General features: G+C 35.3%; 1 protein-coding gene across 3 annotated transcripts; it reads right to left on the bottom strand.

Moving 5' to 3' along the window:
• Window positions 1-47,826: 47,826 nt before the first annotated feature.
• SLC35F5 (solute carrier family 35 member F5) lies at window positions 47,827-116,985 on the bottom strand. Of its 3 annotated transcripts, XM_056793762.1 has the most exons (16): window positions 116,650-116,985; window positions 113,479-113,569; window positions 113,180-113,321; window positions 110,318-110,461; window positions 103,934-103,996; window positions 100,025-100,106; window positions 94,414-94,604; window positions 88,824-88,905; window positions 84,119-84,206; window positions 81,485-81,549; window positions 79,986-80,090; window positions 70,720-70,879; window positions 58,622-58,712; window positions 54,814-54,968; window positions 54,376-54,467; window positions 47,827-53,504 (listed from the first exon to the last, which is right to left on the bottom strand). In XM_056793762.1, the coding sequence occupies exons 1-15, from the start codon at window positions 116,687-116,689 to the stop codon at window positions 54,383-54,385; spliced, it is 1,584 nt and encodes a 527-aa protein (XP_056649740.1). In that variant the 5' UTR covers window positions 116,690-116,985; the 3' UTR covers window positions 47,827-53,504; window positions 54,376-54,382. The 3 variants fall into 3 exon arrangements, 2 of the variants coding, with proteins under 2 accessions (XP_056649740.1, XP_056649741.1); XM_056793763.1 differs by lacking the exon at window positions 54,376-54,467 and having other exon boundaries at window positions 54,810-54,968; XR_008911168.1 differs by lacking the exons at window positions 47,827-53,504; window positions 54,376-54,467; window positions 54,814-54,968; ... (1 more) ...; window positions 70,720-70,879; window positions 79,986-80,090 and adding an exon at window positions 82,528-82,589.
• Between the last annotated feature and the right edge of the window lie 27,194 nt (window positions 116,986-144,179).

The raw sequence follows: 144,179 nt of genomic DNA, 5'->3' as shown, positions 1-144,179 counted from the left end.
GATTCTTTTAAGACATTTTTGGTCTGAAGACAAATGATTTATATATCAGATAAGCTTCTACCTAAAATTTTTATAATCATAGTTAATGTCTTTTCTACTATCCATTACCCATTTTGGTCATCAATAATTTGCTTAAATAGGTCAGGTCTGAGATGTTTCAGTTAAATTTTTTTTGTTGAATAAAGCCTTATCTTTTTTCCTCATTATTCTTCTAAATTTATATCAATATCAGATATTTGACTTAACAAATAAGTAGACTTAATTTATGGACATAGTTGTGCCAAAGCAGAGATCTGCCATATCAATAATGACTCCTTTTTTAATCTCTTAAAATATATTCCATATTCATAATGTTCTTCAGTGTTCACTAAATTCAGCACCTACCAATTTTTTCCTTAAAGAAAAATATTTATGGTATAAACGTGTGAGGTTTTTGTGTAGTCTACAACTCTTTGACTTCATTCTTTCTTTCTTCTTGACCCTTGTTTTTCATTATTTTTCTTACCATCTAATTTATTTCCATCTTTACATTGAAGTCACTGAGTACCAAAGTGTATGCTGACAATTCAGAGAGCCTATCAAGTTCATGGACTTTCTCTCCATCTTCAATTTCTACTACTGATGCTAGTGCACAAGCTGCAATTATTGTCACAGTTGTCTTTTTTTTTTACAAATATTTACCATGAGCACTGCAATACTATATAACCAAATATCCCACAAAATGATTTTTTTTGCTTTTATGCATTCAATAAAATTCATTCCATCAAATCTTTTCTTTGCCATTCTGAGAGCCATTTTCCATTTAAATTCCTTCTATCTTCTGGGTTTATTTCTAGTTAGACAGTCAAGAAAGTGTGATTGAACTCCTCTGTTAGAGTATCCACTTAAACAAGGATTTCACAAATAGAAGAGCAATGGGCCAAAGTAAAAATATATAGATGGTCTAAAAGCAATGATTCTTTGCATTCTCTGCCTCTTTTTCTGACCTTCTTCCACCATCATTGAAGAAGTAGAGGGGCTGAGTAGAACTAAGGCTGATTTTTCTTTGGCTTTGTTGTTTCATGGGTTTCTGTGGCCAGATGAAGTAGCCAACTTACTGGTGGTAAGCCTCTCCACACTCAGATAGGCTTATTTCCACACTTAGGTTCTGTTGCTGGAATTGCACTTGAAACCTTTCCAACAGGATAAAAGCTACTCTATAAGAGTTTCTACTCATTTGATATAGCCTTTGAGAGCTTAGTCTAACCTCCATGCAACGAGGAGGCATCAGAATAGATAATAGAAGTTTAACCAATATAAAACAGCAAGGGGACTAAGAGAACCCCAAAACTGCCTCATTTAGCAAAACACAATTTCCTTGCCAACTGGAGAGATATGGCAACCTATGGGGACACCAGTGTAGAGTACAAATGCATTGGCAAATGTTATGGGGACATATGACAGAAGGTCAAAAAGCAATGAGAAGCAGTGGAAGGAAAAACGAGTCTTCAGAAAACCTGATATGGGACTGAATAATGACAAAGCATTCCAAGGCCATTTATCAGAATCTAGGAGTACAACAGATAGGCTTGAACTAGGACATGCTTTACAGCATTTCTAGAGCAATAATCTATTTTCCTTATTGAATATAATATAATCAACACACTCAGACTCTACCATTAGATGAGGAAATGGACATGAAACAAGATTTAATTGCGAAAAGAAGTTGGATTTAACAATGTTTTTACAGAAGTCCATGATGTAGTCATTGAAATTTTAGACATTTAGGGATAGATATTTAAGATAACTCAAAGAGGAAAAAATTTTTCTCCAAATATTAAATGTCACAGATAACTTTTGTTAACCAAAAATGGAGGCATAAACAACTAGTGATTCTCGCTTCTACAAAGTGTTTATGAAACTAGTTAATTCCAGTGGTTTCATATAATAGATTATGAACTGGGAATTGTTACAAAAGATCTATAATCAGTCATCTATTTTCTCAATCAACAAATTAAAAATAATAATAAATAGTAACAGATTAATAGTAAAATTACATTCATGCAGGGTCAATGATGTTTTTTTTAATATTTAAGAGGGAATATCAGACTTAAAGAGGTTAGAATTCACTGGTCTACATGACAATTAAGTCATGGATGTCAACAAGTTATTTCCATCCATGGAAGAAAATATGAAAAGAGAATAAGCAGTGTTTTTTTAAAATGATTTTCATAGCAGGCCACATCTTGACAGTAACACTGGACTGTGGATAAAGGATTTCATTGTGGTTGGTGTTTGGAGGTGTCTTGATTGTTTATGGGCTTGGGTGTAAGTCTCTTTTGTTGGATTCAAATCTATTCTATATTTAATATTCTACTAGCCAGAGTACTTTCATAGAAGCTGAGGATTGCAAGAGGGTACAATTATAAGGGCATCTAGGTTGTACAGTAGATACAGTGCCAGGCCTGGAGTCAGGAAGACTTAGGTTCAAATCTGTCCTCGGACACTTCCTAGTTGTGTGACCCTGGACAGGTCACTTAAACCCAGTTGTGTAGCTCTTGACACTCTTCTTTTTTAGAATTAATATTAAGAGAAGGTGAAGGTGTTTTTTTAAGGTATGGTTATGAGATTGAGAGAAGCCCTAAAGATGATTCTAGCTGGTATAGAACCAGAGCTCTAAGCTTTGGTTCTGAACTATGTATTCCATATGCAAAGTTATTGGTAAATCTAAAAGCAACACATGAATGTATGGTGATTATGAATTCTTTTTTATTATTGCTATTATTGCTATTATGACTATTATCTAAGTTCCCATGACTAGAAGATTCAGGATGATGACCCACATTTCCTAATTCCTAGTCCAATATCACTGTTGGTGTTGGTGTTGGTGTTGGTGATGTTGTTGTCATTATTGTTATTTTATGATGAACCCTACTATATCTTATGCCAGAGCTATTTGCATTCAAAAAGAGGACAAACCCTTGAACCAAAAGAATTAATCTCTAATTATGCCATTTTAGTCTCTGGACAACAGTTAATTTTTTTTTCACCTTAGGTTGAAAAGTACTTCCAAGAATCCTTCAGATCATAACAAGTAGGTTCCTGACTACTTGGCTTACACATGGGATTAGTTTTCAGTGCCAAAGTCTGTATCCTGTTTTCTCAGAAGGGTGTTGAGAGAATTACTTCCCCTCCTCCATATCAGCTAAAATCATTGACTCATCCCTTTTCTTCTGTACCTTAATGTGATCCTTAATGTTCTTTCTGGATGGAGTAATAAGAGGTTGCTTCCATTTTCATTCTTTTCATCAGTGTACTAGGAGAATTGCCAAGGTTTCACTGTGAGAACCAAAAGTAACTCTTTTTCTCTTATCCTGTAGTCTGTGGAAGAACCGAACATTCAAAGACCCAGGAGGGCTATTAACTCATGCAGGTTGGCTCCCATCTTGTGACACAGTGATTTGGCAGTCAATAGATTAAAAGAAAACAGTGCTTTTAAAAATACTTTTTTAAAAAAAAAAAGAACAAGATAACCCACTAAAGTCAGCCTTTGCTGCCTCCAAACAGAATGAAAAAATAAAGAGAAATCTACCCCAATTTGGCTTTTAGCATCTTATTCTCCTTCTCTTCTGTTGTAAACCTAATCACTCTTTTCCTTCTACTTTCTGTTGCCATAATATCAGAGCCAAATAAATCTTTTTTAAGGGATTTACAAGGAAAAAATAGTAAATTCTGAGCAAATATTCCAAAGGAATAAAGCTCATGAAATGAAATGCAACCAGAGCAACTTGGGTTACTTCCAACCTTAATCAATCTGTCTATATATTATGACAGATATCCATCCAAGATTGGTTTCTGTACCCCAAATTGTAATGACTATCCTCTTGGCTCAGGAAGAGTTAATTTCCTTATTCTCTCACCTGTCATAATAACTTGTCCTACCCTTTCATAGGGTTGATTGTATTCAGTTTTCAGCTTCTAGATTTAATCTACTGGTATGTTTTAACCACATCATCAACTCCTTAGCCAATAAGGAACAACATCTGCTGCCTGGCTAAGCTTTATCCTTCACAAATAAACTTCCCCTTGAGGTAACTAAGTCTCCACCATCCTCTTCATGCAATGGGAGTGAGGAAGAAAGAGTAGGGGAACCTTATTGAGCAAAGCCATAACTAGCAAGTCTGATACTAACACAGAGTATTGCAAAATATTCCCAGGCAAGCTTAAAAGTCACCCTCAAATCAATTTGTAAGTCAAGTTCACTTGGCTAGTGAAAAAGATCACTAGAAAAAAATATCAGGCATTAAGACAAAAGGCTTGAAGAGGGAAGAAACCCCTTTATATATAACTGCTACTAGAGAGTCCTCTACTAAGGAATGAACAAGGCAGACTCAGTCCTTATTTCAGGATGTTTGGTGGTGAGTTGACATTTCCATTTACCCCCAGCACACACATGTGTGCCTGCACACATACACATACTTGCTATGGATGGTCATGGGAATCCAAACCTGACTAATTGCAATAAGAGAAAGGGAATGATAACCCATTCTCCACAGAATAGATTTCTGTTCATGGCATAAACGACTCTGGATCTTCTCAGTTCTTGGAGGCATGGCAGTAGTGATCTCCTTCAATCTTGGGATATTGGTGATGATCTTTATTGTATCTGGCATTCTGAGAGTTATATGACAGCATTAGAGGCACTGGAGATGATATCTGGGGACCTGGATAAGAGGGAAATCAAGTCACAAAAGTAAGGAAACATGGCACAAGGTCACAGTTATATTGGGCCAGAAGACTACTAGGCATAAGAATCATATTTCCCAGATGTTGCCTAGCCCCCCCAAAGTGAAAGATATTTCTAGTTTCTGAAGGAGTACAAGCATGAATATTGTGCCCTCCAAATTTGGGTAACTGGGAAGAAAACCTGGAATACTCTGTTCTAATTACAGCTCTATTACATAGTCAGTATTTACCATACTCGAATATTTAAAGTTTCACCTGATACTAATGATCAGAGGGTCATCAAACAAGGTTAGCTGCATTTCTTATATCTTATAAAATCTTACAGGGCAGTGAGGTGGTACCGTAGATAGAGTGTCAGGCCTGGAATCAGAAAGACATCTTCCTGAGTTCAAAACTGATCTCAGACATTTACTAGCTATATAACCCTGAGCAAGTCACTTAACCCTGTTTGCTTCAGGTCCCTCACCTTAAAATGAGCTGGACGAGGAAATATCAAATTACTACAGTATCTTTGTCAAGAAAATGCCAAATTGGGCTACAAAGAGTTAAATACAACTGAAAAAGACTGAACAAAAATAACTTACACTGAAATGGATGAAGATTTGTTGGAAGAAAGTCTTTAAGATACATCAAATATGCCCAGAGATTCTAGAACAAGGGGGCAATACATCCACTGACAGAGCTCACAGAACACCTTCTACACTAAACCCCCAAAAGACAACTCCCAGGAATGTAATTGCCAAATTCCAAAGCTATCAAACAAAAGAAAAAATCCTACAGGAAGCCAGAAAAAGACAATTTAGATATAAAGGAATGCCAATCAGGGTCACACAAGACCTTGCAAGTTCTACGCTGAATGATCGTAAGGCATGGAACATGATCTTCAGAAAGGCAAGAGAGCTGGGTCTCCAACCAAGAATCAGCTACCTAGCAAAACTGACTATATACTTCCAAGGGAAAGTATGGGCATTCAACAAAATAGAAGACTTCCAACTTTTTGCAAAGAAAAGACCAGAGCTCTGTGGAAAGTTTGATACCGAAAATCAAAGAGCAAGGAATACCTGAAAAGGTAAATATTAAGGAAAGGGGAAAAATGTTATCTTCTTTTACTCAAACTCTCTTCTATAAGGACTACATTTATATCAACCTATGTATACTAATATGTGGGGAAAATGTAATGTATAAATAGGGGGTAAAGAAAGACCAAATAGAATAATCATTCTCACACAAAGATTCACAGGGGAAGGGGAGGGGAAGAAAACTCCTATAAGAAGGAGAGGAAGAGAGGGGGGGGGTTACTTAAACCTCAATCTCAGGGAAAGCAACTCTGAGAGGGAAAAACATCCAGATCCATTGGGATCTTGAATTCTATCTTACCCAACAAGGGTAAGGAGAAGGGAAAACCAAGGGGGGGAGGGGGAGAGGGAGAACAAAAAGGGAGGGAAAGAGAGGGGGGAGGGGGAGGGAACAAAAAGGGAGGGACTAAAAAGGGAAACATCAAGGGAGGGGACAAGGGGGACTGATTCAAAGTAAATCACTGGACTAAAAGGTAGAGCCGAAGAAGAAAAGGTTAGAATTAGGGAAGGCAATCAAAATGCCAGGGAGTCCACAAATGACAATCATAACTTTGAGCGTGAATGGGATGAACTCACCCATAAAACGTAGACGAATAGCAGAATGGATTAGAATCCAAAACCCTACCATATGTTGTCTTCAAGAAACACACATGAGGCGGGTTGACACCCACAAGGTCAGAATTAAAGGATGGAGTAAGACCTTCTGGGCCTCAACTGATAGAAAGAAGGCAGGAGTGGTAATCATGATATCTGATAAAGCCAATGCAAAAATAGACCTGATCAAAAGGGATAGGGAAGGTAATTATATTTTGTTAAAAGGGACTCTAGACAATGAGGAAATATCATTAATCAACATGTATGCACCAAATAATATAGCACCCAAATTTCTAATGGAGAAACTAGGAGAATTGAAGGAAGAAATAGACAATAAAACCATACTAGTGGGAGACTTAAACCAACCATTATCAAATTTAGATAAATCAAATCAAAAAATAAATAAGAAAGAGGTAAAAGAAGTGAATGAAATCTTAGAAAAATTAGAATTAATAGACATATGGAGAAAAATAAATAGGGATAAAAAGGAATACACCTTCTTCTCAGCACCACATGGCACATTCACAAAAATTGACCATACATTAGGTCACAGAAGCATAGCACACAAATGCAAAAAAGCAGAAATAATGAATGCAGCCTTCTCAGATCACAAGGCAATAAAAATAATGATTAGTAATGGTACATGGAAAACCAAATCTAAAACCAATTGGAAATTAAACAATATGATACTCCAAAACCGTTTAGCTAAAGAAGAAATCATAGAAACAATTAATAATTTCATCAAGGAAAATGACAATGGCGAAACATCCTTTCAAACCTTTTGGGATGCAGCCAAAGCGGTAATCAGAGGCAAATTCATATCCCTGAAAGCTCATATTAACAAACAAGGGAGAGCAGAGATCAATCAATTGGAAATGCAATTGAAAAAACTCGAAAGCGATCAAATTAAAAACCCCCAGCAGAAAACCAAATTAGAAATCCTAAAAATTAAGGGAGAAATTAATAAAATCGAAAGTGATAGAACTATTGATTTAATAAATAAGACAAGAAGCTGGTACTTTGAAAAAACAAACAAAATAGACAAAGTACTGGTCAATCTAATTAAAAAAAGGAAGGAAGAAAAGCAAATTCACAGCATTAAAGATGAAAAGGGGGACAGCACCTCCAATGAGGAGGAAATTAAGGCAATCATTAGAAATTACTTTGCCCAATTATATGGCAATAAATACACCAATTTAGGAGAAATGGATGAATATATACAAAAATACAAACTGCCTAGACTAACAGAAGAGGAAATAGAATTCTTAAATAATCCCATATCAGAAATTGAAATCCATCAAGCCATCAAAGAACTTCCTAAGAAAAAATCCCCAGGGCCTGATGGATTCACCTGTGAATTCTATCAAACATTCAGAGAACAGTTAACCCCAATACTATACAAACTATTTGACATAATAAGCAAAGAGGGAGTTCTACCAAACTCCTTTTACGACACAAACATGGTACTGATTCCAAAACCAGGCAGGTCAAAAACAGAGAAAGAAAACTATAGACCAATCTCCCTAATGAATATAGATGCAAAAATTTTAAATAGGATACTAGCAAAAAGACTCCAGCAAGTGATCAGAAGGATCATTCACCATGATCAAGTAGGATTCATACCAGGGATGCAGGGCTGGTTCAACATTAGGAAAACCATCCACATAATTGACCACATCAACAAGCAAACTAGCAAGAACCACATGATTATCTCAATAGATGCAGAAAAAGCCTTTGATAAAATACAACACCCATTCCTATTAAAAACACTAGAAAGCATAGGAATAGAAGGGTCATTCCTAAAAATAATAAACAGTATATATCTAAAACCAACAGCTAATATCATCTGCAATGGGGATAAACTAGATGCATTCCCAATAAGATCAGGAGTGAAACAAGGATGCCCATTATCACCTCTACTATTTGACATTGTACTAGAAACACTAGCAGTAGCAATTAGAGAAGATAAAGAAATTGAAGGCATCAGAATAGGCAAGGAGGAGACCAAGTTATCACTCTTCGCGGATGACATGATGGTCTACTTAAAGAATCCTAGAGATTCAACCAAAAAGCTAATTGAAATAATCAACAACTTTAGCAAAGTTGCAGGATACAAAATAAACCCACATAAATCATCAGCTTTTCTATATATCTCCAACACAGCTCAGCAGCAAGAACTAGAAAGAGAAATCCCATTCAAAATCACCTTAGACAAAATAAAATACCTAGGAATCTATCTCCCAAGACAAACACAGGAACTATATGAACACAACTACAAAACACTCGCCACACAACTAAAACTAGACTTGAACAATTGGAAAAACATTAACTGCTCATGGATAGGACGAGCCAATATAATAAAAATGACCATCCTACCCAAACTTATTTATCTATTTAGTGCCATACCCATTGAACTACCAAAATACTTCTTCACTGATTTAGAAAAAACCATAACAAAGTTCATTTGGAAGAACAAAAGATCAAGGATATCCAGGGAAATAATGAAAAAAAACACATATGATGGGGGCCTTGCAGTCCCAGACCTCAAACTATATTACAAAGCAGCAGTCATCAAAACAATTTGGTACTGGCTAAGAAACAGAAAGGAAGATCAGTGGAATAGACTGGGGGAAAACGACCTCAGCAAGACAGTATACGATAAACCCAAAGATCCCAGCTTTTGGGACAAAAATCCACTATTCGATAAAAACTGCTGGGAAAATTGGAAGACAGTGTGGGAGAGACTAGGAATAGATCAACACCTCACACCCGACACCAAGATAAATTCAAAATGGGTGAGTGACTTAAACATAAAGAAGGAAACCATAAGTAAATTGGGTAAACACAGAATAGTATATATGTCAGACCTTTGGGAGGGGAAAGGCTTTAAAACCAAGCAAGATATAGAAAGAATCACAAAATGTAAAATGGGTAATTTTGACTACATCAAACTAAAAAGCTTTTGTACAGGCAGGACCAATATAACTAGGATCGGAGGGGAAACAACAAATTGGGAAAAAATCTTCATAGAAACCTCTGACAAAGGTTTAATTACTCATATTTATAATGAGCTAAATCAATTGTACAAAAAATCAGGCCATTCTCCAGTTGATAGATGGGCAAGGGAAATGGATGGGCAGTTCTCGGATGAAGAAATCAAAACTATTAACAAGCACATGAAGAAGTGTTCTACATCTCTTATAATCGGAGAGATGCAAATCAAAACAGCTCTGAGGTATCACCTCGCACCTAGCAGATTGGCTAACATAACAGCAAAGGAAAGTAGTGAATGCTGGAGGGGATGTGGCAAAGTAGGGACATTAATTCATTGCTGGTGGAGTTGTGAACTGATCCAACCATTCTGGAGGGCAGTTTGGAGCTATGCCCAAAGGGCGACAAAAGAATATCTACCCTTTGACCCAGCCGTGGCACTGCTGGGTCTGTACCCCAAAGAGATAATGGACACAAAGACTTGTACAAAAATATTCATAGCTGCGCTCTTTGTGGTGGCCCAAAACTGGAAAACGAGGGGATGCCCATCAATTGGGGAATGGCTGAACAAACTGTGGTATATGTTGGTGATGGAATACTATTGTGCTCAAAGGAATAATAAAGTGGAGAAGTTCCATGGAGACTGGAACAACCTCCAGGAAGTGATGCAGAGCGAGAGGAGCAGAACCAGGAGAACATTGTACACAGAGACTAATACACTGTGGTATCATCGAACGTAATGGACTTCTCCATTAGTGGCGGTGTAATGTCCCTGAACAACTTGCAGGGACCCAGGAGAAAAAAAACACCATTCATAAGCAAAGGATAAACTATGGGAGTGGAAACACCGAGAAAAAGCAACTGCCTGAATACAGAGGTTGAGGGGACATGACAGAGGATAGACTTTAAATGAACACTCTAATGCAAATACTATCAACAAAGCAATGGGTTCAAATCAAGAAAACATCTAATGCCCAGTGGACTTACGCGTCGGCTATGGGGGGTGGGGGTGAGGAAAAGAAAATGATCTATGTCTTTAACGAATAATGCTTGGAAATGATCAAATAAAATATATTTATAAAAAAAAAAATAAAAAAAAAGAGCAACTATCAATATTTTTGTACAAACAGGTCCTTTCCCATTTTTTTGTCTCTTTGGGATACAGACCTAGTAGTGGTATTACTGGATCAAAAGGTATGCATTGTTTTATAGCTCTTTGGCCATGGTTCCAGGTTGTCCTCCAGAGTGGTTGGATCGGTGCACAGCTTCACCAGCGTTGCATTGGTGTCTCAATTTTGCCATATCCCTTCCAACATTTATTATTTTCAATTACTGTCATATTGACCAATCTAATAGGTGTGAGGTGGTATCTCGGGGTTGTTTGATTTGCATTTCTCTGATCGAGAGTGGTTTAGAACATTGTTTCCTATTATTATTGATAGTTTTATTTATTCATCTGAAAACTGCCTATTCCTATCCTTTGGGCATTTGTCTATTGGGGAATGACTTGAATTCTTATAAATTTGACTTAGTTCCTTATATATTTGAGAAACGAAGCATTTATCCGAGAAATTTGTTATAATTTTTCCCGGTTTGTTGTTTTCCTTCTGGTCTTGGTTGCATTGGTTTTGTTTGTAAAGAAAACCTTTTTAATTTAATATAATCAAAATTATTTATTTTTCAAAAAAAAAAACAAAAAAAAGATACATCAAATAAATTGCCATTTTTTGGCTAACAAGAAGTAGTAGTATCTTAAATTCTCTATATCTTTCAGACAATTATATAATGGTAATAATGTGGTCTGCTATGAAATATTGCTTGTGAAAGCCTGTGTGTTCCCTATTAATACTCTCAATAATGATGCCCTTAATTATAGATTGTTTTTTCTCATAACTATGTAAATAAGTGAGAAAATAAATATATATGTCAGTAGTTATTAATATTCTCTGAGTCACCTTTTATATGTAACAATATGGTCTGAGAATTTTTCCTGCTCCTTTGATGTCTTCCTTTCCATCAGAAACCCTGTAAATTGATCCCTCGACATCATAACCATTGTGTCACCCTCAGCATGTATTCTAGATGTCCCATTTCTGTTCCAATTCAGCCACTTTTCAATTCTTTGTTTTCCTTAATATCATTTCTGCTTTCTCTTTGAGCATACCTGAAACCATGCTGTTAGAATCCAGGTGTTGTTGATCTCTCTCTCCCTCTCTGTGCATGATGAAAAGTACATGTCATAAAAAATAAAATTTCAGGCTAATCTTGGTTCCATCTTTTACTTCTATAATGTCCATCTTCTAGTTCCATCCCTAAACATCTTTGGGATGATTTTGCTCATGCAGATCTCTCACAAAGATTTATTTAAACTGGATTTACCTTCCACAACTATTGTGTTTTATGAAATGATATTATTCATTTTTCTGCCACTGTTTGCAGTAAGATGTCATACATCAATTTACATTCTAAACCAGTTTTTTTTCCCCTTTACCTTCATATCTTTACACTTAGCATATGAGTGAAGTGTTTATGGAGTAAGACTTCTATGTAGTCTAAAAATGTTGTCATTTCTTATTCCTGCTATATGTGCACAATAGATGTAGAGATATGCACATTTTATGTTTATATAGTTATATATAAAATGTACATGCGCATATTCCTTACTCTTTCCCACCTTCACAGTGAAGTATCAAAGGATTGGTTTATTAATTTTTGAAAGGTCTTATTGACTTTTTCACAAAATTTCCTTTTTTCTCCATCCCTTACAACAGATGTTGACACATAAGCTGCAATTATTTTCATGGTGGTCTTTTTGCAAATACTGATCATGAGCACTAAAAAAACAAGATGAACAAATGTTCCACAAAATTATGCTTCTTGTTGTCTTTGGATGCACAATAAAAACAACTCTACCAGTTCCTTTATTTTGCTCTCCAATGAGAATCCATTAGCTGTCCTTATATTTAGCAGCAATTTTCTTTTGTTTTCTGGTTTTTATGATAGTAATTTCAATATTAATACAATTGAATTCCTCCAAAAGTGTGTCCATTCAGGGTCATTGGATGAAGCACTCTCAAATTTAGATTGCCAACATTTGAGGCAAACTGTATATAGGTAGTTTACAAACCATGGTTTTTAGCACCCTCCAACCAGTTTTCCATGACTTTGCCATTGCCACTATAGAAACAGAAGAAAGTCACAAGAAACTGAAGGTCATTTCAAATTGTTCTTTCTTTCATGGCTTTCTTAACTAAAGAAATCAGATAGAGTAGCCAATCTATAGTTAATGACTTTTCCCTATTTAACAGGGTGGTCTTCTGACTGCAGATTCAACCTATTACTGGAACTATACTTGAAACTATGCCAGCATGATGACATCTGCCCAATCTTGTGCTATATACTAGCAGAGCCACCAAGAGTTCGTGATCATTCCATATCCACGTAACCCATGACATTCTCCTCTTCCCAACTCTCTGGAACTATGCAGATCAGGTACATGATAGGGGGCTACCTACAAGAATAATTTTTTTCTTTGGAGCTTATTGCCACCACCAAGAAGTTAGTTACTCCATGAAACTCTCTAACTATCGGTTAATTATAGTTCTTAACAGTTTCTCCAAATGTGGGTAACAGAGTCCCCAAATTCCTCATAAGTGCTCATGACATTAAGGCAAAGAAAAAATACAAAGAAACTCCTACTAGGAGCATGGAACATTAGAACATTACTTGATAGAGAGAATACTCCAAGACCTGAGAGAAGAACAGCTCTAATCGGTAAAGAACTGGTGCGATATAACATCAACATCGCAGCCTTAAGTGAAACACGCTTACCAGAAGAGGGATCACTCAGTGAGCCCACCACTGGATACACCTTCTTCTGGAAAGGTAGAGCCTCAAATGAAGATAGAATCCACGGTGTTGGCCTGGCCATCAAGACCAGTTTGCTCAAACAGCTGCCAGGCTTGCCTGTGGGCATCAGCGAGAGGCTCATGAAGATCCGTTTGCCTCTCAACAAAGACCAGTATGCCACAATCATCAGCGCATATGCTCCAACACTGACCAGCACAGAGGAGACCATCGAGCAGTTCTACTCTGATCTGAGTGCCATCCTGCACTCAGTGCCCACAAATGACAAGCTGATACTACTGGGAGACTTCAACGCCCGCGTTGGCCAGGACCATGAAAGATGGAAAGGAGTGCTCAGCAAACACAGCATGGGCAAAATGAACAACAACGGCCTACTGCTACTCAGCAAATGCTCAGAGTTCGAACTCACCATCACGAACACTGTGTTCAGAATGGCGAACAAATATAAAACATTGTGGATGCACCCAAGATCAAAACAGTGGCATCTCATTGACTACATCATTGTACACCAGCGAGACATCCAGGATCACCAGAGCCATGAGAGGAACTGAATGCTGGACAGACCACCGATTGCTTAGAGCGACTCTTCAAATGCACATTGCGCCCCTCCATCCAAAACGCGCCCAGACAGTTCGCACATTTTACAAGGTGAGTCGTCTTAGAGATCCATCTTATTTGCAAACATTCCAGTCCTGCCTGGACAACAAGCTATCTTCCAAGGGACCACTCACTGGAAGCTCAACCGAGAAATGGAACCAGTTCAGAGACGCAGTGAAGAAAACATCAAAGGCAGTCCTAGGTCCAAAACAACGCAACCACCAGGACTGGTTCGACGAGAACAACACTGCTATTGAAGACCTATTGAGCAAGAAGAACAAAGCCTTTATGGAGTGGCAAAATAACCCAAACTCTGCTCCTAAAAAGGACAGATTCAAGTCTCTCCAAGCCACAGCGCAGCATGAGATCAGGAAGATACAAGACCGATGGTGGGGAAAAAAGGCAGAAGAAATCCAGTGGTTTGCTGATATGAAAAACTACAAACAATTTTTCAGTGCCCTCAAGACTGTCTATGGGCCATTAAAACCCACCACCACTCCCTTGCTATCCTCTGACAGTGACACTCTCATAAAAGATAAAAGGCATCAGCAACAGGTGGAAAGAACACTTCAGTCAGCTTCTCAACCGACCCTCTTCAGTCAACCAAAGCAGCCCTTGACCAGATCCCCCAAAACCACTCCATTGAACAACTTGATGTCCCTCCTTCAATAGAGGAAGTCCAAAAAGCCATTAAACAAATGAGTGCAGGCAAAGCACCCGGTAAAGGCGGGATCCCAACCGAGGTGTACAAAGCCTTAAATGGAAAGGTGCTCCAGGCATTCCACATAGTGCTGACCAGCATATAGGAAGAGGAAGACATGCCCCCAGAACTCAGAGACGCCTCCATCGTAGCCCTATACAAGAACAAAGGCTCATGAGTAGCCTGTGACAACTACAGAGGCATCTCACTACTCTCCACTGCTGGAAAGATCCTCGCCCGTGTTATACTCAACAGACTCCTGTCATCTGTTTCAGAGCAGAACCTGCCTGAATCACAATGTGGCTTCAGACCAGATCGCAGCACCATCGACATGGTCTTCACAGTGAGGCAAATGCAGGAAAAATGCCTTGAGCAGAACCTGAGTCTCTACATTGTCTTCATAGACCTGACAAAGGCGTTCGACACAGTGAACAGGGACGCATTGTGGGTGATCCTCAGCAAGCTCGGTTGCCCAGCAAAATTCATCAAACTGATCCAGCTCTTTCATGTCGACATGACAGGGGAAGTCCTTTCTGGTGGAGAGACTTCCGATGGCTTCAACATCTCCAATGGCGTGAAACAAGGCTGTGTCCTCGCTCCGGTACTATTCAACCTATTTTTCACCCAAGTATTACGACATGCTGTGATGGATCTAGACCTAGGCGTCTACATCAAATACCGACTGGATGGCTCACTATTTGACCTTCGCCACCTGACTGCAAAAACAAAGACAACAGAGAGACTCATCCTGGAAGTTCTCTTTGCAGATGACTGTGCTCTCATGGCCCACCAAGAAAATCATCTCCAAACCATTGTGGACAGGTTCTCCACCGCAACAAAACTGTTTGGCCTGACTATCAGCCTCAGCAAAACAGAGGTGCTGTTCCAACCTGCACCAGGGAGGCCAACGAACCAGCCGTGCATTACAATCGATGGCACGCAGCTTTCTCACATCAACACTTTCAAGTACCTGGGCAGCACCATCGCCAACAATGGGTCCCTAGACCACGAGATCAATGCCAGGATCCAAAAAGCCAGCCAGGCACTCGGGCGGCTGAGCTGCAAAGTCCTCCAACACAGCGGTTTAAGCACTGTGACAAAGCTCAAAGTGTACAACGCAGTGGTCCTCAGCTCGCTCCTGTATGGCTATGAGACATGGACACTGTACCGGAAGCACATGAAACAGCTGGAGCAATTCCACCAACGCTCCCTCCGGTCAATCATGAGGATCCGATGGCAGGACTGAATCACCAATCAGGAAGTCCTCCACAGAGCCAACTCCACCAGCATCGAAGTCCTGGTCCTCAGAACCCAGCTACGATGGTCTGGACACGTCATCCGCATGGACCCACAGCGAATACCAAGACAGGTATTCTATGGTGAACTGTCAGCTGGACTCAGGAAATAAGGCCGACCAAAGAGAAGATTCAAGGATCAGCTAAAATCCAACTTGAAGTGGGCTGGCATGACACCAAAGCAACTAGAACTCGCTGCCTCTGACAGAAGCAGCTGGTGAGCCCACATTCATCATGCCGCCACCACCTTTGAAGATGAACGACGTCGACGTCTTGCCGCTGCGCGTGAACGCCGACACCAGGCCACACCCGCACCTCCCGTAACAACTGGCGTCCCATGCCCCATGTGCCACAGACTGTGCACCTCAGCCTTTGGACTCCAAAGCCACATGAGGGTACAGACAATAGTCATTCTCGATCACCGAGAGACTACCACTATGTATAGTGAATAACCTTTATTTAACCCCATAAAAATTTTCAGAAGGAAAGGACTTCTAGGAACCTATAAACAAATACAAAAACACTCAAAAGACTCATGGGAGTCTAGAAACAGATCTTGAACAAACAAAAATCACTCACAATAATTTCCATCAAAACAATCTAAACTCCAATTTGCTATAGGGATAACCTTAAATACCCCAATGAAGCCCTAGCTCTCCTATATAAAGAGACTTCAACACATAGTCACTCTTAGAGTTAGAGGATGACCTTCTGAATTAGACTCTCAACTGAAAGCAAGCATATTTTTTGTCAGCTAAACGAGCAGTTCCTTTCCCACTGGACCAAGACTGTCTAAAGTTATCCCTATGATAATAGTGGGGAGTTGAGGAGAGAGCAAGGTCTTTATCTCTTACCACCCATGTGGCATAACTTTAACCTTTATTACTCTTCAAGTTATAGGGATCACAAAGGTAATACTCTCTTTTGGAGAAGAGATATATCATACCACTGATTAAATATGGACAAGTATTTCCGTTCTTTAAATAAAGATAAGTCAATCTTAAAAAAACATCCTCATTGATCACAGGTCATCCTTTGAAACTTTCTATCTCCCAAATTTAGATAATTTATACATAGTATTTGCTTCCTATATTGGGGTATAGATTTGTGTTTGTTAACTTATTTAGACAAATGCCTCCATTTTTCACTACCTTTAGACTGTCTAGAAATATACAATCATAGCAAACCAACAAGGTACGTTTGTAATGGCACCCAGGAGTGTTTATAGGTGTATCATAGACAAAAGTGGGGAGGGGAGCTACACACACAGAAAGCTATCATTTTAAAGGGGCAGCAGATTAAACAAAATTATCCCTGGCCCTGTCAGGGGCACCATTTTCTAGAGCTCAATCAAGAAACTAATGGGATTCAGTGGGATGCCTACCGTCCAGCACTTTGCACCATGCAGTGCAATAATTATGCTCAATTACAGCCTAGTGTGTGGTTTCTGGCACCATAAAAATCTCCCTGAGTCAAAGTAGTCTTAAAGAAAACGAAGAGCCAGCTTTGAAATGACTCTGCACTGTTAAATATCAATCCATAATTTAGTTCTCTGGGGTACCTCTACAACTTCAGATCTGTCACTAGTCTGTTGTCAGATCACAATGTTAAAAGGTTAAACAATAACTTGGATTCATCTAGAGACATCTCAAGACCCAAAGGCTCTCAGTGACTGATATGTGAGTTTGTTGTCCCTACCTTGGTCACCGGATTATGAGCCCCACCGTGAACTGATGAGAAAACAAAATAGAAACACAGCATCAAAGTCTCAGCACAGAATATGGTCCATGTTTTCATTTAAAGCCCCTGCCTTCATGTGGTTCCTATTTGCATGTGCACACGTACCAGCTGTTCTGAAATGGAATAAGAGACACAGAGCCAAACAAAACAAAAGCATCAGAAACCTGCATGTATGTACACAAATGCGCAGAGGCCTTTCCCCCAAACACAGGTGACATCTCAACAAACATATATTGTTGGCTACGTACATGACACTGTGCAATATGCTAAAATTAGACCATCTCTCCTCCCAACTTGCATGCTCTGGAGGGATACAATATATAATCAAATAAGTAAATAAAAAATAATTTCAGGAGGAGAAAGCTACAATATCTGAGATGGTCAAGAAAAGCTCGACATTTGTGGCCCAACCTAAAAGACAGATGAGGATTCTGAGGCAAAGAGACAATACATTCTGTACATGAGGGATACCTTATAAAGAAACAAGAGATGGTGTGTGGAGTTTGGGGATTATTTAGCAGACCAGTTTGGTTGGAATGGAGAGTAAATGATGGAAATACTATTAAATAAGCCTAGAAAGAAAGGTGGGAACCAGATTACATCATGCTTTAAGTGCCCTGCTGAGACATTTGATATTATCCTGTTCAGCAATTGGGAACTACTCAGGGTTTCTATGCAAAGGAATACTGTGGTCAGAGTTGTACTCTAGAAAAAATATCTTGATGTCTGTGTGGAGGATGGATTGGAGAAAAGAGAAAGAATTTAAAAGAATAGAAACATGGATACTAATTAGGAGGCAACTGCAATAGCTCATGGAGGATTATAAGGGCTTATTCGTTGAGAAAATAGAAATAGGGTGAAAAATTGGGTCATAAGATCTAAGAAGTCCATTGAACAAGCAAGCATTTGAGAGGCATTATTGTGTGTCCTGAAATCTCTAAGTATGAGGGCAGAGATAAGAGCAGAGAGAAAGACTATGAACCTGTTACCAAACTCCAAAATAAGGAGAATGATCTAGAGGCGAGTGGATAACCGTGGCAAGAAAATGCAGCCGGGAATACAAGCCGCTGAAACAAGCCACAAAGGAGAAGAGGTTGGTGAGGGATGATGACAAAGGGATGGTGTTGAAATGGCAGTGAAGATCAAGAAGCATGCCTATTCCTCCACCTCGGTCACACTGTGTTGAGGACCTGAGGGAAGGAGTACCCATTACTGGAGAGAATAGCTAAGTGTCTTCTAAAGGGCAAAGGGTTTCCATGAATGCAAGAAAATAGAAAGAATATGAAACGGTTCCAATTGCAGATGAGTTTTTGTTTTGTTTTGCTAGGTAGAGGGTGGATTCCAGGGTGCAAAGTTAAGTACTTAGACAACGGATATGGATTGAGAAGGACTAGAGCTGAGGTAGACAGGGATGAGGTAATACAAAAACCACTATCTAATCAGATATCAGTTTTAAATAACAGGGATAAAGGCAGCTGGTCCTGGGAGTTAGCCTTCTATTGCAGGGGGAAAACAATGGATGAGGGCCCTCAATATCAACCATGCAAGACAAAAGTATGTCCCATATACATACTACCATGCTACATGAATGAGGATGCTTATAAGTTAATGGAGTTACAAGCCAATGAAAACTTATTATGTGATGGACTATTTATTAAATCTGTCTCCTCGATGTACAGACATGAATGGTGCAATGAAGATTAACCAATATTATGTCTCTAAAATACAGTTACCATACTCTAACAAGGTAATGTGAAAGTCAAATTTCTGTAGAAATATAGCTCTTAAGCAAGCATCTAACTTGATTCCCTGGCCCAACGGCCCTCAACTTTTCAGTGGCCAAATTGAGTCAATAATGCCGCTTTCCTGGCTCCCAAACCAGCATTTGTCTTGTTACACTAAAATAGTTATAAAAATATTCCTCAGCACCTACTAGATAAAGGACCTGAGCCCACTGGACCCTAGAGAGGATAATGGAATTTGGTGCTAGAATGGATCACAGAGATCATCTATTCCATCCCTTCACTTTTCACATGAGGAAATTGAGAATCAAAAAAGTTTGCGTCTTGCCTCAGGTCACACAGGTAAGCTAGAATTTAAACTCATATCTTTTGACTCAAGTGCAATGTAATTGTTTTACAATTTCCATTCTTTTTTTTAATTTTTTAAAATTTTATTTGGTCAATTTCAAACATTATTCCTTGGTTACAAGAATCATATTCTTTCCCTCCTTCCCCTCACCCTTCCCATAGTCGACGCACAATTCCACTGGGTATTACATGTGTCTTTGATCAGAACCTACTTCCATTCCTAAGGGAATTTTAAAAACAGACATGGGTCATCTTAAAGGAGTTTTCAGTATAAAGGAGGGCAACAAGTAGAGAAAGAATCTGAATCACAAAATATCACAAAACAATTATTTCTACTTGTAATTGATAAAAATAAAATCTAATATAAATGGAAAGATGACAAATATCATAATATAACTATAAAATATTATAATAAAGAAGGATAGCATTTCATAATAGAGAGCTAGGCTTATAGCCAGGAAGAACTGAGTTCAAGTCCTGTCTGACACATACCAGCTAGCTAACTTTTCTCAAGTCACTTAACCTCTTCATACTCTAAGCAGTTAAGACCACAAGCCACTCCTAATCCCAATATAATAATTAAAACATAATAATGCAAGGTCACATTGTCAAAGCAATATTTCATAAACATTATTAATTTTTCCTCATTTCTTTTACATGTGACAATTTTTCCCAATAACATTTTAACTAAAAAAGTCAAAAATATCTCATTCTTTCCCAATACTCCAGCCAGGATTTCTAAGTAGACAGACAGACAGACATATAGAAATCTAAATAACACTGTTCAATTCTAAAGGCTATTTAAGTTAAAGAAAAAAGTTGCACATCTGCATTGACTCCTCATTTCCTTTCTTTTGACCATGACCTTGTGCTGTCAGGAATCAATCATCAACTCCCTCCCACACGCTGGCAGCTCCTTCTTTTGATCACCCTGTAGGAAAGGGGAAATGCATGTATGGGATCAGACAGAGATGGTCGTGTCAAATCACTTGGAGGATTTTCTGTCCCTCCAAACCCACATTCCCCATTCCTCAGATCCCAGATGGACTACAATATTAACATTTTACTATAGGCAGAATCTAACACTAACATGCAAAATCCTTTGCTTCTCTTGATACTGCAGTTCACTGAGGGAGGCAGAAAACGTTTCAGTTAGAGATGGGCATCTGAGGAATCAATTAATAAAAGGAGCATCTCTTCCCTCCTACTCCTCCCCATTTTGAATTTAAAGAGGGCTCCTAAGAGATATCATTAGTAGCTCTTTAATTAAGAGCAAGTGTTCTTTCAAGGTAAGCTTGCTATTAAAACCAGCAAAAGAGTGTTTTGTCTTTTAAAGCAATCAAAAGCAGCAGGTAGGCTGAGACTAATCTTTAATATTGTTGGAAGAAGGGACAAAGGCAGGGGAGATGGGGCATGTTTGTTGCATTCTTAATACCAGGTGGTAAAACTGTGTTTGTTCCTAAATGCAAAATGTAGAGAATATTGTGATAAAGGACCCAACCAAAGCATTGAATAGAATTCTATCAAAAGTCACTTTGGGAAGTGTCTAAAAGAGTCATCTTACATTAACTTTGATATTCAAAAAAAAAAAAAGCAAATAGAGTTTGATGTATTGACTTTAATGCCCATGCTCCTTTTACCTTATCTCTCAGTTATAATGTATATGTTCATTTTGTAAACTTAATACTCATTTCTTCTTAGACCTGAATGCACTTTCAGAATGTACCTTTTTATCCCAGAGCAACTTTTCCCTCCACCCTAAGGATATTTTTTTAGTTTAAAATGGGAAAAAATCTGTTCATTGAGTATATCCTATGGTTTTGTTGATTGGAAGACACAAAATGTTTGCTGATTTGCACCCTTTATAGAACCAACCTTCCTTAGAAAAAAGAAATTGATTTAGATAATTCTATATCCTGTTTCTTATCTTTATTTTCTCATCTGCAAAAGGGAGATGGACTAGATGGGCAACTTGAAATTCATGATCTTATGAAATGAAGCCCAGAAAGGCTAAGTAAATTTTAAAAGGTAATTCAGTAAGTGGCAAAGCCAAGATTAAACTAAAGTCTTCTCATTCTAAATCCAAATTTCTTTCTACACAACACAGAATATGATGCTTTTAGAATTGGAAAGGACCTTAGAAATAACCTATCCTAAACCTCTTATGTTCTATTTGAGAGAATTTAAAAAAAAAAAAACTTATACAACATAACACAACTAGTTAGTGATGGCACTTGGACAGAACAAAGATCTTCTGACTTCCGGGCAATGTATCTAATGGAACTATAAATGCTTTAGATATTTATTTATTTAAATGTACATATACCTACACATATATAGTCAAGTCTTGCTTATTAAAAAGTGGAGGGAAATTCAGAACCAAAACAAAGAGTAATCTGATAAGCATTTACATTTGGCTTTGGAAGGCAATAGCATTTATCACTACGTCAAGAAGTATGTATTAAATGGCTACTAAATGTCTAGTGCTATACTAGGGGTTGGACACAGAAAGACCAAAATGATGCAGTCCTTGTCTAGAAATAGCTTGCTTGATATCAGGATAGAAAATGTGTATACATGCAAGTATAACCCAAAGCTTAACGCCTATTTGCATAAGGTTCTCTTCATTGATAGAAACTGATTATTCAATGATTCAAACCTGAATAAGTTGTGGAGTGATCAAGAGCTAGAAAGAGAAATCCTGGTCATCTGTTGTCCAGCTTTGAGAAAGATGGCACATGGTTCCATACCCTCTTCAGGTCCCTGAAGGAAAAGAGGAGCAATGGGGAAAAGCTAACACTTAAAGGAGTTGGCACTTTCATCATGTCCCTGTCCACAACTTAAGTTAAGAGTCAAACCTTAGATAGAGAGTTTGGAAGTACTCTTTCTTCAAGGAATAGGAATCAGGGAATCAGTATGAACCTAGAAATCATTTCCCCTAGACTAATATATTTAGTGGACAAATAGATCAAATTCTATCTTTAGTGCCCAAATTCAGAGGAGAGAAGAGTAGCTAGCCTCTGACCCTTAACCTCCTTCCTGCTTCTTATCATAACAGGAATTAAAGTTTCTTGTATAAAGGAGGATGGAGAAAACTCTAGAGACCTCTATTCATGTTTTCCTTCAAATTTCATCTGGACAGTCTCAAATACACATAACCTACACGAGAAAACAAAAACAAAAAACTAAATGTCTCAAAAGAATACCCAAAATTCATACAAAGCAGACACGAGGTGATCCTGAAATAGAAGGCAATAAAAACTAAAAGAACCAGAGAAATTTTCTCATCTCAGTTTCCTCATCTGTAAAATGGAGATAGTAAGAGCACCTGCCTCCTAGAGTTGTTATGAGGATCAACTGAGATAATAATTGTAAGTACTTAGCATAGGACCTAGCACATAGTAAGCACCATATAAGTATTAGCTATTGTTACTGTTACATATAATTAATTCAACATGTTACTTTCAAGATTGTCCTGTTTATTTTTCCTCTGAACTTCCTTCTGTTCTCTTCTACGTGTTTTTCAAGACATTTCTATGATCTCTTTTATTTGTTTCTTTGTTTTGTCTGGTAACATTACTTCTAGCCCTCCTTCCTCTTCACATTGTTCCAAAAAAGACAAAAGAAAAAGGGGGAAACAATCCTCCTAACACATTATTAACCAAAACAAATCCACACATTTATAAACATTGGTCCTTTGATTGATCACTGAATCCTTTAAATTTCTTGATTCTTTCCAAATTGTTTTTCATTAAAATGTTATTACTGTGCAAATTGTTCCCTGGTTTTGTTCATTTCACTCTGTATTAGGGGATACAAGTCTTCTTTGGTTTCTTTAAAACCACCCCTTCCATCATTTCCTACATCACAACAATCTTCCATTACAGGCAACCATTTCTCAATTGAGGGAAACCTCAATTTTTGGTTCTAGTTCTTTGATACAACAAAAAGAGATGCTATAAATGTTTTTTAATATATAGCATTTTTCTGCCCTTTCTTTTATCTCTTCAGGATATAAACCTAGCAGTGGTATTGCTGGGACAAATAATATGCACACTTTACAAAGGAGACATCTCCATCAAACTATATTTCCCTGACAAGTTGGAAAGAGTGTAGTATAATTCTGAATTTGGCACTGGAAAACCTGGATTCAAGTTCCATTTCTGTTTTTTATTGCCAATATGTGACCCTAAATACTTTGATGTTTCAGTTTCTTCATCCATAAAATGAGAGGGTTACAAAATTCTCAGCACCAAATCTTTAGTTTTGTCAGATGGCTCTATATCAACAAGAGATATGGGGGCATCTAGGTGGCTCAGTGGATAGAGAACAAGACCGGGAGACAGGAAGTCCTCAGTTCAAATATGGTGCCAGACCCTTCCTAGCTTTGAAACTTTGGGTGAGTCACTTAATACCAATTGCTTATCTTTACTGCTCTTCTGCCTTGGAACTGATACCTAGTATCAATTCTAAGACAGAAGATTAGAGTTTTTTAAGATATGACTTTTTATTAATGGAAATAACTATAAATGAACTATAATATAAGTATAACTGAGTTTTTCCATATAACTTAGAAAAGAAATTTATTATGTGTTGTTTTGCCCTTAAGAAATAAGAACTCCTTGACAGCAAGGACTGCCTTGGTCTTCTATCTGTACCCTAGCGGTTAGCACAATGCTTAGCACAAAGGAAGCATTTAGGAAATGGTTTTTCATGCATTTATTCATATGTTCATCTCTCAAGATACTTGTCTAAATAACCAGATGGGTTACCTAAAATGAAACTCTAACCAATGCTAGAGAATCACTAACAAAATCTTTGCTCTCCAAATCTCCTCTTTCAGTATTTCTTGTTAGTTACAAAATCTGCCATTTCAACATTACTATTTCCAAGATGATTATATTCAATTAGTTACAATAGTAAACTATTGAGAACTTGATGGCATATCAGGCAACATATTTGCAAATCATAGATTAAGGTAGGAAAGATTTCTGCAAAAGTCTAATTATCTACATATTATGCTGATTCTTATGTCTCTTCCTTCTATTTGCTGGCACAGTTTATTTTAGGGTCTTGTAGGCTTTGATGTACTCATGACATTTTCAGGAGCCTCAATACTACCCACCCAAAAGTTAGGATTACGATGGCACTGTTCAAAACAAAAACCAAAAAGACAGAATAATAACTTGCTTGTGATACCTGTCAAGATCAGTAAACTAGACCAAAGACAACTGAATTGGATAGAGACCAAAGTGAATGAGGCAAGGATCATAGGCTCAATACCTGTTTTTTAATTAACTTTTTGTTTTCATTATGCTTTATGGTCACAACTGAATCCCACTGATCAACACCTTGACCAAGTGAATACGAATGGATCATTGAAAATCTATCCTCCACTCCAAATATGTTACAATGAGTCTATAGCACCATTTGAAGGACAATACATTATTATTAGTATTGTTATGCTTATCTAAACACTTGAAAGACCAAATAGAATGTGAAGTGATGAAATATTTGGGAGCCATTTTCCATTTCAACTTATAATCCCCATATTTAGGCAAACTGCTTAAGACCCACATAGCCAAAGATGTCTAGTACCACAGTCACCATTCTGAGCAGGATAATATTGAAAATAAGCCACTATTTGCTCATCAGAAAAATATCATTTGGTCACTTAGAGAAGCATTGCCTATTGTATATAACATATATAAAAAGGAAACAAATTACTATGTATTTTCCTGTACTCAATAAAAATTAATTTAAAATGCCAATCCATAACTTTTATTTGATAATTATGAAAAGAATATACTTCATATAAATGATTTTCTTCAGTCTATAGATCAATTTCTACATGATTCAGATCTAAATGTGTTTACAATAAGAAAAGAAAGTAAAAAGCAAAACCATCCTCTCACATCCATTAATCTGGTAAAAATAAAAACAAAAAGAAGAAAAAAGTTCATCCCTATCCCCACCAAATTTATTTTCTAAGATATATTCTGCACTCAGGCATTTATTTGGTCTAGGTTACTATAATAGTTTTCTAACAAGTTGTATTGTCTCTTGCCTCTTCTCCACCAAATTCATCATTCACTGAGCTGCCAAAGTCTAATCATATCATTATTGTGATCCAAAACCTTCAGTAGACCCCCCTGACTTTATAATACAAAATATAGATTCTAACTAGGTATTCAAACCCTTCAGTAATAATGCTCCAATCTTCTTTTGTAGCCTTATTCTGGAGTATCTCCCTTCATACACTCTTTACTTCATTCAAACTCAACCAGTCATACTGTTTTATGAGTTCATTCTGCCCTTTTCCCATCTCTATTTTTTTTTCTCATTTTATCTTTATAACTAGAAATAATTTACTCTTTGGTTAGTGATTTCTAAGATCACGTCCATCTCTTAATTCTTTGATCCTTCCCTCATTCCTCTAGCTAAAAGTAATTCCTCCCTTCCCTTACTGTTTTAGTACTGTATTTGACCCTTCTTATGCACTTAACCACATTCTAACTTACACCATAATTATATGTATACATATGTCATCCCCCTACTAGTTATTAAATCCTTATGGGATCTTCTATCTTTCATTTTTGGATATTCAAGGAAAAAAATATATATACACATATATATCTGTAGATACATATCAAATTCTTGATCATCAAATTAAACTAACACCAGCACAAATTAATAGGAGCTTGGAAAAAACAATAGAAACGTTCTTGTCTGCTTTTGACAAATGCAAAGAATATGTATTATGTATGATTTCTCCTACCCACTCCACTAACATCATATGGAAGGAGATCTGAGACAAGAAGAGAATTTCAAGGCAGTTCCAAGAATTGACTCAAGGATAGTGACAATGAAAAGCAAGAAACAATGGAGAAAGAGAAGAGAAAAGATATCAAGTCCAAGGCAGAGGAAAAGGGAACAAATTATGTTACCGAACTGCTAGAAGTGAAGAAGATAAAAGAAAATTATAAGAACATTATCTCAAATTTTGCTGATCATTCTTTTGTTTAACAAGGCTGCTTTTCTCCCTTTCTCCCCTTATCATCCTCACATTCCCACCTCTATCTTGGTCCCATATAGTGTCATCTCATTTTCTTTGTCAGCCATAATTGTCCTCTGCCAGTCATACCTGTGCTTCCTAAGGAAAGGTAAAGGTAGCTATATCTCTACCTCCAATTCAGATTTTAAAGCAACAGGCTTTAAAGTAAAGCAGATAAATTCTCATATCCTAATTAACTCTCCACCTTGGCCTTATAGCCCAGATGTGACTTGGACTGAATTGAATGGCTTGAAAGGAACTCCTGCTACAAAACCAAATATACGGAGAAGAAACACATGCCTTCTCTCCTAGCCCCAACAAAAACAAAACAAAGAAATCTGTGTTAGAGATAATAATGTGTAACAAAAAAACACATACCACTTACAGAGTATAGTCAGGCATGTGAATTCCAAAATTTACAAAATTGATTATAATGTTATATAACATGCCTATAGGTTTTCAAAATAGCCTTAAAAGGCTCTTTTTTTTTTTTTGGTGAAACTAAAAAAATGGTGGGAGGAACAATGAATTTTCTGGCCATTGTCCTGGAAATAACTGTGGTTGTGTAAGCTCAGGTTGGAGACTCCCCATACCTCCTGCAAAATGTAAACAAAAACATTACATTCACACAATGTAATAATGGGCTTTACTCATCACAGCTAACAGCATGATTCTAGTAATTAGGGCAAATAAGCCTACTAAATGGTGCTGGGATGGTAGGTTTCTACAAAGATGAGCTAATTTAAGTAATTAGCCAGTCTTTATGGTATTATCATCTTCTGGTCACAGCAGGACAGGAGCCTAGCACATGGCTCTTATGCAATAAAAAACATCCTTCATTTTTACAATCTTTTCATCATTTTATCATGTCCCATGCCTCCACACTACACCCACAGAGAATATTTTTCCCCAGTAACTTTAAACCAACTAGAAAGGAGATGGGAAAATGCTGTCACAAACTAGTACATGAATACAAGTTTTGCTTAAAAAAAACAAAAACAGATGAAGTTACTCAACAGTCCAAATTACTAAACTCTAAAATGAAGCCTTATGTCTCAGTTTTATGTAGTTCTCAAGCTTGAAGGGAAAAATGTTGAAATCAACAATGTAACAAATAGATTTGCATTTCTTTAAAAAAAACTCTTCTTCTCACTGAAGCATTTTCTTTAAATGATTCATAGTCTTAACCACACATTTTAGCAAACCACTTTACAATGTTTTCTAATTGCTTTCTGTGTGTGTTATCTCCCCAGTTAAAAAGTTAGCTTTCTCTGGAAGGTGGGAACTGTCTAACACTTTCCTCAAATTCTCCCTATTACCATCTGAAATGATGCTGAGAACATAGTAGATGCTTAATAAATTCTAGATTATCGACAGACAAATGCATCTTCTAAAATATTTTATTAAACATGTGGTGCTATGCTAGGCTCTGTACAATAATTCTATCCCTCTAAGAACATCATCTAAGACAAGATGGAACTAAAGGAACTATATTGAATTTCTATAATGGCAAAAGTACTTGACTAGGAATAAGGAAGCCCAATCCTTCCCTTGGTTTTCCCAATAAATCTCAGTGTGACCTTAGTATTTGTAGTCAATACCTTTTCAATATGAAGTGATTATTCTCTGGCCTTATTCTTCTATACTGAGTCTGACTGCATCAATTTCTCCAAATTCTAGGAGTGCCCCTGAGGTTTTGAGGCATCTCTCTAATGCTTTTGGCAGCTAAATGGTGTGAAGATTGGATTTAGCTATTTCCTGATTTTAACAATGAAGATATTTAGTCTAGCAAAATCAGGGGGGATTGTGAACTGTTAAATTACTCCATCCTACTTAGACCATACTTTAGGGGAAGATAAAGTTGTAATCTCCTGATTGAAAAATGAAAGTACTTAACTCTTACCTTATAGTGAAGCTAGAACTTTAAGTTAAGTCTAATTTAAGATCTTAATACAAAGAGGTGTTAAGTAACTATAAAGGTTAAATTAATCACAAAAAGGTCAAGTATCTTAATACAAAAAGATGTTAAGAAACTACAAAGGTTAAATTAATCACAAAAAGGTCAAGTAACTAACAAAAGGTGAACTTAACAAAGAAGTGTTAAGTAACTCTAAAGATATAATCTAATCAAAGGAGATGAGAACTAAAGAATGGACATTTAGAGGACGGGACACAAGGGTGAAAGGTCTATATATTGGCTCATTTCCTCTCTCAGGTACCTTTTGCGGCAGAGAATTGGCTGATAGCAGCTTGCTGTGCCTTTCAGCCTCTTAGCATGGCTACAAGCTATTGTCTGGTTCGGTGGTCAGGTTCTGGCTGAGTTTCCCTCCTTTACTTTTCCAACTTTATCCTCTTAGAAGCCTCTAATCTTCTTCAGAGACCTAGAGGTGGGAATTTTAAGCTCCCCCTGGCACAGGCCAGGCCGGAAAAATCCTATATCCTCTTCCCTCCTTCTCCTTAAATTCCTTCCCTCTATATTAATTAAATTACCATAAATTTCCAGACTGACTTGGGTATTTTATTTGGGATTTCCCCTGGCGGTCAATTAAATCTAGATTTCAAGTCACAACCCTAAAATTATCTTCACAGTCGTACAGTAGAGAGAGCCCTGGGCCTGGAATCAGGAAAACCTGAGTTCATATCAAGCCTCAGGTATTTACTAGGTGCATGACCCCAGTAAAGAATTTTAACTTTAGTCTGCTTCAGTTTCTTCTGTTATTAAAATGGGGATCATTATACCACCTATCTTCTAGGGTTGTTGAGACAATTTTTGAGATGATGTTTGAAATGAGATAAAGCACTTAGCAGAGTGTCTGCAAATAGTAGGCACTTAATATATGTCTGTTCCATTCCCCTTTTGACTTGAGCCCCAATTCCACTGTTTCCTCCCCACCCCCATCAGTGATTAGATGTATTAGTTTAACATAATTGATTAACATCAACTAGTTTTTCAAACAGGCATCTCTTTTGAAAATATAACAAAAACAGAAATGCAAACATTTCTCCCCAACACCTCAGGTGCACACTTTCTCTTATACCATCTCAATCTCTGGAGAGAAGGGACTCAGAGTTATTGTCTTTTCTAGATAGCATTAGTAAAGTTAATATCCAAATACAGCATCACTGACAGATGAGCTGATATCACAGCTACCAATGGGCTTAGTCTGAAATGTTGTCCTTCAGGACACTGATTGGACTGTCTGGCTACAAAATATGGCATGGACTCTGATCCCAGGTCTCTCCTGACTAATTATGGCTCACAAGATATTAGCCATCTCCAATCTCCTTCACCTAAAAATAAGATGAAACTACAAATGCTCAAGCAAAGAAATGAGGCCTATATTTCTTTTTTTTTCTTTTTTTTAAAACCCTTACCTTCTGTCTTGTAGTCAATACCATGTATTGGCTCCAAGGCAGAAGAGTGGTAAGGGCTAGGCAATGGGGGTCAAGTGACTTGCCCAGGGTCACACAGCTTGGAAGTAGCTGAGGCCAGATTTGAACCTAGGACCTCCCATCTCTAGGCCTGGCTCTCAGTCCACTGAGCTACCCAGCCGCCCCCGCCTGTATTTCTAAGTCACATTTTGACCTCTTATTGGGAGAGTCCCAAACTTCTCCCACCAAAGTACTGTCTTTCTCCTTTCTATGGGTCATAGCCAGCTAGCAAAAAGTCAGACTGAAATGTCAGGGCTGGGCTAACTAGTGCCTTTTAAATGTATCCCAATTCTGAATAGTTAACCAAAGAGGCTCCTTTTTACCATGTAGTTAACAGTATGGAAACCAGTTATGGAATATCTGAGTACAAGCCAAATCAAAGGTACTTTCATTATAAATTAACATGCCTCTAAAATCCCTAGCCAAACCCATGCATACTATCACATAGACATTAAAAAAAAAAACCTAATTCCAAGACTGTGCAAAGCCTGAGAGATAGCCATTTGTATAATAATAAAGGTAGAAATTTGGAACAAAGGGTTGAGGTGGGAGACAAAAATATTGAGAGGCTAAGGAAAACCAGTGTTGAGACCAGAAAGTCTTTTTGGTTTGTTGGAAGGTAGCTCCTGAAATTATTTCAAAGGGTTATCGACAAGCAACCATGCTTAAATAGGAAATCAAAGACTTTCACCTTCTCTCCACCTTTTGATCTTTTTGGTTTCCTTAAAACCTCAATAAAAATACCATCTTCTATAGGAAACCTTTCCCAATCTCTCTTAATTCCAATGCCTTCTCTCTATTAATTCCCTATTTATCTATATATATAGCTTATTTACAAATATTTGTTTGCTTCTTTTCTTCCCCATTAGTTATAAGCATAAGCATAATTCTTGACATGTAGTGAGTATTTAATAAGTGCTTATTGACTGACTGACTCTCTAATCTTAGACCAGAGACTTGGGGCTGAGTCATTGAAAACAAAAGAAATAGGTCCAAAAACAGGTTAAATGTCTGAGTGTTGTAATTTGCTGGTTGATTGTTTGACATTCTAAAGGAGTTTGGTTCCTGGAAGCCAAGACTCTGGAAACTCACAGATTCCTTTCCCTATGGAGAGAAAGTAACTCATTTTTTTCTTAGTTTGATGACTGGATAGGTAAAAAGCAAGACTTTCTCACTGAAAGACCTGAAGGTTAAATACCTGGGCTAAGAGCGAGCACAGAGCCCACTCCACCTGTTATAGAAAGAAAGAGACCCTTAGTTGAGAACTCCAATTGAAGCCAGATGCTGATAGCAGAAAGAAACTGCAATAAACACTCAGAGGAGATGTCCAACGTGACAAAGCCAACAGAGATGCCCAGCAGCAAACATGAGACCATGTAAAAAATAGACTCGAATACAGGACTACAATCCCCATGAGCCTTTGCTCCACTTCCCCAGAATGCCTTGTAATCTCACCTGGGCCGAGATCGAGAAGGTATTTAAGCTGATTCAAAAGCTCTTGTGGGGGCTCTTGGACTTCTGTTTTGGGGCAGGCGTGGCTTTTTTTCATAATGTAGGTGAGGTTGTGTCTAGGCCTCTCTATGGCCTGGACACGTGTCTCTTATCCTGTATTTTCTTTAATCCTTAATCTTCAATAAACCTCCAAAAAATATAATACTCCTTGCAGAGAGAAACTAATTTCTACCTGCCTCAGTCTCCCCGTCTCACCTAAATTTTAATCTTTACAACCAGGGGAGCATTTTGATGGCATCAGCAGAAGACATTGGCATTGCTTCAATATTGGAGACTTGAGCTGCCCTTCCACGTGTGAGATCTGACCGGATGTGTTATTACACATTTTCCAAGACACAAATTTTCTCTAGGTGTTTAGATTATTTTATTATTATTAACTTGGCATAAAAGAAAACAAACATGAGCACTTCCATATACAAAGAATAGAAAAAGACAGATTGAAAATGAAATTCTGCATCTCCATTTCATATCACTTTTATTTCTTTTCAAAATTATATAATTCCATGTGTTATCTTCAGGATTTCTGCTTGTCTACATCTCTTTAACCTCCTCTTTCTGTTCATTTTTTCAGAATGCTACAATGACCATTTTTTTCATTACTACAGTTCCCTCGCACATCCCTTCCCCCACTTAAAAAATACCCTTCATAACAAATAAGCATAGTCAAGCAAAACTATTTCACACTTGAACCATGTGTGAAAATGTACATCAGTCTACACCTTGAGTCCTCTACTTTTTGATGGATAACATATTTCATTATCACTTCCCTGAAGCTGTAACTGGTCACCACATTCATTGGAGTTCTTAAATCTGTCAAATTTATTTTTCTTTACCATATCATATTCACTGCATAATTTTTTCAAAGTTGTTCTTATTTTGATCTGAATCAGTTCATATATTTTCTCATATTCCATCATTTTCATTATTTCTATGGCTCAAAGATTCCCCATTACATTCTGATGCCATAATTTTATCAGCTATTTTATAATTAATGGTCACCTACTATGCTTCCAGTTCTTTTCTATAAAGAAAAATACTACACTATATTGTACATATGGGTCCCCCTTCACTCTTTTTTTTTTAATTTCTCTGGAAGTATAACTAGTAGAGATATTGGTGGGTCTAAGACTGTGGTTCCAATTTTTTTTAAAGACCATAATTCCATTTTTTTTTTCTAGAATGGCTAAACCAATTCACAGCTTGAAATACTCTTCAACAATTCTCTTTCACCTTGTTTTTCCAAATCTGACAAATCTGATAAGTATAAGGTAGAGCCTCAAAGTTATTTTAATTTGTGTTTCTCTAATTAATAGTGAATTGAAGCATTTTTATATGGCTGTTAGTAGCTTAGATTTCTTCCCTTAAGAAGTAACTGTTCCTATCCCTTAACCTTTTATCAACTGTGAAAAGGTTCTTAGGCTCATGCATTTAAATCACTTCCCCATGTACTTTTTAATTTTATTTTTCCCCATATATTTTATACATCTCACTTTTATCAGGGAAATGTTGTAAACATTTTGCCCAGAGCTATTTGCCTTGTAATTTTAACTATATTAGTTTACATAAAATTTAAAAATTTTTGCACATCAAAATTAATCTCTTTTCCCTTCTGTGACCTTTTCTATGGTTTTTTTGATCATGTACTCACACTCTATTCACAATTATTAAATGTATCTACTTCCTTATTCCACAAGTTTATTCATGTCAGCTTTCATTTCTGAGCCAAGTATTCATTTGGAGCTTAGTATGACATTTAGTTTAAGATGTTGTCCTCAGCCTAATTTCTACTAGACTGCTTTCCAATTTTGCCAGCAGCTTTTGTCAAATAGCATTTGTTTTTGTAGACGAGTATGCCCAAGGATTGGGTGAATGAATATCATGTTAATACTTTTCTTATTATATTATTTAAATCTATTTGTATCCTCTGAATTATTAGCAAATTAGGCTTTTTAAAAAAAACAATGATAAAAGTTAATAAAAACTAGCCTACTGGTCATGAAGACCTAGGTTTTACTTAACAAGTAAAAGTTCTATCTGCATTAGTAGAAAAACATTCCTCACTAGAAGATCCCTACATGAATGAAATCAAAGGTCCAGTTTTTTTAAGTGACTAGTAGATGGAACTATGCCCACAGGGCCATAAACTATAGATATCATTTGACCCAGAAAAACCAATACTCAGTCTGAATCTCAAAGAGATCAGAGATAAGAGAAAAGGACTTACTCGCATATAAATATTTTAGCAGCTCTTTTTGTAGTGGCAAAGATTGAAAACTATGGGGTTATACATGCACTGGGGAATGACTGAACAAGCTATGATCTATGGTTGTATTGGAAAATTATTTTTCCATAAGAAATGATGAACAAGATGAGTTCAGAAAGATTTATGTAAACTGATGCAAGGTAAAGTGAGCAAAACCAGGAGAACAGTGTATGTAATACCAGAAATACTGTATCATGATCAACTGTGAAGGACTAAACTATTATCAGCAAAGCAAAGTTCCAAGATAACCCCAAGGAATTCATGATAAAAAATATTTTTTAAAACAACACTATACAAAGCCAAAAAAGAAACTATTGGAATCTGACTGAAAATAAAAGCAGGCCCTCTACTTTATTTCCTTCATTGGCTTCTTATTGTATATGTGATGTGTATCTTCAATCATGACACGGGGAATATAGAAATATGTGTTTCCTGAAAGCAATGATATAACCTATATTAGACTACTTACCACCACAGGAATGGGGAGGAGAAAGGGGATTTGAATCAAAAAATGTCAGGAAAAAAATCATCAAAAATTATTTTTACTGAATATATTTACTGAATATTTACTGAATAACTGATAACTGAATAATATGAATATGAATAATATGAAATAACTGAAAAAATAAATAAAATTCAACCTTTAAAAAGTGATCAGTAATTCTTTTTAAAAGAGTTAACTTATTGGTGGAGCAAGCTATGGTTTCAAAGAGATACGGACCCACACAGTATCTTGAATCTACAATAGGTTTTGGATGTCACAGGATATGAAAATGGAACATCGTGAGTTAATAATGTGTTAATATTACATAGATGAAAAAATGTCTAGGGTAAGATTACTAATGAAGATACTTCTCAAGGAAGAATTTAAATATCACAGAGCTACAGTCAGGATCACCCAAGACTTAGTAGTTTCCATATTAAAAACATCAGAGGGCTTAGAATATGATATTCTGGAAGGTAAAGGATTTAGGATTATAACCAAAAATAACCTACCCAGAAAAACTAAGTGTAATCTTTCATTGATAGATGGGGTGTGTGGTGGGTGGGGAAGAGGGGTGGGGAGAGGCATGAAGGGTGAACATTTAATGAAATAAAGGATTTTCAAGTGCTGATAAAAACAAAAAGTCCAAAGCTGAATAGAAATGTTGACATTCATAAGAAGACTCAAGAGAAGCATAAAAAGGTAAATATAAAAAAGAAATCTTAAGGCAATCAATAAAGCTAAACTGTTTATATTCCTACATGGAAATATCACACATGTAACTCCTAAGAATTTTATCATTATTAGGGCATATTAAAAGAGTCTACATAGACAGAGGGAATGGGTATAAGCCAATTATTTGGGAATGATCGCCAAAAAAAAAAATCCCAAAGAGATCAAAGTAAAAGGAAAAGAATCTAAAGGTAGAAATATATTTTTAAAAATATGTTTGATTGTAAAAATGTTTGTGGTGATAAGGAATCAGAAATTAAGGATCTGCCTATCATTTGGGGAATGGTTGAAGAAATATAATTATAATGGTACATTATTATACTAAAAGAGAATAATGATTTCAGAAAAACCTGAGAAGACTTAGATGAACTGATGTAAACTGAAGTGGGCAGAATCAAGAGATAAACAGTAGCATCAATATTGTAATGACCTACTATTAAAGCCTGAGCTACTCTGACCAATACATTATCTAAGACAATCAAAAAGGACTAGATGAAAATTACTATCCATCTCCAGGAAGAAAATGAATTAACTATGAAAATAAATCGAAGTATAATTTTGTTCTTTTTTAAATTTTCTTGCTTTTTTGTAATATGACTAATATGGAAATAAGTTTTACTTGATCTAAAATATATAAAGAGTATCACATTATTTATCTTTTAAGTGGATTGGGAAAGGGATAGGAAGAAAGGAATTTGAAACTCAAATTTAAAAAACTATAAAAACAAAGAAGGGTTTTTTAAGGGAAATTTCAAAAATATTAGTTTCAATTCTCAATAAGTTTTAAGTTTTATAGCATTCTTAAAAAGAATGGAAATGTTATTTTTTAAAAGGATAGAATATAGACACAAAATTACTTTAATATCACTGGTTTTAATAAGTGGCACTTTCATTCAATTACCCTGGGCAATTTAAATTAATAAGCAATGACTATATAACTTTCATTTCACTAAAAGTTTTGAGGCACAAGGAAAAAACAGAAACTTTGGCCCCTAATCAACAGAAATCCAAGCTATAAATGAAACAACTAGAGAAAAACTTTAGGGCAACATATAAGCAAAAGGGATAAGGGAATTAACAATAGAGAAATTTCACAATAGGGCAGAATTAATAAGAAAATATTAAACATAGATGGTGAGTCTTAAGCTGGCTCTTAAAAGATGAATAGGGTTTATCTTGGAAAAAAAGTAGTCAGTAGACATTCTCTATGGAAAGAACAATCTTCATGATGGTGTGAAAATACAAAGGAAGATATAAAAATAAGCAAGTGTAAAGTACCATTAAGAAGATTAGAACAAAGTGGCTTTCTGGGGGAGCAGAGACTGATAAAGTAGAGCATATTGTTGATTTTAAATGCCAATTTGAAGTTTTAATTTAGTACAACATTCAGAAACCATTGTATATCTTGAGCAAAGATATTTTTCTCCATATTACTGCATATCCATCACTCCAATAACTGTTTTTCTGGGTGGAAAGAATGAGTTCTTTCTTCTTCTAAAAGACCAGAAAAAGGGATTCAGAAGTAATAGAAATGCAGGGATAATCTGGTCAGGCTATGTTGATTACCAAGTTTATCAATGGAGTTCTAAGATTCATGGGGTGGAAACAAGTAGATAAATTGGTAGCCAATGAGTTCAGAACTACTAGAATCCATAGGAAAAAGAGAAAGCCAAACGTCAGGGAGTACTAAGGGGTTGATAATTTGTTGCAGTTGTTTGGGAGCTCACCCTTAGCTGACACAAATATTCCTATGTAATTATGGAGAAAACTACTCATGCCTCTTAATGTAACCACTCCTACCCAGTCATGAGAACATACATAGAGAGTAGAAAGATAAAAATAATGTTTCAAAGATGAAGAATTTTACAGTTGAATTGCAAACTGATAAGAGAAAGTAGAGACTAGAAAAAGAATAACTTGGAAGCTGCTGCAGCAGACAAAATTTGATATGATGAGGTCCTAAACTGAAAAGGTAGCTATGGAAATGAAAAGCAGGCTGAAATCTGAGATGCTGAGGTTATCTGAGACATAATAATAGAAACAATTAGTAGTGTTTCCTGACAATGGATGCTGTGGTAGAAGATGGCACTGAATTGTTGAACTTAGGAGACAAGAAAGATGGTGGTATCATTGAGAAAAATAGGAAAATGAGAATGTTTGGACATTATGTAAATGACAAAACAACAATAGTGATTTGGGGCAGAACCAATAACTAAATTCTTGGATGAGATGTAGTATGTCTTGACCTCATTATATGTCCTACAAAAATAGGAGCACACTGACTTGCTATTTTTTTTCCCAGCTTCCTTGAGAACTTATTTCTGTTCCTCAAAATGTATGTTTCAGCTGGTAACTGGTTCTTCTCAATGGTTAACCTCTTAGTCATAATTCTTGGTCACCAACTTTACTGCTAGACAGAAATGTAGGAATTCCTTCCAACAGGCAAGGTTTCAAAACCTCCTTCTAATCTCCTTACTCTCATTCCTTTTCTTAATCTGAAAAGGTCTTATCAAGGACTTCTGTTTTTTTATGTGGATTTTTCCAATAGCTTTTGACTAAAAGTATGTTTGATTCCCAGAGATTTAATACTCCAAACATACTATTCTTTCTTTCATAAGTTTTCTTGGTATTTTAAACCCTATCTGATCTTTATGCATGTGTATTTTTCTCTGAGATAATAAATTCCTTGGGTTTTGCCATTGTTTTTCTAAGACGGCATCTGTGATACCTACCTAGTTTAAAAGTATTTCTCACTTTGCTGAACTTTCATTCACTTGAAAGGCAGCAGACTCTAAGGAAGATTGCTAAGCTTGAGTTTGGAAGAGATGAAGGTTCAAAACCTGTTTCCTTTGTGGTTCAGTTTCTTCATCTGTAAAACATAATAATATCAATAGTTTTCACATCACAAATGAGCTCATGTATGCAAAACATGTTTTAAATCTCCATATAGATGTCAGTTGTGATTTTTCTATCTTGAAATTTATTTCTTTTTAGTAATATTTTTTGTCTCCTGTATTTGGGGAGTATTATAATTCTTCATATTTTTCTAAATCATTTTTAGCTTGGAAAAAGTTAAAGCTCCTCTCACTTTCTTTGCTCTCTTCTTCCTTCCCAGACCCCAAGAAATTCAAAGAGAGAATAGAAACTTGCATCTAATTAATCTAGTTGTCACATGCAATCTCTTTAAAATCTTTAGCAGAAAAATCTGTGTGAACAGAATTTTCTCTAGTATGGTACAATAAGAAAGAGACAGACAATGCTAAAAGTCCACCATGCTGACTGACCACAGTATGTTTTTTGGCTTGCTGAGTCCATGTGCTTAGGTCTAGCTTTGTTTTTGCAACAGTGGTGATGACAAGAATCCTATATGTGAAACTGAACTCACTGAAGATTTTGAGATCAAAAAAGATTAACTGAAAACATGGGCTACTTCTGTTTGTCATTCAGTTATTCCAGTAGTATATCTTACTCTTTGTGACCCCATTTGGGATTTTCTTGGCAAAAATATTGGAGTGGCTTGACATTTTCTTCTCCAGCTCATTTTCCAGATGAGGAAACTGAGGCAAATAGGGATAAATGATTTACCCAGATTCACACAGCTGATAAGTGTCTGAGAGCAGATTTAAACTCAGTTATTCCTCACTTCAGGCCTAACAATTGTAAGGGTTAAAAATGGTTTGACTAAATTTATTAGTTAAAAAAAGATTGTTGTGGTCGCTGTTTATAAAAATTAAACTATGAGTATGTTAGTAGCTTTATTATAGCAGGGTAGAGATAAGAAAGATGGGAATGTAGAAAGGATGTAGAAAACAGTGCCTAGCTAAACACCCTAAATACCTATTGCCAATCTGAAGAAATCAATCTCAACTCCAACAAAAGCTCTCTCAGGTCCTGATCTCCAACCAGAAGTCACAGTAGTCTCTTCAGCAAGTCTTACCAGCGCAGAAATCAATCTCCAATGCAGAAATCCAAGGCAGAAGAATCCCTCCAATGCAGAAGTCCTCCCGCAGCTGACTTTTATAAGCAGTTTTCTCCACTTCACTTCCTGTCTCTCTGGTTTCTCCTTCCTTTCACTGTGGGCTGGTCTATTGCATCTCAATAACCAATCAGTCTCTCAATTTGCCTAGGTGGGGGATGGGGAGCGGGGCTGGGGAAAGGGAGTGCTTGTGGTCTTTTAGGACTAAGTGTTAATGACTCAATAAGTGTGAACTCTCCCTTAGTGACTTACTAAGTGTTAAGTAGGAGTACTTCAAGTTCCTGATTGATTAACTTAAAATAGACAAAGGTAATAAAAAAATTCCCTTTCATATACTCCATCCAATGCACCATTTTAACAGTCCCTAAATTTGTTGTTTGGTCATTTAAGTTGACTATTTCTGTACTTGTTTTCTATTTCAAGGTTCAAGAAAGATGTCTGCAACATTTGAAAGTTATAAAAGTTTAGCCAGCTCTTCAAAATATACCATGTGACAGTCAGCTTACATATATGTATAGATTTTCTAAGGCAAATTTTTCAATCTTAGGCTGGCTTTCCTTGACCAAAGATTCTAAAGCTACAGCTTTCAGCTATGTGTCCAGTTGCCTGAACCTCAAGTGTAATCACTAATAATTGATTGTATTACTTACTTAACATATTTGCATTCTGACAGAATAAGGTTTCAGTGTTGATAGGCATACCCTCAATTTCCAATTCTTTGATATCACAAAAAGAATTGCTATAAAGTTTTATACAAATAAGTCATTTCCCCTTTTCTTTGATCCTTTTGGGTTCCAGACTTTGTGATGGTATTGCTTAGTCAAAGGAGTAGATGTAGTTTTATAGCCCTTTCAGTATAGTTTCAAATTATTCTCCTGAATGGTTGGCTCACTTCACAACTCTAACAGTACAATAATGTCCCAATTTTTCCAAATTCCCCCCAACTTTTGCTGTTTCCCTTTTCTGTCATGTTAGTCAATCTAATAGATGAAAGCTATTTCAATTTGCATTTCTCTAGTGAATAGTCATTTACAGCACTGAATATACTCCTAATATTAAGTAGGAATTTTTCAAATAAACAGTTTAAAGAAAGGGGAAACTAGGCAAGAGGAGGATGTGAATGGCTTGAGCTCAGAATCATATCCATTATGGTGAAACAATTTAAATCATACACCAGTGACTCAGTATTATCTTCAATATATAACAACATGGTGGCCAAAAACCTACTGGTAAGTACCTAACTTTATTGTACTTTAAATGGGAATAGATTAAAAAGGGAAGGAACATTTTTACTTATGCATCCAATTCCCAAAAGCATCCTATTTAGTGGTATACCTTATAGAGTACTTAATAGATTTCTTTGTTGTTTATTAAGTCTAAGTACTGACCAGCTCCCATTGAAGGGAAAGTTAATTTGGGGAGATAAAGGAAAACTAGGGGGAAAAGTTCCCAGATTTTATGCCCTGAAGGCCTATTAGATTGGTGACAAAATGGAAATGATATATGATACTCTTCTGACCTTATGCATTGCCCTGGACAATCAATCACCAGCAGAGTACTCAGGCTTAGCTACTGCCAGCATTTCAGCAAAGTAGGACACATAGGCTGATCAAATCTCAGATCAGGATAGATTAACTTGTATTTTAAATGAAAGTCCAAATATGCACAAATGAAAAGAAAGAAAAAGATGGGACAGAGTTAAAACCTAAACAAAAAATCATAATTGAAAATATTTTTCTAAAGGAAAATGATGATTTATGGAGTAAAAACACAGATCTATGTAAATCATGTTGATGATTTGGCAAATAGAGAAATGAGCATGTGGAGATTTTGTAAACAACAGCAGGGGTGAGAAGGTGAAATTTTCATAGTATTCTCTCAGTAGTGACCTAAAAATATTAATATCTTTAGGCTGACATTCAGGAAACTAGAGACTTTATAGAAGTAGTTGAGAGAGGGCATTTCAGAATCAAAGAATTCCACAGAAACCAGTGCCTGAAACAGAATCTCAGGAACCTGTCCTTTCAGAACTGGATGCTGAGCTCAGCATTTACATAACAATCTGTGCTCTCTCACTGCTGTAATCAACTTCATGCTTCACATATTCAAATCAATGAAAGATAAGAATCTACCCAAACCCAATGAAATTAATTTCATTAAAAATAGTAATTGGCAGCTCAACAAAACCAAATCTTTAATAATTAAATAGCTACCCTGAAAATTCTGCTCAATGAATGGACATGACTATTAATGAAATTAATAAGACAGCCTCAAAAATACAGTACTTTAGTCCAACAGTTAATGTCATCATTCAATAAAAGGGCAGCTTTAGTGAGTTTACTGTTAAGTACAACGTATTGTGCACACAACAGTAGTGCCCCCTGCTGGCCTGATAAGAAATAAAATTATTTTCTATCTGTTAATCTTTCAATTTCAGAATAATTGTTGCAATAATCCAAATTATTAACAGTGAATTTTTTAGGTATATGTTCATTGGTGCACTTTTCAATACTTTCAAATTTTTCAAATTTTCATATAACTAAATTTTATTTTTCCAAAATTACTATTGATCTTTTAATTAGCCAAAACTGTTGGTCTTTCAGCATGGTCTTTCAGGGGGGAGCTTGATTTAGAGTCAAAGAAGCTGAAATCAAATCCTGCCTCCACAACTTTTTATCTAGGTGACCTTGGGCAAGTCTCTTCATTCCCTGGGTCTCAATTTCTTCATCTGTAAAATAAACCGGATAGACTAGAGAATCTGTTTGCTTCTAATTCTAAAACTATCAAGAAATATAGAGTGGCTACTCTGTGTCAGGGATATAAATACAATAAAATCTCTTAAAAAGTCTTATGCCATGTCTAGAGTTTTGAATATATGAAAGAAAAATTAAATGTATCAATTGTTGAATCTTGTTTTCCTACATTTCTGACCACTTCTTTTCAATCAACTTCACTGAACACGCTGTCCCCTGTGTATGTCCTCCAAGATTGTTGGGTTCTCTCTCCACACTTTCTCACTTTGTGACTTCAACAAGCTCCAATGAGTTTAAATCATTACTCAGAGTACCTCTTGAAACCACATATTCTTCTCTACTTTCTCCCCAATGGCCTATAGAACATTTTAAGCTAGATATACCATAGGCATCACAAATTTCAATATGTCCACAATAGAACTCTTATCTTTTCTCCAAAACATGTCTTTATTGAGGGTACCACCATCCTTCCATTTAAACAGATTTGCAACCTTAGAACTATCCTCAACTCCTTATCCTCCTCCACCCCACATATCTGATTACCAAGTTTTGTCAATTCTATCTCAGCAAATTTTTAGATTCCTCCCCTTCTCTCCATTCCTACTGTCACCACTCTAATTAAGGCCTTTGTCACTTCTCAAATGGACTATTGTAGTAGGTCTTCCTTGTCTCAAGTCTCTCTCCATGCCAATCCATCTTCCATGCTGTTTTTTTTTCCTACAGTGCAGACCCAATAATGTCCCTCCCCTCAACTCAACTCAGTGGCTCCCTATTATCTCTAGGATCAAACATAAATTCCTGTTTGGTATTTAGAATCCTTCTAATCCTGCCCCTAAACTACCTCTCCATAATTATCTATTTCTCCAGTTCATTCACTCTTTTATCCAAACTGGCCTTGGTATTCCTTTGACATAGAACTCCATTTCCCATCTCTGTCTTTGAAGAGGCTAACTCCCATGTTGGAATGTACCCCCTACATTTTCACCTTTGCATTTTAAAAATGCCTAATTTCATTCAAAGCTTAGCTCGAGTCACCTCTTACATGAGGTCTTTCCTGATTCCCCAAAAACCAATGTCCCCCAACTCCAAATACTTTTATTTATGTGAATATACTTTTATTTCTGTGAATGTACTTATACATTTTGCCTCCCCCTGTGGAATGTAAACATTCTTAAAGGCAGGGATGTTTGATTTTTGTCTTTGAATTTCCAGTGCAATAGTACAGTGCCTGGAACATAGTTGATACATAACAAATAGTACAATAACAATAGTACAGTGCCTGGAACATAGTTGACATATAACAAATTCTTGATTTTTGATTAATTGGATGAAATAAAATACCATGAAATGGTAATACTTTATAATGATGTGCTATCAAATTTTAAAGTCCAAGCTTTACATTTTATCATAAACTTACATTGAGTTTTAAAGAAACTTTTATTAGCTATCTGCTAAACCCAGAAATTTCTGATCTTTTTTTCCCTTGGTAAGTTAAGTCTTAAATCACTTAAAGCCAAATCTCAAAAGAGGAAAAATAAGACCTTGTCACAAATAGTTGTGACTTTCTATTTCATTCATTATTAAAGGCACAGTTTTTCTACACATTGGCAAAACAGCAAATGCAATTTCTCATTTTCAGTAAAGTCTACTTCTTGGCCCAAAATTATCATCACCAAAATATTGGTACACTATGTGGTTGTGAACTTCACCCAATGTCCTATACCTTATCTATATGGTAAAGTCTTTGTTGTCAGTGAGGTATCATGTTTCCTTTTTCACTTTTCTCTCGATTCTTCAATTAACTTGAAAGCAACAAAGACATTCTTTTAGTAATTTCAAAGTTCCTTTAGAGTTTTGGGGATCTAACTGGAAGAGAAGGGGAAATTACCATTTCTGAATCACCTATCATTTTACTTATATTAAAAAGAGATCAGGAAAAGCTTCCTATGGAATTTGAAGAAAGCTGAGGAAGCCTCAAAGTGAAGAAGAGAAGACAATACATTCCAGGTATAGAAGACAGCAAAAACCTTTGTAATAAAACTGTATTGTTCTTTCCACACTATTCTGAGTAAAAATCTAATGCCCTTTCTCTCATAGTCTCACAAAACATTGCAGATTCAATATCTCATCCCTTATAGAACTTGGGAATTCATATACCTACTATTAACTGAAACGAGCATTTCTTAACTCATGAGGTGGTAATTATTCTTCTATAATGGAATAAAAATCATTTGAATATTTTAATGTAGGAAATAAAGCATCTATATACACATATGTATGTATGTATACATATGTATAGATCTATACATATCCACTAAGTGTTAAACATTTCAAAAACATTATAGGAAAAGATGGGCTATTACTATTCTTCCTAAAAAAAGTTTCTTGAAGCATGAAGTACATCTGAAGGCCATGCAGTCATTTCATCAAAGTATGCTAATTTACAGAGATTATTTTGGATTTTAAAAGGCCTGATCTTCTATGGCTTTCCCCTGATTTTTAAAGAACAGCTGATGTTTGATATGTTTGGGTTTTCTTAAGTAGCTCTGAGTGCTAGACAGTTATGGTATGTGAGTTCTTCTGAATGGTTCTCATTAGTGAATCCAGTCTAATTTTTTGTTTGTTTGTTTTATGGAAGCTTTAAGGAAACCATTGTGCCCTTTGAAATACAAATTGATGTGAGGTAGAAAAATCAAATATAAATGTTCCCAATAGAGCAAATAAGAGTATTTTTGTTTTGAGAGGCAGCTTCCTGAGGCTTGACAAAAAACACTTGAAAGTCATTTCTTTATTCTGTACAGCATGCCTGAATACTACTTGAATACTTGGATTTTACCATTCTCAATCAAGTCTTTATCATCTTCCTATTTAATAAAAATTAAACCTTTCTCCAAACTTCATCATTTGATTTTAAAGAAACTATATATTGCTCTTCTCTTTCTCCTTAAACTCTACTTGGATTACATTTGCATAATCAAATAGAAATCTATAGATAATAGAAGTAGCAAAGTTTGAAAGCTTGTGCAACAAAAGCAAAAGCTACCTAGTTAATTATATTAAAGATGTATTCTCATCCATTTATTATTCTTAGAAATGTAAACATAAGATGGTAAATTTACTTCCCTAAAGGTCTTTAGACTTGTTATAGTAATTCCTCTTTCAAAAAAATTATTCTTCAGAATCTTCTTAGCTTTTGTTAGTAAAAATAGACTGCTCTTTTTGAAAAGCCAATTAAAAATATTTGTAGAATTTGAATTTCAGTATCAATACAAAATTCTCAGAGTTGATCCTTGGCTTCTAAAGAGAATGATCTCTAACAACAGAGGCTCTAATAGAAGAACAAAAACAAAAGCAGTGACCTAAAGTCAGAGGAAGAGGACTGAGATTTGAATCCTAGTTTCTTCCACTTACTACATCTGGGATCTTGGACAAGTGAATTCCCCTTTCTATATCTGTTTCTCCATATGCAAAAATCAAAGATGGAACTAGATAATGTCTGCAGCATATATTCCAATTCAAAATCTGATTCTATGAAGATGACCCAAAATTGGTCATTCAAATGTTTCAAAGGTCTCTGAATGAAAAACCCATTAAACTTCACAAATTCATACCAGGTATGAGAGGTGACCAGTGAAAAGACATAGATGAGTGAAGGAATGTCTGGGGTAAGGAACACAAAAGTCACTTTAGCCATACAATAGTGCAGGAGAGTGCATAGTGAGATTAGAATGGTGGGCTGGGACCCTTTAAGAGTCAGAGGATTTGATCCCAGAGGCAATAGGGGCCACTGGATTTTGAAGAGCAATGTGTCAGACACAAGTTTAGGGAAAATCACTTCAGCAGGTGTGTGGAGAATAGAATGAAGAAGCAAGAGACATGGAAATCAATCATGTTATTGCACTAAACTGGTGCTCATATGGAATAATCTCAAGACCTTTTAGTCCTGGATATTCTCCTGAATGTTTTCCAGCTTAAAAAAATATATATTTCCTAAATGTTGTGGCAGAACTGAATGCTTTACATGTGGTCTAACCTGATTAGGGTACAGTCGAATTATCACCTCCTTATTCATGGATCCTTTAAATGTGAATGAAGCCCAAGATTGAAGCTTTATGGCTATTATCACATAGTATTGCCACATTGAGCTTACACTTCACAAAGATGAAGATATGAAGATGTTTTTCAGCATTGCTGTATATGCCTTCCCCACATTAGATTTATGGTGTTGATTAAATGTGAAAGCTATCAGTAATCTTCCTAAAATGTACAACTGTGTCTCACACTCGCACCCCATCAAAAACAAAATTCTCTACTGTTAAAGTCTTTTACAACCCCCACCCCATCACCTTTCTATTCTTAAGCCTTACATCTAGACCCAGTGACACTTGTCTCCTTGCAGTTCCTCGAATAAGACATTACCATCTCCCCCCTCCTGAAATATTCTCTCCCCATGTGTGGTATTCTGTCTTTCTCTCCTGATCTCTATCTTCCAGCTTCTTTCCAGGCTTCCTTCAAGTCTTGGATAAAATCCCATCTTCTACCAAATACTTTTCCTGATCCTCCTTGTTCTCCTTTCCATTATTTTCAAATTATCCTGTATACAGCTTATTTGTACATAATTGTGGGCCTGTTGTCTCTGCCTTTCTTCCTATACCTAAAGTTCAGTAGTATCTGGAACATAGTAGGTACTTGACAGATTTTTATTGACTGCCTGGCCAATCTTAATCACATGGAACTGATCTAGCCTGCCAAGATTGTTATAAAACTTTAATTCAGATCTCAATTATGCCCCGAAATTCACTAAAATGTGCATACCCTTTCACCCAAAGATACCTCTACTAGCCTTATACCCCAGAGACCAAAGGAAAATGAACCATTTGTACAAACTATAGCAGCTGCCTTTGTAGTAACAAAGAATTGGAAACTAATTTATTATAATTGGAATAGTTGATTAACTTCTTATATGAATAGAATGGAATAGTATTGTGCCATAAGAAATGATGAAAGAAAGTTCAGAGAAACTTGGAAAGATTTATGTGGGCCGATGTAGTAAGGGGAAATTTTACACATTAAGAATACTAGAAAGACTAACAACTTTGAAAGACTAGATCTTGGATCATTAAAATGACCAGCATTATTCCAGGGGACAGATGAGAATCTATCTTCTATTTCCATCCCAAAAAAGTTGTGATGGATAAAAGATACAAAATGAGATATATTTCTAAACATGGACAAATATGGAAATGTGTTTTGTTCAACTATGTGTATGTTTAAAAGAATTGTTTTTCTTTTAAATTGGGTAGGGTGGGCAAGAGATGAAATAAAGCTTTATTGATTAAAAAATAAAATGAAATTAATAAAATTTAGCTATTCATGTTTTGTCCATTTACAAATTTGATAAACATATCTGTTCAAATCATTAACAAAAATGTTACATTGAGTAAACCAAGATACATGGGACATCCCTTAGATGGCTTTCTGAGGTAGGGAACTCAGTTCTGAATTCACCTAATTATATTTTCATCTGGTCCAACTCTTTCCAACTTTTTCCTAAGAATAGCATGAAAATTTTGTCAAGTATTTTGCTAACTGTAGGTAAATTATGTCTACAGCATTCTACAATCTTTTTGGTTAACTTTGTTGAAATCAGGTTAAGAATGTATAAACTTAACTTTTTCAGTAAAAGGAGTCTCTATAAAACAAAAGCTTACTTTTTTAAGGGTAGACCTACATTATATATATATATAAATGTATATATATTTATGGACATATAATAAATGTCAAATACACAGAAAAATTTTTTTAAATATTTTACATCAAATTATACAAACAATTCATTAGAACTTACATTTTCTTTACATTATTTCACAGGGATTTGGCATAGATATAAAAATACTGCATATAAGAGCCCATTTTTCCCAATTCAATAATTAAACACTACAAAGTGATATTTCAAATTACTCTAACTTCCTTAATTTTCTTTTTATTTTGATTGTTATACCATACAAACTAGAATTAGGCATTTCAAAAGTTTTTTGTTCTATTTGCATTTTTAATGTCAGTTCTTAATATTACTACTTTATTAAAAATTGTCAGGGGAGAGGGTCAGAAAATCAACAATTGTAATGAATTTCAGTTAAAACCCAGTATTGAGTCTCTTACACTACATCAGAAAGAATTAAGTCTAATAAGAATCTATCCTTAATTTATAAAATATCACTACAGGTACCTACCTTCCTGGATCTATTAATTATCTGATTGTCATATAAATCACTCATCCACATATGTCCAGTGATTATTGAACAGAGAAAGAACAGATCAAATATTAAAATACATACTACAATGTGATTACAAAGGCAACCACTACACTGACTCAAGATAGATTGACAAATGCAGTAGATGCTAAAACATTTAACAACATTTTAGATTCCTAGTGAAAAGGACTATGGCACAGTTCTACTAAAGATGAATGTCTTTTAAAAATTCTTTGAAAAAAAAATTCTTTGAAATCTCTCAACCCAAAATGTTTTTCTTCTACATAATCTTGCTGTTACACAACTGATCAACAGAGACTTGCTTTAGAATGTACTAATTTTGCTATTTGTGACACTATAATATACAAAATAGATTTTTGTGCCATAATTTACTTTATGATAGAAAAAGGATATCAACATTTTTAATGTTCTGAATATTTTTTCCAAATTATTTCTTTTCTCTAAAGGGTCCCCCATCACAGTTAATATTCAACAGTATTTTAAGCAGTCTAATGTAATAATATTCAAAGAATTCTGTCTTACCTCTTTTTTTTTACCTCTACTTTTAAGCAAACTATATTAATAGCTAAAATCTCCTGTTTTCTAGAGGATAGCAAATGCTTCATTTTGTTTCTGCATACAAATCCAAGCCAGTTCAAGGAGACCCTTAAAACTCTTAAGTTCCTTGGAACAATCCAGTCTTAAGCAGTAGAATAGAAGTAGGTGGTCAGGCAAGAAATTATATGTCTATGTTTATGATTACTGTATTTCCCTTAGAAATTAGGATTAAAAGATAAGGAGCAAACTATCATTTTAACATATTAACTTTAACCCAAATTTTAAGGTTTTAAAATACATAATACCCAGTTATTACTTTAAAAGTAACCACACTCTTATAAGTTCTCAACATACTTGATCTCATTTTCTTTGAAGTTCATTTTAAGTAGTCTGAAAATAAAATGGCCTGAGATTTTGAATAAAAAAGTAGGTAATTACATATCATATGAAAAAGTATTAACACTATTGTGCCACTGGATAAAACCTGGTGTAGTAAAGAACACATAATTTAATAAATATAATGCTAATAGCTTAGCAAATGTATAGGTACTTCATTTTCTATTTATCCGAAGGACTGTCACATATTCCAATATCATGTATACATTTAAATTCCTGTCATATAAATTGTGCTGTATCTGACTCTTGAAAATTTGTAAAGAATTCTAATATGTGAAATCAAACACATTCATTATAACATCAACATTGCTTCATGTACAAAACTTTCCAGCAAACACAAGTTGCTTAGTCATTTACATTAACCCATTAAGTCACAGAGATTGGAAGTTATACTGTATTTTGATTTAAAATAAAATAGCCCACAAAGGGACCTTAATCTAGTCAAGAATCTGATTTAAGGGGGCAGCTTGGTAGCTCAGTGGATTGAGAGCCAGGCCCAGAGACAGGAGGTCCTAGGTTCAAATCTGGCCTCAGACACTTCCCAGCTGTGTGACCCTGGGCAAGTCACTTGACCCCCATTGCCTAACCCTTACCACTCTTCTGCCTTGGAGCCAATATACAGTATTGGCAAGGGTTAAAAAAAAAGAATCAGATTTGAAACAAACCAGACTAGCCTAAACTACTCTCAACAATACCCCCAACAAGTTAATTTTTATTTGAAAACTTGTTGCATGTGTGACCAACTCTTTCCACTTGAGGACAACTCTATTTAGAAATTTTCCTATAATGAACTTAACTTTTATGGAATCATAAACTTATATCTACCTTGATGGAACTTTCAGAGTCCAAAGCCTTCACTTTATAGATTAGGAAACTGGTCCTGAGGGGTTAAATAATGTACACACATTTAAGAAGTACCTACTGTGTTCCTGGTACTATACTAAGGGCTAGAGATTAAAAGTCAAGAGCAACAGTCCTGAACTTAAAGAATTTACATTCTAACAGGTTAAGTTGACCAAGGTTACATAACTAGTTGGTACAGTTTGCATTAGAATTCAGTGTCCAGATTCTATTCCAACATACTCACTGAATTGCTTCTCGTGTGTATTTGGGTATACATGGTAAGAGCACTATGGTTTTACACAACACAAAATCCAAATATGATCATGACATTTTAGTATACTTGGATCATTGATGCTTTAAAAAAAGATTTGATTTGGTGCATCTGGGTGGCTCAGTGGATTAATAGCCAAGCCTAGAGATGGGAGGTCCTAGGTTCAAATCTGGTCTCAGACACTCCCTAACTGCATGACCTTAGGCAAATCACATAACCCCCACTGCCTAGCCCTTATCACTCCTCTGCCTTAGAATCAATACAAAATATTTATATTTCCTCATTGTCAAACATCTAATTTCCACTGGATTTTTTTATATAGGGAAAGAATTAAAGTTATAAGCTAAATGCAAATACTAATAAGTAAATTAAATTGGTTTCTACCATACAGGAAAAGATATCATCAGCACTTTCCAACCTATATGCTTTTTTGCAAAAAATTACTGAAATTAGTAGATACTTTGATACTGCTGATTTCAATGATAGCTAAATTAAAATAACCATTGAAAAACTATGTAGGACAATACTGCATGTTTAGCATAATAGGATCTTCTGGACATTAAGTATCAAAGCAGTTCTCTTGCTTTTATGAAAAAATCATTTAAGCATTAATTCAGAAATGAATTTTTAAAAATTTCAAATAAAGCAATCTGATATCATCCCCACACATACACAATGTTACTCAAATTCTCTGAGACCAATGACCTTCTCCTATGAAGTTTCTTTATTAGTGCCTTAACATTGGTACTTAATAAATGCTTAGTAATTGAAGAGTGCTCAAAATAAGTTCACACCCATGCCATCACAGATCCAAGCCTTTTATGTTTCAGAGCCACTGTTTCATAAGCAAATTTCAAAGAATGTTTCTAAGTAGCAAGTAAGACAACTGAACTACTGTGTTCAAATGAAAATTTTTCTTTTTTTATGACAACCATTCCATTACTTGACAATTGGCAATTGGTTTCTAATACAGGAGCCTTGGGAATTATTTGTTAAATGTGAATTATATGTCCTGTCCATTTCACAGTTCATAGTGATCAAATACATGTGAATGCACTTTACAAAATAAAGTCCTATACAAATGTAAGTCACTATTATTGAAAATAAATGATTGGGTTTGTTGTTTTTTTTAAGATGAAGTTGTCTACTTTTTCAATCAAAATGTCCAAATTGATACAAGGTATACTAAAACAAAGTTTTTGATGTTGTGAATATATAACAGTAAAAATAACCTTTCATTACTATAATTAGACCTTTTCAGATATTATTTGTATTTTAAGTTTCATTTTTCCTGGACCTATGAGTTCATCAAAGTAAAGAACTCTGGGTGAAGAACTTCTTTTATCAATGTAAAACAGCATCTTCTCTACAACTTATAGCCTTAGAGAGTTACCTGAAATATTAAGTGAATTTATTCAGGGTCACACATGAGAGGCAGAGGCAGAACTTGAGCCCAGGGCTTTCTCACTCTTGAGACCAGCTCTCTAATCATCATACCACACTGTCTTTTATTTTAGTTATTATGAGCTGGTAAAACAAATCACTCAGTTACAAGCATTTATTTAATGTCATTTCTGTCTCCTTTAATAATGCATTTACAAGATTCAGAAGGCAAATTTTCAAATTGTTGATTGTATCTCGTCATTCTAGCCCTACCTGGCTTTGGCAAAGGAACTTCTGAATTAAAAGGTAGGCACCAAGATAGATGAGAAGCATGTGTCATAATCCTAAACTTAAATTAGATTCTAAAGTTGTTTAAGTAATTTTAAAAGCAAAAAACCTTTCATTTTCCCCTGATACACAATCTAAATAAGATAATTAAAAAAACAACAAAGTCAAATTAATTTAGACTGCCAAAAACTTTCATTAGATCCAGGAAAGAAAGCAAAAATGTATCCATGATGTTGACTTAAAAACAAATAGCCGCATTGTTAGGATGTAAAAAATACTTTCAACAACAATATAACAAGAATGTTTAGAAACCAGGGGGCTAAGTTTTCTCTTAATTCTCTCCCTGCCACAAAGAGTTTCAGACATAAATTATGCAGGTTACTATAAACTGAATCTTAAGATGTCAAGCTAGTTAAGAAGTTTTAATGTAAACTAAATTATTCTCTTTAAAAGCTTGAAATAGGAAGGGGCTATTTATTACTCAATAAGCATATAAAAATCACAAGATTCATTCACTTACTGCCATCTACAATGGTTAGAATTCAAGAGCAGCTGCAAAGTAGATATTCAAAAATCTAAAGTGTCAAATTAGGGGCTAAATACTTTGTACACAATCTTTTATTAAAATACAAAAACAAACAAAACCCTCAAATAACAGAATTCCTTTTTGGTTTCTCAATTTAGTTTAATTGTTTAAAAGCTCATTTAGAAAAACAAAACTAAAAAGGGTGATTTATAGTTCAAGGATAAATGGATACATTTACCTTGTGGAAAAGCTAATAATTGCCTGACTCATTTGTAATACAAATATATATAAATATATGAACAGCATTTAAACAGAATTTTATTTTAATAATGGAACATGTCAATTTAAATTATCCCATTATTAAAACTTCTTCATAGAAAAGTGACCATTTCTTCCCATCTATATAGGAAGCACAGTTTTTAGCAAATCATTACACTAATAAGTACTTAATCTTTCCTCTTATATTTCCCTTTAAAAACTTACTCTGGATCATCAAATTTATAACAGACAAGGCACATAATGCTACAGAAAAAATTTACAAATATAGTATATGTAGTGTAAGAGAACAAAAGATCCTGTTCCAAAAACTTGTTTTAGCTCAGATTTGCAAAAATGTATTATTTCATAAATTAAACTATATTTCTGTGGTGTTTATATTCAAGAGTTTATACAACACAAAAATATAATTCGTACCTACAAGGCACCTCAGCCTTTTGCATTTTCTCTAAAAAAGGACACTGATCTACAGACTTTAACGATTTCTCACATATAGCTTCATAGTCCAGCATTTAACAAAAATGTAAAAACAAAATCTCTTTAACATCAGCATTTTCTTCCTTGGTAATTTCACCAACTAAATCCCATGAGATCTGTAAGGCAAGTTGATTCTTTAGACAAACTGGAATATCCTATAGTTGTAGTGATATTTTTTAGCAAAATAGTTCATTATAAAACTAAATAAAACAAGAATGAGGAAAAAATATATATTTTAGAGTTTCAAAAAACTGAAACTATTGATTTTTAATTTGGAGTAGGCACTGAAATATTTTTCTATATATCCTTGTCGGAGATTGTTTCTTCGCTGTATAGTGCTTCATCATCAAGCTAAAAATAAATAAAAACAACATTGTCATTAGATTATTATTTCCATAACCCTGAATCTTTTAACATAAAAACTATGTCAGAAAAGGTATTCCTTAGGGAAAAAACTATTCTAATATTGAAATGATATATTTCTTATATTTTACTTGCAAGACTGACACTGGACTGCTACAAAGTAATGAAAATTAATCCTAAGAAAAATTTCAAAAGCTGAAACACTATTCAGCCTAACATTATCAAAACCACCATGCATTATTATCCGTCTTATTTACCATGTGTTGTTCTACTTTATCCTCTATAATTATATTCTCATCCTTCTCTTGCCTCTCTTAGTTACTTGTACTTCCCCTTGACCTAAATTATAAATCATAAAATTTTGCCACAAATTTGCTCACATAGGTAAAAATTACATATAGTATATTGGAAATGGAGGTGGCAAAAAATAAAAATCAGCAGAGAAAAGTGTATTTAATTTTTAAATCATATATTAAGAAAAAGAGAAGAAAAAAGACAAATGGCCCAAGAGAAATGTTGTTTCTCCTACTGTGATGTTAGTCACAAAAGGTAAATCAGATAATTCCACCAAAAATAAATGTATGGGACCTCAGACACTTCCCAGCTGTGTGACCCTGGGCAAGTCACTTGACCCCCCCCCCCCATTGCCTAGCACTTACCACTCTTCTTGGCCTAGCCAATACCACACAATACACCTTCCAAGACGGAAGGTAAGGGTTTAAAAAATAAAAATAAAAATAAAATAAATGTATGGGAAAACTATTCTGTATTGGAAAAAGAATGCTTAAACACTATTAATGTCAGCTCACTCAAAAGGAATAGAGCTAATTTATTTTTTTAACTGTCTTTAAAGACATACCTATTATTTATGAACAGCAAATAGTTCCATCCTCCTGAGAAACACTGTGCAAAGGAATAAGACTCTCACACTGTTCACTATCTTCTGTGACTCTTTAAAAAAAAATAATTAAACAGTTACTAAAAAAGGTTTTGTAAAAGGAGTTCTTATTTAGTCAAAACTTCCTGTGTCTAAATTAACTACAACAAAAATGTTTTCTCCAATACTCAAATAACAAAAACTTATTAGGTTAAGAGTTTATTAGACTTCCAAAGTAAACATGTTTACTACTAAAGGAATTAATTTTCTATTATTAGTTTATCTAGCAGATTATGACTATTAAAACAATCTTTATTAACTATTGTTCAAAAAGTTCTAAAAACTTAACTAAGACTGTACAGATAGCATATTGGTAGAGAATTAAAATTACATTAAACATCTTAAAAAAAAAAAACCAACCTCTGAATTCGATGTTTTCTACAGATAAAAGCAAAAATTCTTCTGACTCCCACCATCACTGGATCCCAGTTATTATAATGGCACAGGAGAGTTACAATGAAAAATGAAAAAAACACAGGAACAGCACCTGCAAAAAATAACCAGGAAAATTGCACCTGGAAAAAAGAAATTAAGAAAATTCATTTATTACTAGTACAATGATTTTTTTCTTAAATGTAAGTTTTTCATTCACTGAAACTGGCACAGATAAGTTAATATTAAGAAGAAAATATAAAGCACCTTCTTTTAATACTTTCTTTTAAACCAACAATATGGATATATTCCAAAGGAAAAGAGCAGTAAAGGCTAGGCAATAAGGGTTAACTGATTTGCCTAGGGTCATATAGCTAGGAAGTATCTGAGGCGAACATTAGAACCCAGGGATCTCATCTCATCAATCCACTGAGCCACCTAGCACCCCTTTTTATTACTTTTAACATTAAAAATCTGAATACTCTAAGACTTTCTCATATAACAACTATCCTCTCAAGACTTATAGTTTTTGAAAATAAAGATTTTGACTATAAAATAATAAATTTTAAAAGCTTTGTTTGCTCTCTGTGAAATTGCAAACAATTAAGAATGAAAAACTTATATTTCTAGGTAAAGCTCCCTCTGCTGGAAAGTATAGAATATTATTTTTCATAGTTCTTTTAAGTCAGGAAAAATAGTAATACATCATCATTCTTCTTACTAGGAATATTTTAAAGCAAATTCAGCAGAAAATTAAGTTAAAATCTCTTAATTCTGGCAACTTTAAGTAAATATTTCCTAGTTGTTTACATATATAATGTGGTTATCAAAGCTTATATTTTTTAAGGAGTCAGGGTTTACAAAGTATCCTTTGCTAATCCCCATTTTTACAGATGAATAATTCCATATTCAGGAGGAAAATATATATATTTTAAAATTTTAACATTCTATCCAAGCTATTTGAATGTTAAATTAAAAGGTGATTAAAATTTTTAACAAATAGCTTAATAATTCAACAAGAGTGTGACATAAATTAAAGGAGTAAGAAAGAACAGTCATCAGATCTTTGGAGATAGGTAAAAAGGACAATTTTAACTATTTAAAAGTTTAAGCATAAGCAAAACAAAAGTAGCCAAAATTAGAAGAGAAACAAGTAATGAAAAAAAATCTTTTCAATAAGTTTCTCTGATAAGAGTTCTCAATTCTAAAATAGATAGGGAACTGATTCTAATTGATAAGGACAAAAGCCATTCCCCAATTAATAATCAAAAGATAGGAACAGGTACTTTTCAAAGGATGAAATCCAAGCTATCAATAGCAATATGAAAAAAATTCTAAAAATCACTATTAAAGAAATGCTCACAGTTATCAATGTTGGTAAAGGCAGCAAAAAAAAAAAGAAAACCCTAAACTCTGGAAGAGTTATAGGAAAACAAGTACATTAAAGTACTACTGAAAGACCTGTGAACTTGTTCTGTCATTCTAGAAAGCAATTTTAAACTATACCCCAAAATCAGAGAGAAATCACAGCACATTTATATACCCCTAAGAAATTAAAGAGCAAAAGCACTAATATATACAAAAATATAGAACTCTTTGTAGTGACACAGAATTAGAAACTAATGGGATACTCATCACTTGGGGAACTGCTGACCAAGTTCCAATATATAAATGATGTAATACGATTGTACTATAAGAAAAGATAGAGGCAATCGTTTAAAAGAAATAAGGGAAATTTTTCTATGAACTGATACAGTGTGAAGTAAGAAGAATCAGCAAAGCAATTTATACAATAATAATACTGTAAAGACAAATAACTTTGAAAGACTTAGGAACTCTGGTCAAGGCAATGACCAAGTATGACTCCAAGTCTCACAATGAAATAAGGTACTGTATCTTCTGATAAGAGAGATGATATACACAAAAGTATAAAATGAGTCCCCTTTTTTAATGAAGGAATTGTGAGAATTTTGTTTATGTATTTGTAACAGGGGTTTTGGAGAGAAGATAGTAGCCAATGAATGTAGATTTTAATTTTTTTTAAAGAGGTTAGAACTTCAAGTCTGCAAATCTAGGTTAGGCTTGGTTCTGACACACTTTATGTGACCTTGGCCATTTTTAAAAATGGGCATAATAATATTTGTCCTACCTAAGGATTAAAAACTGCAAGAGGAGATAGGCTGTAAGAAATGTTTTGTTTTGTTTTTTTTTAATTTTAAGCCTTTATAAAAATAAATTACTCTGGGGGCAGCTGGGTAGCTCAGTGGATTGAGAGCCAAGCCTAGAGATGGGAAGACCTGGGTTCAAATGTGGCCTCAGATACTTCCCAGCTGTATGACCCTGGGCAAGTCACTTGACCCCCATTGCCTAGCCCTTACCACTCTTCTGCCTTGGAACCAATACACAGTATTGATTCCAAAATGGAAGGTAAGGGCCCTGAAAAAAAATAATAATAAATAAATAAATAAATTATTCTATTACTGCTTTTGTTATGGAAGGGGGGGATTAAGAGTAGAAATTATTTTGCTCATATAAACATTTGCTTTGGAATCAAACATAATAATAACAGCAAAGCTAACGCTTTCTTCTATGTTCCAGGTATTATGCTAAGCGCTTTACCATTATTATCTCATTTGATCCTAACCTTGGGAAGTAAGGGTTATCTTCACTTTACATATTAGGAACTGAGGTAAAAAGAGACTAAACGACATCCCTAGGGTTACACACATAGAATGCCATAAGCTGGATTTGAAGTCAGGTTTTCCTGATTCTAGGCCTGGGACGATATTCATGAAGCTACCAAGTTTGCCCAGCAGGTGATAAATTTTGGAGGGTGACCCAGAACAGAATAGGGAAAAAGGCATAGAAAAACAATGATAATGCGCAAATCAGTATTGGGACTAGGGGTATAAGAAGAATAAAGTACAATTGCTTCCTTTTTTTCCTATTAATACTCTTGTTTCAGTGGACTTTGGTGCTAACATTATACATATAGTTAGCATGATAGTTTTCTCACTTAGTCAAAATTATTTAATACCAAAGAGAGAAGGGAAGCATATAATATAGTTCTTCTGTCCTTGCATGATAAAAAAAAAAACAGATGAACTCTACAAAAAAAAAATGAAATTTGCTAATATAATGTCAACTCTTTTTTTAAATATGTTTTACTTATAATGTACATATTACTACTTACCATGTTTACTATGTTGTCTGAATATGAGGAATTCATATATTTTGCAATTTAGAGTTGATAACATTTTTGGTCATGTTTCTGTAATAATTTTAAAAATATATTTTAAGTTTGCCTTAGTTACTAACACTCTCTATTGTAAACTCTTTTTTTTTAATATAGTAAAAGTTTAAGTTTTTGTTAATTGAAATTTATTTTAAAATTATACCAAATTTCTAAAATCTATAATCATAACTAGAGAATAGAAAAAAGGAAAAGATCAATGGATCTGAGTTCAAATCAGCACTCCAAGTCAAAACCTGTATAACCTTGGACAAATCATTTAGCTTCTATGTACCTCAATTTCCTCATGTGTAAAATGAGGAAGAAGGGCTAGATGATCTAAAATGCCATTTTCAATTCCATATTAACAAAAAACAATATTCCTCCCTATCTTCGATTTTATAGCTATATAAGACAACTCTAAGATCAACTAATTTTATTAAAAGAAAAATGTTAGCTACACTAGTGATCTTTCAAACCAACTTAAAGTTAATAATGACATTTTATTGATCAGGTCCATTTGCATAATATATCATTCTCTTTAATCAATAAAAGACAACTTACCTTTTGCAAACACATATCTGCTATTATGGTCAGAGGTATTGTAAGGCTTAGTGCAAGTGTGCCAATCAAGGATGAGGTAAGAAAACAGCCCCTAAAATAGATTAAAATGTATATATTCTTCTATTTAAAAGTTACAACTGAAGCAAAACATCAAAGAGCAAATGTTAACTCTAAATTTTATATGTTGACGAGAGAGACTATTAGTAGCAAGTTAAAATCATAAGACATTCACATCTAATTGATTTAAACAATATATTGTTAAATGATCCTTAATGGTAAAATTGAAATGCCCAAACTCATATAAAAATAATACTGAAAAAACTATTACTATAAAAATAATGGAAAACAGTAAAAAAAACTTTAAGTATAGAACATTATGGCAAGCTATAATTAAACTCTAAATAGTGTAAATGTTATATTCCATTAAGAATTTACATACTTAAAGTTAACTATATGTTTTTCTAAATTTTTCATACTATTAAATTACAAAGTAAAATTTAATCATTCAAATTATGAGGGAAGGGAAAGGAAGGGAAGAGGAGGGGAGGGAAGAAGAGGGGTGAGAGCAAAGGAGAGGAGAGGAGAGAGAGTGAGAGTGAATGTTTGCATGTTTTTGTCTATGTATCTCCAGTCAGGAAAACCTGAGTTTAGGTTGTTTCCCTAGTGCATAACAGTTCTGAGACCTAGGCAAGTCATTTAACTCCCCAGGTTCTTGCAGGCAACTCTATAAGATTCAGACAGGTTCCTTTCTCCCCGCCCATGCCACTCTGGCCCCTCCCCACCTAAAAGAAAATTAAAAAGTAACCTATGAGATGGTTAACAAATTATAGGTCAATTCAAGTCAGTATCACAATGAAAAACAGAGCTATCCTACAGAACTATACTCTAAATGACTCTGAATTTCCATTTTTCTACCCTGTACTACCAGTCTGCCCCTCCCACACTCCCTAGGCACCAAGCAGAGAACTAGGCTGGTAATAAATCAAAAATAAATACATGTTGACAAGACAAGTGACTTAAAATCATGAATAGTTTCCCCCCCCCAGAGGTACAAACCACAGGGTTCCATAGGAACAAACCAGGATAATATTGCAAAGATCTAAAAATTCTAGGCAATATGAAACAATACTGGGATTCCTGTTATTGGACATTACATTGTAATACAATGTTGGATTTAGTCTAAGTATATCCATTTAATTTATATGCTTTCCATTACTGTCAAAACATGCTCATGAAATAAATTAATATCTATTTTTACACAAAAGAATGGAGAACAAGAGGTTGAGAAGTTTGGTACACTCAGTCACATTCAATTGTGTTCTGTATGCCACAATAAGGATACAAATTCAGTTGACATAATGTATTACATGTCAATGTTTAAAATTACAAAAACAATTCACAGTACATTGATAATTTAAATATTTGCAAGTACCACCATCCTTGTACATCATGGTACATAACAAAGGTCATGTAAACCTTCAAAGTGACAAAAATTATTGTCAACTGATAGTTCAATGATCTATGTAAAGCATTACTTTAGTTAAAAGACAACTACTGAAGGAACAATCTGATATCGAGAAGCAATGTGAATTTAATCATTTTAAATGCACATTCATTTTACCAAAATTTCATAATTTCAGACTTTTCAATTCAAACTGAACTTCTGGAGAACTATAATGAATTTCATAAAAATAAGTATAGATCTTAAAATAGTCCTGTATCTTGAACAAAATATTATGCTAACTGGCATATGTAGTTTTTACTTGCTCAGAATGAGACTAGAGTCATAGATAGAAATGAAAGAAATAATAGAAGAAAAAACTAGCAATTTGTAGCTTTTATTCAAAGATAGAAAAATGTCTATTGGCTACTATGGACCACTCTCCTGATAAAAAAGTAAGATGCCAGCTGGGACTATTTTTCAAAGTAATTTTTCTTCATTCTATTTTCTATGTTCATGTAAAAGAAAAAGCAACTTGGGTCTCAAAATTTTTTATTTTGTAATCTTTGTCTAATGAGGAAAAAGGAATTCAATATTTGTGTTCTCATTTAAGTCCCATTTTAAGTTCTCATCATGGCATAAAAACAGTATTAGATCTTGAAGCCTATAAAAAAAAAAAGCTTTTGAAAAGCTTCAAAAGTATGGCCTAAAATGAGGGACTAAGTGTAGTCCAAAAGGCATCTAGCCTATATTTAGAAAAGTTCATCACCGGCCTTCAGGTATTTTAAGGGGGTTTGGTTTGGTTTTGTTTTGTTAAGTTTTTAGGCCACTGTAAGGCAAGATAGTCGTCTATGCTGTGAGATCTAAAGGGGGCAATTTGTTCTCATAAAGAAAATGTGTGCAAAAGAATTTGATATGTGCATTTTGTTTACTTTAATGAAAGAGAGAAAGGGGGGGGGGGGCAGCTGGGTGGCTCAGGGGATTGAGAGTCAGGCCTAGAGACGGGAGGTCCTAGTTTCAAATCTGGCCTCAGACACTTCCTAGCTGTGTGACCCTGGGCAAGTCACTTAACCCCCATTGCCTGGCCCTTACCATTCTTCTGCCTTGGAACCAATACCCAGTATTGACTCCAAGATGGAAGGTAAGGGTTTTAAAATAAATAAATGAATGAATGAATAAATAAATAAACAAATTTATAAATAAATAAATAAATAAATAAAAGAGAGAAAGGGACTATGCTAGTTCCTGTGGAGAATATGAAGATGAAACAAGAAACAGTTCTTGGTCTCAAGAACCTTAAAATCTCAGGACAAAATATACAAATAAACAAATTAAAATATATTAATTTGCTATGAGTGTAAAAACAAAGTGTTTGAGGAATTCAGAGAAGTAAGATAGTATCAATTATAAATAGATGCAATTTTGTGGGATTTTTTTTGTTTTAGGCCACTGTTTGGAAAAAGGGACAAACAGTAGAACTATATCCTTCTGCAGAGATTCTTAAACTAGGCTCCAGATCCTTCTGCAGAAGGACCATGAATGGATTTCAGGGGGTCTATAAACCTGAATGGGAAAATAAATTACATCTTTATTTCAATATACTTGGTTTCCTTTGTAACCTACCTGTTTTATTTTATATATTTAAAAACATAATTCAGAAAAGGGCTTCACAGGTTTTACCACACTGAGACAGGGAAGCATAACACAAAATATATTAAGAAACACTATCCTAAAACTCCTTGACTCTAAAGAATTAGCCAATATCTAGCAATATTTTACAATTACTAAAATATATAAATATTTTAAATAATATATATTATATAACAATATGAAATGTTAAAAAATAAAACAAAATATATGTATAGGTATGTATATATAGGTATATAATACATAGACTGCTAAAATCTCATTTCACTTTCATAGGCATCTTATGAGTGACACTATATAGAGGAATTAGTTGGTGGTAAAAAGGATAGAGGAGGAATGAAGATCTCCCCCTGAAAGCAGGATCCAGGAGAGGCAGCTGATGTTTAGGGTTGGCTCAGAGAGAGAAGAGGGGGGGTCAAGTAGTTTCCCCCTTCAGACTTCCCTCCTCAGCTATGGCTGCTCTCACAGACTCTTGACTTCCTCTACTACTAGAGCCTAAAGGTTTCTTCTCAGGAAGATTATTCTCCTCCTTCCCCCCTACCCCCAAGCTGTCCCCCTCACACTTGGGTCACTTTGGGAAAAGACAACAACTTTATTATAAATAAACTAAGTCAACTAGGGTAACACAAAGAAAATGGCTGGCAGGAAGGGAATTGGTGAGGAAAGCAGGGGAAGGTATCCCTTCTCTAACTATCCCTTTTCCCTCCCTCCTCGAGTCTGAGGAACTCAGGCCTTGGCAGCCTGGGCCCCCTGAGAGAGAGAGTCAGGTTGACTGGCCCTGGTCTTTGGCCCCCTGGCCACAGTTCAGACCAAGGGCACCAGGAGCTGTGAGGTAAATTTGACAGAGGCTCAAAAGTCTTCTTCAGCTGTCACTTCAGTTGGGAATTGGTGGGAGGAAAGATGTCCTGTCACCAGGAGAGGAAAAGGTGAGTATATCCCCAGGAGAAAGGCTTAGCCAATAGGCTTCTCAAGGTTGAGAGATCCAATTGAAATCTCAGTCATAATCTTCTGGCTTCTCATCATTCCAGACCTCCTGGGGCCCTTCCCCCATCAAGGTGAGTAGATCCAGCACTTCTTTCAGGCTGCCACTCTTCCTTGAGTGCAAAACCTCTGTCACAATCCTCCATTTTCCTATTAGTGGTGCCACCATGAGCCCACGCAACTTACTTACCTTCTGTATGTCTATTCTAATCTATTTATGTTACTTATTGTTACCACCTAACCTCCCCCATCCCAAAATAATAAATTTTATTCTAATCTATTTGCTAACCTAAGGTCCTATCTTATGCTAAAGGATGAGTCATGGGAAGGAGGGTTAGGATCACTTGTCTACAAAGTTTTTTACAATATAACAATTTCTAAATACAAAGGTCATTCCTATTGCAATCAATATAAAATTTAACTCAAGTAAAATTGAACTATCCTATGTCTTATGTAACACTAATTCCAATGTAACAATTCATAACATTTAAATATGTGTATATATACTAACTTTTTCTAATGAAATCTGGTTTATTCTGTCCCTGTTACCTCTCCAGTTACAACATTCCCTTTTCCACTCTAAATTAATCTTTCTCTGTCTATTAATGGTTAGTATGTTAACTCTTTCCTTTCTATCTATATTAGTTTAGTTAGTATACTACATATGTACATGACTGGGTTTTCTACTGTGAACCTTAAAAATTCTCAGACCCTACTTCATAAGATTTGGTTAAGAACATTCCCCATTTTAAACAATGAAGGAACTTAGATCAGGAATGTGAGACCTCTACTCCACCCCTACTTAAGCCTGCTTCAGGGGAAGAAACTCCTTGCTGAACAATGAAAAATACTTAAACCCATACTTATAGTAAGGCAAAAGTTCTTAAGCTGTGCCTATTTTTAGATCTAATACAAAAGGGTGCTAAGTACCTATAAAGGTCAGGCAACTTGTGAATTTACAAGGAGCAAAAAGGTGAGAAACTTACTCAGAGGTTTTTCAAGTGTGAACTTAATCAAAAGTTCAAGCCTTCTTAGGTGTGAATTAAGAATGGTCTGTCATTTGGAAAACATCTACTGTGATTGGTAGATGTGAGAATTTAGGGGAGGTGACATAGGAGAAAATTCCCTTTAAAAGGAGATGAGAAACTGAGAGTCTGGGAACAGTCTCAGAAGAAGGCTCAGAGGAACTCTTCTCTGGAGATGGCAGCTGACCAAAGCTGAGCTAGTCTCTCTCTGAACACTAGAATCCTTGCTGGAACAAATCTTGTGGTGAGTGGATAAAAGACTGACTGATTCTCTTAGGGCTTGGGCCTGGGCTGGCCTGGGTTGGCCTGGGCCGGCCTATCTTTTTCTCATTATTTCCTTTTTCTCTCTCTCTCTTTCTTTAATTCCTCATTTGTATGAATTAAAATCTCTATAAAACCCAGCTGACTTGGGTATATTTAATAATTGGGAGTTTTTCTCTGGCGACCACCTTAAATTTGATTTAAAACAAGACACAGTCTTGAAACCATATTTTCTGCGGTCATAATTTAAGCCAACCACTCTTTTATCTACTACAGTTTATGTCTTCCACTATTTTAATTATTACACTACATATTTACATGTTACATGTTATCTATACACATATATACACATCCTCTGGCTTGAAATCATCCAGACAGGAAAGTCATTTCCTTCCCATCTATATGAGTCCTACTAGAGATTTATTTACAGATATACAATTTATGGGCTGTCCTTATTTACAGCACAGCCCCTAATGTCAGTGTGAAATTTGTTTGTGTTCTACATATGTCATGGTGGATGCATACTTAGTTCTCTTCAGGATGCCCACTTCTCATATTGCCTGAAGATCTATCCTTCATTCTTCCTGTGTTGATTCTAGTGCGCATGTGGATGCAATTCCTTAAATGTGATATTAGTGTGATTGGCAATGACCCATTTTTCTGAAGTTAGTTCCCCATAATGTCTTTGATTCAAAGTTCTCTCTAGTTGTTAGTGGGTCTTCCATCCTTTGGTATTACTTGAAATTGTCACAGGTCCAGATGTCTTCGCCTTTACTGGATAGCTATTTGTTGTCTCACCTTGAAAGATGTCTCAGGTATCCATACATGCAGGATCATGCGTGTATAAGATTAATGTGTGCATTCACGTAAGAGCGGATTTTCATTGGGTGTGTACAAGTGAGTTTTTTTGTAATGAATGTAGGTGTCTTTCTTAATGTGTGATTGTAAGGCAAATATTATTTTCCTATGTGGTTAATTGTAGAGGTTAATGATGTTTTAGTTCAGGCTTGAAATGGAGTTGTATATATGCTTACTATCTGTGTTATACGTTATTCTGTTTCATTTTCACTGTCATTCAGACTGTCTGTTCAGTATCTCTATTTCCTCCTGTGCATTTTGGTGAAATTCATAGGTTTCCTGTTTGTTTATCAAGAGCTGTTCTTAGGGCAGCTATGTCTGCACGTATTCTAGGGCTTCAATCAAGTTTTCTTCTGGCTTGTCATCATGGGTATAGGGATGTTTAATGTGAGATGCATAGAACCAAGAATCTTTTCCTATCACTTTGATCAATGTAGGAGTAGTGAGAGCTACATCATATGGTCCAATCCACCTGGGCTCTGTAGGTTTGTCTTTGGTAAAATTTTTCACATATACTTTGTCACTTGACCTGATGTTATGTAGTGAGAAATCTAGTGGGACCCTTTGCACTAGTAGTCCTAGTCTTCTCAGTTCTTCCAGCCTCCTGTATCTGTGTCAGATAGGTGAGTAACTGGCATTCCTCTCCTAGCATGGAAACATAAGATGGTTTAGCAGTCTTTCCTATCCATACTGGATGTCCATACAGTATCGCATATGGGGAAATATGTAAGTCTCCTCTGGGTTTCATCCTCAAATAGAACAGTGCAAGTGGAAGAACCTCTGTCCATTTAAGATGAGTTTGGGCACAGAGTTTAGCTATCTTGGTTTTTAACTCCTTACTCATTCTTTCCAACTGTCCTGAATTTTCTGGTCTATATGCATTATGGAAATTACCCTTTATTCCCAGAGACTCATAGACTTGTTGTAAAATGCTAGATGTAAAGTGACTTCCCCTGTCTTAAGTCTATGGCACCTGGAATGCTGTATCTAGGAACTATTTCTTTAAGCAATGCTCTCACTACCATGTTGGTGTTGTTTTTCTTTGATGGATATGCTTCTGTCCATCTAGTGAGTCTATCCACTCTAACTAAAACATATTTATATCCTTTGTCCCCAAGCATGTTAATAAAATCAATCTGCAGACACTGAAAAGGCATATAAGCTAGGGGTCGCCCTCCCAATGCCTTGCACTTGAAATGACCTTGGCTGAACTTTCTACAGATGTTACATGCCTGACATACTCTTAGAGCATTCGTTGATATCCCTGGAGCTTTCCAAAAACAGTAGACCTCATCCAGCATGGATTGTACTCCGTAATGACCTCTGGGGTGAATCACATTACACAAATGTTGGTACAGCCTTTTAGGCTAGATGGGCTTTCCTCCCTGCGCTAACCAGATTCCTTTGACTAATTTGGCTCCTAGATGTTCTTGCCATTATTGAACCTCATCTCAGCAGTATGCTTGTTTGATATCATGCTTATCTACCAGAGAGAAATTCAGAACACAGATAGGACCAAATCTGGCAGCAAATCTTGCTGTCATGTCTGCCCTGTGATTTCCATGGGATATCTCATCCTTGTCAGAGGAGTGAGCCTTGCAATGGATCACCACCACTTCCTTTGGCAAGTTCACCACTTCTAAGAATTGATTTATGAAGCTCTCATATGCTATACATCCTCTTTCCAGCTATTGTGACAAATCCCCTATTTTTCCAGGTTTGTCCTGTGGCAAATAAAATTCCAAATGCATAAGCAGAATCTGTATATATTTTGACCCTTGTTCCTTTGGACAGCACAAATGTTTGTATGAGGGTTTTGAGCTCGGCACCTTGAGCACTGACATGACCTGGTAACAATGCATGCCAGAGGGTCTCATCCCCCGTCACAACTGCAACCCCCATAGTCCTCCTCCCTTTAAGCACATATGAAGACCCATCATAATATATTTTTAAGTCGGGATCAATAAGTGGTGTGTCCTTCAGATCTTCTCTAGGCTTATACACTGTTTCTACCATTTGGGTGCAATCATGAAGGGGCTCTTTTCCCAATAGTAGGTCAGGGATTAGTGTAGCTGGATTCAATGGTGCACATCTATGTAACGTTAAATTGTCATTTGCTAGCAAAATGATTTCATACTGGGATAGCTTTGCAGATGTAAATGCATGCCTACTCTGTGATTTTAGCAGTTTTTCTAGCTGGTGTGCAGAGTAAACATGGAGCTTGCATCCTTGCACTAATTCATTAGCTTTTTTAAACACCAGGGCAACAGTGGAAATACTGCGCAAACAATGCACCATGCCTTTTGCAACTGGGTCCAAAATCGAGCTATAATATGCAATAGGTCTTAAATTCAATCCTAGATTGATTAATTCTGGAGTTAGCACTCCAGAAGCCATACCCTTAGCCTCATGGACATCTAGATGAAAATCCTTGTTGTAATTAGGTATGCCAAGGGCTGGAGCTGTTAGGATAGCTTGCTTTAAAGCAGACAGAGCTTTTAGATATTCTTTTGTGAGCTTCAATGGCTCCTCAACCCCATTTTTGGTCATATCTGTGAGACACTTGGACATATGTGAATATCCTGAGATATAATGATATAAGAACCCAGTCATGCCCAGAAATGCCCTAAATTGTTTCTTTATATGTGGAATACCTAGCTTGTGTATATCCGCTATTCTCTTACTACATATTTTCCTGGTACTCTTTTCCAGGATGAAGCCTAGGTAATTGACTTTTGGGGAGAACCCACTGTAACTTTCTTTTGGAGACCTTATGCCATCTTTTCTACAATTCTATTTATAGTTTCTTTGAGTCCTCCAGGCATGTTTTGGCACCAGGGGATGCAAGAAGCAGATGATCTACATAATGTACTGGCTTGGTGTGTTTGAATTTTGTATTTTCTAGGTCTCTTCAGCAGCTGGCAGAAAATCAATGCACTTTCACTACAGCCCTGAACTAAATGAGTCCAGCAGAGCTCCCTTTTTCCCCCATGAGAATGCAAATATATTTTGGCTATCAGGATGGAGGGGAATTGTAAAATATGCATTGCTTAAGTCAATTATAGTATGCCAGCATGCGTTGCTAGGAATCTCAGAAATGATGTCATTGAGAGATGGTGTGAGCGTATGGGTTTTCTTTATATACACACACACACCATAGTATTGTGGTTCTGTCCCCTCGCTATATGATATTAGAGGCCAAATCATTTCATCTCTCCTGAATTAATTTTCTTCATTTGAATTTAGTTTTAGAAAAAGGAAGTTGAACTGAGAAATCTTCTAATTCAGTTCTCCTGACCCTCTTGATTCAGTTCTGCTACACTCCAGTGATCCTCATGCCACGCTTTTAACAATTCCTGGAATTTTACCAATATTGAAACCCTTACAAAAGATTCTCCAAGCTCTTCTCCTTTTTAAATCCATTTCCTCTCTCCTTCATCAACATTTCATATGCCTCTGACTATTGAAATTCTATTTTTTCTGACGAGTATAGACCCCACTCCTTCAACCAAAGCTTCTGTCAACAGAGCTTAATATAAAAATCAGTTAATGTTTTCTAGATCCCTCAAGAGGAAAGAATTCCAAAGCAGTAAAAAAACCCAAAACATTTACTTTTTGATCCCTGAATCCATTCTATTCACTCCTAGACCTTTGTCCAATCTGAATGAAGATTCACAGAACCACCCTAACCAATTCATTAAAGCAAAATGATCCTCTCTTTAAAACTCTTCCCCATTTATCTGTCAAGACAAACACAGGAATTATATGAACTTAATTACAAAACACTTTTCACACAAATAAAATTAGATCTAAACAATTAGAAAAACATTAAACTGCTGATGGATAGGCCAGCTAACATAATAAAAATGACAATACTACCTAAATTAATTTATTTGTTCAATTATATTTATTATATATCATTATATAGTACATATAAATATTTCCTTAGTCACTTATTCACTTACTTATATACTACCTAACTACCAAAAAACTACTTTATAGAATTAGAAAAAATAATAATGAAATTCATCTGGAAGAACAAAAGATCAAGAATATCAAGGGAACTAATGAAAAAAACATGTGATGGATGGGAACCTAGCAGTATCTGATCTTAAACTGTACTATAAAGCAGTGAACATCAAAACAATCTGGTACTGGCTAAGAGATAGAAGGATGGATCAATGAAACAGACTTGGGGTAAATGACATCATCAATTTAGTGTTTGATAAACCCTAAGATCCCAGCTTTTGGGATAAGAACTCACTATCTGACAAAAACTGCTAAGAAAACTGGAAAAGAGTATGGCAAAAATTAGGTTTAGGTCAACATATACCCAATACCAAGATAAATTCAAAATGGGTATATGACTCAAGCATAAAGAGTGACATTATAAGTAAATTAGGTGACTGTAGAATAATATACCTGTCAGATCTATGAAAAAGGGAAGAATTTAAGACCAAACAAGAGACAGAGAACATTACAAGATGTAAGATAAACAATTTTGATTATAGTAAATTTAAAAGATTTTGAACAAACAAAGCCAATGCAAGCAAGATTAGAAGGGAAGCAACAAACTAGGAAAAAATTTTATAACAAATTTCTCTGATAAAGGTCTCATTTCTCAAATATATAAAGAACTAAGTCAAATTTAAAAGAAAGCAAGTTATTCCCCAATTGACAAATGGTCAAGGAATATGAATAGGCAGTTCTCAGAAGAAGAAATCAAAGTTATAAATAATCATATGAAAAATTATTCTAAATCCCTCCTGATTAGAGAAATACAAATCAAAACAACTCTGAGATACCACCTTACACCTAGCAGAATGGCCAATATGACAGCAAAGTAATAAATGTTGGAGGGGATGGCAAAACAGGGACACTAATGCATTGCTGGTGGAGTTGTGAATTGATCTAACCATTCTGGAAGGCAATTTGGAATTATGTCCATAGAGTTTTAAAATAATGCATAACTTTCAATCCAGCAATTTGACTACCAAGTCTGTATTCCAAAGATATTTTTAAAAGGGGAGTGGGGGGTGAGAGAGGAGGATGGACCGATTTGTACAAAAATATTTATAGATGCACTTTTTGTGGTAGCAAAAAATTGGAAACTATGGGAATGTCCCTCAATTGAGAAATGGCTGAACAAATTGTGGTCTATTATGGTGAGGGAATACTTTTGAACTATAAGAAAGGATGAAACAGTTGATTTCTATAAGAACTGGAAGGATCTGCATGAACTGATGAAGAGTGAAATAAGTAGAACCAGGAGAAACTGTATACAATAACTAAAACTCTGTGGGATGAGCAAATAATAATAATACTTTATTACTAACAACAATACAATGATCCAGGACAATTCTGAGGGACTTAATGAAAAGAATGCTATCAAAAAAAAAAGAAAAGAATGCTATCCACATCTAGAGAAAGAACTGTTGGAGTAGAAATGCAGAAAAAAACATATAATTTATCACTTGTTTATTTGGATATATGATTTGTGTCTTTGATTTTAAAAGATTACTCTATTATAAAAATGAACAATATGGAATAGGTTTTGAGTAATAATACACATAAAATCCAGTAGAATTTACTTGTCAACTACAAGAGAAGAAAGGGAACAAAGGAGGGAGACAACCTGAATTGTGTACATTTGTTACTGGAATAAAATTAAAAAAAATTTTTTTAATGTCCCTCCCTTAAAAAAAACCTTTTCCCTACCCCCAAACTTACCTACTTTTTGAACCTTAGTTTTTAAAGTACTATACTGCTTCCTGAAAGCATAAAAGTTTTCATGAGCTCAATGAAGAAAGTTAGGTGAGAAATGCCCATAGCTGATGTCTTTAAAAAAAAAAAGAAAATATTTATATAAAATAAATAATACATACCATAACCACAGCAACTCTGAGAGAACTGTTCCAATTAGGCCATTAATAACAATGCACATTAATACTAATTTATTGGGAAACTCAAAGGCCTCAAATCCAGTATAATGAAGTAAAAAGAAGCCCGGCCATAACAGCAGCAGATTAAAGAGGCCTACAAAACCTGAACACACATATAAAAGAATCAGTTAGTCATTATAATTTATTTTCGTCCATAACTTTTTTATTGTCAAACTATATCTCTGAATCTAGCATACTTCTTTACTGTTCATTTCACTAGAAGGTGAAAGCCAGGCTTGCTACCTGGCTAATGTTATATAACTTAACAGACAAAAATTCTATTACAAAATTGATGAACATTAGTTCTCTTGAACTTAAATTAGTATAGATGATAAGAAGCACTACTAAAATGATGCAAAATAGGATTGAACACAAAATTGTTAACATTAAAGAACCTTAGTTCAGAAAAATATAATTATTAAAGATATTGGAATTCTAATCATCATTGAAGAATTGAGTAGTTAGGTTTTACTTTATTAATTCAATAAATATTTGCTGAATACTTAACTACACATGTAAAGCATAATATACATGGTTCTTACCCATCAGGAACTCACACAAACAAAATACAAATAACTATAATAAAAGGCAGCATATTCTAAGGGCCATATAAAAAAATGACTTAGAAGGGGATTGCTAATTTATAACTTTTTGAAAATAGGATCTGTTCTAATCTCATTATGAATGCAATGGACTAAGACGTTAGATGAGATTTCAGGGAATTCCTGAGATTCACAAGGCATCCTAAGATTTATTTGAAGGGAAAAAAGGGGTAAGTTGGCCATAAGACACAAGTTATATCTGTTGTCATCTCTAGACACTAACTATCTCAATAAGCAGGAATAAGATTTCAGAACTTAAAAAACAGAAGAATTCCAAAGAATTACAAACTTGAATTGGAAGGAAAGTAAGGAATCAATAAGAACAGGAATTAGCATTCTCTGAAACTGGTCCTCCAACCTCTCCTGAAGACCACCAGAAATGGGGAAGCCATTACTTTAATATGAAGTTCATTCCACTTTGGAGTCCTTCTAATTAAGAAGTTTTTTACTTATTCCAAACCTACATTTATCTCTAGATTCTACCCACATTATTTGTTTGGTCCTCTGGGCTCAAACAGAACGTGTCACCCCCATTTCCACAGTCCTTCAAGTATTTGATTACAACTAATCTTCCATCTCTTTCCTGAATTATGTCTGGTTCCTTCCACCAATACTGTATGACATGGCACTCAATCACCTACCCATCTGGGCATCCTCTAGTTATGCTTCAATTTTCAATATCCTTCCTAAAATTAAGCACTTGGAAGTGACCAACTGTGGTGTGACTGGAACAGAATATAGGGGGATTACATGTATTCTTCTAGCCATCATGCCTTAATTTCCTCAATAAATGATGCCTAAAATTAAGTTACCTTTTTTTTTTGGGGGGGGGGGGAAGAGGAGGTAGGGAAGGGAAAGACAAAGTTTGAAAATTGTCCCAGATTAAAATAAAAAAACATAGAATCTTCTAGGTTCCGTTTCAGCAGCAGCACTGAAAAATGGCAATGGTATATCACATATGCAGTCTTATGACATGCCATTGTCTAGTTATTTAAATAAACATGAGTAATAGACATCATGAGTATGTTACTGGTTGGTGTCCATGTGATTCTAAAAGTTATAGAGGAAGATCTATAAGTAGATAGCTTCTGAAGAATTTATAGAAGATAAAGATAAAAATTAAACAGGATGAGAAGACATGGATGGGTTATGATTTACACAAATAACTATTGTTCCTATAGTCAATGAGATCATAAACCCATTAAGTACTAAAGTATTCCTTCAGGATAAAATCTAAACTACTCATTTTATCATTTAATAACCTCCATCAACTAGTTGTATCCTAATTTTCCAAGATGAACTCCCACTACTCTTCTACACAAAACCTTAGATTCAATTTGGCCAAAATAATCTTTATGAATTCTTTCTTCCAAAGCCTAAGCTCTAGTCCAGTATCACCAACTGCCAATTAGATATTTCAAACCAAAAGTTCTTCAAGGATCTCAAATTCAAACATGTCCAAAATGGTTTTTTTTATTATCTTTCCCAAAAACTCAACCTCTTCCAAATTTCTCTATTGCTGCTGAGGACACCATAATTCTTTCACCTATCTAGGTCCATAAATCTTGATGTCATCCTTTATTCCTCAATGTTATTCACTCCACATATCTAATTTCTGTCAAATCTTATCAGTTCTATCTCTTGATTACACTTCCTTTTTTCTACTAACACAGTCACCACTGATATAAGTATCTGGATTATTGCTATGGCCTCCTAATTAGTTGCTCTAACTCAAGTCTCTCTCCACTCTAATGCATAGCCAATAAAGAAATTTTCTTCAAGTGTACATTTTGCCACATTACCCCAACATACACATAGTCAAACTTCAATTGCTCCTTATAAGCTCTAGTAACAAATATAAAGTCTTCTCACATTTCAAATTCTTCACATATTCTTTCAAATTCTTATCTTTCTAGTCTTATACATTATTCCCCACTACAATCCAGCTATACTGGCCATTTGCCTACTCCTTGCCTATAACACTCCATCTTTTACATTTATGCCTTTGGAATGGCTATTTTCCATATCTGGAAAGTTCTTCACCTTCACCCCTTAGAACTAGTTTCCTGCAAAACTTAGTCAACAAACATTTATTAAGTTTCTACTAATCCTTGGGCACACAAGTATCACATTCTTTAAGAAGGTGTTTATATTGTAGAGCAGCTAGGTGGCTAAGTGGATAAAGAACCAAGCATGGATACACAGGAAATCCTGGGTTCAAATTTGACCTCGGACATTTATTAGCTGTGTGACCATGAGCAACTCATTTAATCTCACTTGTCTAGGTTTTATTGCACTTCTTCCTTGGAACTAAGATAGAAGGTAAAGGTTTGTGGGTTTTTTGTTGTTTTTTTTTGGGGGGGGGGGATTTCTATTCCTAGAATTTAGAATAGTACCTGGCACACAACAGTAGAAAATAAGGTGATGTCTGTGGACTAACTGATTGACCTATCCAAATCTTATTCATTCAAGATTAAGTTCAACTTCACCCTTTTCCAAATATATACATTCTGAAAATTCCAATACAGTGAATTTTTTCCTCCTCTGTTTATAGTACTTTATAGCATATTTGATACTTTTATCTTGTTCTTACAAACTCCTCAAGTCACAGATAATGATTAAAAATGTCCTGGAAGCACTACTTCTTCAAAAGAAAAATATTTTCCAATTATTATTACACTAAGAAGGAAAACAGAAGATTTCAAACCAATTTAGATCTGACACCGCATGTCACACTTGAAGGAAGTTTAATAAACTCGCTATCTACAAAAGTAAAGGTAGGAACAATTTTCTTTTTTACACTGTTAAGAAAAAAATCATGTCATTGATACAACATTTTACTTGCATGCAGAATATTTGAATATAACTTCACTGACATATTATTTTGCTGACATTACTACAACTGAGTCAGATTTTAGAATAAGAAACAACTTTAGAAATCAAATAGATCAACTTGCTCATTTCAAAGACTCAGAACATGAGGGCTAGAGTTTACCAAACTGACTCAAGATCATATAGCAAATTGGTAGCAGAGAAAGAACACAGGCCTTCTAATCCTGGGCTAAGGGTTCTCCCCACAATACCACATAATTTCCTTATTGTATGAAAATAATAGACATAGAGACAAAGAATAGCCTTTACATGGTTCTTCTTCATTACCATAATAGCTTCCAAAAGAACTAAGAAGTCAAATCATTTCCAACAACAGACCTATGAACATCAGTTTTATTTTTTAAGTAGGTGTAAAGTAACAAAAATTGGATGGATTCTATTTGAGAAAGCTCAAAACCAAGGTTATGGTGAGCTTAAGAGTTCTGAAAACAAATTTTGCCGTTCAGTCATTGTTAGTCATGTCTAACTCTTGATGATCCCATTTGGGATTTTGTTGGCAAACATATTAAAGTGGTTCTGTCACTTCCTTTTACAGATGAGGAACTGAGGCAAGCAGGGTTAAGTGACTTGCCCAGGCTCACAAGGTTTCTAAGTACCTTGGGCCGAATTGGAACTCAAGGAGATGAGGCCTCCTTACTACAGGCCCACTGTGCCACCTAGCTGTGGGTACAAAAAGAGTTTGAATATCAATAAGGAAATGCCAGACAAAATTAATTCCAAAAGCTCTTATGATCTTTCTTCCTAATATGGCAATAAAACCACAGAATCAGTTATTCCTAATAGGGTGATAGTGAATCCATTTCTTTTGTTTTCCTATGAAGTACACATTGTCACATGAAAAAAGTGAGTCTGAATTATCTGTCACAAGATTTCTATTACCCAAGAAAGAAAAGGGATGTAACTGAGTAAGAGTGAAGAGAGGTTGCTGCCCTCTTCCCTTTTGGCAGTAAGATGAAAAATTCTTCTTTTCAACTATATCCACATTCTACTCTGAGATAAAATATATTGTTGTGGGCTAAAAGCTTAGAATGCTCAAAGAGAAGTTAGAACAGAAAGCTAAGGACAATGAATACAAAAGCTCAAAGAAAGGATAAGACTTTGTCTCACAGGCACCACATGTCACCACAGTGCCTGGTGTGATAATTCATTTTTAGTAATTCAGAAACTTGTATTCCACATCTCATTGCCATATAGTAACATTTATAGTATACTGATATTTAAAAGGTGGGTACTGGTTTCTTTCATAAATTTGGAGTCAATTAGAGGTTCTGAAATTTCCCAAAGGCAAATCCTCTTTTTCAACTCTGCCCGTAACTTCTTATCCATCTGTACTGTCTGTCCCACTACAAATTTTATAGAGAGTTCATTCAAATTCTTGTAATAATTTGGACAAGAGATATTCTACATATACTTTGAGTCATATCTATGTAGACAGTCAAAGAGTGGAACCCAAGAAGAGAATCGTTTAAAAAAGCACCTAGTTGCCCCTGCCAAGTTCAAGTCTTCAGGTCCACAAAAGCTGTATTTTACTGAACAAGGTAATATACCAAAGTAATAGAGTACAAATACCTTGGTTTCCAAAAAAGGGGAAGAGAATGCTAATCATAAGTTAGCAATATTGCATACATTTTCACAAATGGTTTCTGTGTTGCTCAGTTTTATGTAAATATTAGATCAATTTTCTTTATTTTTTTTTCTTTAGATGGTCCTGAAGGTTTGCATGGGGAGGCTGGGAAAGAGCATATGTATATAGAAATGATCAAGAAATAAAAAACTAATGACTAATTTTCTTAAGGATAACAAGAAAATAAAGCCAATAAACTTGGCTTCAATTACTAAAATCTTAAAAGGCAATATTAAAAGAACTGGTAAACATCTTGAAAGGGCTATAGCAATTACAAAGAATTATATCTTTGTAATATGTCTTCAACATGAACAGGTCATGGTTTATGAAGTTTCATTATTTCTAATTCTCTCTTATCCAGTCTGATCCACTGTTCTTATTCTCTCAATTTTTTAAAAATTCAAACCAAATGGTTTTGATGGCTTACGTTATAATATAGTTTGAAATAGTATTAAAATTGTAAATTAATCTTTAAAATAATTTTTTATCATATTGGCATGGCCCAGCCACAAGCACTGAATATTTCTTTAGCTATATAAGTTATTCTTTATTTTTAAGAAGCACTTTGTAGTTGATGTATGCTTTGTTAAGTTGATTCCCAAATATCTGGTACATTTTGTAGTTACTGTGAATGAGATTTTCCTTTCTATTATTGCCTCTTGGATTTATTTTTTATTTTAAAGAAACACTACTGATTTTTAAGGCTTTATTTTATAGCCTTATAAAACAGCCTTATAGACTTTGCAAAAGATATTAACTGTCATAACTAAATGGCATAAACTCTGCTCATTCCTCCAGATTTTCTACTTAAATACAAATCATTAGCAAACTGGGAGTTTTATATCCTTTATACATGTTTACACTGTATTTCACATATGCAGCTCAATGGTTCTTCCTGATATGGAGTTAAGAAGATCTAAGTTTGAATCTAACCTCACTTTTATTATCCCAGATAAGTCCTACTTAGCCTCTGCCTCAGTTTCCTTATCTATGGACAGTACCACCTTTTTAAAACTTTGAAGCATTATCTAAATGCTAATAATTGTTTAAAATTATGATCATTCCATCTTATTGTCATTGTTAGAATTTATAAGACTAAGTCAAATAATAAGAGAGAGAACATCATCATTTTATTCTATTTACTAGGAAAGCTTCTAGTATGTTTAGTTTTAGATAATTTTTTAATGATATAAAATAATTCCTTTGTGCCTATACTTTATAGGAATTTTTAGAATTACTATTATACTATGTCAGATTTTTTCTGTATCTCTTGAGATAATCCTATGGTTTAGAATGTTTTAAATATAATTACTAATGTTGTTTTCCTAATGCTAAAAGGTCCTGGTATAAAATTCAACTTGGTTATAATGAAAGATTTCTTGAGGGGGCAGCTGGGTAGCTCAGTGGATTGAGAACCTGGCCTAGAGACAGGAGGTCCTAGGTTCAAATTTGGCCTCAGCCACTTCCGAGCTGTGTGACCCTGGGCCAATACATAGTATTGACTCCAAGACAGAAGGTAAGGGTTTCTAAATAAATAAATAAATAAATAAAATTTAAAAAAATAAAAAAGATTTCTTGAATAAGTATTGAAGCCCATTTGATAGGCTTAACATTTTTTGTATCAAAACTCAATAATATTGGTTGATATTTCTCTCTTGTTTTATCCTTCCTGTGGTATTTTGGCATATTTGTCTCATTAAAAAGGGAATCTGGAAGAGTGCTTTCTCAATTTCTGAAAATAACTTATGTAGTATTTATATTAACTAAATGTTTAAGGTTTGATAGAATCTTTATGTAAATCCATTAGGACCAGGAATTGTTTTTTGTTTTTTTAATTTTGTAGTTCCTTTGGAACTAATTCTACTTCCTTTTCCAAGATTGAATTACTTAAGATCTCTATTTGGTTTTCTGTTATTTTCTATTCTAATTTAATCTATAAAACTCTCCTGTGTAATCAGCTTAATTATTATATAACTCTACATAACAGGTTCTCACCATTTTATTTCTTCTGATTTTGTTGTGTTATTCATTTGCTATTTTGTTGACTTGATTTTCTGTCTTCTTTTTTTATCGTTAGCTAAAGACTTATCAGTTTTGCTAGTCTTTTAAAAAAATAAGAAATGGCTCCTATAAGAAAATACCTCCTTCTCACTACTTTGTATGGAAGATTCAAAGATATGGAATACTATATGTATTTTTAGATTTTGTTGATGTAGTAATCAGTTTTACTGATTATTCTCTCTCTTCCTTGCTTTTTTTCCCTTTTAAAAAATTATTTTGTTATATGAAAATACCTCTCTGGATGTGAAAAGGAAAGGAGTATCAGGGAAATTTAGTCAATATAAAAAACAAAATATATTAACAAAATTTTAAAACAGATAATAACAAATTAAGCTCATTCATTTTTTGAGGTTAATAGACTGGTAGGCCAGAGGAATGCCATGCGGTTTATCCAAGGTTTCTGACAAAATTTTTCATGAAATTCTTAGAGGAAAAAAAAACAGATATAGACTAGATGGCATTATAATTGGGTGGATTCAGAACAAGCTGAACAGGAAGACCCAAAGAGTAGTTAGTTAATGTAGGAATTAAAATTAATATCTAATACTTCAAGTATTATTTTTATAAAGTTTATTATCTGACAAAATAGAACCACATGACTAAGTTTTCTACCTGCTCAAAAAAATCCCTGCTCCACCAAAGTCGCCACAGGAAGGAAAAAGAGGCTGAGATGGAACTCCACTGAATTTATCTCCTGTCTACATCAGTACATAACAAGAAGAAGAGAGTAGGGTACTGTGAATCATAGTTTTGCTGAAGATTGTAGTTTTTAGGGTAACAGATTCAAATTATACATCAATAAGCATTTCATGCCAACTTAAAAGGCAATCTCTGAAAAACTATTCCAGAGGCGCTCAGCCTTATGTGGTTGAAGAAGTCTATCAATAACTTAAATAAAGACAGGTTTATCAAATTAGTAAATAATACAAAGGTAGGAAGTATCATTAAAACTGTCAAAATATAATCTCAAAAGGTCATAACAGGCTACAACCTATGACCCTAATTAGAAGGATAAAATTTAATAGGGATAAATGTTAAGTCTTGTACTACAGTTTAAAAGAAAATAAAACTTCTGTACAAAATGTGGTATGTAGTATATTAGAAAAAGATCTGAAAACTCATGGATAGCCAACTCAAGTGAGTCACTAGTACGATACGATAGTTAAAAAAATATTGACTATGATCTCAGGTTGCATTTCAAGGCATAGTATCCAAGACCTTATGGGGGGTGGAGGGAGGCAAGAACAGAGCAGTGAGATTTATTCTTTCCTGTCCTAGTGAGACCATATCTGGAATTTGGTTCTGGATGCTTCATGAATGACACTAACAAGCTGGAGAACATCTAGAGCAAAGGAACCAAGAAAGCATCTAAAAATCATATCATCTAAATAACAGTTGAAGAAATTGAGTCTATTTAGTCTAGAGAAGAGAAGAATTAGTGGGAAGAGGGCAATGATCACCATTTTCAAATATTTAAGAGCTATCACATGAGAGATTACAGTTGCTCTCCTTGGCCCTATGAGTTAAAACTATGAGCAATGGGTAGCCGTTCTAAAGTAGTAGATTTAGATTTATGGTAAGGAGAAACTAACAAATAAAAGTTACCATAAGTGGAACAACTGACTTGGGAAGGAATAGGTACCCTCTTTTTGGAGGTCTTCAAGCAAAGAATGGATAACCACTTTTTGGATAAATTACTTAAGTCTTTGTTGCTCAAGTATGTGTTGGAAAAAAATGGATTCTGATGTACTCTCCTTCCAATTGAGACTCTGCAGTTCTATAATTGTCCTTCCCAAGGAAAGAGGATAGAATCAACCATAATGAGTGTAAATGGAAAAATAGAAATGGGGGTAGGGGTGGAATAGACTATTTAATCACAAAGTCCCTTATGGTGATAAAATTTCATGAACTTAATCAGATACCTTCATAAGTGAAAGAAAATTAAGTAATAAAATATTAAAATAATGATAACACACTGAAAGTGATTTAGTTATTTAGAGAAAAAAAGTCCTATGAATTAATAGTCTTACCAAAGAACATTGGTATATCCAACTTATCTTCTCTGTCTACTTTTCTCTTAATCATAACAATATAGACAGCATAGAGCATGGCACCAATAAGAGACCAAATAGAACCTGTAAATGTAAAAAGTAGGTTTTTTACATACTATTAAAACACATTTGCTTTTTTTCCATTTCCCTGATCTTATGTCTTTCTACTATTTCCATTCTTTTCTGTTTAAATCATACCCCATCCTTCAAGGGCCCAACTCAAATCCCATCTCCTCCACAAAGTCATTTTCAACTATGCCAATCAATATTGATCTCTCCTTTCCCTTGATTCTTATTGTACTCTTTAGCACACAATTTCTGCAATTATACACTCACAATCTTGTATTTTTTTCTAGTTAAATAATGCATTGAAGTTGATATGCCCAACTAGATTTCAAGCTCCATGAAGACAGGAAACATGTTGTTTCAGTCTTATAACCTTAAACTATATAGTAACTGGTTTACAGAAGACATAATAACTATTTAATAAACTGACTACTATTCTTGAATGGTTTTGGAATATGAAATTTTAATAAAACATCAAAAGTATTTAATTAGATTTCAAACAAGACAAATATTTGCTTTGTAATAAATTCTTGGCACTTCAAAATTTTTATTGCATTCATTTTTTCTTTTTGGTTTTCAGGCTTTCTTGACATTTATTCAATGGGAGGGCTTCCCATAACCAAAAAAGACATTCAGAGTGAAATAAATGGTATATGTGAAAATTGGGATTTGAATGTTTACAATTGTACAACCAGATTACAAACAACTGAATCCTATTTTGTACATGAACAATATAATTTGGAGGGACAAGAACAGATGAGAAAATTGAAGCCCAAAAAGGTTAGGTGGCTTGCCCACAATAACACAAGAAGTCAGCAGAACTGGGATCTGACCTGGAAATCACCCCTCATTCTACTCTACTATGCTGTCTTTTCCCATAAAGGTGTGTATATATCTAAAGCTATATGTGTGTGTGTGTGTGTGTGTGTGTGTATGTACACACAAATAATAATACACTATACACATACTTTTATAAAATATCTAGATCAATTAAACAGAGGGAGAAAAGTATGGTAATGAATAAAGAGCTTTTCTCAATGCCAGGAAGGACTCTTGTTCAAGTTTAACCTCTCACATATGCTAGTAATATAATCTTGAGGAGGTCACATAATCTCTCAGCATTAAAGAAAACATTTAAAGGCCATAAATTGTAGAAAGGGTGACTAATGGCATTATCCAGCATTATAAGAGGAAGGAAGTTTGTAGAAAGGGTGCCTAATGGCATTATCCAGCATTATAAGAGGAAGGAAGTTTCTTCATCTAGGAGTTCCTGCTATCAATGAAAGAACAAAATTAGCCCCTTGCACAATTTAACAACTATTTATCCTTTACCTATAGCTATATGAAAAATATATCATGATATATCTAAATATATGTTACGCCTTCTTACATATACAGAGACTTGTACATACCTATTGTATCTTTTCCAGCAGATTTCTCAGACCCTGAAAGGTTTACCAGAACAACACCTCCAATGCTATGGAAAAAAGGGGTCATTAGTAATCAGGATAATGACTTATTTTGAAGAAGGCTGCTTTTAAAAATAACTTTTAGTGAAAGATCTTTAAACTATCCATAGTCACTAATCTTGACATTAGTCAAGTTATTTTTTATAAGGTTATTTATGGGAGAAATAGTCAATCAACCTGTTAAATTTAGGTCAGGAAAATGGGTAGAATGAGGTACTCAATGTAATATATAAAGAGAAATGATCTATTTTTTTTAAAAACCAGAAGAAAACTTTTTATTAGGATTAAATTTCTTAGATATATTTCTGTTTATAAATTTCAGTTGAATCTTGAAGGAAGTCAGGGTAAGAGGCATTTCATCTCCATAGCTTTGCATTAGTTGTTCCCAATACCTAGAATGTTTTCTCCCATCCCTTACCTCTAGCTCTTAGAATCCTTGGGTCAGGTCAAATACCACCTTCCATAGGAGGCCTCTTCCAATCCCTTAGCTTCTGATGCCTTCCTTTATAAGATAATTTCAATTCATTCTGCAATTATCTGTGCAACTGCTTAAGTATATGCTGTCTATTCCAGTAGAATGCAATCTCCTTAAAGATAAGGACTGCTTTTTATTTTTCTTTGTATCTCTAGCATTTAGCACAATGCCTGATACAGAATAAGCTCCTAACAAATGCTTGTTGGCTAACATATGAATTATTAAAATGTCAGCCACAATTGGATTTCAGAGCGTATTAAAGGATAAAGAAAAAAACCTAAAATCTATAAAGGCAACAATGTTTCTTTCTCAAACTCTGCAAATACTGTTTATAAGCAAAACAAAAAAAGTGACATTCTGCTATAGAAAGTTAAAAGAATAAATGTATCATTCTCAGAGGAAAATTAAGGCTGATTCAAGGACCTAACCAATTCAAAATTTGGCAAAGGTCAGCATTTTCATTTCCAACTCACTATATAGTACTATAGGATGACTTGGGTTCAAATCCTACCTTTGCTTGCTGTGTGACTTTAGACCAGTCACTTAACATTTCTGGTCATCAGTTTTCCTCATCTATAAAATAAAAGGGTTGAACTAGATGATCTCTAAGTTCCCTTCCAATTCTAAATCCTATTAACTTCTTTCGTCTATTTAAGTGGAATAATGAAATATTCTTAACCTTTACCTAAAGGATTTGTGATCTCTTTGATGTGGGCACTTCTATCTGTGGTAGCAGATCCCTATACCACTTAGTAGATATAGATAGTCTTGGAGAATTACTATGGCTGAAAAACTCAGGCATTATAAGATAATTAGTCTTATTACAAAATCCATGGATTAGAATTCAGAATAGCAACAGAAATAATCAATACATGTTTTCCCTTAAGAGAGTCTGGTTTTGCTTGTTTTTAAGTTCTGAACTTAGTTCAAATAAAAAGGGCATTCTCCTATATACAGAGGATATAGGAAATGCAGAAAAATGCAGATTATACATGAAACTGTAGGGCTTTATTATACAGCTTGCTTTTGTTTTAAAGTATATAAGTTCAACCGGTAACTTTCAAAGCTGTCCTGCTTGTCTGTGCTTCTTTCTGGCCTTCCTTATTTTTTCTTCTATGCAATTTAAATAAAGATGCCTCAATGACCCTCTTTTCTTTCTTTTCTTCTTCCTTTCTTTTTTCTTTTTTCTTGCTACCTTAACCCTTCTAACGCTCCCACCTCTACCTTTGTGGAAAAAAACAAAAACAAAGTCCTTATATTAATATACATTTTCAAGCAAAACAAAACAAAAATTCTTCACTCTGGCTGTATCCAAAAAAAGTTTATCTTAACCTACACCATATCAACTCTTTGTTAAAAATAGGAGGGGCAAAAAAAATAATAAAAATTTAAAAAAATTAAAATAGGAGGGACAGTTAGGTGGCTCAGGGGATAGAGAGCCAGAACTGGAATTGGGAGGACCTGAGTTCAAATCTAGCCTCAGACACTTTCTAGCTATATGACCTTGAGCAAGTCACTTAACCCCAATAGCCTATCCCTTACCATTCTTCTGCCTTGGAACTGATGTCTGTATCAATTCAAAGACTTCTAGAAGGTAAGGTTAAAAAAAAGGAAAAACGGGCTTCATCACCATAAATCCTCTGAAATCACAATTCGTTATTACATTGATCAAAATCATTAAGTATTTCAAAGTTGTTTCTCCATAAAGGCATTTTAATAATGACTTATTTTACATATATAGTATATTAGCATATTTTATATACATAGTATTGATTCTAAGACAGAAGGTAAGGATTTTTTTTAAAAACTTCTATTAAATTGAAAGTCAATAATGTCTAGTTCCCTTCTCAAAATTATTCTTCCTAAGAGGTCCAGAAGAAAACCAGAAACCCAAGACAGGCTTGAGTAGCACAACTCCACCTTCAAATCTCCACTTATGTTTCTTTTGCTTTGGTCTATCTTTTTATGACCAAATCCAACTTTTATAAAGTTGCACTATCTTTCCCTATATCCCAGTCCATCCCCTACATCCCAGGACCAGAAAAAAAGTAACTACATTTGTTTCAATCAGAGCAAAGCACTTATAATTTGATAAGTCTTACCATAAAATAACAGCTAACAGTTTAGAAAGAGTAAATCTGTCTCCACTGTTACTTGGAAACACTGCAGCTAAGATTAAAGTAAAAAGCCCTGTGAAAGATTAAAATAAATGATTAATTAAAATACTCTTATGGCTGTATATTGCCAAATATTTTCATGCATAAGAAAATGACAAGCTTAACTTTAGAATGAGCTGATGTTTTGTATTTAAATAACCTTAATGAATGATACTATAGTCAGCTAGAATCAATTTTCCACTGACCATTAAAATTTTCTTTAAACCAAATGACAATGTTTAATATATTTCAAGAATGGATCAGTATGTTTTAAAAATTCATGCAACTAAAACTGGAGATTCAAAGCAGTTTTCTGATTTCATAATCATGAGTGTGTGAAGAAACTTTTTTAAACACTAAAAATATTTGTCAACTGGTTAAAAATAGGTTATCACAAACCAGATTAGAGTTCAGAAATAGGTAATTATATTTAATTATAACATCTGAGGAAATACTTTAGAATAGAAATGGGAGAAGATAAGAAAACTGTATCATGAATAGCTATGCTATAAAAATACAGAGAAGCATGTTTATATCACCAAATTCAAATGGTGGTTTTAAGTTTTCATCCTTGACATCTCCATACCTTTTTCATTTTATCTGTTTCCCTAGAACATAACACTGCCTTGAGCATGACTGAGACCAAATTAATGACTGTACTCTTGGGTACTGTTAACCAGTCTTTTCATTCTTGACACTTACTCTTCCTCAGGATTCCAGGATATTTCATTCTTATATTTCCTGTGCTACTTGACTGTTGCTATTAATCCATCTGGATCTTTACCTTGCTACTACCCCTTTAAAATGAGTACATAACACATTTACACAGATAGCACTTGAAAGTTTGCAAAATATTTTCCTTGGAAAAATTCTGAAAGGAAGACAGGATAACTGATATTATCATCCCTATTTTATAGATAGTAAATACTCTAAGAAATTGTATGGCAGATAATGCAATATATGCAGCATGATTTGAAGTTTCAAAACTAGTGCTTCAAGTCATTCCACACCACTTGATTATGGTTCTGTCCTTTATACTTTCTCTCTACAACATCTTCATTAGTCATAGCTTCCACTCTAACTGCTTCATTTGTCATCTATATATTACTAATTCCCAAATTTATATTTCTCCCCCAAACCTCTTCCTAAAGCAGTCCCATACTTCCAATTGCCTAGTTAATAGCTCCACTTGAATGTCTTACACCTGCTTCAAAGTCAGCATATCTCAAACTGAAATCATCTTACTCTCTTAAACATGCCCTCCCTTCTAATGCCTTTATTACACCTGTTCACTTTTCATTATCTCCCAACACATTATTAGCTTTAAAAACCCATTGATTTTTGCCTCTAATTTATCTTAAAACCTCCACTGCTACTGAAATCACCATTAGCTCAGATGCTCACATCAGTTGTATGATCACAAGTCCTTACTAAATAAATTTTAAAACTGCAGAGGGACTTCAAAGGCAACCTTTAAAGGAATAGTAACTTCACTTAGAAAATCCCCAACTACCTCTGCTTTAAGTTCTACAATGACTGGGAACTCAGTAGCTTGCAAAGAAACCCATTTCAGCAAACAAATAAAAAAATTTGAAAGAAAAAAAGCTCTACTAGAAAGTCTATCATTCTGTAGATCTAAAGATACTTCTTTGAAACAACTCTCCTTTCACCAAAATCAGCCCTCTAGGAACCAAAAGAACTTATCTAAAACTTCTTCCATCTAACAATCTTTTAAAGATAAGACATGCATTTTCCCATAATTCTTTGGGTCCCCTGCAATTTTTGTCCTTTCTGAGAAATGGTATTCCATGATTCACATCTATATATCATGAAAGAATAGTGCTAATAGAGAAATTGGTTTCTTAAAAAAAAAAAACCATAAAGAATAATTAAAAGCACTATACAATTTCTCAAGAATAATTTAACCCAAACTCCTCATTTCTAGGCCCAGCTCATTTGTCCACCTAGAGCACCAGTCCAAAATATAAAGAGAGACTAATAGATACACCCATTTCCCTGGGGATCATCATGCATTTTCATCAACTTTGTTTTCCTAATGTTGATGATCAAATTAGTCTCTTTTAAACAATTATGTGTTTCATTGGGAAATTGTAGCATAAAAGTCTTGATGCATTTATCACAATGTTGCCTACAAAGAAGAGAATTCTGAGAGATCAACAGGATCAACTTGTGCTCTAAAAAAGATATCTTCTATAACACTAGCAAGCATCCTAGAGCTAGGCATATGTCATTCTGGTTTGATGCTTCACCCAATGTTAATGATCAGTGGATTCCAGCAGTCACATTTCTTATGGTATACTTTATGATCTTAAGATAACTAGAAGACAATTTTTGAGAAAGGTCTTTAAAACTGCAAAGTGCTCCTATTTAAAATGCTTTTTAAAAAAAAAAGTTAACAATGAAGCACTTATATTCTCCACCTGTAATAGTTCAGTAAAAAATTTACTATCTGCAGGAGGATAGTGCCTATAAAAACTTAAATATTCCTTTTGTACATTTAAAAAAAAGATATCCTTAAGGTATACATAACCCATTTTCAAACATTTTTATAGATATGAGATAGCAAGTATAGTTGATATTCTGTAATCTAATTTCCTTTTATGTTATTTTCAAATACATAGGACCTCTGTGTCACACAAGTATGATACATAAAGATATCAACCTTTTTTAAAATTATATATTAATTATTATATTATATATTATATAAATTATATTATATTAAAATTATATATTAATTATTAATTATATATAACAATATTTGCATCCTTTTATGACATAAAACAGTTTTAACCATGTTCCTTTCCTATTCAAAAAGTTCTCATAGTTCCCTCTTGCTTTTAGATAAAAATACAAATTTCTCCATTTGATTTTTAAGGATAGAAGGCAGAAGACAATGATTGGACCTGTGGATTTACTGGTAAAGGGAATTCCTGAATGAGAATTCTAATATGTGTTCTAATAAAGATAAGCACTTTCTCTGAAAATCATAGTCTTGAAAAGTTGCCTAAGATAAGAGGAGCTTAAGTGATCCAGAATCACACTGCCTGTCAGAAACTAAAATTGAACTGTGATAAAGGATGGAAAGGTTTGCAATTTGCAAAACTGTCCAAAAACTGAAAAGTGCAAACCTAGGTATGATTGACCGTGAAGGGTCACATGAGAGCCTGAGCGGGAGAATCTGGGAAGACTCCATCTTGCCCCAACAGACTTTTTCTTCTGGGCTCCTGAGGAAGTCAAGAGGAAGGTCTGAAGAGGACTTTCCCTGTGTTGAACTGAGGAAGGGTTCCTGTATCTAGCTGCTGGCATCATTCAGTCTCACTTGGACATCAGGAATTGCTTGGAAATCTAACAACAACAGATCCTGGCTCTAACTGTTTTTTGGACCCCTGCTGAGTAAGATTTGGGAACTTGGTTAAGTTTTAGTTTAGTAACCTAGTTAGCATAGTTAGTTAGTTTTTAAAATAAGAATAAGCATAAGTAAATCCCTAAGCCCTTATTCCTTTCCCTTCCAAAACAATAAAGTAGATTTTTATATGTTTTTTCCTCTTGTGTTTCCCTTATCGAAAAATCCTATCCTAACAGAACCCAGGTCTTCATAGCCCTGAAGTTATCTCTCTCTCTCTGTCAAACATACCACACCATACTTAACATTCAAAGTATTCCATAATTTGGCTCCTGCCTGCTTCTCCAGGTTTATTCCACATTCCTCTTCCTTACACACTCTAGGTTCCAATGAAAATTAGCTTACTTGATGTTGTCCTTCTGTGATATTCCAACCTTCAAAACAGTACTTTACACAGGCTATCTTCCATATCTAGAGTGGACATCTTACTCACACATTTACACATATAATACTTGAAAGTGCTATGGAATGTATTCCTTACTTACCGATACCTAAAAAACAAACAAACCAAAAAAACAAACAAACAAAAAAAAACACTTGCTTCCTTTAAAGATCAAATCCTACCTTCTACAATAAGCCTATCTTGATTCTCTCACAGTAAGAAATGCCTATACTTCCCCCCTTCCTTTGGAATTTACTTTATAACTACATTGTATCTATTCTGAGGTTTTTCTGTGTTGATTCCACTTCTATACCCACCCCTTCCTTTCTTCATTCCTTCTGACTCTATACTATTTCATATTTGACTTTTTAATCCCCAGTGCCTAGCACATTGCCAGAAACATAGTAGGAGCTTAATAACTGTTTATTTAAGGGACACAATGCTAATGGCCATTATTCTTTTCTGCTTGATATGTTTTATATTTCTGATTATGTGGCTGACATAAGCAAAAAATTATCTGTTGGGCCAACAACATTAATTAACTTTCCTACAGTATTTTCTGTATTGTATAGTTCTATATACAATAAAAATGCAATATATAACAGGATAGTTTATTATAAAATACATTTGCAAAGATCTCTGAAAGTGTACAAATTTACCAAGACTTAAGAAGGCCTAAATATTATCTTTACAAAAGAATAATTTGATATAAAACAAATGTCATAACTTTACAGGTACACCTCTATAAATACTTCTTAATTTATTAAAGTAGAGTAACAAAAATTTCAAAATAAATCTTAACAATTAGGTAATTTACAAATTGCATTATACAATAAATATCTTACCAGAAGTTGAAGACAAGATATTAACTATAGCAACTTGTGTGTCTGAAAGTGCTTCCTGATATGAGAAATTTGCCAAAAACCACTAGGGAGCAGAAAAAGATTTCACATGTGAATAACATACATTTAAAATTTAAATTACAAATTATATTTCTTTCCTTCATTCTCCCCTACATATTATTCTTCACTATCATTTTAGAAGCTGTTCTATGATGAATAAGTAGCTTAAAATAATTTAGTCTAGACTAAGACTTCCCCTACCAATATCACCCAAGTAACTAACTCCAGCTATAGTCTTAAGAAAAATTAAATCAACTTAACAATTGCAAGTGGGAAAAAATGTATTTGTTTATAGAGATAAAAATAAGGATTGGATCTGTGATTTCTTTAATTAGGGAACTCCAAAATGAGGAAACTTATTCTCTACTATTGCAGGCTGGCATTTTCTCTGTGACTTATAATTTTAAAGAACAGTGGTAGTTTAAGTGACTTGTCCATATTCACAAAGCCAATACCGTGCCAGAGGCAGGACTTGAAACTCAGCCAGTTCTGAGGCCAGCTATTACACCATGCTCTCTCTCAAAGATTTTCTTTTTAGTAAGAGTCAAATCATTCACTGGATCAATATTCAACTCTGTTTTATTAAGTCCTGACAGCTTTCTATAAAAATGGAATAGTAATAAACTTCAAATATTTCTACTTTCAGAAGATTTTTCAATAGTAAGAGAACCTTTTTATTCTTTACAAATTGGGATATTTTACTGGTTTGGTGTAAGATTGTGTCCACAAAACGAAAAGTAATATATAAGGCTGTACAATTTTGCTATTTAAAAAAACACTCTTGAGAAACAATTCTTGGAATTAATAAGGTAACTGTGTGACTTTATACTTTCTCTTACTATGCAAAAATAGCTGTACAAATCTTCATGAGAATAGGATGATGAGAATTTAACTATGAAGAATTCATTCTATCCCTACTTCTTTTCTCTTATTTAACCAATATATTTCTATACTTGTTCTTACTTTAACTTAACTTTAACTTAAATAAGAAATCTAACCTATTTTATGTTATCTATTAAAAAAACTATAATAGGGTAATACTAAGTCATTTGCCAATAAAATGTAAACTTGACACTACTACTTGTGAGTTTTTCATCAGGAACATATTGACTAGAAAAGATCAAAATACTCCTTTGTAGAAGAGTCTCTTGAATCTCTTCTTTAAAAGTCTTTGTCCTTTTAGATACTGAAATTAAACCAGCAAAATAAACCTTAGCCAATTTAATCTCTGGAAAAACTGGAAGTCACCTGATCATAGACCTCTTCTGGAAGCCTATCTATAACAAGGGATCCCTGGTCTTCCTTCTGTCTCAAACCAACTTAAAGAATAAGGCTATAACAAAGTTATCTGAAGTTCTCCTTCCCAGTCTTTTTTATCCATCAAAATAAGAAAATGAGGTAGTAAGATAATCAGTATCAAAAAAAAAGCAGCAATATAAATCATCCTGTCATAGAATTAATTAACTCATGCCTCTCATATACATTTATCACACTCTATTTTGTATTATATTTATTTGTGAACATATCTTATCTCCCCTACCAGACCATAAATTTAAAGAGAAAGGGGCTGTGACTTATTATCTTTGTCTTTTCCATGTTCCTACCTTATTGTCTTACACAAAGTATGTGTCTAATAAATGTTTGCTGAAGTATATTTTACAAGAATTAGTTTCTCCTGAAAGGGCAAAGCATCTTCTCAAAGTCACATAAAATAGTCTCAGAAATTCAGATTTATATTTGGCTCTCTTTTTCCTATATAAAAGCATTCTTCAAAGTAACCTAGGTCTGAGGCAGAATCATAAGGGAAATTCTCCTGTATTAGAACTATTGTGAATGGAGTATGGAGCTTTTGGTGAAAAGATCAGTCATTTACTACAGTTACAAAGCAATTCCATGTAATACATTCTAGGATTAAATTACATTGGCAATGATCCAAATACTGTAAGGGCCACTACTCTGTTGACACTCACCCAGGTCTAAGTTGGCTTTCTCTACTCATCATTTCCTTGATAAACTTTCAATACCTTTCACTTCATTTATTACTTGCTTTCTCTGCTATAAATTATCCCTTTCTCTTGAACACCATTCACTACTTCTATTTCCTTATAATGACAAGTTAGCACACTGAAAAAAAAAAGGGGGGGGGGAGCTTTCTCTAAATATTCCATTGTAGGTTTGCAAGGAGGAACAACATAGATGGCAATGATATCTGCAACTTCCTTGACCATCTCCTGTGCTATTCGTATAAAAGCCATGTAAATTATCTTAAGCAAAAATATTCTGTTTGTCTTCTCAACAATCTTTCTGCTCTCTGCTATATTAAAAGATGAACATTTAGATGGCAAATAATCCAAAGGTAGAGATCCACATATGAATCATATCATCTGTCTACCAGTTCTTTCAAGAGCCTGCTTACTAGTTCTATGCCTTTCTAATTAGTCAAACTGTGTTCTAGAATTGAGCTTCCAAAAAAAGATTATTCTATACACTGAATTTATGAATTCATATAAGTTGTACACTAAGATTTTTCTGGGTCACACAGAACTAGGATTCAAATTTAGGTCATTTGACTTTGCACTTCACCAGGCATTGGTTAATTTAGATGATGTTGACTTTACCAAAATTTCATTCTCTGATCGATATGGTCTCTATATGCATTACTAATAAATACATGTACTCTTGCAAGTATATGGTTATATATATGTATATGTGTCCTATGTGTATCATATAGACATACATTTACCCAATATACACATGTATATATACAGGTGTATATAGCTATATATCGATATATACCCACTGTGTATGTGTTATGTACATACACACATAAATTACGTGTTATTAGATTACTTAACTTTTGAATAGCTACTCACAACTCTTTATTGGCATCAATCAAAAATTCAATTTGTTTTATTGATCCCATTGATTTGGGAGTTGTCTCCATCTATGCAGATCATAATTCATTCGTGATTACCTATCCTGTGTGACTCTTTTCCATATCCTCCCAGAAGTTTACTATTGAAGATCTACTCAATGTGCTGGAAGTTTCTCCTCCCCTGACCCCTCTCCCTCCTAACCAAGTGTCCTCTTCTCTCTACTTATAAAATCACCAACCTAATGCAGGCCCTCATCACCTTATTGCTCAAATTGCCTTTCTAGTCCATATTCCCACTCAGCTACCATACTTATCTTCTTAAAGTGAAGGTCTGACCAGGGCACCCTATCCCTAATTCCATAAACCCCAATAGCTCCCTATTACCTCCTGGATCAACTACAAAATGCTACTTGGCTTTTAAACCTTTTCACAACCTGGCCCCTTTCTACCTTTCCATCTTCCTACATTTTACTTCCTTCTACATACTCTACAATGCAGTGACACTGGCCTTCTTGCTGATTCTCACACCTGACACCGCATTTCTTGTCTCTTGCCTTTTTTACTGGCTATCTCCCATACCTGAAAGGCTTTCTCTTCTTCACCTTTACCTCCTTTCAAGACTCAGCATGGGCATTCTTCAAGTCATTCCTGGTTTCATACTATACTAATGCTTTTCCTCTCAGATTACATGACACTTATACAGTATCTCTCTATAAAGTTTTTCTGCACAATAGCTACACCATTATAATGTGAATTCTTTGAGGGTAGAGAATTGTTTTTGTCTTTCTTTCCATTCCCACAACTTAGCACAAAGCCTGGTACTTAGGAAGTGTTCGATAAATGCTTACTGATTAATTCTGTAATTTATAATCTTGGGCAGTTTCCTGGGGCCCTGAGAATTAAGTGATTTGCCTTTTCATACAAAGATTGGATCGAAACCTTCCTGATTCCAAGCTTCCTCTTACTCCATTATTTCATACTGCTACTATTGTAAAATTTTACTACTATTAACAAGCATAAATTCATGCTTTTGATAAATTTCAAATTATATTTTATCTTATTCTTTAAAGGACTGACATTATCCATTTTTTGGTTAAATTACTATCCTTCAAGCACTCTATATTCCATTCATATTGCCACATACCCCAACACACATTCTCTCATGCCACCATGCATCCACACTAGTTGTTTCCCATGACTAGAATATATTCCTTCAACTCCACCTCTAAAGAATCCACTTAAAGACCTTCCTCTTATCTATAAAGCTGCTCATTTTCTCAGCCTCCTAAAATTGATTTGTATTAATTTGAGAGGCAGAGAGCTATTTTGAGTGAAGCCATGATGGTTCAGTTCAAATATCTCATCTGACAAATATACTGGCTATGTGACAACCCTGGACAAATCACTTAGCCTCTCTCAGCACCCAAAGCAACTCTGAAAGCTGCAGAAGAGTTGCCAATGTGCTTTGATAAAAGAAGATTCCTCCCAGAAAGCTGAATACTATATATAACAAAATCAAGATTTGGCTAAACAATTTCCAAATAGTACATGTTAGTAATTCCATCTCTACCATGCACTCTCAAAAGACTGCTGGCTCTTTGAAAGAAGGGTGTTTTCTTTTTCTCTGGATACTTAGCCTCACACAACAGAAATTGAATGAATGTTGAATTGCAGCTGGGTAGTTCAGTTGATAGAGAGCAAGGTTTGGAGACAAGAGGTCCTGGGTTCAAATCTTCCCTCAAACACTTTATAACTTCAGGGCAAGTCACTTAACCCCCACTGCCTTGCCATGACCACTCTTTCTGTCTTAGAACCAATACATAGTATTTTGATTCTAAGATGTAAGGTAATGACTTTTTTAAAAAATATATAAAACTTCACTAAAATTAATAATAAAAATTTTTTCACAAATTCATTTTCTGCACAATTAGTATAAATTAGTGAAATTTTATTAATAGTATGAAAAACCCTAAGTAAAGCTCCTTGATTTTTTACAATGAACTACTAGTATACCATTAATGCTACTTCGTAGATTTTTTTAAAAAGTCACAATTATGTAGATTTTACAATTAAGCTTTCAACAACAATTTCCTTAGAAGAAAATGTTTTGTGTTTTCATTCAAGAATATTATAATAAGCTCTAAAATGCTGCTCAAGTTCTTTTATTTTACTAGAAATCTGCTAATCATATTAATGCTTAAAATACATAGGCTAAAACTTTAAAACACTCTTATCGAGACTGTCATTTAAAACTAATTAATATAAAATCTGAGGACTTTTCATTAATATTACATCAATATAAAATCATGAAAAACAAGCATATTTATTAAGCAATTAAAAAACAGTAAATCATCCTATACAGAGCTCTTTTGTCAATTCTAAGATATATTTACAGTATAGTCAGTATATAATGATGAATGGGGGAAACTATAAGATTTTAAAGTGTCTTGTCTATCAAATAAACATTTAATTATGTTATGTATAGTTTATCATTAAATTTCATTGTAGTCTAATTCTCTTTAAATTAGTTATCCACATGAGAGTTTAATAGTTTTTATAATACTTGTTAAATATGCTAATAAATTTTTACCCCTCATATCAATAATTATGCACTCATGAAAAATTTGATTTCTTAAATATAATAAAGAGAAGACCTACCACAAAGCAAAAGAAAAAGCTAATTTTTGCTACTTGAGTTGCAGTAAGCTTCCCTACAGTTTTCAGGATTGATTCTTGCTCTTTCACAGCAGGATATGACATTCGAGACAACTTGGCTTCCAGTGCGTGACTTGATGGAAGTTGTCGGATCTCCATAATATTACTGAATCTTACACGAGATTTTTTGGGTGCTTTAAAAAAAAGCATAGCACAAAATCATTAAGACACCTCCTTCTTACTTTCAAGAGAAGTTTTTTTTTAAAGTGAATTTACTGATAAAATCACTATACTTACTATAGGTAGTTATTTCTGATCAAGGCCAGAAAGTCTAAGAAAACACTATGCTTGTATAATTAAGTGGATAAATTTTATTCATTCAAAATGGCAAAACTAAAAATGTGTTGTTGTTCAGTCATCTCAGTTATGTTTGACCCTTTTGTGATACCATTTTGAGTTTTCTTGGTAAAGATATTGGAGTGGTTTCCCATTTTGTTCTCCAGCATGTTTTACAGATGAGGAAACTGAAGGAAACAGGGTTAAGTGACTTGCTCAGGATCATAAGTAGGAAGAGTTTGAAGCCAGATTTGAACTCGGGGACTCCAGACTCCAAGCCAAGCACTCTATCCTCTGTCCCAACTAGCTACCCAAAGTAAAAATATCATTAAAAAAAACAGCCAGTTTCTTTGGTATTTAAGTTTCTAAATATGACCAGTTGTTAAAGTGTTATTCAGTCTGTTATGCATATTAATAAGAGATTCATAAAAGTAATAGGATTACATTACCATTTCAGCATTTATAGAACCCTGATCTAGACCAGAATTTAAGTCTCCTTACTTTGGAAGCTTACAGAATAATTTTTTGTAAGCCTAACGCTTGAAGGAAATGTTATATGTATCTGTTTTCAAGATAATGAAAACTATAATGCTTTCCTGAATTAGTGGCATCAGCAGAGAGATCCGTGCAAGAATTATTAGTTGGCATCTGAAGGCCCTTCCTGTGTTGAGAAAGCTTAGCTTAAGTGGATATTGTATGCAAACTCAGAATGTGGTAGAGTCTGAAAATTTTCTGATAATTCCACAAGGAATAATTATAAAAGTTAACAATCATGTAAAAATGCCTTACTAGACAAGACTCAGGATCCACTGAATCTAGTGCATTACCTCTGACAAAAGCAGATATACTCCATTATGTCAATTTCAAAGGGAAGAAATGAACTCCCAAACATTATACAAAAATTTTACCTAATAACACTAAACCCTCCATGAATATACCTGTCAAAATAATAATGATGATAATGATAAAGGCTATCATTTAAATAGCAGCTTTAGCTGGGTTTGTTCCCCAAATAGATAATAAGGAAAAAGACATGTACAAGAATATTCATAGCTGCACTCTTTGTGGTGGCAAAAAAAAAATTGGAAAATGAAGAGATGCCCTTTGATTGGTGAATGGCTGAACCAACTGTGGTATATATGTTGGTGATGGAATACTATTGTGCTCAAAGGAATAATGAACTGGAGGAATCCCATGTGAACTGGAACGACCTCTAGGAATTGATGCAGAGTGAGAGGAGCAGAACCAGGAGAACATTGTACACAGAGACTGATACACTGTAGTACAATCAAATGTAATGGACTTCTCCATTAGTGGCAATGCAGTGATCCTGAACAACTTGGAGGAATCTACAAGAAAAACCACTATCCGCATTCAGAGGAAACACCATGGGAGTAAAAACACCGAAGAAAGGCTGGGGATGTAGACTCTGAATGAATATCCTAATGCAAATACTAACAACATAGAAATGGGTTCTGATCAAGGACACAAGTAATACCCAATGAAATTGTGCATCGGTTGCAGGAAGGGTGAGTGGAGGGGAGGAAATAATGTGATTATTGTAAATAAATTAATTCAAATTAAAAAAAATAAAGAAAAATCAAATCAAAAATAAAAAAAAAATCAAATAAATAAATAAATAGCAGTTTTATGGCTTTCAAAGTGCTTGTTACATTTGATTCTTTTCACACTCTGTGAACTAGATGCTAGTATTGTCTTCATTTAACACATGGGGAAACTGAGGCATTCAGAGGTTAAGTGACTTGCCAGAGTTATATAGCTGGAAGTACCTGAGACAAGATTCAAACTCAGTCCTATCTAATTCCAAGTCCATCCACTATCCACTATTCAGTGGTCTAATCAAGAGTTATAATCTCTAAAAATAAGTATCCTAAATCCTGGACTTTAATTTGTTCTAAAGTTCCTCTTTTTTAACTTCAAAGAATGCTTTCTAATCACATTATTCTAAAATTTAATGAAGGACTTCTATTTTAACTTACCTATTCTGTTGTGATCTTCAATAGCTATCACCGATTCTTAGGCAAAGTTTTTTAATCTCTCCACACCCCAAATCTTATCTCACACTACTCTCTTTCACATATCTGTCATCTCTGCCAAATTTATCATGCCTCTTGTCATGTGGTTGACTGCCACCATACTTCTTCTCATGCTACTGTCTGTGGCTTGTTTGATCAAACCCTCTACTCAGTTCACCACTGTTTCACTTATATTTATCTTTCAAAACCTGCATCAAATACTTCTTACTCTATGTATGTAAATTACCTTGGGTAGAAGTTGTCTTCCTTCATACTGAACTCCCATAGCAGAAGTCTGAATCTCATACATACCTACCATTTTACCTTGTAATTATATATATATATATAATTCCTCTATTTAGGTTTTATGGACAAAAAACATGCCATCTAATGTTTATTCTTCTCAGATCCTAATAGAGTCTTTGACATATATTAGGTGGTTATTATTAAGCAAATAAACTCTAATTATTCTTCCTTGCCCTTCTAGACTATAATCTTAATCTTTTCAATCTCTCCTCCATGCCTTCAAGTCATTTTAATTGGCTTTTTCTGGACACCATTTTTTCATTTTTGAGGTAAAGTAATCACAAATACACAAAATATTCCATAGTTTCACACTGTGTAATTAGAATTCTCTCCCCAAGAACTCTCTTTCCCAGTTTCCCATGTTCCTTCTTAAATCATGTGCTATTTGCTATTGTAGGGAGGATATAAGTTTTGTATAACTCCACCCTCTCAGGTTCTTTTCCTCTGATTGCCGTTTATGGAGGTGGGGTGAGTCCCAGGCAGGAGAATTTTTCTCACGTGTCTTTACTCAGGCCTTTACTTTTGTTCTTGTATTTTTTCTACTTCAAGTGATTATTATTAAATCTTATAAAATATAATACTTAAGAGTTATTGGATATTAATTTTAATCTTACAACACAAAGACAGAAAAAAATCATTTTCTATTCTGTTTCCAATACTTTAGGAATATTAGCTGTCCTTTTTGTTATACTAACACATTAAAAATGATTCTTTTGAGGGGTAGCTGGGGGGCTCAGTGGAAAGAAGGCCAGACTTGGAGTCTGGGAGGACCCAGGTTCAAACTGGTCTTTAATACTTCCTAGCTATGTGACCCTAGGCAAGTCAATTAACCCCTACTACCTAGGTCTTCCCATTCTTCTGCCTTAGAATTGATAGTTAGCATCAATTCTAAGTCAGAACATAAGGGTTTTTAAAAAATGTATATTTCTTTTTTTTTTTTAAACCCTTACCTTCCGTCTTGGAGTCAATACTGTGTATTGGCTCCAAGGGAGAAGAGTGGTAAGGGCTAGGCAATGGGGATCAAGTGACTTGCCCAGGGTCACACAACTGGAAAGTGTCTGAGGCCAAATTTGAACCTAGGACCTCCCATCTCTAGGGCTGGATCTCAATCCACTGAGCTACCCAGCTACCCCCTAAAAATGTATATTTCTTTAGGAAATCTTCTAAAATTATTTAACAAATCTAAGTTTAAGCTTATAGCACAACAATCTGTGTCATTTGCATAAGCATACTCTAAAAGATTTATGTAACATTTGCCACAATGAAGCTCATATAACATACTTTACTAATTTGCAAAATCTTAAAATATTTCTGGTTAAAAGCTTGAAATTTCACAGTCAGGAAGAAGAATGTTATCTGCAATTTGTGTTATTTAACTCTACTCCCTCTTTAAGATCATTTATAACAATTAATTAAGGTAGGAGTCACCACTGCAAGGATAACCTTATTAGCTACACTTTTCACTGAGGGAAAATGTTCATTTATCTCTAATATTTTGTGTGTGTGTTGTGTACATGAGTCTCTCACTTTCATGTTATACTACTGTACCTCTCATCTCCCTTTAGAACATCAAAGAGCTTGGCAACTAAAGGAGAGTAGGCTTTCATTAGAATGAATTTTTAAAAAAATTATTAAAAGTTGGATTCTTCCATTCATATGTATAGTTTCCAATTTTTTATCATCCTAATTTGTATAACTTCCCCCACTCTGAAACAGCTTTATTTTGTCTCCAAAAAAAGAGATCAGAATAAAAAAAACTCTTAAATCCAGTCTAATCCTAAGAGTTCATGACTGCTTTCTAAGAGATTACCTAGAAGGTATAAATAATGTAAGGTATCATTTGTCTAATTCAAAGTTTTGGAATTGCCCTTTATCAGAGGCTTCTCTAATAGATAACATTAGGAGGTAATAAGAGAAAAGGTCTAAGAGTTTTTTCTGAATCACATCTGGATTCATTCACATCAATATAAAGTGATACTATATATAGCATTATTTAAAAATAATTTGTGTTTATTCATTGAACATGCTAGCTATAAATATTCTCATACAGCGTACACAAAGCATAAACTAAAGCACTTTGCCCAAAAGTTATGTTTCTGTTCAAGAAATAAGTAATGTTCAAATGATAGCTTTACCTCATCTTACGCCCTGAATGAACTATTAAAGATGGTGTAGAAAGGGAAACTGGAAACTTAGCATATCAAAATTTCTGTATTGTCTTTCATAATTATTTCAGAAATGTCTTCCTACAGAAATAAAGCTGATCCTTAAAAACAATAAAAATCACACCTAGGAATCACCAACAATCATGTCAAAAAAAAAAATAAACCAAACACCTCTGTCATTTGTTGCCTCTATGTACAAAAGTTTCCATCAATTCTAAAAGGAAAAGATTTGGCATATATAACAAATTCACTTTAAAATATTTTAATTTATCCCATTTCATAGAAGTTCCCAAAGGTTCCATTATTAAATGCTTTTTGCATTCATTCCTTTTTGCAATTATTAGATAGGAGTCATACAACTTTTCTATATCTCAGTAGTTCTCCAATATAACAATCACATTCGCTGAATTATGCAACAAGATACTGAGTGCCTCAATTAAATTTGATTAATGCTATACTAACATCTACTTTTACAAATAATTACTGTAACTTAGTCTTTTACATCTTTTAAATCTTATTTTGAATGTAAAAGGCATCAGACATGAAAATTGGATCTTAACTAGACTTTATTAAACATCTTTCCTATAGAATATGCTTAAAGTAAATTCTAATAAATGACTCCCCAAAAAAATCAACTTATATTTGAAAAGGAGAGCATAAAATTGTAATTTACCTAATGAAACTTATTGTGTGGTTATTTAAAAACAGATTTTGGCATTGATAAAATATCTACACTTTATGATGAATGTAAGAAATTATCATTTTACTTACTTTTTTCATTCTCACCATTTGTACGTTCAGGTTTTTCACTTGCCAAGTCATGAAATTTCACAGGAACATACAGAGGTTCACTCTGATATGAAAAAATAACAAGTATAGTTAAACCAAAAAATGTATATCAATTAAATTTTATGTAAAATTTATGTAGGTAGTAATTAAAACACAGGTATAATTATGAAATTTTATCCATAAGACTTATATAACTTTCTATAAACTGAACTTAAGGATTTTTAAAAGCTATTGATATGTAAAAGAATGCAATTAAGTCAAATAGATGCTAATAAGTATAAGAACTCAACAGTCTGATTTGGTTATCTAGTAGAAAAGTTGACATAATATTTATAATGATTAAATTTATTTTCTGCCCCTCATTTTCTACTCAGTTGAAAGCTTTTCCCTCAATGGGATAGCTTTCTCCTTTCCCAAACTGTTTCCATTCCATCACTTATGAAATAACATCTATCCTGTATGATAAAACTTTCCCAGATTAACAAAGAACTTCTGTTTATAAACCTCAAGACATTCTTAGGTAACCTATATAAATCTGTTGCACTGTAAAAGTTCTTTAGTGTTTCAATGTATGTTTTATCCCCTCAAGTAGACTAAGCTTCTTGAGGGGATAGACTATGTCTTCCATTTCTTTGACCACCCTCTAGAGTGGGGTCCCCAAACTGAGACCATTTATCTGGCCCTCATCGCACTTCCAGAAGGGGCACCTCTTTCACTGGTGGTCAGTGAGAGGAGCACTGTATGTGGTGACGCCGCAAAGCGTGGCATTGCTCACATACAATATACTGCTTCCGGTAACATAATCCTTTGCGTGGTGCCTTATTCTGAGAGTAACTGAACAAGAATGAGGCGCCAAGCAAAGGATTACGTGGCTGCACAATGGAAGATGTCAGCATGGTGAGCAGTGATCTGGGGGAGGGGATTCTGTACTGGGTATACTGCTGCCCGATATAGTGGTGATGGTGATGGGCCTGTGCAAGGTGTGACAGGCCCATCACAGCCAGTGCTGCAGCCTCCGCTATCCCAGACAGCAGTATACAGATTTGTTCATAGTTTTTTTTTATAGTCCAGCCCTCCAATGGACTGAGGGACAGTGAACTGACCCCCCATGTAAAAAGTTTGGGGACCCCTGCTCTAGAGCAGGAGTTCTTTAACTGGGATCCAAAGAGAGATGTCAGAAAGTCAATGAACCTTAATGAAAAAAAATTTCCAATTTTATTTCAATATACCTGGTTTTCTTTTTAACCTTATTTTATTTCATGCATTTAAACACATAATTCTGAAAAGCAACATATAGGTTTCACCAGGTTGCCTAAGGGATCCATGAAACAAAAAAAGTTAAGTGATAGCATAATGCTAACAGAAAGCCCTCAATAAATATTGCTTTTGATAATGACACTCAGAAATTTTTTTTCTTTAAAATTTCTCCTTAGAGGAAGTGATTTTAAAACAAGAGAGATCAACAAAATCCCACTACTCTGTGCCACTGATTGAGATTTTGAAAGATATTTTTGTTACATTGAATTTCTGCTTATCCAATTTGTTTTAGAAAAAATAACCCATGCCTCTTACATAGTGTATGAATATTATTTGTATAAAAGAGAAGGAAGCCAATATCTTAACTATAAAATGTTCTTCCCTGACACTGGTAATCTATATCAGTCTACTGTAAGCCCCATAAGATCAGGGCCTGACCAATTATCTCTTACCTCCAGTGCCCTATACCTAATAGATAGCTCAAAAATTGATGATGATGATGATGATTAAGAGACATTTCTAAAGCATAAAAATATTTTTCTCTTCCGCAAAGGCAATAACATACTACCACTGCTTACATACACTTTCTTTTACTTTCTACAGGGTCCCCCTTATTCATATGATTTCTTAACAACTTGAATATACTACTTTGAGGAAAAGAAATTTCAGGCACATCCCTTGAGGGAGCTATGTAAGTCAATGAAATGGCTAACCAAAACCTGTCTCTACCCCTTTCCACAGTTCAGCTCTATCTGCCCCATTTTGGATACATGAGACCTACACAATGTTAGATATATTTTAAAAAGTGACAAAAAAATAACTTCTAGGGCTAATAAATGTGGGAGAATGAGGAAAAGCTTTTTGTAGAGATAATACCCAAGTTGTGCATTAAAGAAAGCTAAGATGCACAAATGAGGACAGAGTGCATTACGTGTGTGGGGGACCATTTGTGCAAAACCATGAAGACAGAGAATAATATGTCATATGTGGGAAATAGCTAACCAGCAGTTTGAATATGTAAAAAAAGAGAAATATGAAATAAAGTTAGAAGAGTAGATAGGAGGCAGACTTTGAAGAACTTTCAATAACTGGCTGAGCATTTTATTGAGGAGTTTTAAGTAAGGGAAAGTAATATGGTCAGATTCATGTCTTAGAAGCTATTCTGAAAAAGGATTGCAGATAGCAGTGAATAGAGGCAAAGTTACCAACTAAGAGCATATTGCATTAGTCAGGTATGTTAAAGCTTCATGAAGAGGGTGAAAATAATAACTAGCATTTATATAGCACTTCATTATCCTCCCCTTTATCCCTAAGGAAACTGAGGAAGGCATAGATTAAGTGATTTATCCAGGGTTACAGAGCTAGTAAATTTCTGAGGCTGGATTTGAATTCAGATCTTCCTAACTCCAAGTTCAATAGTGTATTCCCTGCTTCACCAAGCTTCCTCAGACAAATAAGAATAAAAAAAAAAAGCTAATATCTACTTCCTCCATCATTCTTTGTTTCTCTTTCCTTTTCTTTTCTTTCTCCTTTCACTACCATTTCTCCAACAATTTGTGAATTAGGTACCAAAAAGACATGTTACTGATAGCCATTGCTTGCTAGTTTGTGAGTGGATCTTGTTAACCACATAGTGTTTTCTGTAATTTTCTTCTCTTTGATTCTTTTCTGCTTATATTCAGGTAAGTGTTAGACCACTATGTAGAGGTTGCCAGATATGTGACAGTCAAATAACTTGGGCATTACTATATTCACTTCAATTTTAAAATGTTTTACAATTAAGTATATGCCACATATTCTCTAGAATAAATGAGATGTCTTTCTGAACATAATTATTCTGAGAATTCCTTTCAGTTTTGATCATATTATCTATGGCAGAATAAAAAATCTTTTTATAAATGTTATATGAATAATTCAACTATCTTTTATTAAAAAAAAACAAACAAGCTGAATTCTAAGCTCTCATTCAAAGGTAAAATTTTTATTTATCAGAAATTAATCATTTTATAAAAATCTCCCCACTTGTTAATATTGTTATAATTAAAACTGTGAAAAAACTTATCATTTTCCCCTTTTTGACTACAGGTAACTGGCAGTGAATTTGAACTCGGGCTGCAAGCGATGAGTAAGTGCTAAATTGGATGAATTTAGTCACAAGGGTAGAACAACAGCTGGAAAAATGGAGCAAGGCAGCCAACAATATTGCAAGACAACAGAGAAATTTCCCAGGAACTGCCCCCTGGGCAGCCCATGCAAATTAGAAAACTATGGCTGGCTCCTGAGATGTGAAGTGTAAGAGTTAGTGGGTAGAGAAGAAACTGTGTAAAGGTGAAGTGAGGAGGAAATAGGGGGTTGACATGCCTATTGATGATGCTAACTGGACCAGTGGCAAGTATAGCAATGAGACCCAAAATGACAGCAAGAGATTAGGCAGATAAAGTACCTTTTATTTCTCTCTCCTATTTTTCCCTCTTTTCCTCCTAATACTTTTAATTTAATAAAATCATTAATCTACAGCCAATCTCTTAAAAATTCTTACAAAACAAATATCAAAATAGGATTTTAAAATGTTATAGAGCAGCTCACTTAATGAGAGATATAAATACTAACCTCTCCAAATCAGGCAAAACTTACCAAAGAACTATTCATGGTATTATCTGTAGTGCAAGCAGCAAAGTAACTTTCAGCATCTGCAAACTAAAAATAGGGAAACTAGCTCAAAATTCAGTTAAACTCAATCATAAATCAAAATTTACCATGAATTTATCAAGGACAGAAGTAACTCTACTCTTAATTCAGCACTCTATGATGGGTCAGGGAACATGTCAAAATGCCTCAAGAAGTTCATCAATCTGGGGGCAGCTGGGTAGTTCAGTGGATTGAGAGTCAGGCCTAGAAATGGGAGGTCCTAGGTTCAATCTGGCCTTAGATACTTCCTACTTATGTGACATTGGGCAAGTCACTTAACCCCCATTGCCTAGCCCTTACCAAAACAGTATTGACTCTAAGACAGGAGGTAAGGGTTTAGAAAAAAAAAAGTTCATCAATCTAAGACAATCACCTCTCTCCCCCTCTCTTCCTTCCACTAGCTTTCTCACATAAACCAAAGAACATTTTCTAACAGAATTTAAGTTACTAGAAAATTTCATTTTTAAAAATGTTTGGAAAAAGTATATCCTAAATATTGGTCTAAGAAATTTTTTAAAATGCTCCATGGGTAGTATTCAAGTTCCAGGCCTTCCAAGTAAATTCTAGTCATATAATATTTTTCCATAAAAATAAAACTATTCAATGTTATTATCAAATTCAGATGTTAATCTGCCAAAGTATACCAAAAGAAAAAAAAAGGACAAAATTAACCTGTAATCAATTTCACTAACCTTGACCTACATCTCAAAAACAGAAAGAATTAATAAGGCATTTCTGACAAATAGGTAATTATTTTCTCAAGATCCCCACTGGAAAAGTACAAAAGAATAACTAAAGAAAAAAATGCTAAAGATCAGCTTTGAGATATTCATTCTCATTACTTCAATGTCACCTTTTCCCCCACTTCAATTCTAAAAAGAAAGTATAATAATTTGGCAATTTCTAATTCTTTCTGGGCCATGATGGAGTTTTTATAATATTCTTTTAATGTTAAGTGGATAATTTCATTCACTTAACATCTGAAATTTAGTTTGCAATATGCTATTTTTTCTTAATAAAAATACTGGATTATTTTGTGCACAGTCAACTTCTTTTCATTTCTTTTTTTCTTTTTTAAAAGCATGTGTCTCCCCAGGTGGTCTAGGCCAGTGTGATAGAGGTTAGCACTAGAGAAAAAGTGCCAGACTGAAGAGTATGTGAAATTGATCACCTCTATGGGGGCGGGGCCCCAGGAGTGAAATCCTGAGGAGGGAAGACTCTGGCTGGAGAGCATTGAAGGTCTTTCCAATTGGAGACATCAAAGAGAGAAGGTGGATAAAGACTTTCTCCTGAGGGTTACCCATTTTTCCTGCTGGTGACTGGAAATCATCCCCCCAACTGAAGGGACTTTCTGAAGAGAAACCTGAGCAAACTTTACCTCAGCTCCTGTTGCCCAGGGGTGAGTCCACCTGACTCTCTCAAGGGGGCTCAGGCTGCCAAGGCCTGAGTTCCCCCCCCAAACTCAAGGAGGGAGGAAAAGGGTTTAGATAGAGACAGGGACCCCCTTTCCCTACTTTACTTTTCCCATTCTTCCCTGCCTGTTATTCCTTTTGTATTTCCTGATTGAGTTAACATTAAAAGTTATCTGTTCAATTGACCATGTATTAGGGCATAAAAACATTGCAAACAAGTGCAAAAGAGCAGAAATAATAAATGCAACTTTCTCAGACCACAATGCAATGAAAATAATAATCAGTAAGGGAACATGGAGAGGTAAATCGAAAATTAATTGGAAATTAAACAATACGATTCTCCAAAACCAGTTAGTTAAAGAACAAATCATAGAAACAATTAATAACTTCATTGAAGAAAATGACGACGAGACATCCTTTCAAAACCTATGGGATGCAGCCAAAGCAGTACTCAGGGGGAAATTTATATCCTTGAGTTCATATATTAACAAATTAAGAAGGGCAGAGGTCAATGAATTCGGCATGCAAATTAAAAAATTAGAAAGTGAACAAATTAAAAATCCTCAGATGAAGACTAAATTAGAGATCCTAAAACTCAAAGGAGAAATTAATAAAATTGAAAATCAAAGAACTATTGATTTAATAAATAAGACTAGAAGCTGGTACTTTGAAAAAACAAATAAAATAGACAAAGTACTAGTCAGTCTAATTAAAAAAAGGAAAGAAATAAACCAAATTGACAGTATCCAAGATGAAAAAGGAGACCTCACCTCTAATGAAGAGGAAATTAAGGCAATCATTAAAAACTACTATGCCCAATTATATGGCAACAAATATGGCAATCTAGGTGATATAGATGAATACTTACAAAAATATAAATTGCCTTGACTAAAAGAGGAAGAAATAAATTACCTTAACAACCCCATTTCAGAAAAAGAAATTGAACAAGCCATCAAAGAACTCCCTAAGAAAAAATCCCCAGGTCCAGATGGTTTCACAAATGAATTCTATCCAACATTCAAAGAACAACTAATCCCAATATTAAACAAACTATTTGACAGAATAGGCCAAGAAGGAGTTCTACCAAATTCATTCTATGACACAAACATGGTACTGATCCCAAAGCCAGGCAGGTCAAAAAAACAGAGAAAGAAAACTATAGACCAATCTCCCTAATGAATATAGACGCAAAAATCCTAAATAGGATACTAGCAAAAAGACTCCAGCAAGTCATCACAAGGGTCATCCACTATGACCAGGCAGGATTCATACCAGGAATGCAAGGATGGTTCAATATTAGGAAAACCATCCACATAATTGACTATATTAACAAGCAAACTGACAAAAATCACATGATTATCTCAATAGATGCAGAAAAAGCCTTTGATAAAATACAACACCCATTCCTATTGAAAACACTAGAAAGTATAGGAATAGAAGGGCCTTTCCTAAAAATAATAAACAGTATATACCTAAAACCATCAGCAAACATCATCTGCAATGGGAATAAACTAGAAGCCTTCTCGATAAGATCAGGAGTCAAACAAGGATGCCCATTATCACCTCTATTATTTAACATTGTACTAGAAACACTAGCAGTAGCAATTAGAGAAGGAAAAGAAATTGAAGGTATTAAAATTGGCAATGAGGAGACCAAGCTATCACTCTTTGCAGATGATATGATGGTTTTCTTAAGGAATCCTAGAGAATCAACTAAAAAGCTAGTAGAAATAATCAACAACTTTAGCAAAGTTGCAGGATACAAAATAAACCCGCATAAGTCATCAGCATTTCTATATATCTCTAACCCATTTCAGCAGCAAGAATTAGAAAGCGAAATACCATTCAAAATCACCCTAGACAATATAAAATACTGAGGAATCTATCTGCCAAGACAAACACAGGAACTATATGAACACAACTGCAAAACACTTTCCACACAGCTAAAACTAGATCTAAATAATTGGAAAAACATTGATTGCTCATGGGTGGGATGAGCTAACATAATAAAAATGACAATCCTACCCAAATTAATTTACTTATTTAGTGCCATACCCATTGAACTACCAAAAAACTTCTTTACTAAATTAGAAAAAAACCATAACTAAGTTCATTTGGAAGAACAAAAGATCAAGGATATCCAGGGAAATCATGAAAAAAAAATGCAAAGGAAGGAGGACTTGCAGTCCCAGATCTCAAACTATACTTTAAAGCAGTGGTTATCAAAACAATTTGGTACTGGCTAAGAGACAGAAAGGAGAATCAGTGGAATAGACTTGGCGTAAATGATCTCAGCAAGACAGTTTATGACAAACCCAAAGACCACAGCTTTTGGGACAAAAATCCATTATTTGATAAAACCTGCTGGGAAAATTGGAAGACAGTGTGGAAGAGATTAGGTTTGGATCAACACCTCACACCCTACACCAAGATAAATTCAGAATGGGTGAATGACTTGAACATAAAGAAGGAAACTATAAGTAAATTAGGTGAACACAGAATAGTATGCCTGTTAGACCTTTGGGAAGGGAAAGATTTTAAAACCAAGCATGACTTAGAAAGAGTCACAAAATGTAAAATAAATAATTTTGACTACATCAAATTAAAAAGTTTTTGAACAAACAAAACCAATGTAACTAAAATCAGAAGGGTAGCAACAAATTGGGGAACAATCTTCATAAAAACCTCTGACAAAGGTTTAATTACTCAAATTTACAAAGAGCTAAATCAATTGGACAAAAAATCAAGCCATTCTCCAATTGATAAATGGGCATGGGACATGAACAGGCAGTTCTCAGCCAAAGAAATCAAAACTATTAATAAGCACATGAAAAAGTGTTCTACATCTCTTATATATAAATCAGAGAGATGCAAATCAAAACAACTCTGAGGTATCACCTCACATCTAGCAGATTGGCTAACATAACAGCTATGGAAAGTAATGAATGCTAGAGAGGATGTGGCAAACTAGGGACATTAATTCATTGCTGGTGGAGTTGTGAATTAATCCAACCATTCTGGAGGGCAATTTGGAACTATGCCCAAAGGGCGATAAAAGACTGTCTGCCCTTTGATCCAGCCATAGCACTACTGGGCTTGTACCCCAAAGAGATAATAGGGAAAAAGACTTGTACAAGAATATTCATAGCTGCACTCTTTGTGGTGGCCAAAAATTGGAAAACGAGGGGATGCCCTTCAATTGGGGAATGGCTGAACAAATTGTGGTATATGTTGGTGATGGAATACTATTGTGCTAAAAGGAATAATAAAGTGGAGGAATTCCATGGAGACTGGAACAACCTCCAGGAAGTGATGCAGAGCAAAAGGAGCAGAACCAGGAAAACATTGTACACAGAGACTGATACATTGTGGTACAATCGAAGGTAATGGACTTCTCCATTAGTGGCAATGCAGTGTCCTTGAACAATCTGCAGGGGTCTAAAAAACACTATCCACAAGCAGAAGATAAACTGTGGGAGTAAAAATACCAATGAAAAGCAACTGCTTGACTACAGGGGTGGAGGGGATATGACTGAGGAGAGACTCTAAATGAACACTCTAATGCAAATACCAACAACATGGAAATGGGTTTGAATCAAGAACACATGTGATACCCAGTGGAATTGTGCATGGGCTATGGGAGAGGTGGTGGGAGGGAGGGGAGGGAAGAAAAGAAAATGATCTTTGTTTCCAATGAATAATGTTTGGAAATGACCAAATAAAATTTTAAAAAATTAAAAAAATAAATTTTAAAAAAAGTTATCTGTTCCCCAAGCTGAGTGTGAGTGAACGGATCAAGGGGAGACCTTTTGGTCTCGAGTAGTGGAGGGGGGACAAGAGGGACAAGAGCAAATTGGGGAGAGCAGCTTTAGCTAACAAGAGAAGGCAGAAGGAGGAAAATCTTCAAACCCCCTCTCTTCTCTCTGAGCCAACCCATTACATCTGCTGTCTCCCGTGTACCCCGCTTTGTGGAAGAAGGGGGGGTTCTCCTCTCTTTCCCCCTCTCCATACCAAAAGGACCAGGCCTCCTCCCTGTGGGGGTACATTCCCCTTTCTCTTCTTATTTTTTTTAAACACCAGAACTACAAGAGACTTCTCAAAGATCTGTCTCATACTGATGAGGACAGCAGCTATAGCCTGTTCCATTTCCAGCATAAGCCAATTCATCCTAATTTAAACAACCTCAAAGTGCAGCACCTCGGGCCCCCCACCCCCAGTAGGGATTCACCATTTAATGTCAAAATTTGGGCAGAACAGACATTCAATAGGTATAGCTCAGAACTCTGGAGTTGAAAATATCTGCCAGTCACTTGGTTAGCAAGAATTCAAAGTATATATAGTACCATCATACCTAGTACAGAATCAACTTGCAACCAGTTAGACATTATTAATTATTTAGCCTGTAATTCCTGAAACTATTGGTTGCATCTCCATTTCCCTTTTTATTCTCCCTACATTTGTTTTTTGGCTATTTCATTAGTCTTTGACCATTCTCTCAAAGATATTGGAAAAGGAAGAGATAAAATTCTAATATGTCTATTTTGCTCATTATTAACAGTTTTTGTTTTAAGTAAAAAATTAAAACTATAGTTATAATCAGAATTTGTTTTTGTTTTTTAACACTATTTCACCCTAACCCACCTAATACCACTGGCAAATAAGACGTGGCTGCTTTATAGAAATTTAAAAATCTCTTAATTCTGATAAAATGTATACACTCTCTGATAACACATGTAAAACCCAGTGGAAATGCTTGTCAACTACAGGAGAGGGAAGATGGGAGGGAGACAACATGAATCATGTAACCATGGAAAACTTATGTGAAGATTTGTTGCTGGAATAAAATAAAAACAAATTCAAGTTTAAAAAAACATATACACTCTCTTTCCCCTCCAAACATGGAAATTATGAAACTTACAAAAGCTGCATGTCTTCCACGAAATCCTCGTGTGCACTGTTGCCTCCATGGCTTCCAAATAATAAAACCCAAGAGATATAAAACAAACATCGATGTCTTTGCAAAGGTGCTGAAGAATGGTTTATTGTACTGAGTAAAAACATACTGTAGGGAAAAAAATTATATAGACAATTATCAGACCACTAAATCTTGCTATTAGTCTTTACTAAAACAGTTACAGTTTTTTTTTTAATTTATCAAAAATGTAAAGAGAATAATGAAAAAATGACCATGAAAATAATTTGTCAAACATTTTGCTGCAAATCTTATTTTGCAATAAGAGACATATTATAAAAGTGCACCTTTGCAGCTATGATATACTAAAGAGTAATAAGTAAAGTAAATTCAAAAAAAGCAGTAAGTCAGGGGGCAGCTGGGTGGCTCAGTGGATTAAGAGCCAAGCCTAAAAACGGGAGGTCCTAGGTACAAATCTGGCCTTAGACACTTCCTAGCTATGTGACCCTGGGCAAGTCGCTTAACACCCAGTGCCTAGTCTTTGCCACTCTTTTACCTTGGAACCAATACATAGTATTGATTCTAAGGTGGAAGGTAAGGGTTAAAAAAAAAAAGCAATAAGTCAACAAAAGTTTAAAATGCAAATATGACTAAGTTTGAAATGTCTATGTGGTTGACAATTCAGAATAAGAAGCAATCTCTGTACATAAGGTAACAAATTGGGGGAGAAGAGGGGAGCCAGGGAGTACAAAAACAAAATACACAAGAATTTAAGTTCTGAAATATATTAAAGTATTTCTTTCATATTAATTCAATCTAATTCAATTAAACACTTATTAAAGCCCTAAGTTCAAAGTATTGTGCCATGCACCAGTGAGACAGAGACAGAAATTAAACAGTCCTTATCCTCAAGAGCCTTTCATTTCTACTGGGGAGAAAATGTAAGCATTGAAGTAAAAATAAAGTAAGCTGAGGAGAAAAAAACCTAGTAAATGGGAGTTCTGAGAAGGCATCAATGAGAAGAAAGCAAAAGAGCTAAGCATTAGAGGATTCAGAAGGAAGAAGCTGAGGAAGTGAATATTAGGCATAGGTGATAGCTTGTGTGAAAATGCAAAGGTAGAAGATGACAAAATGTCAAATTTAGAAAACAGCTTGTAGTGCAACTGGGCTAGAAAATAGAAGACTTTAAATGCCAGGATACAAAGCCTGTATCAGAGGATCACCTAAGATTTTGAACATAGGTAAAATGCATGGATTAGAAAAACTATTTTGGCAACTGTGTGAAAAATGAATTAGAATAGATAAAAACCAGAGGCAGAAAGACCAGTGAAGTGACTTTCACAATAATCTAGAGCAAAGGTGAGGGAAGCCTGAACTGAGGAAGCAGTAGCATGAGTGGAGAAAAATATATGGATATGCAAGCAATATTATGGAAGTGAACTCAATAGGCACTGGCAACTAACTAGATAGAAGGAAAGACGTTAGGAAGGCTGTTAGGCAACATAAAACAACTTTAACATAAAATTATTATTTTTACTTGACTCCATATAAATTAAGGTTGAATGACATTTCTTTTTCTACTAAATTTTACTATTTAACTGATGTAAAAACAAATGAACTATTTTTCTTAAAATCTAGTATAGGCAAAGATTCATATCCTTACCACTTTTAAACAATTTCTTTTCTCAAGATCCAAAATTCATGCTATCTTAATAAGCATTTAAGTCATAAAGATTATCAACTTCACCAATGAAAAATTTTTTTTCTTGACAAAATCACATTCTATACCCCTAATCCTAACCTTAACTACCCCCCAAAAAAACTTTTTCTAAAGTACTCTAACAAAGCTCTAAGAAGGCAACCAACAAACTTATTAAAGGCAGCAGGGCCCCCTTATTCATGTATAGGTAGTTTCAGTTAACCTGGCTCAACCACTAAGCACCAATGCCTGCACTGTAGAGATCTCTTCTGTTTTGACTTTCATTTACTCCCCACTTTCAATTTCGCTTTTTTGAGGGATGGGGATGGGCTTGGAGTACCAAGCTAAGAGGCAGGAACAAGGAGAATACATATATAGAGAGCCACCAGGTGTTCCTTTATATCCAAGATTTCAGTCATCCTCTGTAGGTAAATATGAGGCTCTACTGTAGCTATCATATTATAAGTGTGATACTAAGTTTTACCATTTAAATAATGACTTGTTAATTATATTTAAATATACAAAGTCAAAACTTGACTAAATTAAGATCTAGTTACTTCTAAAGGAAAAAAAAACCTGTTATCTTCATAAGAAGTATTATTAATCAAATAAGTTCAGATGATATTAATTCAAGGAGAAAAAAAGCAAGACTCCAAACAATCAATTAATTACACAGTGTATAGCATTTCACACTATTTTCAACATCATCATCAACAAACACTGAGAAAACTGGGAAGAGATATACTAATGGATATATTAAAATTCTATTATTTTGTTTAGCTTTTTTTTTAAAAATCTAATGTCTATTCATTGAATAAAAGTTGCTTTGCAGCCAGTATATGTCATACTAGAAAAAAACACAAAATTCACCTCAGACATATTTACTAGCATAAAGAAACAGCTTCAAATACTTATTTGGAAAATATACATCAATATGTCATATATCTAGCTTAAAATGAGGTCCATTCATATTACCTTTCCTAATTGAATAGAAGGAAATCAGATGAAATCAAACTTTCAGTTTAAACTTGGGCTAAAATTAATACCACATCAAGGGAAAAATAAAAATTTCCACAATAGACTAGTCCTTTTATAAATCTACTCTTTTATTAGATATATGCAGGGGGGTTTTAAATAAAATTATTCCTTAAAAAGTTTAAATTACTTACTGAAGTAAGTTCTGAAGAAGCAACCCATATCACATCCACAAGTAAGAGAATAACAATTCCAAGGGCCATTCGCCTTCGTTGAGTAAAGGCACTGCTCTGGGAATTCATTCGGTTCATGATAAATACCCACACCATTTGCTGTCTATTAAATTAAATACAGGCCATATTAGAAAACATATGTGGAAAATAACCACATAAAAGTGAGCAATTTAGCAAAATAGAAATAGTTTATGCTTGCTACCTAATATAAATGCAAATTATTTCACAATCATGAAGCAAATAAAGGGCCTTGAACTGACCTCCCTTTAAAGGCCTTTTTGAGGTCTTGGAGAGAAAAGTTTGAAAACTTTGCACAATTGAGTTTATCACAGGCCGAAGACTTCAAAACACCTAAAAACAACAAAAACAAAGGCTGAAGCTTACAAAAAGCAAAAATTTGAAAAATATACTAAAGTATAACATTTTAAAAACAGCTTCCAAGATCACTGAAACTGGTGATAATGAAAATTCCTACACTAAAAATAAAAGTTTTGCATTCCTCATCTTCCCCCTTCAAATACATCTATTTAAGAGGATTCTAAAGATAAATAAATAAAAAAAGATGAATCAATAAGTATTTAAACAGTACTTGTCAGGCACTGTGCTAGGCACTAGGGATAGAAGTACATGGAATGAATCTAAATTTCTTTCCATAAACTTTAAAAGATAATGGTTATAAATCAAGATTACTCAAAAATGAGAAACCCACATAGAATAAAACATTCGTCATACTGCATGTAGGAGGAAATTTAATAAACACTGATTTATATGACCTAGTGAAATAACAACATGATCAGTTCCCTAGAATACAACTGCTCTAAGACTACACCTTGTTGCTAAATCAGTCAAGAAGTATTTCTTAAATGTCTACAATGTGCAAAACACTGTGCTAAGTGAGGGGATACAAAAACAAACTTCCCCCTAGAAACAATTCTATTTTTTTTAAAACCCTTACCTTCCTTCTTAGAATCAATACTATGTGTTGGTTCCAAGGCAAAAGGGTAGCATGGATTAGGCCAGTGATGGCAAACCTTTTAGAGATGGAGTGCTGGGCCTGCCCTGCCCCACCTCACACCCCCAGATCCAGTGCCATGCCTGCATGCCCCACCACTACCACATGCTGGGTACGACACACCCACCCCTACCCTTACCCCACAAGGGAGGGGAAAAGTGCTCCCATTGGGATGCTGGGCAGAGGAGTGGGGGATGTGAAAAAATGTATCAGGCATGGTGGAAAGGGTGCAGCTCCACTTGAGTCCCTCTGCCTTTCTCTTAACAAGTGCCCACAGAGAGTGTTCTGCATGCCATCTTTGGCACCCGTGCCATAGATTCATCATCACAGGACTAGGCAATAGGGGTTAAGTGATTTGCCCAGGGTCACATAGCTAAGAAGTATCTGAGGCCAGATTTGAACTTAAGACAACAATCTCTACTTTCAAGGAGCCCAATCCAATGGGGAGAATCGTGCAAACAACTATGTACAAATAAGATATAAACAGGATAAATTAGAGATGAACAGAAAAGGAGGACCAAGTATTAAAGAGTATTCAGAAATGGTTTCTTAAAAAGGGCTTTAGATAGGATATGAAAGAAGACAGAGGAGCCAGGAGATAGAGATCAGGAAGGCTATAACCTAGGGTAATTCCTGGCTAGTGAAGTTAAGAAGATCTGAATTCAAATCACATCTCAGATACCTGTGACCTGGGCAACTCATTTAATCTCTTCAACCTCATGTATTTATCTGTAAAATGGGGATAATAATAGCACAGATGACAGAAGTCAGAAAGATTCACTAGCTCTATAGCCCTGGGCAAATTACTTAATCTTATTTGCCTCAGTTACTCAATAGTAAAAAAAAAAGAAAAAAATGAGATAGAGAAGGAAATGGCAAACCACTCTAGTACCTTAGCCAAGAAAACCCCAAATAGGGTCAGGAAGACTCAAAACCCTGAACGTAACTGAAAGGATTCAAAATGAACAGGGCAGCTTAGTAGGTGAGGCAGCTAGAAGGCACAGTGGGTAGAATGCTGGCCTGAATTCAAATTGTCTCAGGGCAAGAGGTGGCTAACTACAGTATGACCCTTGGCAAGTCTTCTAACTACCTCAGTTTCTTCAGTTGTAAATGGAAATAACACCTACTTCTCAAGATGGTTTTAAAGGAACAAATGAAATAATATTTGTATTTGTTGTTATTCAGTCATGTATGAGATTTTTCTTGGGAAAGGCCATTTCCTTCTCCAGTAGATTGGAGCAAAGAGGGTAAAAAACTTGCCATAGGGCAATTAGGTCTTACAGTGGATCAGGGTAGGAGTATGGATGGCCAGTATTCAAATCTAGCCTCAGACACTTCCCATGTGACTGAGACTTAAGCCCAACTGCATAGCCCTTACCTTTCTTCTGTCTTAAAATTGATACCAGGCCCGAAGGTAAGGGTTTTTTTAAAAGAGACTTACCCTTGGTCACACAGCTAAGTGAGTGTCTGAGACTGTATTTTACTTTCCAGAAACTGTAAGAAAATGCTAACTCTCATAATTAAACTGTCTGCAGTGTTGAGCCTGAGGTCAGGAAGACTTGAGTTCATATACAGCCAAAGACACTTAAAAGTCATGTGACAAAGAAGTCATTTGACCTTGGTACGCCTCGATTTCCTAATATGTAAAATGAGGATCATAATAGCACCTCCTTTCAAGGGTTAAGGATCAAATGAGACATCTTAAAAAGCGAAGCCAAGGGGAGGGAAAAAAAAAAAGAAATCATAACTATTCTTGTTCCTCCCCCAAAATTAGAATCCACTTTTCCATGAAACCCTACCCGAGGGCTGCAAAAAATATCTATCTAGCCCAAGGTCAAAAGAAAGACCCTCCCCTGTCCTGATGAGAGAAATTTTATGTTTTGGGTGGTATAGAAGAGAAGCTCAGCCTGGCCAAAGCTGTCCTATAACCACACCTCCCAAATTGTGTCCCCGTTTCAACAATTCTCACAGGAAACGAAAATGAAGCGAGAAGGAAACAGCTGTGGAGAGGATGCCCAAGCTGGGTGGTGGCCCGGGACGCGTGCCCCTAAGGAACTTTCCTACTCTTCTACCCTAGGGTCCCGACCCGAGTCTAGACTGAGTCCGCCCACCGTCCCCACTCCCTCCCCTAAGGGTCACTCACGAAACTCCAATTGCCGCCCTAAAAATAGGGGAGGGGATGAACTATGGAGTTAGGGTTTCAATTTTTTTGTTTGTTTAATGCAAAGCAAAGGTAAACGACCAGGGGAGGGGAAAAGAGGGAAAGGGAGGAGTTGGGAGCTGTCAGGGGCGCGGCGCGGCACGGCAGGACGTGCAGCTCGCTTCCCCCTACCCCCCCCCCCGCCTTCCCGGCCACCGTCGTCGGTCCCCACCTGCAGGGCTGGTTCCCTGCCCCCTCTCCCCTCTCCCCCCTCCCTACCTGGCTCTCCAGCGCCGCGATGGCGTCGTGGCGACACCATGAGCGGCCGCGGCTGGGCCGGGCCGCGCCCCCCCTCCGTCGCTTTAGATCAATCCGCCACGGCCGACGCCTGCAGAGGGGACTCACTGAACCCGCGAGGTCGTCATTTTTCCCAACTGAGAAAGGGAGAAGTCTAGGCCCCGCTTAAGCCTCTTAGATTCCTAGAGGGAAAGAGTTCCCAATCGCTTCTCTCCTCGGAACCCCAAGGAGGGGGCGGAGAATAAACTCCGAAGGGAGCTGACTTCAGGCTCCGGCCCCGCCCCCTCTTGGACACCCGGCCTCAATGTCAGGCTAGCGTCACCGGTGATTTCTGCGCAGTCGCAAGAGCTTAATTAACTAGGCCACACCTCTGTCAGGGCTGTGGTGGTGTTAAATTTGGGATGAGTTTTTGGATTGAGGAAAAATTGACCTCTGGGTCATCTGCTTTTGCCCCAGAGGAAGTTGTGGGCTAAGAAAGAAGAATTAGGAAGAAAGGCATTAGGGCAGAGGTCGATTAAGCCCCCTCCCCCTCCCCCCAGCCCTTATATATATATATATATATATATATATATATATATATATATATATATATATATATATATATATATATATATATATATATATATATATATATATTTTTTTTTTTTTTTTTAATGAAACCCTTACCTTCTGTCTTGGAATATTGATTCCAAGGCAGAAGAGTGGTAAGGGCTAGGCAATAGGGATCAAGTGACTTGCCCCAGGTCATGCACAGCTAGGAAGTGTCTGAGTTCAAATTTGAACCCAGGACCTCCCATCTCTAGACCTGGCTCTCAATCCACTGAGCTACCCAGCTGCCCCCCACCCCCAAATATCATTTTAATGCAAGCTAGGAAAAGATTCAGTGAAATGCATAAAACCATCAAGCTAGTTTTGAAGGAAGGATCCTAACTTCTGCCAGCATTGAGAATGAGTACGGAACTAATAAAGGCTACAAAGAGATGTCTTAGAGCTAATGTTTCAGGGAAGTGATTAGAACTAAATTTTTAATTTAGCTTCCATAGATCCCTTGAGCTCCTCTTTGAACTTGAGTGGGGGAGGAGGGATTACATATTTAATCTTTAACTGACATTTCGCATTTTCTTCCAATATTTAAAAACGTGAAAAATTTCACCAGGCTTGTCAAAGGGATCCATAACATGTCCAAAAATGGTTGAAAACCCCTGGATTAAAAATTGGTGAGATGAGATCAATCTCATCTATCCTGAACTTCCATTGTACAGTTCATAGATTTAGCATTGGATTTAATCTTAAAGAACATTTCTTCTACACCCCATTTATTTTATAGGTAGTAAATTAAAGCCTTGAGAAATGAGGAGATTTGCCTTGCAATTCATGGAGTTAAAGAGTTGAAGGCAGGTCCTCTCCAGATTCACTACCCTTCTGGCTATACCATGATGACCCTACTAAATCTTAAAGCAAAAAAAACAGATTATACTTAGTTTAACTCCACTTTGGGATAGCTGTTTGGATAGACTTTCCTAATTAATGTAGCTACAATAATATAGTATATTTACTTCAAATGAATTATATAAATAAACTCTATGGTCATAGACTGACTCTTACAAATGTAGGCTATCATGGTAATATCAGGTCACAAGGGCTCTAGGCAAAGAATTCTGAATAGATAAGTAAATACCTCCCTACTTAAGAAGGGGAGAGTAAATCTAGAAATGGCATATCAGTTTCATAAGACAATGGTTTAAGCCTGAGGAACAGACCCAAAGAGATGAAGTCATTTCCCAATGGTCACATAGTTAACAAGGGTTAGAATTGGGATTTGGACCCAAGGCTCCAGATTCCTACCCTGTCCCATTCCATTGTGTCATAGTGCCTGAATTTTTTTTCAGTGAAAGAAGAATGGCTTGCTTGAGACCTTACCTATCAGCCCACCAAAGAGATCCTAATTTAATCAATTTCATTTTTTCAGTTTCATTACATAAGTTTTTTTTTTTTCCACATCCCAGAAATCTTCCTAGAATAGAAAAGAAAAAGGACAGAGAATCAAGTGAACTGATCTTTCAGGTCATAGGATTAAGAACTGCAAAGGACATTGAAGACAATCTTGTTTTATCCATTTCACAGAAAAAGGAACCAAGACCTAGAGAAATGAAATAACTTGCTAAAGGTCACATAGCTAATAAGTGGTGTACTTAGGCCTCAAATTAGTTCCTCTTTTGTTAGATGCAATATACTATGCTGTCTCACATGTGCTTTATAAACACATAGTTTTATAGTACTATCTGTTGATCCTTGCCCTTGTTTCCAGGAGTGTTGTATATATGAATTAATTGAGCCCCAAAGGGCTTAGTTTTAGTATATTTTAGTTTTGTTCTAGTTGTTAATTGTTTTAGTTAATTTTAAGAATGCATCCCTCAAAGAAATAAAGTCTTGGCAAGTACTCTCATCCATGGTTAAGAGAATAATACATATAAAGCCCAAGTGATTTATGGAAAGTTGTTTAGTTTGGTTTCAGTTATCAAAATTCAACAAAATGTAAATTTATACAATTTCAAAACATTTCAGAATACACATTTGTAATTTGTAAATACTTCAAAGACCCTCTACTTCAACCTCTAGCTAAATCATGAATCCCATATACTGAATCCCCAACAAGTTCATCCTCTGCTTGAAACCTTTTAGTGACAAGAATTCATAATTCTATCTCTCTTCCTACCTCCAAAGTTCAGTGAGGAGACCTGTGACATTATTATCAGAAGTTTCTCTTTATATTGTGTAAACCTTAAAATTTCTTAGACTTGTGAATGTTGGAAATTTCATCATTGGAAGGTTTCATGCTTGTAGGGAATTTCCTACTGATAGTGGGAACTCTATTGGAATGTGAACCCCATTGGCAACGGAGGTTCCTCCTCCTCCCTTCTTAAGATTACTTTAGGACAGAAACCTTTTGCTGAACAATGGAAAGGGCTGCAGCATAGATCAAAATTTAATTATTCCAATCTCCACCCTACTCAGGGTAACAGGATTTAAGAAGGGCTGCAGCATAGATCAAAATTTAATTATTCCAATCTCCACCCTACTCAGGGTAACAGGATTTAGGAAGGGCTGCAGCAAAGGATCAAGATTTAATTATTTGAGAATATGACCTTCAACATACATGTGCAAAGCCACAGACCTCTGGGCGGTCCTGGGTTAAGCTAGAGCCACCATTGGCACAGGGAAGACATGGACAGTGATTGGTAGATGTGAGAACTGAGGGGAGGGAACTTGGATGGTTTCTTTAAAGATAGCGGGGTCTGAGGACTAGAGGTGGTTGGTTGGAGAGGTTTTGGCTCTGAGAGGTTGTGCTCTGAGAAGCTTGCTCTGAAGGAAGCTGGAGGTGGAGGCCCCTGAGACTGTTTCTCCATTTTGGTCATGTGAGTGATAGGGACTGATCTCTTTTCTTTGCCTCAGCTATCTAAGGACTTGGGCCTTTTGGCCCAGCCTAAACAGAAGGGGTATTTAAGCCCTATTCCCTTCTCTCCCCTTTCTCTCTCTCTCTCTCTCTCTATCTCTAATACCTTTCTTCCTCCTGTTTGTAATTAAACTCCATAAAAGGTTGACTGCTGACTTGAGTTTTCATTTAGGAATTACATAGCTGAATTCCTTGGCGACCTTAAATTAATATATATCAGTCTTTTAAAGTGATTTCCTTGTCACATTTGAGATGAAATCTGTCTCCCAGTAACTTCTACTCAATGGTCAAAGTTCTACTTTCTTGGACCAAGCAGAACAATTCTAATTTTCATATTACAGTCTTTTGCTATTATATATACTATTCCTTACCCTCAAATCTTTTATTCTTAAACTTCCCACATTTCTTTATCTAATCCTTATACTGGCATAATTATTTTTTTTTACTATTATGTTATTAGAATGTTGTACTTGTGGAAAGGAAACTGGACTGACAGTTGGTGGGAGAAGGGTCAACTGGGAGTGACAGTTGGATCTTGTGACTAGCACTTCCTTCCTGCCAACTGGACTTCCTTCCTGGTGTTGGAGGAGTGAGGAGTTTGTGCAGCCCAGTCTGGAGTGGAGTACCTCTTCTTGGTTCAGCCCGAAGACACAGGCCCAATCAGCTCTGAAAGTCAGAATTGTTTTCTTGTTTTCTATCTACTGCTAAGATTCTAAAATTGACAAAATTAGCACAGAGGATGGGAGTGGGAGAAACCCTCCACCAGCCTGTGGGGCCTGGCCTCAGCTCCAAAAGCTGAGGAAGACTCCAACCTGATTTAGGGACATCCCTCACCCCTCTTTCCTGATACCTCTCCAATCCAAACTGGTTATTAAACTTTATTTTATTTGATTTTTTTCTGGTTTTGCGTGGGAACAGTGGAACCATGAGTTTTTCCCTGCAACTTTTATAGCTGTTGGGGTAGTAAACAATACTTTTATAGCTGTTGGGGTAGTAAACGATACTTCATGTGGTCTAGTCCATTTTATGTCTGTAGCCAATTTTCTATTGAAATTTTTTAAGTATACTATGTCTCCTGGTTTGATGCTTTGCAAATTGTATTCCAGGGGTACTGTTTGTTGAATCAAGCCCATTTCATGCAACTCTGCTATTCTTGTTTATAAAACAACTAGGCTTCAGGCCTGTGTAGACCCGAGAAGCAATTTACAACATTAAATGCTATCTGACTTTTTGTTGTTAAACAGTAATATAAGTTTATTTATAATGAGGTAAAGAGAAAAGGTGAAGACCAGGGAAAGGGTGTCCCTAAACTTAATAATCTTGTTTCTCCACCTGTGAATTTTAGATTTACTCCACCCTGCTTAGTCTAACAAAATAGGAATGTCTACTCCCCTACTTAAGGGTTAAATGTTGAGAAGGATGACCTATGACAGACATGTGCTAGCAAATTACAAATCAGAAACAACTGACAGACCCCCTGGGCTGTCCTAAGTCAAGCTTAAGCTACCATTGGTACATGTGAGATGCAGGAAGTGATGTAAAAACAGTCTATATATTAATTCACTGCTGGTGGGGTTGTGAACTGATCCAACCATTCTGGAGGGCAATTTGGAACTATGCCCAAAGAGTGATAAAAGACTGTCTGCCCTTTGATCCAGCCATAGCACGCTGGGTTTGTACCCCAAAGAGATAATAAGGGAAAAGACTTGTACAAGAATATTCATAGCTGCACTCTTTGTGGTGGCCAAAAATTGGAAAATGAGGGGATGCCCTTCAATTGGAGAATGGCTGAACAAATTGTGGTATATGTTGGTGATGGAATACTATTGTGCTAAAAGGAATAATAAAGTGGAGGAATTCCATGGAGACTGGAACAACCTCCAGGAAGTGATGCAGAGCAAAAGGAGCAGAACCAGGAAAACATTGTACACAGAGACTGATACATTGTGGTACAATCGAAGGTAATGGACTTCTCCATTAGTGGCAATGCAGTGTCCCTGAACAATCTGCGGGGATCTAGGAAAAAAAACACTATCCACAAGCAGAGGACAAACTGTGGGAGTAAAAACACTGAGGAAAAGCAACTGCTTGACTTCAGGGGTTGAGGGGACATGTCTGAGGAAAGACTCTAAATGAACACTCTAATACAAATACCCACAACATGGAAATGGGTTTGAATCAAAAACACATGTGATACCCAGTGGAATTGTGTGTTGGCTATGTGGTGGGGGGGGGGGGGGGGGAGAGAAGAAAAGAAAATGATCTTTGTCTCCAATGAATAATGTTTGGAAACGACCACATAAAATAATGTTTAAAAAAAAAACAGTCTATATATTTCGCGTCACTTCCTCTCTCTGGGCTCTTTTTGCAGAGAGGTGGCTCTGGCTCTTGTGGCAGAGAGGTGACTGGTGGCAGTGTGCTGGGTGTTTTGGCATCTTGGCGTGGCTGCAGCTATTGTCTGGGTTTGGCAGTGACCATCCTTGATAGAATACTGGGAGAAGCTTAGTAGCCTAGTTCAGGTGAGGCATCTTCATTGAGCTCTCTCAGAGTTTAGGGTGATTCTTTTTTTCCTTTACCTCCTAAAAATGCCATCCTCCTAGGAGGCCTCTCATCTCGGAGGTAGCCTCATGTCTGGAAGGTTTCTGAACTCCCCTTGGCTCAGGCTAGGCCGGAGAAATCCTATACCCTTTTCCCTCTCTCTTCTTAATTCCTTCCCTTTATATTAATTAAACCACCATAAAATTTCCAAACTGACTTGAGTATTTTGTTTGGGATTTGAATTAAATCCCTGGTGACCAATTAAATTTATATTCAGTCTCAACCTTAAATTTACCCTTACATACCCAAAACCCACTATGGGTCCTCATAGACTATCTTCATAGATCTGTAGGCTACATTATTCCTACTCTGCCTCACTCTACCAAATAAATTAACTAACTACCCTGATCTACTGGTCCACAAATTATTAATAGACTAGTAAACAGTTTATCAGGATGAGATAGCTAGAACAGTGATGAGTTCACCCTTGTAGCCAGAGGCCAAGGGCCATGATGGCTGGGCTGTTGTCAATGGCAAGTTGGAAGCTCTAATACACACATAATCAGGAGCTCACAGCAATATAGAAGCTCACAGGATCACAGGAGGTAGTAACTGGAGACAGGGATAGAAATGATCTCAGGAATCTTTTGATGTCAGTGAATACAGGAACCTCAGGATTTCAGTATGGAAATGTCAGTTACCTCCTTTAGGCATAGACAAAATGGCCACAGGAGTAACTTCTCCACTCTCTTTGATGTACAGGAACAATGAACATCCAACTCCTTCAGGTTCTATGCTTCATTCCTTCCCCAGATTCTGGAACTCCTCTTTCAGATCTGTGCGTGAGAGCAGACCCTCCTGCAAACCTTTGCTTTTTATTCATGCACAGTCCTATTTTTACAAAGTTTTGCTTTCCTTCATTTTCTCCCTTATAACTATCAAACTGGTTACAACCTGTATACAACCTTTGGAGAATTTAATGACCTAAAAATTTAAATTGATTATAAGGGGTTTTCAGAAGTGATTTTCAGATATCTAGTAGCACCACTACCTCTAACTGATCATTTGCCTGCCTTTGAGTTGTTTGTAACAAAAGGTAAGGGTCCATTTAGTAGCTGAAGTAAAGAACAATAGCACTATTTTATTACCCCACCTCCGCATTTATTAAAAATGTAATGGATGAGACATCTGAAGTGATTTTCACTATTGAAGTCCTCACCTCCACATTTCAATGGATGGGACATATAAAGGCATGTCTTTTATGCTATTATAGTACCAGAGGAAGGAGATGTAATAGAGGGTTAGTCTGGTGGTAAAAAGAGAGAGGGAGAAAGAGTGGAGACCTCCCTTCTCAATGCAGGGTTCAGAGGAGACAGCTGCTGTTTAACTTGGCCAAGGGAGAAAAGAGGGGGAGTGAGTAATCCTCCCCCTCCCCCACTTCAGCCTCCTTTCAGCTATGGCTGCTCAACCCCAAACTGCCTCTTGACTTCCCACTACTACTAATGTCTTTCCTCAGAGAGAGAGAGTGTTACCCTCTGCCCTCAAGCTGGAACTGGTTTCCATTCACATTAGCATCGGTTGGGGAAAAATAATACACTTTATTCTAACTGACCAATTTGGGAATAACATAGGGAAATGGCTGTGGGAAGGGTTTTTTGTGAGGAAAAACGGAAAGCTGTCCCTATTCTAGCTACCGTTACATCCCACCTCAAGTTGGGGAACCCAGGCCCTTGGCAGCCTTGGGCTCTGAGAGATTCAGGCTTTGATGGTCCTGGTCTTGGCCCCCCTGGGCACTGTCTAGACCCAGGACACCAGAAGCTGTCAGGTGATCTTGTCAGCTGCTTGGTGTCTTCTCAAACTGGCCACTTCAGTTGGGAATCGGTGAGTGGAAGGGTGTCCAATCACCAGGAGAAAGATGTAAGTCTTTCCTCAGGAGCAAAGTCTTGACCAGACCTTTCCTTAGGCTATCTCAAGATTGAGAGCTAACTGCCTCTCTCTGACAGACTTACTTGCTCTCCCAAAATTCCAGAATATCTCTGGGCCCCTCCCCAACTCTGGCTGAGGCTCCAGCAATTTCCCAGACTGTAACTTTAGTTCTAGGGTTTGAAACCTCTATTACAGAAGTTTCCCAAGGTGTTTGGTCACCCTGTAATGTATTATAAGCTCATCTGGGAGGTAGGAAGGATTTTCCAATGGAGCCTATAGCTTCTGAATGGTTTTTAAATATTTGTAACTCTTCAGCTTACTCTACCCTTCCATCAGAATGATCTAGATTCTTGGTGACATTTTAGACCCAAAAGATTGTCATCAGCAGTACAGAGGTCTGTGTTTTTCTGGGTTCCTCTGCTACATTTTGGAGTGATGGCAGGAATAGGCTTTGTTAGAAATATCTTTGCCAAGGTTGAAAGATTGGCTAGATCTGTCGAGCTTGTGACAAGTATCCATGAGCTTCATAGTTTGTTTTTGTTTTTTTAATGTCACACAAGAAGTGGTTATAGACTCACATGAATCATAATGAGAGCAGGTTTGTTTGCTATTGTCATTAAATGGGCTCTTGTGATTTGGGGAATTCTGTTACTTCTTTGAATGTGCATTAGCTACTGTACTACTGTTTTATAAAGCTGTTACTTGATGAAAATCATTTGCACTCACACTGTGGATCATGGCCAAGTTAAAAAGGAAATGGATCTCATTTTGGGGGAGAAACCTTTATATTCTGCCTCTACATGGCTGACACAGTGTGTCACTGATTGTGAACTACATATTTTAGATTTTTAAAAATTATTATTGTTTTCCCTTGTAGTTTCAATACAGTATTTGAGTTTTCTTTTTTCTCTCATTTGTTGTACTTGAAGTATTAATGTATTAATTGTACTTGAATAATTAATTAACCAGTATTAATGGGATTTTTTTTAATTTTGCACTAGGATAAGTTTAGCCCTAATGTCAATGCATACCCAAAACCTTTATACTATGGAAACCTACCATTTATTATTAAATATTATGTGATTTTGTTTAATGACCATGTCTGGTTCTAGGAGAAGGGATCACAAAAGGGCCACTGCACAGGGCCACGGAGCACAAAGTTAACCTGCACAGTGCCAATGAGCACAAGGTCAAGAAGATCAACCAATCCTGGTGGAATTGATGAGCTTCTGTTCCAAGACATAGGACTTGAACTTGTTGGAGGTTTGAGGTTGCAGATGTTTGACATACATCAGACACAGGTCTTCCTTGTGTCACATTCCAATAAGTACTGAAGTCTGGCTACCATCCTGCCTCCCCTATCCCTGAGAACAAAGGTAAAATCAGACCGAGGAATGTTACTTCCTGTCTGCTTCAAAATCTAGTCCTTTTTATGTCTTTCATATTGTGGCAATTTTCTGTAGTCCTGGCTGTTGACTGGGGGTAAGTGCATAATTGGTACTATAGACTTGTGGGACATAAATCATTTTAATCGGGCCCTGATTCAAGAACCTGTTATAGGTTTATTTTCCCTTAGAATTTTTACACATAAGAGTTTGACTTTTTTATATTTATATTTTTTAATTTACTTTTTACTTTTTATATTTATATTATTTTATATTTCATCCAAAAGTTATTTTTTCTCTTTTATTTGAATTTTTTTATGTTTTTGGTTTCCTTTGACAATTGATTCATATACCTCATAACTCAGTCATGTATCCCTGAGTGATCCATATGTTTGTCAATACCCTTCTCAGGAGGGATTATATTATTATCCTATAATGCAAAGTTTAAATTCTTTTGAGAGTAAGTTTAGGATAAGAAACTTGCTACCTCCCTGAATCCAGAAAGTGAACTTTTTGGAGAAGGTGCCATGAAGATGCCTGCAGAGACCACACACTAGACCAAAAAACCCAGAGAGAACTTTTGGGATGTGGTGATTTGAACAGTGGGGAGTTGAATGCATTTGTTTTGAATGTACCCTCTTCTGCCAAAGAGGACTGCCCCAAATTGTTTTTTTGTCAATGCACCTAACAATTATTGGTTTTGTTCTTTTTTCTCTTTTATTTCCCTCTTGTCCCCAACTTGCTGTAATTTCCCCTTAGATGGGGTCCCCAAACTTTTTACACAGGGGGCCAGTTCACTGTCCCTCAGACCACTGGAGGGCTGGACTATAAAAAAAATTATGAACAAATGCATAGGGATTCTGTCACACCTTGCACAGTACCATCACCTCCACCATTATACCGGGTAGCAGGATACACAGTGTGGCATACCCTCCCCCAGATCACCGCTCATCATGCTGATGTCTTCCACTATGCAGCCACATAATCCTTTGCGTGGCGCCTTCTTAGAACAAGGCACCACGAAAAGGATTATGTCACCGGAAATAATACTGTACATGAGCAATGCCACACTTTGCAGCACCACCACATATAGTACTCCAGGAGCATAGGATGCAAATGCATCCTGTGCCCCTCTCACTGACCACTAATGAAAGAGATGCCCCTTTCAGAAGTGAGGTGGGGGCCAGATAAATGGCCTCAGGGGATTGCATGTGGCCCATCAGCTGTAGTTTGGGGACCCCTGCCTTAGAGAGTGCAATATTGTATGTACCTCTAGTTGAAGATTGTTTATGTTGGTTATGTATACAGATCCCATAGGGAAATTAGGCATGTAAATCTAGATTTCTACATGCTCGTTTTCCATTGGAATCACAGGGGGGTTGTGTAATTAGAATTCTGTACCTCAGGACTTCTTTTCCAGAATCCTACTTTTGTCCTTATGTTACATCCTTACATTTTGGAGATAAAGGTTCTGTAACCCAGCTCCTCTTTGCTCTCTTCCACCACTACAGTAATAGGGAAAAACTGTTCTTTACTCAGGTTCTTTCTATTTCCTCTACTTCAAGTGATTATTAATAAATCTTGTAAAATATAATACTTGGAGTTATTGAATATTAATTTTAATCTTACACTATCATAGGCTCCTCTTCTCAAACTTTCTCCTACTGAAAATTTTATCCCATATATTCCTACACCCCTGTCTTTAAAAGAAGAAAAAATACAATACTAACAATTTTAAAACAAATATTTATTTTAAAAATAAACTAAGAAATAAATTTATCCATTTAGGAATTTTCATACTGTCATCTTTTACTAAAAAGTAGTTTATACTTTTGATCAAACAATGGGACCAATAATTTTTCCTGACTCAATATAGTTTTTTCACTTCCTTTTTAAATTTTATTGTTCTCAGGCTTTCAAAAGAATAGAATATAATTCCTAACAACTGATAAAGTAGTACCATTGAATATGTCAATCTCTATAAAGCCAGTTTCTGAAAAATTATTCAGTAAACACTTCTATTAAATCATTAAAAAAGTTCACCTGTAAAATAAAAGAATTTGACCATTTTCTTGAAATTGTTATACTCTGGAAACTTGGCTTCACAGTGATGTAAATTATTCTAGTGTCAGATTTTTTTTTTCGTTCTGGATATCATTTGTGTTTCTTTAAACATTTTTAGGGACTAAGTTTAATAAATGCACTAGAAAAGCTACATTTGATGCTAGTGTATTCTTGATAGTCAGGAAAAATATCAAAATTCAAGCAAACTAGAAAGCTTTCAATGCTCCAATTTTTTTTCACATAATCTTGGGAAGTATTGTATTCTTCAATGTATCAAGTTTCTCTTCTTACCTACTTTCAGCCAACCAATCAACATTCATTTATTAAGCATTTACTATGTACTAGGAACTTTGTAGAGACAGAGACTGAGAGAGAAGGAAGAGAGTGAAAGGAAGGGAAGAAAGAGAGAAAGAAAATGTAGAGAGAAGATGGATAGAGAAGCAAAGAGAAGAGAGAACACAAAGCTCTTAGAATACCAAAAAAAAAAAAAGCAAAACCAGTGTCTAATCTCGAGGTTTTTAATTTTCCTTTATTTTTAACTTAATAAACACCAAATAAAATGAGACCTTATGTACAGAGTATAACAAAAGATTGTACTTAAACAGCAGATCTTTATTATGTACAACTTATTTTTATTTAAATCAAATAAATTCAGCATGTAACTTTCTACCTCTCCCTATTTGCCTATAATTCCATTTTTTTCCTTTTTGCTATCCAATACTATCCCTTCTCTCCCTCCAAATTCCATTCCTCACCCCATTAGTAAAAGAAAAAGAAAATTTGTAACAAATATACAATAATCAAGCAAAAGATATTCCTACCCTCAGCTGTGAAAGAGCTTACATTGTAACAATGGAGACATGGTAATAAATAGGTACTATATACATGTAAAAGTTTTTGTTATTGAAAGTAAATATATATATATATGGAAAGGAGGTAGCAGGTCTTGGAAAGGTATAGACACCTTTCTCTGATGGAATTTAAGGAACCAAAGATAATTGGAAAGGCAAAGAAATTGGTCATGGTAATTAGGTCCTAGACCAGCAGCTTTAAATAGCTGACTTTGCAAATAGAAAAGTAACCCAGACTTGGGGTCTTTGTTCTGGCAGGGAGTGGAAGGGAAAGAAAGGAATAGTAGGAAGAAGAGAAAGAAAAAAAAAAGGAATCACCTCTCTCCCTTTCTTTTTCTCTTTCTTATTCTTTCTCTTCCTCTCCTTTTCCCCTCTTTCTAGCCCTCCCATTTCCCCTTCCCTTTTCCTCTTTCTTCTTTCTATCTCCCCAATTGGTCTCTTTCTGTCTGTTCTCCTTTGCCACATGTGTACCTTACTGCCAATGTACACTCCAAATTTGAACCTCTTCTTCCCATAGATACTCTGTGTCCTCTTTAGATTTATTGAGGAGGATATGTATGTTGTTGTTGCTTTTTTGCTTTGTTGCTTTGTTGCTCTCTTCTCTTTGCTTCTCTATCCATCTTCTCTCTACATTTTCTTTCTCTCTTTCTTCCCTTCCTTTCACTCTCTTCCTTCTCTCTCAGTCTCTGTCTCTACAAAGTTCCTAGTACATAGTAAATGCTTAATAAATGAATGTTGATTGGTTGGCTGAAAGTAGGTAAGAAGAGAAACTTGATACATTGAAGAATACAATACTTCCCAAGATTATGTGAAAAAAAATTGGAGCATTGAAAGCTTTCTAGTTTGCTTGAATTTTGATATGTAGTTGCAGCTTTTCATTTTTCATTTCAGTAAATTCCTTGACTAAATTAGATGAGTCTATTGGCTGTCTGTCAAGAGGAAGGACAAACTGTGGGTTTATGAATTGTAGTTTTTGGAATATCTAGTCCCAGGGTTATCCCTGGATCCCTAGGTAGCAGGCTACTCTCCAAGGTCATATGCATAGCACCTGGGAGATAAGTTAAGGGAGAAGTCTCAGGTGAATGTTGTACACAATGCATACAGACCAGTAGAAGGGCACCATTAGAGGGGAGGTACTAGCATCTGGAACCACTAGGAAAGGACTCTAAAAAAAGATAATTCTGATCTTAGTCTTGGAGAAAGCCAAGAATTCTAAGAGTTAGATGTAAGAAGTAAGAACATTCCAGGGAAACAAAGACACAGAGATAGCTGAAATAGTGTCAAATATGAGTGATAATAAGTAGACATTATGACTGAGCCATAAAATGTGCAGAAGGGAATTAAGTATAAGAAGATTGAAAAGGGAGGAAAGAGGCAAGTTATAAAGACAACTTTGAATTCCAATTTGATTCTAAAGTAACAGCAGTCTCTTGACTATATCATAATTCAAACAGTCCATGACTTTATTGGTATAGGCGACCCCAACACCAAAATCCCTTCCATATCTGTCCTGTAATGAAAAAAAAATCAGCACTTAGAAGCTAAAATTCTTATGCTAACTCCAAAGAGTTCTCAAGATCCATCACAAGAACCTTACTTTTAGCCTTTCTAGTTTGGCAAAATCTTGAAGAACTTTTGTTCTATAGAAACAATCTTTGAGAAGCAAGAATTATTCTCCTTCACAGTCATGCATCAGAACAGGACTTCAGAATCATGGCACCTGGTAAAGTGTCAGAAATGCTTGCTGCTTCTCTACAAAAAGATGAAGACAAATCTATGAAGACCATCTGCAAAAGAACCTCAAACTTTATGTTAGATGTTGTTTTAAATTTTCAGTCAATAAATCTTTTGGTTCAATCACATTGACCCCTCTCTAGCTATTTAACTTTGTTCAAAACTCTAAAAAGACAGCTCTTAAAATCTCTTCTAATACATTGGGGCAGAAATTGATTTGCGCCCTGTAGGGAAGTAGAAGGGTAACAAATGGACTGGTGGGAAGGGAAGCAGTACAAGGTAGGGAGAGGGTGGGGGGGGGGTAGTTTAAAAAGACTGTAAAGAAAATAAGAGGGGAATAAGAAGAGGGGGTAGAAAGGGAAATAAAATAAGGGTGGGAATTAGGGGGTGTATCTTTTGGTCATGCTATATCTTTTCAGTAAATATCCCTTGATAAAAGCAAATTTATGTCAGTTAATTGAGAAAGCAAGCATTTCAATTGTGGCACTAATCATTTCTATTGATAATAAGGAGATATTTACTGGTCCTGGGGTATTATATTGGATAGAACACCCACTAGATAGGCCCTCTGAGCAAATATATAAGTAGAAGAATTACTTCACTCCCTCAGGATTACTCCTAGAACCCTGAGAGGTAGATATAGTCACCCTTTAGGAACCTGGCTTGCCAGCATAAGTGGGGTTGGGATAAGGACTTCCAGAGTCTTTATGGGCCACATGCACACATACATTATATATAGGTATATAAACAAACTATTCATAGGTATATCATATATATATGTAAAGTTTACCTAGTGTGTTGGGCTTGGAATTAAAACAACCTAGGCTACTTACATTTCTTAACTCTATGATCTTAAGAAAATTACAACATATGTGTGGTGCAAACAACTCTTTAGGACTTATCTATTGAGTGTGCATTGGTAGATGGAGCTCTCAAATTATATAGATCCTTTGCATAAATAGACATATACATATAATATGTGTGAATATGCACATATATGGAGTGTAATATGTGGGTGAAGGGAGGTACAGAGATGATGAAGGCCCCCTCTTCCAGGCTGAGAGTAGGAGTACCTAAAGATAACCACAGGTTGAGGCAAAAGTGAAATGGGGTATTGTCTAGTATAAATCTTTACCCACAGGTACTTTGGAGAATGATGTTGGGATAGGAAACTATTACTAGGGATATATTAGAAAGGGGGAGATTCCCATGTAAATATTAATATGGAATCCAAAAAGGGAATCCATGCAGGACCCACAGTAATGTACCCCCATCCTAGGTCATACATTTATTCTATTACATTCAGGGGCTTTGGATTTATATTAGGTCATTAATCCTTTTCTTCTTGTCAGCTTGAACTGGGCTGGGAATACCATCACAAGGTGTTTGTTATCTCCACCTCTGCTAGGAAGGAATGTATTTCTGATTTCTACCCATACTTTCATCTTAACCCAAATTTCATTCCAAGTTTCTAACATTAACCATCCAATATGAATTAGTAGCTCCTAGTTTTCTTTATATAGGATATCCCTAAAGTTTTACCAATGCCTTTTTCTGTGCACTGCGGTGTCACTAACTGACTTCTCATTATTTAGACTCCTCCTGAGGAAAAAGCTGAGGCAAAAAAAAAAACACCAAAAAAAAAACAACCCCCCCCAAGGAGTTACTCAATAGGAATTACTTGCTTCTTGACTGTCATAAGAAAAGGAAATTACCTCTGAGGGGCCACTTTAACCATGATCTGTACTAGCATAGCAACATTGATCAGCAATAGTGGCCATTTGACCAGCTTAAGTCTAGTGCTAAGTGCTTGAGTTTAGGATATCTGTGTCTCCCAAAATGAATGATGAACTTTTAACTGACTAGGTTCCATTCCTTCTGAAGTCAGTCTCCCAGAAATTGTCACCAAAAAAATCTTACAAAAGAAGTACCAGTTACAAGAGGTCATTAATTAATGAATTCTGGAGTTGCACCTCATATAACTCACATTGTATTCATAAATATTGGCCATAAAAACTATTTTCACAAAGGATACTTTTCAGCAACAAAGACAAGAGACACCAGTTAATGAATCTCTGGTGACTAGCTTACTTTAAGACCAACCAGATGACATGACACACACCCTTTGATACACTGGTATTTTCATTGAGGAGGAAATACAGAAGCTATTTTTCTCCACCCTGTTCCTGTTCTTCTACTGTTAGAATTCTCTCCCATTCCCCTATATATATATATATATATTTATATATATATATATATATATTTATATATATATATATACACACACACACTATATGCTGAATTATACCATAAAAACCTCATAAATAGGGTAGGGAGAGAAGCAGAGACTATCATTCATGTACCCATGGATTAGAATTGAGAGAACTAGGCATCAAAAACCCAATGAAGAGAGAAAAATGTTAAGTGACAAGAATTTGAGGTCTCACTTTTATAAGTTTTTTTTTTTTTTAAACAGCCAACTCCCATCTGCGCCATATTGGGGTAAGTTCATTAACATATCCAAATCATCTCAAAGTTATCTGTAAAACTTAAACATTATTAGCACCTTTTTGATGTTTTATTGGTCTGGAGCTGTGAAAATCTGGATTTTGTTTGGAATTTACATATCTTAGGCCAGAAACCTGGACAACAGTGCCTATTGGCTGTCCATGATTATGTAGATATTACTAGGATGTGAATTTTAGTTAATATATGGTGCAATTTGTAAATTATTCTGCTTTGATCTTTGAGAGAGTTCGTATATGACTTCCAGGTTCCCTTATGCAGTTTTCTGGTAAAACTTACTATACTGACTAGAAGGGGTATGGAATGGAAGATAGAAGGACTAATATAAGATACAATTTTAACACAAAAACTAATACCCTCAATATTCTTTTACTTTTATTTTCCATTCTCCTACTTCTCCAATAATTATAATATTTCAGATAAATAAAAAATAAATCTTGTGAACTAATAGATTGATTTTTTAAAAATTACTAAACATCGCCATCTTTTCCTTATATAACCTTTTCAATTTATAACCTGTCAATCAGTGTTTTAAGCTTTGATTAAAATATAATTTTCTATTTGCTTCATGGACCATGCCTATCTCTTATATCTGTTCACTCACTGGGAGAATCATTAATGGGTATAACTCAGCAAGAAAACAGTAGCAGTACTGATTAACTTAATCCAAATTAGACATTATGCTATAGACCTACTAAATAGCAGCCTAAACCCAAACCTCAGCACAGGATGCCAATATTAACCTGCCCCCCCAAAATGAAGTAGACCTTTTGTAAGTAGAGCTCCTGAGTTGTATTATAAAATAATCAAATTGTACAGCTATTTCAATTATACTTCATGGTTATCTGTAAGACTTTTAGATTAGTAGCTTTTATAAAGATGGGGGGGGGGGAAGAGCTTTTGGAACTGTCAGAGTCCATTACAAAGCACCAGCTTTAGCCTTTTGCTTGGAAACTAAAGTAACTTCAATTCCTGGGGTATAATAAAGAGGAAGAACTAAAGTAAGAAATTAAATGACAAAGTTTGGTTTTGTGAAGCCCTTAAGAACTCATATTTATATGAAGAAAGAATAGCTACATAGTTACTTTGTCATTAACACCTTGCTCCTATTCCCAAAATCTGCTAAGTGAAGCTCCTTAGGGGTGATTTAGATAGAACAATGCATTGACTAGAAGCATGATGGGAATCAAAAAGAATGATTATATCCTAACTCAAAGAATAAACTGAATTCAGAGCTGAGGTAAATGAAAAGGAGTTCAAACAATTCATTTCAGTATCAAAAAACTTCTCAGGATAGTTTCTTGGTTGGCTGTGAACATAAGTTTGAATCACAAAAGAGCTGAAGTAGCTATTGTGACTAAACACTAAAATGACATTTTGACCCCATTTCTATTAAAAAAAGGTCTGGAAATCAGTTGTAATTCATCAAAGAAGCAAGGGTGGCATCCATGGAGACACAAAAGAGCAATTCAGAGGAGATACCAGCAAATAGCAGAGCAGCAATGGGAAAGATTTAATTTCCAGTGACATCATACAAATATCAGATTCTGTAATTCTGCAAGATAGTAAACAGCTAAATATGAAAACTGTGCAACAGAGATGTGCCAGGGTAAATGCTGCCCTAGCAACATGATTTGCTATGGCTACATTCTATTCCTGGTCAAGCTATACATGCACTCTGTGCCTTCTTCATACAAGTTGCCTTACTATGCATGTTTCCTTTCTCACTAATGGTATGGTGATCTATGGGAGAGCTTAACTGATTCAACTTGCAAATAGTCATTTCTTTTGCTATCTTGCTTAATAATCTTTTGCTTTGAACTGAGTCTCCTGGTAGGGATGGTGAAAGAAATATTAGAGATGGCTTAAGAGCTTTGGTTTTGAATGGATATTGATCCCAATAATACACAAACAAACATATATCTATATATAGAGAGATATATGTTATATATATTGTAAACTGCTTTGCAATTTGCCATTTACAAAATACTTTTATTTCAATAACATATACTCTTGAAATACTCCAAGTATTATTTTTCTCATTTCTTATAAGTAAGACAAATAATAACTCAGAAAGGTTAAATCATTTGTCCATGATCCCAAGCACATACCATGGCATCTAGTGTTTGGATTCAGATGTTTGTCCCGACTCCCAATCTTGTGCTTTTTTCACACTTATACCTTACCAAATTTCACATCTGGACACATTATCTTACATTTGCTTGTATATTTTCTTGGAATAGTTTTTCAGTCGTTTCATGTATGTGAGTCTTGTCTTCTCAATTAGATTTTAGCTAGGCTCAACATTTTATTTTATTTGTTTATTATCCAGATCAAATATAGTAGTGGGCACACAAGAGACATCCTATAAATACATATTGACCTGAATAAGTGGCTCAGTTAGGAGAACAAGAAGAATTGAAAAAGGTTGCTACTGTTAGGCTCAAAAGGAAGAGACAGAAAAAAGTGTTCTAAATCTCTTATAATCAGAGAAATGCAAATCAAAACAACTGTGAGGTATCACCTCACACCTAACAGATTAGCTAACATGACAATAAAGGAAAGTAATGAATGCTGGAGGGGGTGCGGCAAAGTTGGAATATTAATGCATTGCTGGTGGAGTTGTGAATTGATTCTTCCATTCTGGAAGGCAATTTGGAACTATGCCCAAAGGGCACTAAAAGACTGCCTGTCCTTTGATCCAGGCATAGCACTGCTGGGTTTGTACCCCAAAGAGATAATAAGGAAAAAGACTTGTACAAGAATATTCATAGCTGTGCTCTTAGTGATGGCAAAAAAAAAAAACTTGGAAAATGAGGGGATGTCCTTTAATTGGGGAATGGCTGAACAACTTGTGGTCTCTGTTGGTGATGGAATGCTATTGTGCTCAAAGGAATAATGAACTGGAGGAATTCCATGTGAACTGGAACAACTGATGCAGAGTGAGAGGAGCAGAACCAGAAGAACATTGTACACAGAGACTGATACACTGCAGTACAATCCAATGTAACGGACTTCTCCATTAGTGACAATGCAATGATCCAGAACAATTCAGAGAGACTTATGAGAAGGAATACTATCCACATTCAGAGGAAGAACTGTGGGAGCAAAAACACAGAAGAAAAACAACTGCTTGATCACATGGGTTGATGGGGACATGATTGGGGATGGAGACTCTAAATGATCACCCTAGTACAATTATCAATAATATGGAAATAGGTCTTGATCAATGACACATGTAAAACCCAATGGAATTGAATGTCAGCGACAGGAGGGGGTTGGGAGCAGGGCAGGGAAAGAACACGAATCTTGTAACCATGGGGAAAATATTCTAAATTGACTAATTAAATAAAATTTTCCCCCAAAAAATAAAAAAATAAAGATACTATGTAGAACTGAGAAAAAAAAGAAAGAGACAGATCTATGAGATGTAATGGGAACTGCAATAAGCTTTGACAATAGGCTACATGTGTAGAGTAAAAGAACACCGACAATTCAACAAATTACTGAAATAGAAATTACACTATGCCATCTGCTACAAACATGATTACTTACCTGGTTACACTAAGGCACATGTGTTTGAGGTGGAATTTTGCCAATTAGCCAACATATGCCAAATGTGCCTTTGGATGATGGTCTATAAAGATCTAGGCAGTTTAAATTTCTCCCACTCAATGCCAGTCAAAGGTGAATTGCCTTATCTTTTCTTCCTTTAGGGCAGGAGAGAAACTTTTTCTTTTCTTGCTTTTTCTCCTTTTTAGTTTCTTGAATATTCAACAAGAATTTGTTATATGCTAGGCATGGTGCTAGACTCTGGAAATATAAATACAAAGAATGAAACAATCTCTACTTGCTATGTTTATGTTTTAGTGGGGGAGATAATAAGAACATATAAAAATATTACTATAAACATAAAGTATATGCACATATATACACAGCATATATGTATATATATATATATATTTTTTTTTTTAAAGACATTATTTTGGGAAGGAGGACACTGGGAAGAAGTTGGGAAAGTCAAGAAAGGTTTTGTGCAGAAGATAGAGCTTGAGCTGTATCTTAAAGAAAAAGACTCTATGAGACTGAGGTGATGAGGGAGTGCATTTCAGGCATGGGGGATGGCCAGTGCAAATGATTGCATGTCGTGGGTGAGGAACTGAGAGAAGGCCACTTCGGATCACAGAGTTGTCAATCAGGAGTAGAGGCAAGAAAAAAAATCTAGTATGGCTAGAAAGATAGATTAAGGCCAAGTAGTTTAGGAATTTGTGTTTTATCCTAGAGGAAAACCTTTGGTGTTTGTTAAGTAGAGGAATAACATGGTCAGATTTTAACTAGGAGTAGCATTGTGGATGGAAATGAGTTGGATATGAGAACAGTTCGAGGGTAAGATTTGACTGGATGCCTGAAGAAACAGAAAGGAGCATTCCAAGGTATGCTGAGGTTATGGACCTGAGACCCTGAAAAATGGTGGTAACCTTAAACAGAAATGGGGAGGTTAAGAGAGTTTAAGTTAACAAATTCAGTTACGGGTTAAACTTAAAGTGATGACAGGAAAAGGAATTTTTTCCATTTCTTCTCTTGTCTCTACTTTAAACCTTGAATGTTTTTTGATTCCCAGCTATATATAGACTCATTTTGTTGTACTTGTGGCCTTGAAAGAGTATGGAATTATGCTTTGAAATTATCAGAAGTTTCTATATTCCCAAGTCCTAGAACCCTGTATTTCTCTGCTTTGTGTTTGTCCCCTTGTTCTGGTTCAGAATTTAAATTGCAAAATTATAACTGTTGATTCACTCTTCCTACACATTTACAGTTGCTTTAGTCCTTTCTCACGAATCAGAAGTGGTATTAAAAAGGTGCCAAGATGCTCATCTTACACAATAACTGGAAGGAGGCCTACTACCAACTCAAAAAGTCTTGAGAAATACAACACTATACCAATGATTTCCAAACTGTATTCATCCAACAACTCATCAAAAGGTTCCCTAGGAGTAAATAGACTTCACTTTACTCTAGTACATCTGAATTCCTATTTGGAAATTACTGCAGTCTATTGGGCCAGAAATCAGGAGGCTAGGGTTCTAACCCAGACTCTACTAGTAAATAATTGTATAGCCTTAAATAAGTCATTTTACTTCAATGGGCCTCAGTTTCTTCATCTGTAAAAGGGGGAAGTTGATCACTAATTCCTTCCAATCCTAAAATTCTATTATTCTATTATTCGTTTCTGCTCCCTCATTATCCATCTTAAGTTATAAGTCTGTAAAACTTTTGATTGTCATTTCCTTTACAATAGATCAATCCTCCATGATACAATAACATTTTTTTCTATGACTACATTGGTTTCTGTACTATGCAAAAACAGAGGAAGAGAAAAAAAGTTAATTGAGAATTTGGATCAAGAGATTTGTGAACTTCCATTACCTTGGTCCTTGCTACATATAAATTCCTCTTCTCATTTAGACACCAATGGTATCAGAACCTGGGATTGTTAGTTCAAATAAAATTTACTCTATCATAATTTAATTCAGTGCTAAGGCAGGAAGACTTTTGTGCACCAAAATTCAACTTCGTTTCCCAAGGATTAGAGATATATACATAAATTTTCTTTGATGTTTTTCTTAGATCCATCAGAATTCTCTTTAGTCTGGATATGCATTAGACTCCTCCTCTCTTATACTTTGGAACACATCCATATGATAGTAACCAGTGCAGCTTTTCACAAACTCAGGGATTATATGAATAAACTGGTTACATGCCCCACCCATTCTGCTGCCTGGATTTCCCTGCACTGATTGCCAGTTAGTGATCTTTTATTTTCCTTTTTCATAATTCCCTCCCCAATGTTTATCTGTCTCCCTGCCCCCAACCTTTTTTTCCTGTCATTCCCACACCCAATATCCTGTTTGACTGCAAACTATTATGCATTGGGAAACAGGAGGATGAAATCATTCTCTCTCTCTCTCTCTCTCTCTCTCTCTCTCTCTCTCTCTCTCTCACACACACACACACACACACACACACACACACACACATATTCTTGCTAGTTGTTCTCCTACCTTGACCAAGCTACCCAGTGTTATCTGAAATACTCCTAAATTCCAGCTAATGGGTTGTCAACAATAACAACAATGCTTTAGTAGCAGCTAATATGGACACAAGTAGTTTCCTGAAATCCATGCTCTCCAGCCTGATATTCCACCTTTCAATTTCTGCAAACTTTCTTTTACTACTTTCTATTTTGAAGCTAACACTCTAGAAAGATTAATATGTTCCTTGTTTTCTGAATATTCTATACTTGTTTCCATATCTTTATTTTTAGTAATTTCCCTGCCTGGGGATGCCCTCTTATCTTCTCTTCATTCATCCAATCACTTATTTTTTCACTAGATCAAGACCCATGATACATACCATTCCCAACTATTTTAACCTGCATTGATCATACTCTTCTCTGAACTCCTATTGAACCTATTATTCATGAACTAATTTTGGTGTTTAGTTACTTACCACCTCATATTAGTTAATTGTCCCACTAGATAGGTAATCTCTTCAACTACGAAATAAACCAGCTTTTATAATTTCCTTCTATTATTTGTTGAAGAGTACAGCAGAGGGCTAGGTACACAATAGGAACTCAAACACATCTCAAATCGAATAGAAGTAAACTGAATTTAATTGAATTGGAAAGACAGGATACATGTAGATGGAATAGCTTTGTAGTTGTTTGAAAGGTGTGATGAAATAATCTCTAGCCAGAGCTAAAATCCATCCTAATCCTTGGCTGTAATAACCTAATTTTACACACTGTTCACCTTTGTCAAGATTGAAAGAATGATGAATGGTGTGAAGCATGAATGTGTTCCTGCCTTGTTCTCTCTAGGGATTACTTTGGTGTGGAAGGATAAAGATTATTCTCTTAAACTATTTAGATATGGAGGCAAATTAATGCTCTCATGGGAGTAGCTCCCACAAGAGGCCACACTTCCTCCACCAGTGCAGACCATAATCCCTCCAAAGGTTTGGATTTCGCTGCAGAACACATTTCCTCCAAGAGTGCAAATCACAAAACAAGCGACATTTCCTGCACCAAGGCAAACCACGATCCTTCTATTGATGAAGTTCACAGTCCTCAACACTTTCTAATCTTAGGCAATTCTTTTTCAAGTCTCAATAAATCCTCCATGGATGATCTACCCAAAGTACAAAAGGGTTTCTTCTGATTATTATAATATTTTTATACCCACCAGGTCCTCTGAATCATTAACGATTTTTGTTTTTCTGAAATCATGGTATTTCTTGATACATAGTCATATGTCATCATTAGGAGAATATGTGAAGAATCTATTTGTCATTGTGGACATGTCTATGTATGGGAATTCCTTCACCAATATAAATCAACCTTCCATCACTGATAGGAGAAAATTAGTGTTAAAAATACATGGTTTTGTGTCACTAAAAATCCTTGAAAGCTCTGTACAATTTGCCCAAAATAATCTCATCTGACCTCCTGATCTTTCTTAAATTTAGGCATTGTTTTTTTATTATTTATAGAGTCTGGACTAAATTTGACTGCTATATATTGATGGCATGGTATTATATCAACACACACACACACACATATATACTTATACATATATGTATTCTTTAAAATTTCATTTTTCCAGTGTTTTTCCCTCCCTCAGCTTATCAGCTGTAAAGCCAGAAGTAATTGCCTCAGGCAGACACATAAATACAATATCATAGTATACATGTATACATAATCCATCAAAACCCCTTTTTAGGTTCTATATCTAAAGCTTCCTTAGCTGGGCACCTTTTTGGATTCCCTGTCCCTGGGAATGTGGTATAATAAAAAGAGCATGCATAAAATACTACAGAAGAAAAGTGTTTTATTTGGAGTCATAGTGCCTACATTCCAATACTGGCTATGGCACTTGCTAATTTTTGTAACTGTGCAATTTCTCTTGGAACCTTAGTTTACTCATGACTATAATATAAAGCAGTTTAATTAGATGATTTCTAAAATCTCTTCCAACTAGAGATGTATTGGTAAATATTTAATAACCAGTTCTGTAAAAAGGCATGATATACTTCTAAAGTATAATTTGCATTATTAATATTTTTCCATCATTTTATAATGTCTAGACAATCAATGAGACAATAAATCAAACTCTGATTTATAGCATTTATTAATTTCTTGGGTGTAAATGCTCACATTGAAATTTTAAAAATTGGTCCTTAGCAATAAGTACAGGCTGACTCCAGTAAAAACCTGTAATCACATTTGACCTTTGACTTCTGTTGATGGCATACACTGGCCATCTCCCTTGCCTGGAATAAATTCCCTCCTCACTTCTTTGAGTCCCTCTCTTTTTTTTTAAGCTATAACTCAAGTCATGCCTTCTACAGGAAGTCTTTCCTGATCCCTCAACAGCTTTTGCTCCCTTTGCTTTTGTTCTTATTATTTTCACATTTATAAATATATACATATTTACATATGTGCATTAACATAATACACAGTATATATAAAAATGTGTATATACATAATATATGTATGTGTATATGTGCATATGTAACTTTGATTGTCCTATTAAAATGTAAATGCCTTGACTGCTTCATTTTTTAAAATTTGTATCCCTAGTGACTAGCACTAGTGCCTGACTCATAATTATTTTTAAAATGTTTGTTGATTGATATTGAAATCAATTTAATTGGGATAGGGAAGAGTGTGGCTCAGTGGATAAAAAAGTCAGGTCTGGAGATGAGAGGTCCTGAGTTCAAATCTAGACACTTCCTATTTGTAAGATTCTGGGTAAGTGGAACCAATTCTTAGTACTGATATTACGATAGAAGGTAAGTGTAAAAAAAAAAAGAAATCAACTCAATTCCACAAGGATTTATGAAACACCTCCTTTGCATAGGGCTCTATATTCTATATAGTAGTTCTTTCTGTGGTAGCAAAGAACTGGCAACTGAGGGGATGCCCATCAATTGGGGAACGGCTGAGCAAGATGTGATATATAATTGTGATGGAATACTACCATGTTATAAGAAATTGTGAGAAGGATAATTTAAGAAAAATCTGGAAAAACCTGCATGAACTAATGCAAAAGGAAGTAAGCAGAACCAGAACATTGTACATGGCAATGGCAATATTATATTGTGGATATTTATGAATAACTTAACAATGTAGTGATCCAAGAAAATCCTCAAGGATTCATGATGAAAAACACTATTCATCTCCAAAGAAAGAACTGATGTAGTCTGAATACAGACTTAAACATACTATATTTCATTTTATCTCTTCATTTATTTTCTTTGTTTTGAGTTCTCTTTCACAAAATAACTAATATGGAAAGATATTTTACATTATTACATATGTAAAATCTATATTGGATTTCATGCTATCTCAGGAACAGGAGAGCGGAGGGAAAATGAAAATTTGGCTTTAACTTTAAAGAAAGGAAAGATAAAAAAAAATGTTATGTAGTTGAGGAAAAAAATAAATAAAATTTAAAAATCTACTGCCTGGGGAAGAACTCAAATTTTGACTCACATCTTCCTAAACATTTGTTATGTTTAAACATTTATACTAAGAATAATAAACTAATCATATTTTTAAAACAGTAATGCTAGGACTTTATCCTACTCAAACCATAAAAAGGATCTGTCTCACAATAATATTCACAATTGCTTATTTTATAGTGGCTAAAAATGTAGAGACAATTAATAGCAATATCAATTGGAAAATGCTGAATGAATTCTAGTCTTTTTTTTTTTGCTTGTGCATTTAATGTAAATATGATAATTCATCAAAAACTATAACTATAGACCATGTAAGTATAACCCCTGTTTCAAATATATCTTTCACTGAGATTACAATAGTATTGATACATATATTTAAACTATAAAATATGGAAAGGCCTATATGAAGTGATAAAAATTAACAGAACCAAAACTGTCGATTAACCAGAGCTAAAATTGGGATGTGCTTAGTTAGCAAGAATAACTAATATAAATGGGAAGTAACTAGATGGTCCATATCCTCTCCATTACAGTGGAAAATAGAAGAGTTCCTTCTTGTCATAATACCACCACCCATCTCTAACCAAGTTCTCTGTCACCACTATGCCAACTAAATTGTTTCGTGCTGCTTTTCTTTATGACGGGAATGAATAGTTATGCCTCTGATATAAGGAAGGGAGAAAAGGGGGAAGGGAATAAAACAGGGGAAATGAGGGGAAGGAAGGAAGGAAGGAAGGAAGGAAGGAAGGAAGGAAGGAAGGAAGGAAGGAAGGAAGGAAGGAAGGAAGGAAGGAAGGAAGGAAGGAAGGAAGGAAGGAAGGAAGGAAGGAAGGAAGGAAAGAAGAAGAGAAGAAAAGTCAAAGGTTAATTTGGTTCAACATTGTTAAATCTGAGTAATTTCACTTAAGAATCTACTTAATGTTTTGAGTACTTGTTTGTTACTAAGTGTATAAAAGAAAACATTTTTAAAGGCTTCTGATTGAGGATTGCTTCTCTAGAAACATGCCTTTTGTAGGAATCATCCTTCTGTTGTAAAAAAATGTATAAATAGATCTTCATTCTTTTTCCTTTCCTTCTATTTTCTTTTACATGCCTCTGAATTTATATCTATTGAGTTTTATTCACATAGCTCTATATGTTTGTTGAAGATTTGAAAGGAAATTCTCTATTAGTAATATTATAGTATGATCCATGTTGCAATTAAGGTCAATTATATTTTCTCATACCATCTGCACACCATTTGAACCATAACATTGCACATATTCTTAGCAAGGAATCTATTACCATATTGAACCAAACACAAAGGCCCATCTCCTTGTCTATTCTGTACAGTTGCTGCCCAACAAATGGTAATAGCAAGGGCATAGACTTAGTGAGTTTTGCCTTCATTGTCTTTCCACCTACAAATATATTGCAGCACATGACAAAACAATAATATAAAAATCACACCTTGTACCTGAATTGTTCCTTTTCCTTGACAAATTCAAAGAAACTCTTGGCTTATAG

The sequence above is a fragment of the Monodelphis domestica genome, chromosome 4, assembly GCF_027887165.1.
Source record: "Monodelphis domestica isolate mMonDom1 chromosome 4, mMonDom1.pri, whole genome shotgun sequence".
Classification (NCBI taxonomy): domain Eukaryota; kingdom Metazoa; phylum Chordata; class Mammalia; order Didelphimorphia; family Didelphidae; genus Monodelphis; species Monodelphis domestica.
This window is presented reverse-complemented; position numbering and strand designations above follow the sequence as displayed.

Coding starts and splice junctions, on each gene's coding strand:
- SLC35F5 (XM_056793762.1), bottom strand. CDS start 116,689: ATGGTGTCGCCACGACGCCATCGCGGCGCTGGAGAGCCAG. Junction 103,997..110,317: donor GTGGAAGACATGCAGCTTTT/GTAAGTTTCATA, acceptor CCCTATTTTTAG/TTTGCAGATGCTGAAAGTTA. Junction 81,550..84,118: donor CTGTTAGCTGTTATTTTATG/GTAAGACTTATC, acceptor TTTTTTCCATAG/CATTGGAGGTGTTGTTCTGG.